This window comes from Neopsephotus bourkii, unplaced genomic scaffold (genome assembly GCF_033783945.1).
Source record: "Neopsephotus bourkii isolate Nb327-2 ecotype Australia unplaced genomic scaffold, CSIRO-AGI_Nbou_v1 NB_768, whole genome shotgun sequence".
Classification (NCBI taxonomy): domain Eukaryota; kingdom Metazoa; phylum Chordata; class Aves; order Psittaciformes; family Psittacidae; genus Neopsephotus; species Neopsephotus bourkii.
Genome location: NW_026901264.1, coordinates 473361 through 617539, shown reverse-complemented (window position 1 = coordinate 617539; position 144179 = coordinate 473361). Strand labels below are relative to the sequence as shown.

General features: G+C 41.8%; 1 protein-coding gene across 5 annotated transcripts; it reads left to right on the top strand.

Annotated features, from left to right (window-relative positions):
• The first annotated feature begins 51025 nt into the window (after positions 1–51025).
• On the top strand, positions 51026–131733 carry ANO1 (anoctamin 1). 5 transcript variants are annotated; one of them, XM_061355012.1, is made up of 28 exons: positions 51026–51153; positions 83323–83501; positions 87922–88245; positions 91368–91466; positions 93015–93166; positions 94706–94760; positions 96912–96963; positions 99785–99850; positions 100341–100396; positions 101829–101870; positions 105346–105410; positions 105974–106108; positions 107314–107474; positions 111204–111286; positions 113264–113275; positions 114052–114123; positions 116032–116109; positions 117346–117420; positions 119169–119370; positions 120604–120715; positions 121815–121872; positions 121982–122082; positions 122311–122456; positions 124683–124835; positions 126840–126892; positions 128195–128379; positions 130177–130282; positions 131049–131733. In XM_061355012.1, the coding sequence occupies exons 1-28, from the start codon at positions 51111–51113 to the stop codon at positions 131307–131309; spliced, it is 3126 nt and encodes a 1041-aa protein (XP_061210996.1). In that variant the 5' UTR covers positions 51026–51110; the 3' UTR covers positions 131310–131733. The 5 variants fall into 5 exon arrangements, with proteins under 5 accessions (XP_061210996.1, XP_061210992.1, XP_061210994.1 ...); XM_061355008.1 differs by lacking the exon at positions 116032–116109; XM_061355010.1 differs by lacking the exons at positions 99785–99850; positions 116032–116109.
• The last annotated feature ends 12446 nt before the right edge of the window (positions 131734–144179 follow it).

Genomic DNA, 144179 nt, shown 5'->3' with positions numbered 1-144179 from the left:
CTATGCAGAGAACTTTTCTCAGCGGCTGCTGTTGTGCCCTGTTCACTCACATTATGGCACTTGAAGGGAGATCTCCCTTCCTCGTTTAATGGTTTAGATAAGTATTTGCAGGTGTAAGTATACTTTGGTCCTCCCTTGATACCACTAATGAGTTTTTTCAATGACTGAATTAAGCATGAACAAGGCAGGTCAAAGCCTTGTGCAAATCTGTCCTTTGAAATGAGTACAATAAAGTACTCATGTTAGAAGAGCACAGAGCACTAGAATCCTTTCTGGTTTATCTGTACATCAAGCCTTTCCTCCTATGCTCATATAACTCCACAAATGACATACTAGTTTGAAAATACAGATTTTTTTTTTTTTTTTTTTTTTTTTTTTTTTAATGTAGATAAACCCAAAACTCAGCATGCTGAGTTATGGTTCATTTTAACAGCCAGTAGATGGAGCTTCACACCTCTTGGCAAGATTCACTCACTTTAGTATATATAGCATGTCAAATCTTATTTGAGGAATAAGCAGAAAGGCAATTTTTACTTCTTTTGCTTTTGGCTTAGTTTGTTGTTGTGGATAAGGGCTGTAATGAAAAAATAATATAAAACTATTGCTTACCTGTTGAAAGGCAGATTCAGTTAGTATGACTGTGTAGAAAGATGGGAATATTATTAATGCTTTTACAAAAGTGTCTTGCCTGTGGACTATATATTTTGGCATGATTTTTCACAGAGAGTCAACAAAAGCCTCATGCCTATGTGAAACTGAAGGCAGTAGGACTTACTGTGGGGTTAAAGAATAAAGAGGATATGCTTTGAAAATCTTTGGTGCTCAAGGATGGAGTTAGGTGAATGACATGTGAATGTTTCTGTCTTGTAAACATAGAAAATGCAGTTCTCAGTTCCTGGCTTTTAAATAAATCCTCATCAGAAAGGTTGTCTGTCTGAGGCCTGTCTGTCTCGTTTTCCTGTCCTTAGGGAGACTTCACAACATTTTTATCTGAAAATTAATACTACACTTACTCCCCTGCCAGATTTAGTAAGACGTTATGCAGGCCCTCCCACCCTGGTGTTACAAGTATGGCAAACTGCTTATTTTCATAATTACAGGTATTTCTTTCCTATTGGATGGATAGAATCATACAATCCCAGAGTGGTTTGAGTTGGAAGGGACCTTAAAGCTCATCCAGTTCCAACCCCCATGCCACAGGCAGGGACACCTTCCACTAGACCAGGTTGCTCCAAGCTCCATCCAACCTGGCCTTGAACACTGCCAGGGATGGGGCAGCCACAGCTTCTCTGGGCAGCCTGTGCCAGGGCCTCACCACCCTCACAGGGAAGAACTTCTGCCTAAGAGCTCATCTCAGTCTCCCTTCTGTCAGCTTAAAACCAATCTGACTTCTTTTGTCTCTACCTGCCCTTGTCCAAAGCCCCTCTCCAGCTTTATTGTAGCCCCTTTAGGCACTGGAAGCTGCTCTAAGGTCTCCCTGTACCCTTGTCTTCTTCAGACTGAACAAACCCGCCTCTCTCAGCCTGTCTCCAGATCAGAGCTGCTCCAGCCCTTGCAGCATCTCCATGGTCTCACTCCAACAGCTCCACATCTTTCTTGTGCTGTTGTCCCTGAGATGGACACAGCACTACAGGGAGGTTCTCCCCGGAGATCAACAGAGGAGAATCCCCTGCCCCGACTTCCTACTCATGCTCCTTTTGATACTTGCTGTTCTCTAGGCACTTAATACTCTTCTTCATAAAAAGTAACTTACAAGTGTTTGGTCCTATGAGCAGCAAGTGACCAACTACAACTGACATAGCTAGGCAGGTACAGCACCTGAAATGTCTCTTGCTCCTGAGGCTCTGCCAGAACCTTCCCATCTAGGTGGGTTTCCTCCCTGTGGCACTTGCAAGAAGCCTCAGGAAAGGAATCAGTTCTCTCCACACAGGCCATAGCTTTGATACAGAGACAAGCAGGTTGTGCTGAATAAATCTTTAGCAAATGGGTCTGTAAGGTGTGCGGCAGAAAAAAAAGTGGCTAAGGAAAACTGATCAAACACCTGAGACAAACTTAAAAACACTAAACATTTAGAAATTGAAATGATAAGTAGCCTCATTTCAGGACCTCATTTTGAACATTCTCAAATGAAAACAACAGTACCACAGGTTATCCCTTTTTCAGTTCTCAAACCAGAGATACTCATCTTAAGTAACAAAAGGGAGATTACTAATTTCAGGCCTAAAAATCTTCAATCAAACATGTCTAAGAAATTATGAGAACAGAAGGTTACTGTGGGAAGCTGTATCTCATTTTTAACTACAGCAAATGCCATTGCAATTACAGTAAAAGCAGAGGAAAGAAAGCTGAGAAGAAAGATGACAGATAATCAGCAGGAGGAGGGGTGTCCACATTCAGGATGAGTCACAGTGAGTTTGCAGATAAAATGCTGCAAAATAGTTTGGCCAGGACAGTGTGAACAGACACTAGGAGAGATAAATTGAAGTGATTCTTTGAAGGGGGTCTGATCTTTAAATATGCTCTAGATTAGAGAGGTTGTGAGAGGACTGAGGCCTTGCTGAGTAGGGGCTGGGTCTTTATTCTCAACCTTTTCTCAGCATGAGGAAATGAAGGAGTTGTGTTCCTACAGACAATGCAGCAGTGCTGCCCTGGCCTTTCTGCCAAAGCTATGCAGTTTTGCCTGGCGTCAATCATCTCCAGAGATAGCATAGTGTTACACAGGAACAATTCTGACCTCAAATGCTCTGTCCATATGTGCACATAGTTTGTTGAACTGAAAATCTTCCTTAAAATTATCTCAAGTTAACTTCAGTGATTGAGGAAACAATAGAAAGAAATCCCAGCTGCTGTTAAAGCTCATTCCACTGATATTGCACAGAAAGTGGCACCGGTGAATGTCCTTGGTACAGTTCTCTGCTTCATTTGTAAGCAATTCCACTCGTCCTCCTGTCATGTCCTTCTCATTTGGAGCATTAATTTTGGATGAAGCTATCTTTTTTGCCACTTTCCAAACTCTTCAGAGAGTTATTTCCTGCCTTAGTAAGCACACAAGAAACAAAGTTAATGGTAGAGGGAAATATACAGAACTACATTTTTTTTTAATAATGTAATAAGAAAGGAATTGCTCATTCAGACAGCTTCAGTGACATTGAATCAGGGCCTTGGTCAGAAAACACATTATTCCCTTGTTGTTTCTTTTATTTTTTTTATGTTTAAGTATTCCCTTTATTTTCTGTTGCTTACATACTCTGTGTTACTACATATCCTTTAATCTGGTGATGGCAATGATATGTTCCCTGGCAATGGGTTTGTTACTTCTTTGGTGAAGCTGTTAGGATGTCTTCAGGCTCTGGAGCAAAAGTGAATGTTGACTACTTCCTTTGATACAGAAAAATGTTACAACATAGTCCATTACCATTTGATTAGAGGAGCAGAAATAAACCTTGATCACAAAACTGCGGTTCCCTGCTCAAGTGATGCTAAACCTATTTATAAATACAGAGTAGGCAGAAAATAGACAAGGGACCAAAACATTAAGGAAATAATTTTCTCAGTCACTACCAGGCAATGACAGGATTATCTTAGTAGTATTTAGCTTTTGATATTGGAGAGCAGAAAGTGTGTGGAGGGCTCTGGGACAGGCCCAAATAGCTGCACCACTTTACTTGGTGGTAAGGGGAAGCAACTGTGAAAAGGCTGAATGGTCTGAGATGGACAACGGCTGAACAGGGTATGCAGTGTCTGTGTTTCAGGGAAGTGACTGCAACTAATGACATCCCTTATGATATTTTTAGACATTCTCTAACCCCTTACTCTTGAGGACTGGACGATGAGGATAGGAGAAATGATGGCGATGGGGGGGCATCAACAATCAAACTGGCAGATGTTAAAATTAGAAGCATTGCAATGTTGATGGATGTTGCAGGATTTTGAAAGATCTGAGATTTTTGGATGAATGTCTTGGAAGCTGGACACACTGAAGTGGTAGCAAATCATTTTATTTATTGGCTCCATTCAAATGACACAATGACAAAGTATTATCCTTCAGGAGGCCCATTTCTACTATAGTCACAGACTTGCAGAATAGAAAAGATACAAAAATTGATGGATTTATACCAAAGATGAATTTGGACAGAGAATATTTTGCACAAAAAAAATAAATTACATTTATGCCTCAGAGTGACTGGGATTTGTACTAAATTGACATCAAGTGCTTTATCAGGAGAGGTCATGAGACATATAAAATGTTATAGTACCACACAACTCTGAGCCAGTCTTCTGGGAATATTAAAGAAGGATTAAACAGCAGGAAAATCTGACGTTTGAATACAGACATGTATAAACATGACATAAACTTCTTTTTTCCATGAAGTAAAGCATCTCTGTATTATTACATATTGCCACAGCCTTGGTAGATGCTGCCAGGACATCCCACAGGCTGCAAATGCTGTGTACAACTACCACATCTTTACTAGTGAAAACTGGCTGTTTGTGCTCTAGATCTGCAGGCTACATGCTGCTTGCCATCCTGAGCATTGATTCTTGGAAAAGGGGAGAAAGAATTAAACCATTCCCCATTGTCTTGCTGTCTGAGCAGGGTGTCAGTTGTCCATCTTACACAAAGATCATTCTTTGGAGACTTCAGCACTGTGCAGTCCTGCATTAATTTGGTGAGCATTTAACTTCAGACAGGCTAAGGTCAGTGAAGAAGATTAAAATGAGGAATCGTAGAACGAACTAGGTTTGGAAAGACCTTTAAGATCATCAAGTCCAACCTTTACCCCAGGACTGCCACATTCACCACTAAACTATGTCACTAAGGACCTCATCTACACATTTCACCTACAGGTGAGAAGTCATTTCCAAGCTGACTGCTGTGGACAGTGTCTGCCCTCCTTGCTGCTGGGAAATGTACAGCTCCTTTCTTCAGTGCTGGCTTTCTGGGCTTTTTCTAAAGAGAGTTTTGCACATAAGCTCGGACAGGCTGCTGAATGGTTTTTCCTAGTTGATGAAAGTGTTACACTGAGAACTTCAGGGAGACTACTTATGAAATTGGCTTCTTTTCCTCTTAAATTATATAAACCTCACTGAAAATTATAATGTGAGTTAGGCAATTTGAAATCCATTTGCTTTGATTTCAGTGGTATTATTGAGGGGCTATGTAGCCTTAAGTGACAAAAATATGCAGCCTAGCCATAGCATCTATTTCACATCACTAAACAGGAGTTAGCCTTTCTCAGGAATGCTTGTTTGCTACAGCAAACCCCTTCCGAAACATGAGCCAGAAAAGTGAGGAGAGAAGGGGCCTGATTTGAGAAGTCAAATTGTTTCATTGAAAGAGGGCTTGTTCCAGAATCACAGAATCACAGAATCCCAAGGGTTGGAAGGGACCTCAAGAGATCATCTAGTCCAACCCCCCTGCAAGAGCAGGGTAACCTAGAGTACATCACACAGGAACTTGTCCAGGCAGGCCTTGAATATCTCCAATGTGGGAGACTCCACAACCCCCCTGGGCAACCTGTTCCAGTACTGAAAATGTGTAAAGGGTAATTATAAAGCTGAACAGGAAACTAAATTGAGAATGGCACAAGCAGAATGAAATGCAAAATTAAGGCCAGACTGGGAATTCAAACTGAGATTTCACCAAAACAGTAATCATAGGAGTAATTTGCCAAGTAAGGTCAATAAAGAATAAAAAGAGTTTGATGACTTGTGGAGAAGACAGATGTTTTTAACTGAGAGAGTGGATGCAAGGTTTTAGTGACACAGCAGGAACACAGAGAAGGGATGAACATAAACAGCTTGTTGGACTCAGCGTGCCTTTCCTGTTCATCAATGCCTGTTTAACTCCTGTCTCTGATTTGTTGCTCTAAGCAAAGACAAGGAAAGGCTGGAGGAGGACGAGTGACTCAGGTAGGAGAACTGCAGCCAAATGAGCTCTCAGTGTAAACCCACTGAAACGCAGAGAAAACAAGTTACATCAGAATGGGATTTGAACTGATTTGTTGTTTTGCTGGAGTTAAGTAACACTCTTTCCAAATTAAGGGAGAAGCATATAAAATCTCAGTAGCTGAAACCTGTCCCAGTCTGATGAGTTTCTTTCCAGGACCAGAGACAGGGAAGGGGGTCTTTTTCCCCTTCCTTTGGCAGTCCCGAAAAACGCTTACACAGCTTTCATTGAGTGATTTGTGTTACAGACAGTGAGCTACTCAGGCAGATAACAACATTCTTCATAAACTCATTATTTGAAAGTTAGGGGGAGGTGAAAGGCAAATAACAGCACTGGCCATGTCCCTTAACAGAGAGGAGAATAAAAAGGCCATGAGTAGGTAGTGGAATTCGCCAGAATAAACCCTGTTAAGCCTGTTGTGTGTATGTTGCATAGTTATTTACCACCAAGAACAAAGCCTAGAAGACTGTCCCAGCACCTGGCTGTGTCACAAGTGAAGGCAAGGAGTCCAAGAGGTATAAATCCTATGGGCAGGAAGAGCTGCACCAGAAGCAGAGGGGGAGCTGCTGGACCAGTCAGTTGGGACTGGATGGTGTTTTACAAGTTGTCCTGGGTTTAGCAGTGGCAGTCATTTTTCTCTTTCTCGGTAGCTGGTGCAGGGCTGTGTTTTGACTTTCAGCTGGGAACAGAGCTGAAAAACAGTGATGTTTTGGTTTGGCCAAGGACTTTGTGGGCCTCATGCTCTGCCAGGGAGGAGGGGAGCTGGGAGGAAGCAGAGACAGGACACCTGACCCAAACTGACCAAAGAGGTATTCCATACCACAGCACGTCATGCCCAGGATGTACTGGGAGAGTGACCCGGAAGGGGGTGAGAGGGGGGACTGCAGGGTTGGAGGAGGTATCGGTCGGTGCTTGGTCGGGCTGGGGGGCAAGTTATCGGTTGCCTGGTGATGGGGTGTTGTATTCTCTTCCCTTGTTATTTCCTTTATCATTACTATTATTGGTGGTAGCAGTAGTGATTTGTGTTATACCTTAGTTACTAAACTGTTCTTATCTCAACCCGTGGGAGTTGCATTCTTTTTGATTCTCCTCTCTGTCCCTCCGAGAGTAGGGGGAGGGCAAGAAGGGGGGGGGGAGTGAGTTAACAAGCTGTTTGGTTGGGTTAAACCACGACAGTTCTTTTTGACGCCCAACGTGGGGCACGAGGGATTGAGATAACGACAGATGTGACCGTCACAGTGCTGATTTATTGGCTCTCAGAGTTGTTCCCCTTGATCTCACAGCTTCAGAATGTTGTAACTTACTTAGAGCCGGTATTTGCTGTGTTGTGTTTATCAAGTGTGGGGCTTGGGCTAAGGTTCCTGTCTCACTGTACTTTATGGCAATGACTTGTAATACGGGCGGGCTCCAGCAGCAGGGCGGGACGGACGTGGCCGTGGACTGGTCCCTGGCCGTCCGGCTGCTCCTCACCGTCCTGGCCCTCGCCCTCGCCTCCGTCTGCGTGAGGCTCTGGGAAGCCGAGGGGGGGCGGCCCCGGGAGCCGGCGGCTGCTGAAGGGGCCCGGGAGAGCGGCCCCGGGGACCAAGCGGGAGCGGGACCGGAGGCCGCGCGGGGACGGCTGCCGGTGAAGGAGGTCGGGGCGGTCGAGGAGCGGGAGAAGGCGGCGGAGGAGCCCAGCCCCGCGGAGGAGCCGAGCCCCGCGGCCGAGCCCAGCCCTGCGACGGCCGAGAGCATTCCCCGGAAGCCGCCCGCCGAGCCCCAGGAGGACGCAGGAGGCCCCGCAGCATTTCCCAACAAGGCAGAGGAGGAAGAGCTGGACTCAGGAAAAGAGAAGCTGGTGGTGGGAGAGCCGGCAAGCACAGCAGCTACACCAGCCCCAGTGACAAGTACAGCAGCATCGTTTGAGAGTTCTGAAGGTTTTGAATGGCCTTTGGGTACCCTTGGGACCTGCCTGCTGATTGTGATGGTGTTCACTATGTTGGCACATGCAGAGTATGTTTTACCCACCACCATTGTGTCTGATCCCAAAATTTAAGCAGAGTCGGGTTTGGGTCTTGTCTGGGGTTAGACAACAATATGGGAGGACCAAGAGGTTTTCCCCAAGGGTGGACAGCCATGAGTGGCAGGGCATGTGGGACAGTATGGGCAAGTATCTAGTCCACTGGGCCCCTCCAGTGCTTTGGAAACATTGGAGATGGAAGGACAATGAATTATTTTGAACCTGGTGGGCCCATGACCCTTAAGGCCAACAGAGCAGAGATGCAACATAGAGATGGACTCATGATTGAGGGGTGGACCTAACAATGGACACTACTGCCCAGGTTATTCATGTGTGTGAACACTGCACACAGCCTCTCCTGCTCTGAAAGACTGTTACAAGAGATGGAGCCTGGCATCATGGACGAGATGGACTCAGCAGCTTTATAGGGACTGGTCCATGCACTACGATGAGAGTGCACTTAGATCAGAGTGAGGGTATATTGAAAATGTGGGATCTGAGCATGACGTGAATGGTATGGAATAAGGGGTGGATAATGTCCTGGGTTTAGCAGTGGCAGTCATTTTTCTCTTTCTTGGTAGCTGGTGCAGGGCTGTGTTTTGACTTTCAGCTGGGAACAGAGCTGAAAAACAATGATGTCTTGGTTTGGCCAAGGACTTTGTGGGCCTCATGCTCTGCCAGGGAGGAGGGGAGCCGGGAGGAAGCAGAGAGGACACCTGACCCAAACTGACCAAAGAGGTATTCCATACCACAGCACGTCATGCCCAGGATGTACTGGGAGAGTGACCCGGAAGGGGGTGAGAGGGGGGACTGCAGGGTTGGAGGAGGTATCGGTCGGTGCTTGGTCGGGCTGGGGGGCAAGTTATCGGTTGCCTGGTGATGGGCTGTTGTATTCTCTTCCCTTGTTATTTCCTTTATCATTACTATTATTGGTGGTAGCAGTAGTGATTTGTGTTATACCTTAGTTACTAAACTGTTCATATCTCAACCCGTGGGAGTTGCATTCTTTTTGATTCTCCTCTCTGTCCCTCCGAGAGTAGGGGGAGGGCAAGAAGGGGGGGGGGAGTGAGTTAACAAGCTGTTTGGTTGGGTTAAACCACGACACAAGTGTAACAAACTTTGATGTCCGTCAGTTCCTAAAGGTGACACACTCAAGGAGATCATGTGGTGGTGGTCATGAGGAACCACAACACACTGTGGAAACAAGAGACTTCAGTAAAGGGGAAAAGAGAGAAAGAGAACTGAGAATGTTTCTTCTTTTTTATTTGTTTCTTTTTAGTTTTAAAACACTTTTATGCAGTACTTCCCTAGTGAAAGGGAAACCTGGAGCCTCTAGACTTCATCTACACTACCTGAGAAGGCACTTAATATTGTCTCCAAACTACAAATTCAGCCTGTTTTAATTACTATCCATAACTTCACCAAAATATTTTGTGTCTGATGCTTGAGAAAACAATAATCTCTAAGAAAGCCATGAAGAAGCAGCTACATCTATATAATCCTATGGTCAGAAACTGATGATCAACAATAATTTTTACTCATTTTTTTGCCAATTTACAGATATTATTATCATTATTATCATCATCATCATCATCACCATTATAATTATTTCCCAGAGAAAGCAATAATATCTTCTGGTCTGCCCACAACTCTTATTTCTTCTGCTGTCATGCCTTGACCCCAGACCAGTGCCAATCTTTCAGCATCTATTTTTGATCTTTCATTCCTTTTGTGCAGTAACTGCAACTTATACTGGACACTTTGATCCATGCCTGAGCATTTCTCTATGACCTCTTTTGCAATTGTCCTGTTGCCCATACTCCAGCCGTGAAGTGGTTTTGTGCAGATGAAGCTACAGAAAGTGCAAATATTCTGCGAGATACCAAATTTCACACTTGCCTTTTAGTTTTAACCTCATGGATTGGAAATTTAGGATTATTACAGTTACTAATGCACTGGGGGGTGCATTAGGCTGCTCCTTTTCCATGTTAAAGCTGACACTATCAAGATTTAGCAAATAAGATGGCAAAATCTGCCATGTGGAGCTATCTTTTCCCAGACCTCCCTCCTACCTACTTTCTCATCCATTGCTAATACTATAGTAAGAGTCATTATACCTTCTTGCTGTTCTCAGTGTCTTATTCAGATTCCCACTTGGATTTCCCAACCATCACAAAATAAACTTTGAATCTCTGCCTCAAAAGACCAATAAATTTTGTGTATTCTGGCTCTCATTTCTCCTCATGGGCTTTCTAGTTATTTTTGCTCCAATATTTACTTCCCATCAAACCTGTTCCCACTCAATTGTTCTTCCAATGTGCCTTTTTCCCAGGGTTCCCTCTTTATTCTCTGCACATTAAATGTATGTGTATATATGTATATAAATTCCTCCATATAACACACTTCTTCCAATAAAGCCCTCAATGATAATCCCAACCAAATGTTTTAATCAAAGCTCAGTGAAAATTTGAATGGACTTTGCATCAGGCACTAAACATGGTAGTTCCTGTGGCTGTCTTGCATTGTGGTCTGCAGGATGGATAGACTTCAGGAATATTTAGTGAATCTGACTTAGTTTGCTTCCTGGAAACTAAATTTTTGGTATGTTTAAAGTACACCAGGTATTTTATTCCATGGAACTGGGTGTATTTGTAAATTTAATCTGAAAAGGAATAAATCTTGGATAATTTTCAAACCCAGGGATTGTCTAAATAAGGAAAGGATTGAAAAGAAAGGAAAACACAAGGAAAGTAATGGATTGAGAGCTTCCTGGAGACAAGAAGCAGGTATAGCTAAATGCTGGAGTTGAGGATTATTTAAAATTCTTTTGACCAGTATACTTCTTTGTGAAATGGATCAAATATTGTTTCTATTATATGACAGGGGTTCATTTCCTTTCCTTAGATAAACGCTATAAGGTGCCAGACTCCTCTGTGAGATGATAAATGACTTCCTAGACGTCATCCTAAAGGAAGTTTTTCCTTATAACTGTTCTAAATCTGCTACATATCAAATTTCCTGTGTATGGCTGCCACTTTTCGATGTTGTCCAAACTGTATTTCACAGGTTCTAACTGTGTCTTGTAACATCAAGAAACTCACTTTTCAGCTCCATCTTTGGCACTGTTATCAAAACACAGGAGGTTGAGGACTGGATTTGTAAGTTAGTATAATACATCCTGCCTACCTTGAATTACAAAAAATACACAATTTGGAGGAGTGATTTATGAGTTCATAATTACAGATGGGGTTGTTCTATTTCAGTTCAGCCTGGTGAAGCTGAGAACATCTAAACTCTGCTTATTACAGTGATAGGAAATTCAAGAATAAGGTTACTGACCTCTGTTTTGGAAAATTTGGATTGTGGTTTCTATGTCAATAGCAATATAATCTAAGATTCTGCTAGTACTCATGTACTTTCATATTGCCTGAAAGGCCAGTAAAATCAGGCCAGACCTTCTGGGTCTTCACCCATTTCCTTTGCAAATAAATTGTTCAAATAAGGCACCTTTTTTACGGCACTTGACATTTGAAAAACATTCACTGTAAGATCATTTCTTGCAGTGTAATTAGTCCAAATGTTATCAAATTAATTTCTTTATTGTCATAAAAGGTAGCATCATAGAAAAGTAAAGAAAGTTTTGCAAGATCACAGACTTCCTCTTTGTGTGGCAATTGCACAAGCAGGAGGCAAAATACCTGACATCTGTCTCTGTGGGTTTTCATCACCAGATATTCTTTTGTTGAGATTTGAGGCATGTGAGGGAGATTGAGATGAGCTTTTGGGCAGACGTTCTCCCTGTGAGGGTGCTGAGGCACTGGCACAGGTTGCCCAGAGAAGCTGTGGCTGCCCCATCCCTGACAGTGTTCAAGGCCAGGTTGGATGGGGCTTGGAGCAGCTTGGTCTAGTGGAAGGCGTTCCTCTGTGGCAGGGGGCTGGAACCCAACAAGGTTTAAAGTCCTTTCCAACCCAACCCACTCTATAATTCTGTGTCTCCCTGAGAACAGCTATTTTTAATGAAATATTTTTAATGACATTCTAGTCTTTAGATACATGAGAGACACTTGCTTCCTTTGAGCCCCAGCCTAGTTTCTCCTGTCACTGAATCTGTGTGCCTGACAATATTCTTTGGTGTTAATAGGTCTGAATTTCAGGTGGTCTTCAGGAGTCTTAAAATTCCTTCACCAAAAAGTCCTTTATGAAGAATACATTCATCACGCATTTCCATGGGCCTTTACTTACACCCCTTACTTACACTTTACTTACTTTACTTACAAGTTATTGCATTTTTCATACAGTTCTGTTCTTGATCTGATTCTGTGATAACATCAGTAAACAATACGTGTTTTAGAACATATTTCTGGATTGACATGTGCACATATAATGAATTCAAACCATGAAGACATAATAAGCATGTAGTAACCTGAGGCACACAAGCAATACCATCAAAGGCAGAAACTGTAATTACTTCATCTACATAAATGCTGGGAGAATGTCACAGAGGAGCATGGCTAGAGCAGCAAGAAATGTGTGTGGGATGAAGAAAGGAGTCGTAGAAACCCAAGTACTTGATATAGGAATTTGTATTATTATTTTTCTTTTAGTTTTAAAGCTGTTTGGAACATGGTTGCTCAACTGCTTTGCCTTTCACAGACAAATCTGAAGGTCTTAGCAGAGAATAGTTTAAGTTATTCCAGGCTGGTGTTTATAAAACAACCTTTCTAGCACTAAATATATTAAAGCCCAATCTGGTTTGGCTGGGAAAAAAAGAACAAAATAAAATGTGAATTAACACCAGAAAAAATGTAGCAGTAATATGATCTACTTTGGACTGTTACAAAAGGAGGGCTGAAAACCACCACTCTGAAGTCAAATAGCTCAATCAAAGCAAATGGGAATGCACTGTAGAGATCATATTACCTTAGTGTAAGATATCTAATATGGATATAAGCAGTTAGGGGAGAGTTTGTAACAGTCTTCCAATACCTAAAGAGGGGCTACAAGAAACCTGAAGAGGGTTTTTTGACAAGGGCCTGCAGGGAGAGAGCAAGGGGGAATGGCTTTAACCTGGCAGAGGGGAGACTGAGATGAGCTCTTAGGCAGTTCTTCCCTGTGAGGGTGCTGAGGTGCTGGCACAGGGTGCCCAGAGAAGCTGTGGCTGCCCCATCCCTGACAGTGTTCAAGGCCAGGTTGGATGGGGCTTGGAGCAGCCTGGTCTGGTGGAAGGTGTCCCTGCCCATGGCAGGGGGTTGGGACTGGATGAGCTTTAAGGCCCCTTCCAATCCAAACGAGTTTGGGATTCTATGAGTATCTATGACAGTGAATACTTTTCTGCCATTAAGAAGCCACCTCTTCTGCAGAGTCTCTCTCCACACACCTGCCCTGAAAGGCATCAAAGTGTCTCTCATAAAAACATCATAAACATCCACTGACAGTTCTCTAGCCATGGAAAATACAACCGGGCTTGTACCTTCAGTTCTTATACCCCAAAGTAAAATATACCACAGCCTTAAGCAATGCATTCACGCAGCACCAAAGAGCATGTAAAAAAATAACCTTAGAAACTAAGAATAATTTCTAAATTTTTAGCTGACTTTATCAACTGACAGATCTCCTGTACTATAAAATGTATCAAGGCCTTCCCATTTGAAAACTGATGTGAATAACGATTGAATACTGGCACTAGTTGTACCTTGTTATGTTTGGGAAAACTGAAACTGAAAGAACAGCCAAGAAGAGGTGAGAAATCACTGCCATAACTGATGTAATGACATGATAAGGCATATATAAAACTCTCTGCTTGTAAGTGGAAGACACCTCTAATTCGTCACCTTTTCATTTGTTGCCAAAAGAAGTAAAGGATACATCAACTAAGGAAATACAAAAGCAACAATGTAATTTTATCTTCTTCATGATCATTTTACTGAAATAAAACATCTTGTGAAACACAGAAGTACCGGGTTCAAAGCAAAAAGAAACTTGTACATTGATTTGAATGTTACTGCATGGAGAAAAAGGAATGGGAAATGATTTTCCCATACATGTTATGGTTATAAATGACATCATTTAACCCTGTTTGATTAAAACCATATAATGAAAAATAAAAATGCTGCCAGGAATTTAAACCCCAAAACCATGAACAGTAATTCATTTCTTTATTTCCCCATGGCAGAGATGAATGACCACTGGAATTCCAGCTCTACCTCTTGCCTGTTCAGCTTCATTGTTTGCAATGTTCACAATAGTTAAACCTCGAACCCCAACCTTTTTTGCTTATCCAGATGGGATTGTTCAAGGTTCAGTTTTGTGCAGTGCTTTTTTGACAGATATTCTTTTTATTCTCTATGTGCTTTATCTTATTTCCTGCAAACAGAGAAGAAATCAGAGCACTCCTAGAAATAATTTGTGATAACTCACTTTCTGTCACATGAACAATCACTTCTAATAGGTTTGTATGCATCTTTTACTCCTTTTCACACCAGACACTAGAATCTCACAGTAGGCCCTGTCACCATGCCAGAAAAAGCAGTTAGAATGTTTTTGCCTCATTTTCCAGCTTGTTGCCACTGGGATTCCCCCTCACCCCCCGCCTTTATTTTCAGTGTTTAATGCATTGTTGGAACATGATTTTGTACACAACTGTTATTGTACTTATGTATGTGCACAGCTGCTGTCCTTTTCATACACAGAGGCAGAAGTCTGGACTCCCACTTGTTGGTTACCAGCTGAGGCTTGACACATACAGTTGCCTGTTACTGGAATGTAACCTATTATCAGGCTACTGGGATGGTAGACCAGCAGACAATACTCCTGGAAAAAGATATTTTCCAGGTCTTCTTTCTACAGGAACAGAATTTAGAAACATGGTTATTGGTAAATCAGATTATTCCCTGCTGCAAAATGTGTTCAAAATGGTATCAAGAAGCCCCTGAGCTAAGCCCAGAGGAAGAGCTACAAGAAGATGACAAGAATATATCAGGTATATTTCTCATGTCTCATAGGGAACAGAAGCTTCCCCAGGAATTAGGATTAGTGATGATGGAAAGCAGCTGGGCTATCTGGTCACAGCATGCTCAAAGTGTGACAGAGGCTTGCCAGGGAACTGAGCCTCAACTGTGACACCTCCAGACCAAGATAATTTTAAAAGCCCAAGGTCCATATGCTGCAATCCATACATAGAATCATAGAATGGTTTGGGTTAGAAAGGACCTTAAGATCATCCTGTTCCTGTGTAAGAAGGCACATGGGAGGGAGATTTAAAGGGCTGTTTGTGTGCCATGTGTGGAAAGAAACATTAGCGTTATTTCCAGGTGTTTTAAAAGAAGGTTGAAGGTATGTTTTTCAGAAGCATTAATTATTTGACTCATTCAAGTCCTCATCTAAAATTCCCATACTAAATGCATTTCTAGCAATTGCATTAAGTATTGCCTATGTCTAAAAGGATATTAATTATTAATACTGGAAAAGGAAGACTGTTCTCTCTTCTTCCTCTTCTAAAGTCCTCCTTTGATTTACTGCTTTCTGTAGTCCTGCATATAAATAGTGTCACAGCAAGTAAGTGTTTAGTGTCTGTGAAGTTTATTCTATTGGTCTATTTAGGTTCTTAAGTCTGAGTTATAATGCATGTAAATTAGTGGCCAGTGAGTGTTGTTTAATTATATAGAAGCCTTGTCACTAACAGAGTGACCTGTGCTGGCTTTCTTGCCAGGAAGAATTGAAGTTGTTATGCTAAACTCTGGCCAATTTGATATAAATATTTACCCACCCAATAAAGAGGTGTTAAAACTGATTCAAGCCTCAGGATGTTAACTCCTGGAGATCACACACAAGTTCCCATAAGAAGCCAACTTCATGTTACACAGGGAAACTTCAGGGCTCTGCGGAGCTCGCTGACCAAAGGGGACAAGCAGCATGTGCAATTCAAATGCAGAAACTCTGCCCTCCCCTATGGGACATAGATGACCTTGACTTTGCAGGGCTTTTGCCTCAGAGGAAGCAGTGCCACCCAGGACAATGCATATAGTGGCAAGTGCATGGTGTGTAAGTTCAAAGAATCTTATGCAGCAGCAGCTTCTTGGGCTTGCAAGTGCTTGAAGGCTGTGTGCCATGCTGCAGAGCCCAGGAACTGGCCTCAGGCAGCTTTGAAGGGCAGAGTTTGGTCACTCAGATCAGGAGGGAAAGGGTGGGGAGCCCAGAAATAGATGTCCTACTGTCCACAGGCCATGAAGTTCTTTCCTATCCAAAAGTGTGTTGCTCAAGCACTGGGTATCTCATTCTGGGAAACAGCTTGGTTACTGGAGTGATCACGAATGATGTACATCCAGAGCAGAATGGCTTGAGCTTTCTAGCAGCAATGTGAAGGCAATGAATCTGATACTGTTGTGAGGTCAGACCCTATCAGTGCCTCAGTAGGAAAAGAGGATGCTCCAAATCACTCCTCTTATCAGATATCGTCCTCTTATCAAATATTGTGTCAGTTTGTCTCTCACAAAAGGAACATAGAAACTGCTATAACAAAAATCAAAAACTACATGCTACCCTGATTTTGAGAGAAACTGTCACCAAAACTCCAGCCCTTGGCCAGACATTTCCTATTCAGACTTACTGAGGATAAGGGCTTGATTTAGTTGCTCTCATCCCCTGTCTGATCTCATTTGACCCACCTCAGTATAGCAGATATTCACATGCTAAAAGTCTTACAAGACACTCCTAAGGTCCGGATACAGGACAGGCAGGGTACTTTAAGAGCACTACCTATGGCACTAGATGGCTATAGGCATCGAGATCTATGTCTTTGCATTAGCCTTGACTCGGAACTAAAAAAAATCCTCCCTGTCAGACAACACACAGTGATGGGCACCATATGGGAATACACACAGATACATGGATCCCTCTTTGTGTGTATATTATTTTTCTCAATAATGCTTATGATCAAATCCAAACTTCTCCTTTTCATCACCTGAAGAATAAGAGTACCACAGGGCTTGCTAGGGATGGAGACAGGCTGAGAGAGCTGGGCTTGTTCAGCCTGGAGAAGACCAGGGTCCAGAGAGACCTTAGAGCAACTTCCAGTGCCTAAAAGGCTACAAGAGACCTGGAGAGGGGCCTGTAGGGACAGGACAAGGGGGAATGGGTTTAACCTGACAGAGGGGAGATTGAGATGAACTCTTAGGCAGAAGTTCTTCCCTGTGAGGGTGCTGAGGTGCTGGCACAGGGTGCCCAGAGAAGCTGTGGCTGCCCCATCCCTGACAGTGTTCAAGGCCAGGCTGGATGGGGCTTGGAGCACCTTCCACTAGATCAGGTTGCTCCAAGCCCCACCCAACCTGGCAGCATGGGGTTGGAACTGGATGAGTTCCAAACCAAACCATTCTGAGTCTATCAAAAGCAGTGCATCTAATGTGACATCACCTTCTAGAGTGCTTTGGAAAGCCTTAGTGCACTACAGGGGGTGGGTTGCCCAGACTGAGCTTGAGGTGTCCTCAGAAAGAATGCAGAGCCCTCCACGGTCAGATCTCACCCCAGTTCACTCCCCTGAGGTGTCTCAGGATAATTCAGGCTGGAAGGGACCCCAGGAGATCTCCTGTCCAAGCTCCTGCTCTAGACGGGGTGAAGCTATGAGGTCAGACTTGCTTGCTCAGGGCTTTATCTAGTTGGGTTTCGAAAACTTCCCTGGACAACATGTTCCTCTTCACTTCCACTCATTATCATCCATGTTAGTCAGATTAAAGCCAGTGTGGACATGTCTGTCTATGTTGAACTCACACCTTCCTTTAGAAGCATAGGCTTGTCCTGAAAGCTCTCTATTTTATCAAATAATGAAACTGGGGAAGAGTGAAATTTACTTCGCTTCCAATAAATTGCAAAATTGATCTGTATATTGCTGTCTGCTGCAAATCAAGTACCAACATTGTCAAGTTTATAAGGTAGTTATAATTAAAGATTATAAGATAATTATTACCTTCTCTTTTAGGAAAATATGTCGCCAAAAGTATGGTAGATCTGCTGAGCTTAGGTTGTATCCAGCTTCTTCCGGAAGAGGAATAATAGACTAGTTTCCAATTTCATCTTTCTAAACCAGTGATATTTGCAGAAATGATAGCAAGCCCTTTGCTGAGATTTTTAGTAGAAGCCAGTAGTAATCTGAAAAAGAAATAATCTGACAATGAAGATGAATACACGTATTTGGAATGCCAGAAACTGCTTTGCATAGATTGAAAACCCCTCAGATAAAAAGATTATCAGCTATGTATACCCCAGAAGTGCCGCTTGCTGATCATACAGCGCAGAGTTGTCTGTTCAAATTTCAGACAAATTTCAGACAAAATTCAGATAAATACAATAGTAATAATAAAGGAGAAGGGATTGATTTTTAGCCTATGTTAAGAAAATATACTGATGCTATTCTTCATTCGCTTGTCCTAAATTGGAAGTGGCAGATGAAGAACATACTTGATAGAAATGTGCTTTTAGGGGTTCATTTTGCTCCTTCACTATTTGCGACATAAAATGCACTTTTCCAGGGCATCAAAATCACAAATTGACATAACCAGAGATAAATTAACTTCTATCTCCAGAGAATCTGGCTGCACATGTCTCAGATTAGAGCTTCCATCCTGTGACTCTCTGCTTTTTCCCTTGCTGTTATCTCCCTTCTGTCTCTTGTTAGCTGCCGAAGGGAAACCGATGGCTCCGACCACCCACAGTGTACGCTTAACAGCTGTAAAACATAGGTGCCAAGAACCAAAATGATTTTTCTCCAGCACTGGCATCTCTGGGGACAGGTCCTGTGGCTGGCATTAGGAACCAGGTCTGCTGGCAGCCAGGAAATTAATGTTGAAATGCAGTAGGAGAACATCCTTGCAATATTTCCCCCCATCTGAGTGTTTCCTCTGGGGAATTCACTCCTCAGTTGTATGTACAAGTAAAGAATCTTCTCAGGGGTACATGAGGGGGTATGTTCCGTGTTCAAGGTCCTAAAGACTCAGACTGAGCATTTTCAGCACTTTATGGGAAACCAGCCATGGCTCACCTTGGCTTTTATGGGAGAAAAGGAAAGCGAATCCAAAATGAAATTCCCACAGCTGCGTGGGTGGCCTCTGTGGAATATCTTTGTGTATGCTTGTGTCTGCCATGACTTTGAGGAAAGAGCCCTTTTACTTGTATAGCAACAAACTCAGAAGCCAGAGTGTTTACGTTTCCTAAGCACTAATCATATTTCCCGACTGAATTAATGAAACAAATGAAGCAAAACTCCATGCAGATTCTTGGATTCATCGAAAACTTTGCAAACTTCCTACAGATCCTGGTTATAGTGGTAGCTAAGGATGCTGAGCTTTATTTTCCATTTGCTAAAATTCATAAGCTGACTTGTCTAGTCTTGACTTTTATGTGTCAAAGGATGGCGAATTAGATTATAATACTCATTGCAACTACATCCCACCTGTTTTAACTGTTACAAAGTTATAGCTTTCAAAGTGACCTGACGGATTGTTCAGCTTCACAGTGACCTGACGTATGTTTAGAGTTAAGAAAATGATTGATGACAGGGTGCTCTGAATACACTTGTCCGGACTTAGGTCATTAAGCAAATGAATAATTAAATTCAGTCAATGAGAATGCTGTAAAAGTGTAAATATATCAACGTTTGTAATTTTGGATTCTTAAAGTGGTGTTATCCAAAGAGATATCATCAAGTCTTTGAAATATTCTATTTTATAGCCAGTGAAATGTGTAGAGAGCTCATTCACAGTAAATGGGTCTGCACTGCTTCATTTCTGCTCGATTTGAAACACAAGAAAAACAAGGAAGTGCCCATATACGAACCTGAAGAGAAGTGTTTGCATGACTTGAATGTCAGACTGGTTATGCATAACCATTTAAAGCAGCTTTAAGCTGGTTTCATTTTCTATTTCAAGATGCCATGGAAGACATTTCATCATTCATATTAACAAAAGTTATTATTATTATTGTAATAATTGTTATTATTGGGTTATTCCAGTTATATGCATTTAACCTAATCATCCTTCTCCAGCAAATAACTTCTTCAGGAAGGGTCCTCAGGAAGCTCCTCATCCATGAAGTCCCATTGACTGTAATGGAATGAGGTCATATGAGTCACTGACTCTAAAATGTAAAGGCAGTTCAGAAAGTGGCATTTTACTATCTTAAAATCATAGAATCATACTCCTTAGTTGTTCATTTAGGAGTTTCACATCCACACAAACTCTCTACAGCATAGCAAATTTCAAAATTAAATCTGTATATAAATTAAGACTGTCAAATAAATTATATATATATATATATATACTATTTTTAAATAAATCCTTAGATAAATCAAGCTTTGGATAAATTGAGATTTGAATACTTGGTTATTAAAAGAAGGATTTTTGTCCCTCAGCTCAGTAATGTTTTATGCCAGATGTTTTATTTTTTAGATATATTTATGGCATACTTAATAAAAGGTGAACTTTGCCACATTGCAGTCTTTCTCTAACATCCCTAATCCATTTATAACAAAACAATCGTAAAACACTGCTGAAAATTCTCTGAAAACACTGGCCAACGTCTAATGACAGAAAATACCATGTCTCTTCAAAATATTCCCCCTCATTCCCTCAGCATCTAACATAAAAAGAAACAATTGGATTCTAGACTATGCATAGTCTTAAGGACTTACTCTTAGCATCCATTTTTAGAAATGAAGAACAATTCCTCCAGCTTTTTAAATAGCTGAGACTAATATGCCATAAAAACATTGTAAATATTTCTGTTGCTGTAGCGTGCCAGTTGCCACAAGGAGTTGCTAGGATATTATCTGTGTCAGGAAGTTTGTCATGCCTTTGTAAAGGAAAGCCAACAGTCATTTTGATACATTATGCAAAAAGTATCCTGTTTTCTCAACAGATTCCTTTGAAGCAACCAAAGGAATTCCCAGGCTCTGAGCAGTGTTCGTCTAGGTCGGTGTATTCTGCTGCTGGTATCTGTGCAAATAACACTTTCTTTTTCATGGACCTTATGGTCTTCAAGGTCTTTTCTAGCCTAGTCAATTCTTTGAGTCTTATGATTCTGCATTGATTCCACAACAGGAGTAAATAAAGCTAGGCTTAATTGAATTTAGTGCTATGGATCATATTGCAAACATGCGTACAAAAAAAAAAAAAAAAAAAAAAAAAAAGAATTCCCATTCAGAAACTGGAAAAACATTTAAAATGTTATAAATAGATCATATTTGTCATCAAAATAATCTTTAGAAAAGACACTGTCAAAACTGTTTCACTGATGCCTATCAAATCTGACATAGTTCACAGAAATGAGCATGCACAATAAAGTGCCGAAGTTAATAATTACAAAATAGATGGTTGCAAAACTTTTGCTGAACCCTGTGTATGTGACATCTTATAAGAACCTGTGATAGAATTTAACTAGAGTACTTAGAATAAAAATAGGAGGTTGTTTTCCCTTTAATAGTCACCATTTACTCCTCTGTTGTCTTTGAAGTTCCCAGGCTTTCTTTTTTTTATTAGCTCTGCAGAAAATCATTTCAGTCTAGCTTAACTCTAGGCAAGCTACGACTTTGCTGGGGTGAGTTTGAGCATTGAAGAATGACAACCAGAAAGTGAATTTTCTGCAAAATGAAGTCCCCTGAACCTACCGTATTTGAATCCAATTAGGTCATTATAGAAAGTAAAAAAGACTCCAACACTGGCAGTGAAGCACTGGCACAGGTTTCCCAGAGAAGCTGTGGCTCCCCCACCCCTGGCAATGTTCAAGCCCAGGCTTGACAGGGCGTAGAGCAACCTGGTCTAGAGGAAGGTGTCCCTGCCCATGGCAGGGGGTTGGAACTGGAGGAGCTTTAAGGTTCCTTCCAAAGCAAACCGATCTGTGATTCCATATTTCTATGATGTACATGTGGCAGTACTGACAGTATCGAAATCTTTATAATGCCTGTTGGCATGATCACATATATACAAGATAAAAATTGTTTTGGATTTTAATCCTTATTTTGGTGTTGCTGTGGAAAGTGGCTTTAATTCTTCACTCATTTCTGTTCATGAATTTGTTTTGTTTGAATAAGGACTGAATGAAATGCGAGGCCTCCAAAAGACGGTTTTTGTTGTGACTGAAACCAGTCATGTTAGCCTTTGATTAAATATTTGTGACATGAAGTGCAGCCCAAACTTCAGCCGAAATACTGCATTTTTGTGTAGCTCAGCAAACTTTTGTTTGTGTTGTTTTGTGCCTCTGCATTGCTTGATGTTGGCCAGAGGTGAAGGCTCTAAGTAGCATGAGAACGTTTAGTGCAGGGTTTCTGATCCAGCTGGGTGAGGAAATATCAATAAGATGGGAAGGCCTCATGAGATCTGCAGTGTGAAATCCAGGGAAAAGTTCTTCAAACAAGTAGGAATCGAATGATGTTAAATCTATTTGACTCATTGCTAATGTAATTTTGATGACAATTTTTGTGTAGAATCCAGTATCTGAAGGGGGCCTACAAGGATGTTTTGAGAGGAACTCTTCATCAGAGACTGTAGTGATAGGATAAGGGGCAATGGGTTTAAACTTAAACAGGGGAAGTTCAGATTAGATATAAGGAAGAAGTTATCCCTGTAAGGGTGGTGAGGCACTGGCACAGGCTGCCCAGAGAAGCTGTGGCTGCTCTGTCCCTGGCAGTGTTCAAAGCCAGGTTGGACAGGGCTTGGAGCAACCTGGTCTAGTGGAAGGTGTCCCTGCCCATGGCAGGGGGTTAGAACTGGATGAGCTTTAAGGTCCCTTCTAACACAAACCAGTCTGTGGTTTTATGAAAACCAGAAAGGGTGAAAGGAAGTATTTTTGTAAGATAATCAAAATGGAACCTGGTGTTACCCAGCAGTGGATTTAAGTCTGAGCAATAGGACAGTGGACTTAGTATATTTGTTCTTTATACAAAGGCAATTGTGAGGAGCAATTAGATATCTTCATAGTATTTTAGTGGCATACCTGTTTTTAATTATGCAGCAGTAAACTAAGAAAAAAATCATGATCTTATACTCAGACATATATCCTGAATCCTTTTCAGTTTAATATCAGGTGTGGAAAATGACTCCCATGTGTTGGCATTATATGGCTGGTTTTGACTGGTGAATCAGAATTACTTGTGTTTTAAAGCCACTGCACAGGACATGCTTCAGCAATGGGAAGAGAACACTGCAAAAGATCTGGGGTGTTCTGCTCATTCTTGAAAAAAACAGCTTTTGCTTGGATTTAATGAATTAATCAGCAGTCTCTGAAGATAGCAGCACCCATCCTGATGGGGTTGTGAGGACTGATCAAACAGGGAGGAAGTTTGTGCCAAGTTGGGCTACTGGGAGTCAACTGAGTACAAAGTACAAGAGCACCATCTCCTCATAGCTTGTGCTCCTTCTCTTTTGAAACTTTTATCAGCAGTTCATCTGCTGCTTGCTTCCTTCATTGCCATATAAATTTCCAGCTGCTGAAGACATAGATGCCATCAGCCTACATGTCCTCTGGTAGGGCTGACGCCAAGGCTGGGTGCATCCTGGGGTATCCCGATCATGGGGTGCTGCTCTGTAGTCCTTCTGTACCTTAAGAGAGCTTCCTGTAGCTCCACTTGTCAGAGCAACCTTAGGAGGTGTTGTTAAAGATGAAAAAAGTTCATTGTCATTCCATCAAAGGAAAACCACTTTAAAAGAATATTTAGGTTGGGAAATTTTGAGCACCTGGAAGTGTCAAGATTTGGCCTAATAAATACAGGAGCACTCAGACATTCATGTGTGTGGGCAGCACATTCAGGAAGATGGTCTTTGATTCAGTATACTAGTTCAGCCTGCAAAAAGCTTTGAAAAGGAACAGTTTACTGTCTTTTCACTTTGTTAGAGATAAGCATTTCCCTTAAATCTGCATTATTCTGTTTTAGTCCATGCTACAGGAGCCATTCTGAAAGATATTTCAGAATATTCCCAAATAATTATGTTTAAATGCTATTTGAACTGTGTTAGTGCCTAGAGACAGCCTCAATTGCAGTGACTTAGGGCAAATATTTCATGCTTAAAAGAGCACTACCCGTAACAGAAAGATAAGCTGGAAATATTCTTTATTTGACCTGAATTTGTTTTACTTATTTCAAGAATGAGCAACATAGTACATGCACATATTCTGCATTTATATCACTAGATGTATTTATTAAAAAAAATGAACTATGAAGTAGCTATTTAAAAACATGCTTGGGAATAAAGATGGACTGTGATGTACCCAAAGGTATACACACTATATACAAAGAAGCATAAAGCTACAAAGCTATATATACTTTCTTCTATTCACACTGTCTAAAATAGTGGTGTGATAACAAGGTGGGATAAAATATACATGGTGCTGTCTTTAAACAAAAGATTGTAGCACAGACAGGGAAATATATATATATGCACTATATATATATTATAAAACTAGACTTTGCATTCTAATTCAGGTGGAGAAGCAGTTCATATTTGAAAAGGAGTTTGAATAACACATGACAACAGTGTACACTGTTACTGTAGGTCATACAGTATACAACTTATTTTAGCTGATAATATTATGAAAAACTACGATTTTCTGAACCTAAAGGTTTTTAAAGAAAATAATTTAATTTGGAGAGTTTGAGAACAGGATGCATTTTGAAGGATTAAAGTGAAGCAATATAACATCACACTGAATATTATTTCCAGGGAGTCTAAATATCTCATTATTGCTAATTCCCACATAATATCATCCGTTATTTTAAAACAAATGGTCTGCTTTTCATTATGTAAGAAATGAAAATAGAGAAATAACTCCCCATGCAACTCAGGAAAGGGAAATCTTTGGAGTATTTAAGAAAGTAGCTGAATCTTTCCCAAGTAGCTGAATCTTTTCCAATAAACTTAGTTATAGGACTGTTTCTTCCCATTTAATCTCTTGGATGCATTCTGCCTTAGGTCTTCTTCAGCTCCTCATCAAATCATCACACCAAGTTCAGAGGGAGCTAATATGAAGTGATTTTTAAGGAGATTTCATATTTGGCAGTGACTGAACCAGTATTTCACTTCGTGATATGAAAACTGCTCCTTTTCTACATCAGCTACGATGCAGTTACTAAGCTGGTCCTACTCCCAGCTGGCCATGCCACGTCTTTTATTCAAAGTACTAACTCCCCATCATCTTCAGTGAACTAAGATTAACGTAAACATAGCTGCATTTCAGCTGATCACTATTTATCTGCTCTCAAAAATTACTATACACCAGCCTCCAGCCCTGTTTACACAATATTCTTCTTCTACCTATATGGCTCAGCACCTTTATTTTGCTTTAAGATGTGTGAGATCTTGATCTTGTTGAAGCAGAGTAAAACCCCACATTTCTCTAATGGGCTAAAACAATTGCCCCAGTTTCTGGCGGTACCAATTCCCATTAAGGTAAAAAACAAAGCTGTGAGGGTAGAAGGACCTATCTGAACCTTTTTGTAGGGGAAGATGCATTGGTGTTTTCTGAAAATGATCTGGTCAGCTGAAAGAGGACATAGTCACTTCACCACTCTAGAAGCATTTCATTTATTCTCCAAGAAATACTATTCTATTTTTCCATAATAAAAAAGAAAAAAAAAAGAGCCAAACACAAACCAAACAAAAACCTAAAACCACCACCAAGAATTCCTTAGTTTCCTATTGAACCTGAAGTTGGCTGCAGTATGCAGTACCAAGGCAGAAGATAAGGTAAAACTTTAGTGAGGTGAAAGGATGTCAGGCTGGGATTAAGAACAGCTGTCTGGAAATACTGATGCATTCCTTTTTCTTTTTTTTTACTGCCTGCATTTTAGAACAGTTATTTACTATAAAGAGTGAAAAAGATATTATAGATCTGCTTGTATGTGAAATAACTAAAACAAGTGTTCCCTTCTGCCAGCACATACACACCAAGTGTCTTGCAGACTCTCAGAAAATAAGTTACTTGGCACCTCTAGGTAGTAACTGAAATGCCCAAGGGAAGGAAAGGAGTTAAATTTGCCCCATTACATTTAACCCTGCAGTGACTCAGCTGAAATCCATACTCTCACCAAAGATGTCTATAGCTCCTATTTATGCCTTCTCCTTTAGCACATCAGTCCTCTGAGGACTGCAAATCCACTTGGAGACTAAAGTGTTAGCAAATACTTTGTTTGTTTTGGTATGGTGTCTGCAGCATAGTGAGAAGGATTGCAGCTCATCATTAGATTAAAACATTTCCAAAACACAGTTATATTCAGTCTTTTTAAATGAAGTAGACACACATTCTCATTTCCTTAAGAAAACAAACTTAAAAGGAGGTCTCTTTGCTGTGGGAAGAGAAGGGTAATTTGTAAGGCACAGTAAGTACGGAGAAGAGGGAACAATAACTGCCACCTAAGTTTCAAACTTAACTCCTTGTATAGCAGTCTACTATTAGATTTGCTGAATCCCAAGTTCTGTATATGAGTAATCGGACTGACTGTGGGGTAAATACTTCTGTATTTATGAGGTGATTTGAATTTTAGGAGATGCCAGTATCTCCTCCTGCCTTCATTGGTATATATATAACAATGACAGTGTCACCTTTAAGACTGAACAACAAGGACTAACTACAGGAATCCATACTTGGCAATGGTTGTGCCAACATAGAATCATAGAATAGTTAGGACCTTAAGGTCCTAAAGGACCTTAAGATCATCTAGTTCCAACCCCCCTGCCATGGGCAGGGACACCTCACACTAAACCATACCACCCAAGGCTCCGCCCAACCTGGCGTTGAACACCACGAGGGATGGAGCATTCACAGCTTCCCTGGGCAACCCATTCCAGTGCCTCACTACCCTCACAGGGAAGAACTTCCTCCTTATGTCCAATCTAAACTTCCCCTGTGAATCATTGTGGCATATGTGGTTGCTTTTCAACACTGGGCAAAACTTTATCTGAATCAGTAGAAGCAATGCTGTCTTATGTTAGAGATAGTGGCTGAGGTCTCATTGTGCTGAGGTGCTGTATGTAGATACGTACACTTTGTTAAATGTCCATGCACTACAGAATTTAAAATTTAAGTAAGCAAGATGCAGAAAGAAACCAAAACTACTAATTTTGCAGGTAGGGAATGGAAGCACAGGGAAAGACCTGTTTAAATTAGATGTACCATCCCTAGAGACATTTAAGGCCAGGCTGGATGCAGTTCTGAGCAACCTGATCTAGTTAAAGATGTCCCTGCTTATTGCAGAGGGGTTGGATTAGGTGACCTTTGAAGATCCCTTCCAACCCAAACCATTCTATGAGTCTATAAAATGACCTAGGAAGTTTGTGCAGGATCCAAGAGATAAACTTCGTGTTCTTGAGTCCTAGTCGAAAGCACTTATTGGTCTCCCAACTTCTATTTTTTTTTTTTTAATTACTAATAGTTAGATTGAACCATAGTAACAAAGATGTTCCAATAGGATTAGTGTTTCTAAGGTACAATATAAGCAGACCAAGAATAGAAAAACATATAGGCACAGAAAGATACTAAAGGTCATACATTAGGTGAATAAGAGGCTGGGTCTTCTGAGTATTACACCGCTCTCCTTTTGCCTTCAACTTTTGATGTGCTCTTAGGATTCCTTTGAGAGCCAAGATGCGTAAACTCTCATGGATGAGCACTTTGAGACAAGCATAAGAATCTTGTGTAATCTGTGTCCAAAAAAGGCCAAGTTTCTTACAGTTTCAGTCTTAATCCTGATCATATTTTAGAACTACTTCCTATAAATTCAATTACTTTAATTCAGAGCTAGTTATACTGTAATGCAATTCCTTCATATTCACTGTTTGCTGCAACCTGTGTATTTTCAAAGTACTGCACGTCTTATGTTGATAGAACTTGTGAAAACTAATAAGCAGTATTTTAATGCCCTTGGTTAAAGGTGTTACTATTGGTCTATCAAGCCTATAGCTTGCATTGACCTTAGAAATAAATACATACTTCACTGAGATTGTTCTCCCACTGGGAAGAGGATGAGAGAACAAGCATATGGCAGATGTTATCTTGTTGCTTGAGCGCTGATGAAGGGCATTCATATAAAGCAGTAGTGACCGGGGGATAAGAGTCTATGGAAAAGATGTACTTCTATATGCTAGATCAGAGTCTATGATGTGATGAATCCCACTATAGCCACTGACTCACGCTCTCAGGGAAAGCTCTCCAGAAAGAAAATGAGAAAGAAGAGACCTCAGAAGAAAATGTCAGGGTACTTATTTTCTCATAGGACTCTTTTTGGCAGCTGGAGATAGCAATTCTGTAATAACATGCTGAAGTTCGGAAGGGGAATTCCTCCAGAGCGGAAATATCCTTAGAAGGACCATTTCCCTAGCTATATTCAAGCCTGTGGGAAACTGTTACCCTATGACGAGTTCTTCCAAACTAGATAGAATTTCTATTTATTCCTTAATTAGGTTTTATTTTTGGCAACTCCCTTACTGTGACTTGACATCCCAGAAACAAGACCCCTCAGATTCTCAGAAGCCAGAAGAACCTCTGACAAATCTTACTCAGAATTGTCTTCCTTAGCTCTACTCACTTGATAGCATTTTCTTCCCATTCAGCTATTCCCTTGTTTACTAATCCCTGGAACAGCTGTGTTGTTAAGACCATCTTGCTGGATGTATAGAACTCAAATCAAGAGAAGCAAAGGAAAGAGCTACCTGCTTAACATTCTACATATTTCTACTTTATGAAGTTTGGATTTTGCATAATGAGACTTAGAGACAGGTACTGAATAAAAACTATCTTGGTGCTGAATAAATACTCTCTTGGAAAATAGCCCCATCCATAGTTTCTGGATATAACTGTGAGGGTATGTTGTGAGTTTGGGAGGGCTTAGTTTTCTGTTTAGGTTTTATTTATTCCACTGTGTTTCAGTTGTAATAGAATCATAGAATCATAAAATAGTTAGGGTTGGAAAGGACCTTAAGATCGTCTAGTTCCGACACCCCTGCCATGGGCAGGGACACCTCACACTAAACCATATAACCCAAGGCTTTGTCCAACCTGGCCTTGAACATCACCAGGGATGGAGCATTCACAGCCTCCCTGCGCAACCCATTCCAGTGCCTCACCACCCTCATAGGAAAGAATTTCTTGCTTATATCCAATCTAAACTTCCCCTGTTTAAGTTTTAACCCATTACCCCTTGCCCTGTCATTACAGTCCCTAATGAAGAGTCCATCCCCAGCATTCCTGTACCCCCCTTCAGATACTGGAAGGTTGCTATGAGGTCTCCATGCAGCCTTCTCTTCTCCAGGCTGAACAGCCCCAACTTTCTCAGCCTATCTTCATACAAGAGGTGCTCCAGTCCCCTGATCATCCTTGTGGCCCTCATCTGGATTTGTTCCAACAGTTCCGTGTCCTTTTTATGTTGAGGACACCAGAACTGCACACAATACTCCAAGTGAGGTCTCACAAGCACAGAGTAGACGGGCAGGATCACCTCCTTTGACCTGCTGGTCACACTCCTTTTGATGCAGCCCAGGATACAGTTAGCTTTCTGGGCTGCAAGTGCACACTGCTGGCTCATGTTAAGTTTCTCATCAACTAACACCCCCAAGTGCTTCTCCGCAGGGCTGCTCTGAATCTCTTCTCTGCCCAGCCTGTAGCTGTGCCTGGGATTGCTCCGACCATGGTGTAGGACCTTGCACTTGACATGGTTAAACTTCATGAGGTTGGCATCAGCCACCTCACAAGCGTGTCAAGGTCCCTCTGGACGGCATTCCTTCCCTTCAGTGTATCAACCGAACCACACAGCTTGGTGTCATCGGCAAACTTGCTGAGGGCGCACTCAATCCCACTGTCCATGTGACCGACAAAGATATTGAACAAGACCGGTCCCAAAACCGATCCCTGAGGGACACCACTTGTTACTGGTCTCCAGCTGGACATTGAGCCAATGACCACAACTCTGCATGTGGCCATCCAGCCAGTTCTTTATCCACCGAGTGGTCCATCCATCAAATTGATGTCTCTCCAATTTAGAGACAAGGATGTTGTGTGGGACAGTGTCAAACGTTTTGCAGAAGTCCAAGTAGATGACGTCAACTGCTCTACCCCTGTCCATCAGTTCTGCAGCCCCATCATAGAAGGCCACCAAATTGGTCAGGCAGGATTTCCCCTTAGTGAAACCACGTTGGCTGTCACGGAGCACCTTGTTGATTTTCATGTGCCTTAGCATGCCTTCCAGGAGAATCTTCTCCAAGATTTTGCCAGGCACAGAAGTGAGACTGACTGGTCTGTAATTCCCCGGGTCATCCATTTTCCCCTTCTTGAAAATGGGGGTCATATTTCCCTTTTCCAGTCGTCGGGAACTTCACCTGACTGCCACGATTTTTCAAATACGATGGACAGTGGCTTAGCAACCTCATTCACCAGCTCCTTCAGGACCCACAGATGGATTTCATCAGGACCCATGGACCCATGGACGTTGAGTTCTGTCCGGGGACAGATGATGAGCGAGTTGAGAGTCTGTGGGTGAGAATTAAGGGGCAGGCTGGCAGGGGCGATACTGTTGTCGGGGTCTGTTACAGGCCACCGGAACAGGGTGAGGAAGTTGACGAGGCCTTCTACAGGCAGCTGAGAGCGGCCTCACAGTCACAGGCCGTGGTCGTCGTGGGGGATTTTAACTTCCCTGATGTTTGCTGGAAGGACTACTCAGCAGCCCATCCCCAGTCCAGGAGGTTCCTCCAGTGTATAGACGATAACTTCCTAATGCAAATGATGGATGAGCCAACCAGGAGAGGTGCGCTGCTGGATCTCATCCTCACTAACAAGGAGGGTCTGGTTGAAGGAGTGAAGGTTGAGGGCTGCCTTGGTTGCAGCGACCACGAGATGGTGGAATTCAGGATCTTGTGTAGAATAGCAAGTAGAATCGCAACCCTGGACTTTAGCAGGGCAAACTTTGGCCTCTTCAAGCGATTGATAGGGGAAATCCCTTGGGCTAGGCTGCTTGAAGGTAAAGGGGCCCAAGATTGTTGGTTGACGTTCAAGGACTGCTTTTTCCGAGCTCAAGATCGGAGCATCCCGACACGTAGGAAGTCAAGGAAGAGGGTCAGGAGACCTGCGTGGCTAAATAGGGAATTGCTGGGTATGCTCAAGTGGAAGAGAAGACTTTACAGGTCATGGAAGGAAGGGCTGGCCACGTGGGAAGAATATAAGGCTGCTGCTAGAGGATGTAGGAAAGCTGCTAGGATGACTAAGGCCTCCTTGGAATTAAAGCTGGCGAGAGGGGTCAAGGACAACAGAAAGAGCTTTTTCAAATACATGGCAGATAAAACTAACACCAGAGGTAATGTAGGCCCGCTGATGAACGGGACGGGTGCCCTGGTGACAGAAGATACAGAGATGGCAGAGTTACTGAATGCCTTCTTTGTCTCTGTCTACTCTGCCGGAGGCAGTCCTGAAGAGCCCTGTACCGCTGAGACCTCGGATGAAGATAGGTCAATGGAGCGGTCTGCCTTAGTCGATGAGGAATGGGTTAAAGACCAGTTGAGCAATCTGGATATCCATAAATCCATGGGTCCAGATGGGATGCACCCGCGGGTGCTGAGGGGACTGGCTGAGGTCATTGCTAGACCCCTCTCCATCATCTTTACCAAGTCTTGGGAAACGGGAGAGGTGCCTGAGGACTGGAGGAAAGCAAATGTCACTCCTGTCTTCAAAAAGGGCAAGAAGGAGGACCCGGGTAACTATAGACCGGTTAGCCTCACCTCCATTCCTGGGAAAGTGATGGAACACCTTATCCTTGGTGCCATCTTAAGGCATATCAAGGATAAGAGGGTTATGAGGAGCAGTCAACATGGCTTCACCAAGGGGAAGTCATGCTTGACCAATCTCGTAGCCTTTTATGAGGAAATAACACAGTGGATGGATGATGGCAGAGCGGTGGATGTGATCTACCTTGACTTCAGCAAAGCGTTTGACACGGTCTCCCACAGTATCCTCGCAGCTAAATTGAGGAAGTGTGGTCTGGATGATCGGGTAGTGAGGTGGACTGTGAACTGGCTGAAGGAGAGAAGCCAGAGAGTTGTAGTCTATGGGGCAGAGTCTAGTTGGAGGCCTGTATCTAGTGGAGTGCCTCAAGGGTTGGTACTGGGCCCAGTATTATTTAATATATTTATCAATGATTTAGATGAGGGAATTGAGTGTACTATCAGCAAGTTTGCTGATGACACTAAGCTGGGAGGGGTGGCCGACACACCAGAAGGCTGTGCTGCCATCCAGAGAGACCTGGACAGGCTGGAGAGTTGGGCGGGGAATAACTTGATGAAATATAACAAGGGAAAGTGTAGAGTCCTGCATCTGGGCAGGAACAACCCCAGGTTCCAGTATAGATTGGGGAACGACCTGTTAGAGAGCAGTGTAGGGGAGAGGGACCTGGGGGTCCTGGTGGACGACAGGGTGACCATGAGCCGACACTGTGCCCTTGTGGCCAAGAAGGCCAATGGCATCCTGGGTTGTATTAGAAGGGGGGTGGTTAGTAGGTCGAGAGAGGTCCTCCTTCCCCTCTACTCGGCCCTGGTGAGACCTCATCTGGAATATTGTGTCCAGTTCTGGGCTCCTCAGTTTAAGAAGGACAGGGACCTGCTGGAGAGAGTCCAGCGCAGGGCAACTAAGATGATTAAGGGAGTGGAGCATCTCCCTTATGAGGAAAGACTGAGGGAGCTGGGTCTCTATAGTTTGGAGAAGAGGAGACTGAGGGGTGACCTTATTAGTGTATATAAATATATAAAGGGGGAGTGTCACGAGGATGGAGCCAAGCTCTTCTCAGTGGCAAACAATGATAGGACGAGGGGAAATGGGTACAAACTGGAACACAAGAGGTTCCACTTAAACTTGAGAAGAAACTTCTTCTCAGTGAGGGTGACGGAACACTGGAACAGGCTGCCCAGGGAGGTTGTGGAGTCTCCTTCTCTGGAGACATTCAAGACCCGCCTGGACACGTTCCTGTGTAACCTTATCTAGGTGTTCCTGCTCCGGCAGGGGGATTGGACTAGATGATCTTTTGAGGTCCCTTCCAATCTCTAACATACTGTGATACTGTGATACTGTGACTTGTGTATGTTCCTGTTTTTAAGATGGTCTTGAACCAGATCCTCTCCTACAGTGGGCCCAAGGTCTTCATTCTCACAGTCCCTGTGTTTGCCTTCCAGGACTTCGGTGGTGTGGTCAGAGCCTTTGCCAGTGAAGACAGAGGCAAAGAAGTCATTAAGAACCTCAGCCTTCTCCAAATCCAGGGTAGCCAGTTCTTCTGATAGCTTCTGGAGGGGGCCTATGTTGTCCCTAGTCTGTTTTTCGTTCGCTAAACACCTATAGAATCCCTTCCTGTTATCCTTAACATCCCTAGCCAAGTTTAATTCTAACTGAGCCTTAGCTTTCCTAACCTGGTCCCTAGCTTCCCGGACAACATCCCTGTACTCTTCCCAGGACGCCTGTCCCTGCTTCCACCTTTTATAAGCTTCTTTTTTTCCTTCGAATTTTCCTCAGCAGCTCCTTATCCATCCAAGGAGGTCTCCTGGCCCTCCTGCTGCACTTCCTTCTACCTGGGATGTAACACTCCTGAGCTTGTAGCAGGTGATCCTTGAATATCAGCCAAGAGTCTTGGGGCCCCCTGCCCTATAGGGCTATATCTCATGGAACCTTACTACGCAGGTTCCTGAAGAGGCCGAAGTCTGCTCTCTTGAAGTCCAGGGCAGTGAGCTTGCTGCACACTCTTCTCACTGTCCTGAGGATCCTCAAATTATACCATCTCATGATCATTGCATCCAAGGCTGCCCTGGAGTGTCACATTTCCAATGAGCTCTTCCCTGTTGGTGAGCATGAGGTCAAGCATGGCTCCCCTCCTTGTCTGTTCCTCTACTACTTGCAGAAGGAAGCTGTTTTCCACATAATCGAGGAACCTCCTGGATTGCTTGTGCCAGGCTGCACTGTTCCTACAACAGATAGCAGGGTGGTTGAAGTCCCCCATGAGAACAAGGGCCCTTGTCATTTTTCTCAGCTATGTGACTATAACAGCTCATATTGCATGGGAGTGATTGTCATAGGAATTTTTGCTGTTTAAGATCTAAGAATGAGACTAGATACATTTCTAATTGCACACTCTCACAAGAAACAACAGATCTGACAGTTTGCCCATTGCCTCCAGTGATGTTTCTTAATCTCATTAATCCCTGGAACTATATTAATGTGAAGCACACTCATATAATATTCTGCTGATTATGTGCAATATGGAGACAGATTCTGGATCAATAGTTTAGTTTTACTGGTTGTTCAGCTTTGACCGTCAGTTGAATGGCAAAACCTGCTGTTAATAACTGAAGCCTGATTCCACATACACACAGCAAGAAAATGCCAGTTTCCCAGACATTCAAAGCAGAAGCACAATCTCATATTTTCTTGTGTATTTGCCCTATTAGCCTTCCAATTTTTACACAAGGGTGAGAATTTGGGAACTCCTGGTGTTACATTTCCCACTGGACTCTTTCATGGCATACAATAACAGCTATTAGAACTGCTGACATACAGATAGCAGTTTCAGAAGTCTTTTCGCTGATGGAGCAAAACACTCTCCAAAGCAAGAGGCTAACTGGGTTTTGCAAAGCTTTAGGTCTTCTTTGAGAACTGGTTAAAAACAATCTCCAACTGGAGATCAGTGACGAGTGGCTTTCCGCAGGCACTGGTATTATGACCAGCACTGTTTAACATCTTTGTTAGCAAGGCTCTGTAACTGGGTTGGGGCAATCCCAAGCACAAATACAGGCTGGGTAGAGACTGGATGGAGAAGCCCCAAAGATAAGGATTTAGTTGTTGTTGGGTGATGAGAGTCTCAACATGACTCGTATTCAGTATGTACTTGAGCCCAGAACCCCCCTATGTGCTGGGCTGTGTCCCCAGAGCACAAGCATCTGGTCAAGGGAGGGGATTCTGCACCTCTTAGTGCAGGTGTCTGAAGGTTGCTGATGGATTTTTACAGCATCTCAAATACTGTGCTTTATATGAATCTTGCATCAGCAACGTCTTCTTGGGTAAATTCTCTCTCCTCAGAATTCCACAATTGTTTCTTTTATTCCACTTTTCCATTTAAAGCATGTTCCTATAAAGATACTTATACTTCATTGTAATTTTACACCTCTAGACACCAGACTTGACACCCAACTCATGGGCAAGCATTGAGATGTGTCTTCTGAGATCAACTCCTTCCTCTTGAATAAATCCCATTAACATATTGGGAAGTTATGTGGTGATTCATGTCAGAACACTGTAGACCAGGACAGAGCTACACTTCCAGTCACTGAGTATTGTGTAATCAAAGATAAGTGGGAATCTTGGTTATAAAGCTTAAAAACCCTCAGGATGGAATGCTTGTTGAACACAATACTGTCTAATTTCTCCTTTGTCTGCTGTAAAATTCATCTCTTTAAAACAAAAAAAAAAAAAGGGGGGGGGGGACAAAAGTTTCTGAAAGGTATGTTTGCCTTTCAAACTGTTTTGCTGCTCCTTTTCAGATGGATTTGGAGACGTGGTCTGTGTTATAATACCACTTCCCTTAAACATTGGAAGCTCAGCTTTTTGCAAGAATATTTGCACAAACATTCCGTTCTTAATCCAAACAGAGGGGTTATGAACTGAACCTTCAAACAGAAACTTGCAAGATTTGGCTGCTGAGCTCAGTAGCACCAATAGGGTATGCCAACTATCACACACTGTAATTAATTGTTGTAAAAAGAGGTCTTTCAGGCAGAATACTCACTATATATATAGCTTGTCTGCTTTTTTTAACCAAATAAGGTAACAGGGCATTTCACTGTTTATAATAGCAACATGAAATGCAATGTTTCACGCTGTTACAAAAACACATTTCAAATTTTCCTGCCCATTCCCAAGTTTCTTCAACTCCTAAAGCAAAAAATCCCAAACACAACTGGCTATGATTCTCTGGCAGATTTATAGAAACCTCCAGTTTTCCCTTTTCCAAACACTTTAACAAAGCTTCAGAGATGAACAACATATCACCCAAGTTCTGGCCTTACGCAAGGATTGGCCATACAGAACAGAAAGAGTAATCATCCAAAAACTAGTTCCAGAGGCTGACAGCAAGCGGAACTAATTAAAGACACTCAGGCAAAAGAGATCATTTCCTAAGACAAACATGTCAATATTCACCACATAAATAAAGTTGGTGCTGTTGTGAATCTGGAGGTGTTTATAAATAAGCATCTGGCACTATAATATTGTGATCATTATGAAATGAATGCTAATAAAGTATATAAATACTTCAGCCCTACACTAGATGATGCTTAAAATGCTTTAGCCTCTTATCAAAACTTAAACATCATATTGCCTGACATCATCTTGAAGTCCTTTAATGACCAAATATTTATTACTATTCCCACTTACAATTGTAACTCTATTGACTTAACCAGAATTACACTAGTGAAAGGAAACAGATTTTCACCATGTAGACCTCATTAAACATTTTTCTATCCTACTTCCTTCCCCTGCAAGTCCAATAGCTGTTTATCAGAGCTACCTTGGACTCTCCTGATTGTGATGCCTGATTAACCCTTCATCTTGCTGGAAGTTTTCTTGGCATCAGATCCAGGCCAAAGCAGATGAAAGACATCCTCTAGATTTTATTCCCTACTACTAGTTTGCCTTATGTTCTGAACAGAAAATGAAACTCACTGGGTTTTCACTCCCCAGAAACAAGAGCAGTGAAGTGCATTTCGGAGGAAAGGGTATCATCTTCAATTCTGGCAAAACCCGTAAGGGCTATTATAATTGTTAAAGCTTTGCAGTGCTGAAGGAAATGCTGAAATAGTTCTGCCAGATCAAGTTTTTCTCATTACTGAGTGTTTGATATTCAAAACCAGCAAGGCTGAAACTACCTCCACCACCACCTTTTTTTCACAGCCACATGCTTTTAAGGCAAGGAGCACATGTTTGCTACTACTTAATTTTCTTTCTAGCTTGTTGTGCCACTGAAACAGAGACACTATGGCCTCTGTCACTGGAAATAGACACAGAATCATAGACCCATAGAACAGTTTGGATTGGAAGAGACCTTAAAGCTCATCCAGCTCCAGCCCCTGCCACAGGCAGGGACACCTTCCACTAGCCCAGGTTGCCCCAAGCCCCATCCACCCTGGCCTTGAACAGTCAGGGATGGGGCAGCCACAGCTTCTCTGGGCACCCTGTGCCAGCGCCGCACCACCCTCATAGGGAAGAACTTCTGCCTAAGAGCTCACCTCAGTCTCCCCTCTGTCAGGTTAAAGCCATTCCCCCTTGTTCTGTCCTTACAGGCCCTTGTCAATAGCCCCTCTCCACGTTTCTTGTAGGCTCCTGCTGGCAAATGCAGAAGGTAAAAAAACTGGGGAGAAGGGATGAATGTATGGATGCATACAAGTTACGTGAGCTCTGCGCGTTTCTATATTCAGGTTAGTTAACCTTTTTCTCGTTTCCTGGAGTACTTTATTATCTAGTCTAGCTGAGATTTCTAACTGCTCTTGAGTTCTTCATATTTCAAATGCATTCAGAAGACAGTAATTGCTTTTAAAGTACAGCCCTGGCGCTCATGATTAAAATTGATTAAAATTCAGTTTTGCAGTTCAAAGTTCCTTTTGTTATCAATGCAAATTCAGTGTGCAAAACAAAGGGCAATCTGCAGCAAACCTCCACAGCACAGATAAGAAAGAGCACCATGGCTGGAAAGCTTTAGAATTTGAGGTTTTGGGTTTGGAAAGGTTAGGTACTTTGCTTTTGCAGCATTATCTTTATCATGTCAAGAGCCTCTTTCTATTGTTTTTTATTGAGTGGAAATTTAAATGTAACAACAAGAAAACCAGGTTGGATTCAGCATTTGACTTTATTTCTACTTGCTTGATTAGTAGAATTTCTGGTTTGCAGAAAACTTCCATGCTTTGGAAGAGCACTTTATTTCAGGTTGGTTGAAACATTACATGCCATAGCTGACATTGTGAATGACATAAAGCTCAGGAAGTTTGCATCACTTCCGGAAATGAAATTTCATCAGAGTTGGCATCCCTGGTGTTAGAAGTTTCAGTATTCACAATGGGACATTTTCTAACTTTTCTATAACTGATTCCAATTCAGGCTCTAGTGCCACATGCAGTAGCATGGTTATTTAGGGTTCTGTGAGTAGCCCTTAACTCTTGCCCCTCCTCTGAGCTGCCTCCTGCTCTGGATCATCACTAGCATGTGTGCTCTCCAGACAGGCACTCTTCATCAGGGACTGTAGCAATAGAAAAAGGGGCAACGGGTTTAAACTACACCAGGGGAAGTTCATGTTAGATATAAGGAAGAAGTTCTTCCCTGTGAGGGTGCTGAGGCACTGGCACAGGTTGCCCAGAGAAGCTGTGGCTGCCCCATCCCTGGCAGTGTTCAAGGCCAGGTTGGACGGGGCTTGGAGCAACCTGGTCTAGTGGAAGGTGTCCCTGCCTGTGGCAGGGGGTTGGAACTGGATGAGCTTTAAGATCCCTTCCAACACAAACCAGTCTGGGATTCTATTAATCTATGATACTGTGAGATTATTTGAGGAACTGATTCAACTGAAAATAAAACATTAAGTTACCTCAGTAGTTTCTTCTATGCTTGCAGAGCCAGTGTTGGGAAGGAGTGAGTGCAGCAATAAAAGTCCCAGTATGTAAAGGAGGAGAGATAGATTAAGTCAGTGTTACCACAGAAAGTTATTCGTGTGGAAACACAATCACTGTATACTTTCATTATCACATATGGAGTACCTTGCTTCCCTGAAGCAATGTATCCAAATCCCCAAAGAGTTGATTCGTATGTCTGAGGAAGATCTACTAAGTACCACACATGGATGAGAAACAGATGTTTGATGTGAACATTAGAAAATTCAGCACAGTTTTTGCAGGGATAGAGATTGTTTTTGTGTCCTTGGCTACCTTCCCTGTGGTTGTCACTTGAACTGTATACTGTTTGGATACACTGCAGAGATAGACACTGCAGTCGTGTTTAATGTAAGGGATCTACCAAAGGCACAGCAGAAGTCTAGGGCACATATGTAAAATCTATGTAGATAAAAAGAACAGAAATTAAAGGAAGGCAAAAATAATAAAATGGAGGTGAAATAAAAGAGGAGGTAAACATGAAAATAGGAATAATGACTCATGAAAAGGAAGCAAGACACAAGGATGTCAGCAAATATCCGTTACTGAAGCCCTGACCAAAAGCCTCAGAGGACAGTGTTTGGTTAGGTGTAGTGAACAAGCTGACTTTCAAATATTCCAGCGGCACAAGACAGGGACAATTCTGCTTGAAGTGATGTTGTGCAGCTCAGCACAAGCAACACTCCAGCTTTTGCAAGTACACGAATCAACACTGCTACCAGCACACATGCACAAAAATGCCTGCATCATAAACACAGTTGGAGGCATGTGGCACAGTTCAAGGAAAACCACTAGTATTGTTGGAATTAAGTAAAATGGAGAAACATTTGGCTTGGGCATTGATTATACACTCCTCTCCAACTGCTCCTCTTCTCTACTCCATCCTGTCAACTATTTAAGATGAAGTGAATGAAGAAAAAGCCCCTCTCAGACACCTACAAACTTTATTAAGCCAGAGACTCTCCTGATTTCAAGGGCTGGTAAGTGCAGTTGGAAGCCACTGCTGCAAAGGTTGGAAAAACCAGGTTTTGGTCTCAAGTTTGCAGGAGTGATGGTCTTTCTTTCCCTAGTAAACAAGGGAAATGTCAGCATTTACACATAAGAAATAAAGTACAGACAAGTTAGCTGATTCATATTCACAAGCAAGGTAGTTAATGGTGTGAGAAGGATTCACATCTCTTGACTCCCTCTTTTGTATTTTATCCACAAAACCATTTTAAAGTCACGGGGTACTTCTGAGTTTATGGTGAATTTAATACATATTACATCTTCAACACATATATATTTACAAAATCAAGAGAGTTTTCTAAATCCAGAAACCATGAATTAGCACTTTTACCTAGGTGAGAAATAAGGCTACAAGCATTTGTAATTGCATGTCTATAAATTAGAGGGTATCTGAACAAAGAAATTTAACAGCCATGATTACACGAGTGCCCTGCTCCTGCTTTCCCCAAACTCCCTGAAGACCTTCTGCCTTTGGTTCTGCACAGCCACCTCTATCTTTGTTCCAGGACAGCTAAATTGATAGTAGAGGTTATCCCATCTACAGGTTTCATGATTTAAAATGCTCTAATATATTCATCCTGGGCATGGCAGACTGGTGAACAGAGGAGTGAACAGAGAGTTCGTTACCTATATGAACACGGAGAATGGGAAAAGTAATTCTGTGCAGGTCCAAACATGAGGAATTATCATGAAAATCTTAATGGTGCGATCCATGTCATCGTAGAAACATTTTCCCAAGCAGAACAGAGCTTGAAACTTTCATGCTTGGATCATCATCGTAGGAATCATTGTCTTGTGTACGGTATGACTGCATTGCTAAGTCATTTTAACTCTATACAGGGTTGTGCAGGGCTCAGATGCGATTTTAGATGAGTGAAAACAGTTTAGCACTTGCAAAACAATGTATTTTGTCCTTGTGATTGTTACCTGCTGACTTAGAGGTCCCATTTCAATGAGCTCTCAGTCAGGGGAGTTTCCTTTGAGACCGCATGTTCACTGTTCACCTGGAAACTGTTAATTCCTTTGGAAACAAGTTCTAGCAATGCTTGTTTAGGCTGGGAAGAGGGAAGGGCTAGACAGATAATTACCTTGAGAACTAGAACATCAAAACCCAGGAAGAATGAGAGTGCACCTAAGACAGCAGGAAATACCTAGGGAGGGAACCTTCAGTGTCTGAAGTCAAAGAAGAGACAGATAGAAAAGTTAGAACCATTGTTAAAACCATTCACTGGAGGCCCAAAATTGACTTGCTCTCATTCATTGCACTAAACCATCATGATCCTTTGAATTAGGCTTTTATGAGCAACAGTGGGAAAATGAATAGCAACTTATCTTTCACATATGTAATCTTTCAATCTGACCTAGGATCTTGCAATGGGACTAGAAAGCACAGCAGAAATGAAGCAGTTAGACAGGTGAGTGAGCAGAGCTCACATTGCCCTTCCGTTGGAGCATAACTGTTTTTATGATTTATGTGGTATCTGATCTCATACTCACCCTCTGCACCAGGGCAGATTCTACTTGTTTGCATGTGCAGATGGCTATATTTCATGAGATGTTAAGAACTAAGTTAAGAGCTTTCAAATCTGAGTTTATGTTTCAAAACTTCATTTTTAGTCAGCTAGTTTATGGAAATACAAAGAAACCAAAAAGGGACTGGAAATCTGAGTAATACAAACATAGAATCATAGAATCCCAGGCTGGTTTGGGTTGGAAGGGATCTTAAAGCTCATCCTGCCACTTGACCTGGTTGCTTCAAGCCCCGTCCAACCTGGCCTTGAACACTGCCAGGCATGGGGCAGCCACAGCTTCTCTGGGCAACCTGTGCCAGCGCCTCACCACCCTCACAGGGAAGAACTTCTGCCTAAGAGCTCATCTCAAGCTCCCCTCTGTCAGGTTAAAGCCATTCCCCCTTGTCCTGTCCCTACAGGCACTTGTCCAAAGCCTCTCTCCAGGTTTCTTGCAGCCCCTTTAGGCACTGGAGCTGCTCTAAGGTATCCCCTTAAAAAGCCTCCTCTCTCAGCCCAGCTGAGAACCAGCCCAGCTCTCTCAGCCTGTCTCCAGCACAGAGCTGCTGCAGCCCTCACAGAACCTCCATGGCCTCCTCTGGACTCGCTCCAACAGCTCCACGTCCCTCTCATGTTGTTGCCCCAGAGCTGGACACAGCACTGCAAGGGAGGTCTTGCCAGAGTGCAGTAGAGGCTCAGAATCCCCTCCCTTGACCAGTTGCTCACACGCGTTCTGTGGATGCAGCCCAACATGGGGAGGTTCTTGGCTCTAGCACACACTGAAGCCTGGTCATGTTGAGCTTCTTGTCACCCAACAACCCCAAGTGCTTCTCCTCAGGGCTGCTCCATCCAGTCTCCACTCAGTCTGTTTGTGCTTGGGATTGCCCTGACTCAGGTGCAGGACCTTGCTCTTGGCATTCACTGATCACTTCACTGGTGTTTCACAGTGAAATATTGCTGATATTTCTATGTTAAAGAACAGGCTAATGCTCCTTTGGCTCAACTTTGCATTCTGGAGGTTATTTGGTATTTTTATTTTAACATAGAAGCTATATTCCCTCTTTATAAAACCAAGAAAACAGGATTCCACCTTCCTGGTGAACCATCTGCCATCGGAAATAATCCGAATTGTAGCTAGTGAAAGAAATGAGGCACCATAATATGCACATGCCAGGGATTACCTTCTTAGTCATTTCAGATGAAGGAATGATAAAGCATTGCATTGTTTTCCTTCCTTTATTTTCAAAATCCATCTCCCTCTCAAGAGTTGTAACCGATTTTCTGCTTTACTCTATCACAGAACAGCTTCTACCTAGCTCCACTGGCTTGTTGGTGCCCTCTTGTGTTTAATAGAGCGTGATAAAGATTGATTGAATCTGCAATCTCGTTAACACACAAGACTAAGGGAGAAAAACTTAAATAACTAAACCTTATGGAGGTGTGAAACTTAGAGCGGGGCGGGGGGGGGGGGGGATTAAGGATTGAAACGAGATTTGTAACTTGTAGTTTTTACATACTTCCAGATGATACCAAACCCACTGACAAATTAGACATGTATAGGTTTATAGCAAGTGTATTTTTCTAAAGTATTTAAACAAATATTGAAAAAAGAACATTGATATTTCTTATCTTTACTCAGTTCAAGTTTATTGTTCCATCCATATAATCAATAATGAAATAGTACTCTTTATTATCTGATGTTGAAAGGTATTTGAGGACTTCTTTTGGGGTACTATACATGTAGGGGTTGTAGGTTGTGCAAATTGTGCCTGTGAAAAAGGACTTGGAGCAGAATCAGCCACTGGAAGGTCTCTTACTCTGTCACTGGTACCTTTTCACACCTTGTGCCAAGTACATTGCTTCATAGCTGTTGATATCCCCATCTTCAATACAGGTGTTGGCATCTTCCCCCAGGAACTCAACCTGTTAAGATAAAAGAGCTGAGTATAAGTCTCCTGGGTTTAAATTATTGCTGAAGCAACTGATAAAATAGGTGAAAGAAGAAAAAGTTATAGATGTGGTAATGAAGGACCAGCTCTCCCTGTTTGTGTTCTGTCCAGCAACACAGAATGGGGAAAAAAATCCAAAATCTGGGGTCAGTGGCCATATTGCCAAGCATATTGTGCTCTGGTCCTGGTTAATGGCAGAAAATTGCATCCATCCCATCAGTTGTGACTTGGGAGCATAGGACAAAGCATGTCAACAACCCAGCAGATGGGAAAGAACTGCTGGACTCAGTTATGAAAAGAGCAGTGACAAGCTAAAGGCTGTATTGGTGACAACTACCCCAGCACAACACAAGAGTCCAGCAAATCTTAAAAGCTGTTCAAGGTCCTATATTTTGAAAGGGAATATTCAAGAGCTGATTTGGAGGAGAATATGAAGCACCAGAAATTTGTGTGCCGGTACTTATTTCCCACTTTGATCTACATGAATGATAAACACAGAACTTCCTAAACTCCCTCAAATTCCCTTTTCATCTGTGGTTAGCAAGAGGCTGCTGTAATTCGTGTTTTCCTGAAAGGCAACTTGCCTCTGAAAGCAGACTCCAGGACCTGGTACCTCTTGGCTCACAGTGCTGACATAAATGGGAGTGCAAACACCCTTTTTCCTTTTCTTGCAGATAGATGTCTGCTTGATAGTCTTAAGGGTGAGCTACAAAATGACAGATTAACTCCCACGTGGTGCAATTAAAGAGGTTTATTAAGATTAGGTAGAGAGTGTGACATTAAAGGGGAAGAAATGGCCTCAATGGTGGTGCTTTCAAGAAAGCAGAGACCTGGGCTGTGGGAACAAGCTGGATCCAGCATCAGCTACTATTTTAAAGGCCACAGCTTTTAAAACATCCATATGTGCTATGTGCTGGTGCATTTATATCCAGTAACAACTGACATGGCTTTGTTACTAATAATTACTCAGGTGGATATAGACAAGTTAGTTATATTTACAGATACCTTGCTGGAAAGTACATGCTGTTCAATCTGATGAGGAAACAATCACTGCTGCATTGTTTGAGTTCAATAGATTCAAAGCAGAACACCAAAATGTCTATATTCTTCCTTGGATCATTTTGATATTCAAAGACATGAAGATACAACCATACTTGACTACAAGGCCAGCACCCATCTACTGCAGGCGATGCTCTGGCTTGTCCCAGATGGATCACTGAATATTAAGTCTTCTTCAAAAGGTTCTGTACTTCTTTCTTTCCATACCTGTGCCATAGAAACACAGAGGTTTGAGGCTGAAAAAGTATACACAACTGTTTCTTTAACCAGCTTCTCATGCAGGTCATTGGATATTTGTGTTTGGGAAAACACTGGGGAATCACTCTGAACTTGCTATTGAGTCACAGCCCCAAGCTGGATTCTCAGGTCATTGTTCTCCTGTTTTCAGGGAGTCCTCACAGAGATCCTGGTTGAATTCATGATTCATGTGATGAAACCACAAACACCTTGGTGATAAAATGTGGATATTAATATAGATACTGTAACCAGTTAAAAAATACCCCAAACACAACCAAACATACTGAAAAACTACCAGACACCTGTTACCAGCAGTGATAATTGAAGAGATGAAATAACACAACTTAAACCTACAATTCAGTGACAGCCATATGTGTAATTTCCCTGCTGATGTCTCATGCCCATGAAAGACGTTATAAATTTATATGTTACCTGGGAAATGATTACTGTAGAGAGACCACTGAAACTTGCACTATAGTAATGGTGCAAAAAAAGCAGATCCATGCGTAATATTATCCAAATATTAGTGCAACAGCTTCTCTGCTGCTCTATTACAATCTGGTACTGCTCTAACTTCAGATATACACTCATTTACACAAGTCCTCAATCCATTTTGTGAAGTTACTGTAAAATAAGACTCTTAAATCCTCAGCTCCCAGTGTTTAAAAGGCACTTGTGAGAGGACCACACACACCAGAGATGCCTACAGCCTGCACAGAGTTAATAGAGGCCTCAGCATCCTCCCAGCTGGGGCCATGTAAGAAGGTGGTCCCTGTGGGAAGGGAGGGATCCCTCAGCACTCCCCAGGAAATAAAAAGAATTTGAACTTCTTCATCTGGGGCTTTTTGGCTGGGTGCAGGAAACAGAGGTCAGGCTGGGCTCCTGGCTGCCCACGAGTTGGGCTGGATAGGGAGCCCAGCATTGTGGTGTGAACTCTGATGATAGGCAGGTGGTCACACTAAGGGGCTAGAAGCACCAGTAGAACCTTCTGGAAGTGCTATCAAACCTCCAGGCTTTTCAGAGTCTAACCTGCAGTGGGTATCAAATCTTGAGCTGTTTTAGTCATATCTGCTGATAACTGGTCTGTGCCAGTCTGTGCAGGATGCTGTTTCTGCTGTCTCTCTGCCCTATAGATGTCTTGTAGATGACTGTAGCACATAGGATATGGTCTTCCAGTGTCCAAGCTGCTGACAATGCGTTGAGCCATTTTTAGTGCCCTAAATGTGTGGTGAGGAGGATGCTGGCTCCAAGGAATGCAAAGAGTGACAAGAAAATACTTCACCCTTTCTTGCTCTCTATGGAGCAAATCTGTATTTTTTCTATCCTAGTTACTTGAAGCTTCAGTTCAAGAAAGTAATCAGTAAGTTTAGCCATGCAGATCAAAGAGAAGGGAACATACATGTGTAATGGAAATGGCCACGGACTAATAGACTTGCCATATAGCAAGAAGGGATTGAGATTAGGAAAAACTTCTCTAAATCATAGAATCATAGAATGGTTTGGGTGGGAAGGGACCTTAAAGATCATCTGGTTCAAATCCCACTGCCACAGGCCTGTATCCTTCCATTCCAACACTCTAGTCAGTGTTCCACCACATCTTTGTAATGCCAATAAGGTTGTAGCCCTACAGGCTTGTGCACACCTCTAATCCCTCCTGCTTGTTTTCCATGCAAGGATATTCTTGAGTATAGCACCAACTTCCTTCAGAAGCTTGAAACTGATGATGGCCACCTCATAGAAACAAATCAGGGAAACTCAGATCAGCAGTAGCTTGGGTCCAGCTAATCTGCTGTGGGATGAGGAGGGAATGGATCCAAAGACAGAGGGTTAAAAGAAGCTGGAGTGAGCTCGGTTTTGCTTCCCACCCCTCCAGTCAGCTTGCCATGGCTGTAAGAGTTTCCTTGCAGGAACAGCAAGGAGAGAATTGGAAACCAACCATGACTCACATGGTCTGAGTCAAACCTTCTCTCTTCCTGTCCTGGCTGTGCTTTCGGGCTGTGTCACTTCCAACTGTAAATTGCAGGGGGAGAAAGTGGGAGGTTCCTCTAACTTCTGTCAAATGACACTTGGAAACTTCAGCATCATTAATAGGAAAACCCTGCCTGCATCCATAATGGTAACTGGTGAAAGCATTTCATAAGGAAATAGTCTTCACATACGCAGAAGCAGGGAGGGCTCTGTCTTGTAAATTTTGCTATGCAGAACATCATTTTTCACTCCTGTTATATTGGCTAAACTCATGAAAATCAGTCATCCTGAATATTTATTCTGAATTTAGAAAATGTGTGGTGATCCCCAACCTGGTTTTGCCATGGCACAGGCAAAGACCTGTAAAGTAGCAGATGTTTTTTACTGTAGACATTGCTTGATTCAGTCCTTAAACTGCCTTCAGGTTAAGCATCTCTTTGCCATACTAGGCATTACTATTTACAAACAGTAATGGTTTTCTCACTCCACTTTGGCAGAATGTTAAATCACACACTCAAGAAAGCCAAGACTGTTCATAGAAGTAATATTTCATATAAATATGCACAGTAGCACTTGCAAGATTGGGGCATTGATGAAAGAATGTTTTTAGCAGTATCTGCTTAATAATTCCCATATATCTACGCTTGACCTAAATAAATTCGAAACAAACAAAATATTATGTGCTTTAAGTAAATGAGCTCTGCATCAGTGCAGTGTTACAGAGCCCAAAGACTTGCCATCTAGCCCAGGACCCAGGGCCTGTCAGTGGTAAGCAGAAAGGAAGGAGATAAGAAACAGAACGTCTTTCCCTGCAAATGCCTTTCCAACAATCAGAGGCTTAAGAGCTTACTAAGCTGAAAATTATAGCCAGGCTACTTTGTATGGTAGACACCATGGAGCTATTTTTCACAAATGTTTCTCAGTACTCTTTAAAAAAAGCTGTGCTTCTGACTTGGCTTGTATCACACGAAAATGTAGCAACAGCCAGAGGTTTTAGTGCTGTAATACAATTTACATCACAATATTACGGTTTTGGTATATTACATGGCAAAAAAAACCCACAAACCTTTCTGTTCATTTTAATCTTGCCACTTGCTACTTTCTCTAAGTATGCTTCAGTTTCGATATTGTGACTTATTATTCCCTGTTAGTCTTTCCCTCATTGCCTGTGATTTTAGGGCTCTCTGGAACCTGGTTCTCTATCTCATATACAACATATCCCTTCAATTTTTATTTGTTGTGTGCACCAATGACAGAGCTGCATGCCATGCTGAAGGCTGTCCCAGCCACGGCCAGGGTTTGTTTCACCATCATGTGATTGTGTTCATGCTGTTTCGCGTGGCTGCCAGGGATATGAGCTCTTATCTCCGGATGCCCCAGCTGAAAAGAGAGATGAAGTGTATTCCTGCCTTCACTGCCTGCCCCTCAAAAGGGGAAAAGACTTCATAAAAATAGTTCAGAGGCAAGTGCAAGGCACAGAGGTGGCTGGTGGGCTTGCTCTGCCATCTGGGATGGTGGGCCTTAAAACCTGGCATTTCCCCAGATTATGAGTACTGCAAGACCCAGAGCCTTCCTTTGCTCAGCTCCAAATTCCAGGAGCCAAGAACTGCATCGTTATTGTTGTTACAAAGGTACACGGTACATTGTGCAGGAACAGAGTGTAAATATTTCCAGTGAGTGCACTTATTATAGATGTGGATGCCAAGCAACACTGTCTCCTTCCTCATTGTTAAGAAAGCGGTTTTATTATATAGACAGTAGCTCCTCCCTCCCTTTACCAGTCTTCTCCCAAGGAGGTGTTGAGATGGCACACAGGGTTTATCTCATGCTAAGGAAGAAAGCCATAGCTGGAGGCTCTGCTTCCTATCAGACCAACAGCCTATTTTAGCTCATGGGGCTCTTGAAAAGACAAATGGTGTTTCCTCTGCTCTTAGAGTCAGAGCAGTTCCACTGCTCAGTCCTGTCACTTCAGGTGCAAGAGTGGTCCAGTCTTTGTTACTCTAACTACAAAGTCGGTACACACTCACGGGTAAGAGCCCAGGAAATATTGACAGGAAAATGAAGTAGTGTGGGTGTTGGAGGCCAGGCAAACTCTCCAGATGCAGGATTTTCCCGTGCTCTTGACAGCAGTTTCCAACAAGGGGCTTCTCCAAAACAGCTAAGGGATCTGCTAGAGCTCTTACAAGGGAATGGGAAGGAACCTTGTCCTGCCTCTCAGTATTCCCAGGTGAAGCACAGGTACCACATCACACCAAGATTTTTTTCCATTGCCCATGGCAGCTCCAGACCTCCTAAAATAATACTAGAAAATTAATGTATTTCAATTTTCAGGACACTACAAATAAATCATAGAATCACAGACTGGTTTGGTTTGGAAGGAACCTTGAAGATCCCTCCAGATCCAGAACAGAGGTGCTCCAGCCCTTGCAGCATCTTTGTGGCCTGATTGCTCATTAATGTGTAGACATCTGGAATGAGCCAGTAATGTTGGCTTTATTGCTATACTACAAAATGATGTCCTTGGTTAGCTGGTCAGCTTGCAGCCGTGATGAGATAGGACATTGGAATCCAGGGCTATTTCCAGACATAAAACAAATATCTATGTTGGTCTTATGGTCACATTTGGTTCTGTTGTAAATCTCCATCCAAAATGTTAATTTTAAGGGAAAGAAAAAAAGCAGGCTCTTTCTGCAAGTGCCTTGCAGAAGTGAGGCTTCAGTTCAACGCAAGCTACTTGCCTGTTTTCAGTAAAGAATACACTAAATAAATGCAAGTTGAAACACCGTCTCAAAAAAAAAAAGACTAAAAAGATACAAAACATAGCCTCAAAGCATCCTAACTCAGCTTCAAAACATCTAGGGATTATATTCCATGAAGGAAGAGTCCATATGCATAACTATATAGAAATATAACTTTACGTGTTTTCTGTCCCTGGTGTCGAACCTCCAACCACCCAGACAAAGATGCTTTTCTGATTTTAAACTACAGTCCCACAGAGCTCTCTAAGCCATAACCTGCTCTGTTTTTTGGTGACAAAGGAGAGTTGAGAGTAGGATTAGATGCTACTCAGCAGTGTCTCTTCTATGGGTGCTGGGGACAGGAGTGCCAGGAGCTCACCCCAATCAGGAGTGCCTGCCAGATGTTGGGAATACTGCTGAGCCTGTTCCCTTCTGGCAGGTCCCTTGTGCACTTCTGTCCTTGCAGTTTTGAGGGTTAAGCGCTTGTCTAAGATAAAAAAAAACACAACACAAAACAAAACAAAACAAAGAGAAAGCAATCAGAGAATGGTGCTGCTTTGGTTTTGCCTGAGTGGGCTTCTACAGCGCGGCAGGGGATTGAGCAGCAGGTTTGAGAATACCAGAGAATCTGTGTGGGCACCTCTGTGGAGGTGGATAAGCCTGGAAACCTGTTCAAAATTACTGGAAATACAGTAGCCATCCAGCTGGAGGTGCAAAAAGGGAGTGGCAACTATTTCACACCTCACATTTGTCCAGAGGATGCCACAGATATGCTGCAAGGGCTGAAGCAGCTCTGATCTGGAGACAGGCTGAGAGAGCTGGGCTTGTTTACCTGGAAAAGGCTCCAGGGAGGCCTTAGAGCACCTGCCATTGCCTAAAGGGGCTACAAGAAAGCTGAAGAGGGGCTTTGGCCAAGGGCCTGTAGGGACAGGACAAGGGGGAATGGCTTTAACCTGACAGAGGAGACTGAAATGAGCTCTTAGGCAGAAATCTTCCCTGTGAGGGTGCTGAGGCGCTGGCACAGGCTGCCCACAGAAGCTGTGGCTGCCCCATCCCTGGCAGTGTTCAAGGCCAGGTTGGATGGGGCTTGGAGCAACCTGGCCTAGTGGAAGGTGTCCCTGCCCGTGGCAAGGGGCTGGAGCTGGATGAGCTTTAGGGTCACTTCCAACACAAACCAGCCTGTGACTCTGTGATTTCGAAAAAGCCAGTGGTCACAAGGTAACCTGGTGTTATCCTGGTAGGTCCCGAGTCTGCTGGCGATGGTCGGCGCATCCCTCTTGGGTCCGACCGTGGCAGGCAGAGCAGAGCCTCCCTTCGCAATGGGGCCCTGCCTGTCCGGTCGGCGCGGCTGGAGAAGCGGGAAGCACGGGCAGCGGGAAGAAGCACGGGCAGCGGGGAGCCGGGAACGGTCCAGCTGTACCCCGGCTGGGGGGGTGTGGGCGTGTGACCCCGGCAGTAGCTCCGCTCCGGAAGCGCATTGGCACGGGATGGTTCTTTTTGAACCCTTTTTGTTAAGCTGTGAGGCGCGGGAACTCTTAGAACAACCATCGCCGGTAGGAAGCGCAGCGTGGAAGCGATTAAACCGCTGCCGCGCCGGGGTCCCAGAGGGTTCTGCCCCGCCGGGGTGCCCCCGGTGTGTCCGCCGGCGCACAGAGCGTGCTGACCTTTCCCGGGCGCGCTGTCCCCGCCCGGCAGCTGCCGCCGTCGCTCCGGCGCAGCCCCAAGGTCAGGGCAGCGAGCTGCCGCCGCAGGTAGGCGCGGAGCTGCGCGCAGGGTGCGCGGGGGGGGACCGGCTCGGTGTGTATGGGAGGCGGCTACCGCGGAGGGACGCGCTCCCCGCGCCCTTATTTAAAGTGTGGCCGGGGAGCTGAGCGGTGCTGCTAGTTGGATGCGCGGGGCCCTCCCCGAAAACGGGGGGGGGGGGGGGGGGGGGGGAGAAAGGGGGAAGAGGAGGGACCCTGGCAAGTTCAGTTTGATACCAAGTAGCGACTGGGCTGAGGGGATCTGCTCGGAGATGGATAAGGATGAGATCCACCTGCGCAGGCTGCCAGCGCCGCGTAAGTCTGCGGGAATGTGGGGTACGGGAATGGGGTGGTGTGCGGTGAAATTTTTCCCGGCTCTGGGGGCGGTCGCTCGCCTCGGGCCCCCGCGCCCAGTGCCCCGATAACGGTTTTATTATTAGCGTTTTATCGACTATATTTAAAAATTCAGGAATAATCTCTGCAAAGGAACAATGAAATAAAATAGCTGTGGCCCGTAATGAATCCCCCTCCCTCCACCCTGCCCCAAACCATGAACCAGTGTAAAGTCCCTTTTACCTCCATTAATACAATAATTAAAAGCCTGTCTAACCCTGGGAAGCCAATCTAATTATGAAAAACTGCTGGAGTACAAAGTAGATACGACAAATCATTGAGTTGATGACTGCTGTGAATTTGCACTGGGCCACCAAAAAGCAGCAAAGAAAAAAGGTCTTAGAAAATGCGCTGGGTCTGTAAAATCATGTAGCTCTGTATCATTAACTAATGTGTGCAGCAAAATAAATTATATATATTGGAAGGGGAAAATACATTCCTTGGCTGGGAATTTAGAGAATGTTTAGAGCCAAAGAGCGATCGTTTAAATGGTAGGGGATGGGAATTTCCTTGGCTTTCCTCTGGAAATATTTCACAGTTCCGTGTCTGTGTTCATGCATGTGCACCCACAGAGGTGTTTATATAAAATCTGCATCCACATTGTGTGTGTAAAACTTTTGTGCACACACCCACTAGAACACAAATTCTACAAAGCACTATTTACTGACTATTTTTCTACCAGTTTAGAGACAATAAAACTCAAACTGAGATGCTAACCAGGAACATACTGGAACACATTTAATTATCCAGCTGAACTGTATACAAATGCAGTAAATTTAGAATGGCACCATTTCTAAATTCCATGCTTTCCAATCAAAATTCCAAATCTAACTGTTTGCAGCTAAGAATAGCATGGGGAGCCCTAGTCTTTACTCCTTTTTGGATTCCCACGAAAACTGTTATCCTGGAGCCTACTCATTAAATGGCCAAATATTTCACTGGAGATCAGCCCATTTCTAAAGGAACTGCTGTGTGCTCATCAAACTGTAGGCTAGCCCAAGTGCTCAGCTTGGAAAGAAAACTGTTTCTTTAGTATCTGACACAAACCAGCTGGGCTTGATATCCGGATACTGGGGTATAGGGTTTCCGTGGGCCACTGGCTGTCCCCCATTAACTTCTTTATCAAAATAAAGGAGCTTGAAATTCTCGAAACTGCAATGGGAAGAAGAAAAGCATGGGAAGCTGAAGTGTTCTCAAAGAATGTTAACAAGGAATCTTGAAAGGGGGTTTTGGCAAGGGCCTGTAGGGACAGGACAAGGGGGAATGGCTTTAACCTGACAGAGGAGAGGTTGAGATGAGATCTTAGGCAGAAGTTCTTCCCTGTGAGGGTGGTGAAGCGCTGGCACAGGTTGACTGCCCCATCCCTGGCAGTGCTCAGGGCCAGGTTGGAAGGGGCTTGGAGCAGCCTGGTCTAGTGGAAGGTGTCCCTGCCCATGGCAGGGGGTTGGAACTGGATGAGCTTTAAGGTCCTTTCCAACACAAACCAGTCTGAGATTCTATAATAGAGCTGTTGGTAAAAGAGGACTAAATGATAAAATGGTACCAACAAAGCTCTATCATTAGTCATGGAGCAGGTGGCAATTTATCATCACAGTGTGAGGGAGAGAGCCCTGAGAAATTGTTTGAGTGGCTCTTTAACTTTGAGAAACGTCACATAGTGTTTTACATTGTCATTTAATGTACCAGATCACCCATTAGCAGTGTGAACTACACACTAGCCTCATCAGTGAGTTCAAGGAGCACTTTTCTTCTTGGAGTCATGTGTTTGTATCTCTGTTGATCCCCAACCCAAAAGAGCTTGCTTGTAAAAGCTGTTTGTCAGAAGAAAGTCCTGCCTAATTCCATAGTGGATTCATGTATTGTGGTACAAGTCTTACCAATTGTTTGGCAAATTTTTGCATCTATTGGAGAGATATATGGAGACCTGTTCTTGAGGTTTTTACATGGTCCTTATACTCAATAAGCCTCCTCCAGTGACGGAAACTTGCTTGTTAAAAACAGTTAGGAAAAGATGGGGTCATTGACAGGATAATAAGAGACAGGAGAACAAGCAGAGCCCAAACTCCACTTAGCTCTGAGTAAATCCTATCCATTGTCTGCATCCAAAGTACTATTTTACTTTTTGTTAGCAAGAAGAAAAGTGACATCAGTACCTTATTTTTGGCCTTTGGTGGCATGAAATGATGCCACCAAAGGCCAAAAGGATGCCACTTGTCCTTAGCTACATCTGCGCCCTGAGGACCCAGACAACACAGTCAGTGCCTGCCAGCTTACTTGATGCCAGTTTCTTCTCCATGTTCTGGGGTAATGAAGCACCTAATGAAGGTCAATTGGGGTGGGCTCTGGGGAAAGGTACTGGTGTGTCGGCTTCTGACAGGACCATGGTGATATCCTGTCACTTCAGAGGCACTGGGCTCAGAACTAAGCCCGGGAGTAGGAGTCAAGTCTTTAACCACTGCATTTCAACAATCAAAAATTCCGTGAAGGAACATCTGACCCATTTGAAAACCATGAGTTTTTGTCACCGACTTCAGTGTCATCAGACTACCAGCCCAGAAAATGAAATGTTTTCTCTTTTTCCTCTAGAAGACATAGTTCTGTCTGGAGCCAGGACTTCAGCACAGCCTCATAGGCTTTTTGTATGTCTTACCCTGCTTCCCATGGTAGCACTGCAGCTATTTCCATTAGCAGTGAAAATGATGAAGCATATTAAGCTGATAATTAATCAGAGATGACAAGGGACTAATAACTGTATTGATTTATTTAGGACTCCTTTTCCAGCCCTGTAACTCTCAGTCATGCACATCATTAACTTAGTATTTTAACTTGTAGCAATAACTTATTAATTTCTAGGGGATGAGCACATACACAGCTGAAGCAGCTGCTCTGGCTTGGTGCTGAACTGCAGGCATATGCCTTGGAAATGCTGAATAGCTGTGGTGCCTTGCCCTGTGCAAGGCTGGCAGCAAGCAGGGCAGTGTGTCAGTCACTGAGACCTCTTCTGGAGACTGTAATATGCATGGAAACATAACCACAGGTCTCTTGCTGCAATTGGAGGTGAGGGAGGTGAGGCGCTGGCACAGGGTGCCCAGAGAAGCTGTGGCTGCCCCATCCCTGGCAGTGTTCAAGTCCAGGTTCAAGGTCTAGTGCAACCTGGTCTAGTGGAAGGTGTCCCTGCCTATGGGAGGGGGTTGGAACTGGATGAGCTTTAAGGTCCCTTCCAACCTAAACCAGACTGGGATTCTGTGATTGAGATGGTGGGAAGTGGGGCACTGGAGTGCCAGATTGGTGGGTGCATTAGTGGTGTACATGTAGCCCGATGGCTGCACGCTGTGGTTGGATGGGTGGGATGTGAAATCCAGGGTAAAAGTAGCTGGCCAAAGCAGCAGGCAGAAGAGTAACCCTGGGAAGCAGCATTTATTGGCATCAGGAAAGGAAAAATGCCCCTTTTGACTTGAATTACACCCTTTGGATTCTGGTGATTTTGAGGAAAGGAAATTCTTGGGGACGTGCTGTGGTTGGAAAAAAAAGCCTCGCTTTAAATTAAATTCGCTTTGGGGAGAGGGAAGAAAGGAAGGGACTGCGACAGGCACAACAAACTTCCGGAGTTTACTGTGTGAAAGGCTGGTGAATGCTAAGTTTGCTCATCTCCCCTCCTTTTTCATGGGGATACTTCACAGTTTTATGCCACTGGGTCCTCAGTTAGCCACCCTCTGATACACTCCTGACCAGAGACTTCTCCAGGAGGTAAAGGAGGAAGAAGCTGCTTTCACTGAAAGCCAGCCTTAGATACATAGCTGTATCCCACTATACAGCAAGGGTTTTGGCTTCCTGGGAATGAGATTTTGTTTGCCTCTGCACAGAGCTCTATATCCTGCTGTGTGTTATCAGGGTACTCCTAAGTCTTTGCACTTTAGCATTGAAAGGCTGAATCCTCTGTTATATCTTCATTTGCTGCAGTCTGCACAGGGATGAGATCTGTGTGATCCAAAGAGCAGGCTCCAGGGGATAGCCTGCTTGAAGTTCTTAGCATTTTCCTTTGGTAAGATGATGGGGAATTGGAAGTTCCTGAGCTATCAAACACTCATTTCATATAAAGTTCATGTAGAGTTCTTGGTTCACTTGAAAGGTAAAGCATTAGACTGATCAGCTCCATGAACAAAAGTCACCACTTCTTCCTTTCTTATTTCTTTTGAGTGTTTTCAGGGATTCTGAAGTACTTCTGTGACATCCTCATATTTCATTCTACAAGCCAAGACAACAATACTGGCATGAAATAGTTCTACTTACTTTCAGATTACAAAAGGAGTTTAACTGGGGATGATCTGTGCTGTTATGGGAATATTCACCTCCCTGACCTTACCCAGTGCTCACTGCCAAACTTGAGATGATGGCAGGACTTGCAGTTCTGTTGTAGGTATAAACCCCATTATGGGGTTTACAAATGCCACGTTTTTGGGTGTTGGCACCTATGTGCCTTGCTGTAACCCCATCCCAGGGTTATTTTCAGTGGTGCTAAGTCATCTTGTGGCAACTGTTAGATGTCATGGAGTAATGTGACTAAGAGGGCACAATTTCTTTCCGGTACTCTGAAGAGCACAAAAGGATAGTGATGACTCTGTTATCACTGTGAGGTAATTTATGGTAAATACAGGCCTTTTAGAAAAAAACCACAGTGGCTGCCTTGCTCGGGAGGCTTGGAACGCACAGGAAGCAAAGCTCCTAGTGCTGGACTACATTTGTCCCTACTGCCACTTCAGTGGCTGGCCCACAGGCCCTCAAGAGAAATGGAATTTTATTTATTTGGTTTAGCCTTTCATTTGGATCCCTCATCTCTTTATTTCTCAAAGTCATACTACCTTCTGGTGGGAGGGCTGTCCCTTCTCTCTGCTTCCTAACCTCCCTCTATCCTTTAACCTTTATCTGAAGGCAGCTGACCCGCATCCCTGTGTCTGTCCTCACTCCTGGTTTGTTGTGTTTCTTTGTGCTGCACCCCATGTTGTGCTGCTACAGCTTCCTTTGCTGTTTCCAGTGTCCTGTCCCTGCCTCTGCTCTGTGGCTGGCCCACATGCCAGGGTTTTTTTCACTCCTTTTCTCTCCTTCAGACTTCCGCAGTTTATGTCTTTGAATCTTCTACTGGCCGTGTGTCCTTCCAGCCATTACGGGAACTATTTCCAGATTTGAACTGATAAAAATGCACTAGTAACACTTGATCCAATGCCATTCCTCTTTAGTAGCTTTGCCTGCTTACCTTATCTGCATATCTGATTGACTCTTGGCAGCTCTGTATCTGTGCGAGGACCTGGACGTACATTCTTTTTGCTATGAGTGGTGCATTAATAATCTATAGAATCGTCAAAATGTTCTTTCAGGCTGCAGCTCTGAAAAATAGAACTTTTTTAATTTTTTTAAGCTGATACAGACACCTATGGCTCTTTGCACATTACTAGGAATGCTCTGAGGAAGATTTAAAATCTGAAATCTGTTATGAAAAGGCTAAGTGGTTTGCAGGCATTAACTGCTCTTTTTCTATCTTATAAATTATTTCACGACATCATTGATTACAAGTTATGTATTCCTGGCTCCCAGTCCTGCTGGCTTACCTCTTCTGCTGTTTGTATCTTGTGTAGAGAGAAACTTGCTGACTATGTATTAAAATGAGAAAAAAAATTTGCTTTCTAAACACATTGCAAATATTTGTTGCCTCTTGTACATCTTCATTGATGTCAGCTGGAGTCCTGCTTGCAAAACAAACTTGGGATATGCAATAGGGATTGGTGTGTTTAGAAGTAAGGTTCACCAGGAAAAAAATTGTCCAGAGAGAGAAACACATTTCACAGCACTCAAATTACTGAGAAAGGGAAAAGGTTGGCAACCAAATGACATTTCCAGTGCAGGTTCAGAATACATTTTAAAAAGAAAATAGGAAAAGTGAGCAGATACTGACTTCAGCAACATCACAGAGGTAGAAGTAATGAATGCAGAGTCCCATTAATGCATTTTAAAATTCTTTTTAACATGATATTGTGGGAGTTTTGTAATGGCTCTTAAAAAGAGGACCAAGAGCCAAGGTGGAGATTTCAGGGCTACACGTCACTCAAAGTTTTAGTTTTTTTAACTGCTTTGAAGTAAGGAAAGTGGCAGAAATGTGTCTAGTGCTGTGCTAACAGTCAAAGCAAAATCTATCCTGTATTTGTCACATCATTCGTGCTATAGCATCTTGGCTGATGATGTACCACAAGACATGTCAGTGAATGTGCTTTGCGATTCTTCCTGGATTTTGGCAGACAGGGCTTAAAAATATGGTATGACTTTATGCTTGTGCTATGATTGCCCAGAAGAAATCTACTGCAGACTGCAAAAGATGACAGCTTTTATGCAAATACCATTAAATTCATCACAGTGAGTTGAGGCACTATTGTCGTGAAAAGGTTTTCTGCTGATGGATGCAGGCAGTTTTGGCAACCCAGCAAGAGGAGGAAAAAGAAGGATTGTGTGGGCATGCTGCATTTGCTGCTGTGTTTCTGTGAGCAGAGCATTCAGCTCCATATTAAATCACCTCTTTAGTTTGGGTTAGCATTGCTATGGTGTATTTTTATAGAGAAGCCAATCTTTTGTGCTTAATCAGGTATAGATACTGCTGATGGAAGGGATGCATGTAACAGTTCGGGATGTAATGTTTGGTGCCACAGTGTATCCTGAAGGGGAGGTATCAGAGAACCACTGCAAGGGTAAGACTAAGCAGGCCATGTCAAAGCAGCTGGACCTGGTACTGTGTTCAGCTTTGGGGCCCCCAACACAAAAGGGACCTGCTTGAGTGAGTCCTGAGAAGGCCAAAGAGATGCTGTGAAAGCTGGAGCAGCTCTGCACTGGAGACAGGCTGAGAGAGCTGGGCTTGCTCAGCCTGAAAAGAAGGCGGCTCCAGGGAGACCTTAGAGCATCTTCCAGTGCCTAAAGGGGCTACAAGAAACCTGGACAGGGGCTTTGGGCAAGGGCCTGTAGGGACAGGACAAGGGGGAGATGGCTTTAACCTGACAGAGGGGAGATTGAGATGAGATCTTAGGCAAAAGTTCTTTCCTGTGAGGGTGGTGAGGCCCTGGCACAGGCTGCCCAGAGAAGCTGTGGCTGCCCCATCCCTGGCAGTGTTCAAGGCCAGGTTGGATGAGGCTTGGAGCAACCTGGTCTAGTGTAAGGTGTCCCTGCCCATGACAGGAGTTGGAACTGGATGAGTTTTAAGGTTCCTTTCAACACAAACCACTCTGTGATTCTGTATGCAGTGAGAGTACCCTTTCTCAAGGCTCACTAGTGAAAGCTACTACTTTATTGTCTGTATCCTGTATTCCTGGCACAGAGTCTGAGAGTGGTCTAAAGAAGGAAAATGGTTCTCTGCATGTAGTATGAATGTTGGTATGTGGTCAGCAAACCTCATCCAGATGCTTGTAGCTTGCTGCGTACTTTTGAATGTTCTTTTTCTGATGAATGGCAAGAACAGGTTTCTAAAAATAAATTAATGGTTTTCCCTTTTTACTTCCTGTGACTTAATATACTTTATTTATCTATATGGCTACTAGTCATCGTCATTCTTCAGCTCACAAGAGTATAAACAAAAATGAGCCTGAGTCACAAAGTAAGGATGTGGAGCCAGGCTTTTTCCAGGATTTTAGCCAGGTGTAGGAGTTGGAGCCTGGGGCTCATGAAGGGAAAGGGCTGGCTCTGGGGTTGTGCTTCAGGAGTTTTGCATATGCAACAGGGCAGCACAGAAGTGCTTTCTGCATCTTCTTCCAAGTTGGTAAGACCTTGCAGCTCTCCGCAAAGAACTGAAAATAAGCAAACTATGTTTTCAAGGTTAGTTTATCATTCAAATAATGTAACCCAAGGGTTGATCAAACCAACATCTAAGGCAACAGTTACTGTCATCTAATCAGCTCTAGAAACAAACATTAACAAATTTATCCTTCTAGGGCAAATAGTTAATTCATCATGTAGCTAATAGTGTGGCCCAAAACCAGTCATAAACTTGAATCAAACGCATTTTAGAAATCATGTTGTTGGGATCTTTAGGAAGTGGGTCTCTTTTCTCTGGTGATTGCCTACTAAAATCTAAGGCTGATCTGTACAACAGTAGCAGAACGTGCTAGAATTTTGTTTACTTACTAGAAATGTGAAGTAATCTGACTTAAAACATTCTAAGCATCATTTTCATTCCCAGAACATATTTTGGGAAGACCTCTCTTTGTTGTGAAGGAGCACATCTGTCTGATACAATGTAAGTTAAATAGGAAAGACCCATTACAAGGCGGACTGGACAATATGAATTAATGCTGTCAGGACCTCTGTGTAAACACATAGCTGTGTGTTGGGAGATAATAGGACTCACTCTTTGTCCCATGGGAGAAGCAGACTTCCTAACAAGCAGAACAATGAAGAGTGAGTGTCAACATATTCCAATTTTTTGTCATCGCAGAACAATGAAGAGTGAGTGTCAACATATTCCAATTTTTTGTCATCATGACCAAAACTTTCATTTCAAGGGGACTGGGACTATCAGTAGCAGCAGTGTATTAGTAGGCTTGTGTCTGCAGTCTCCATCAGTTTGTCTGTAGGGTTTAGTGTTGATATCAACAAGGGCATAGATTTGAAATGCTATTTCATCTTTACAATCTCTGTCAATAATCCATTTGACAGATAGCTGAGACGGGCTAAAAAGCACAAGAGAACAGCCTATGGTATGTTGAGATGATATACTCCAGCTAAGAGAAACAACTATTTCTATGCTACAGGTCTGTATTTCAAATTCAGTCCTCTTGTAGAAATATACTCCATGTGCCCTGAGATTTAAGATGATGTCTGGGCTGTCCGAACAGAACAGATCGTGTTTCTGAACAATTGCACTTGAGGGTGTACAGAAGATCCTCCTTTAACTCCCATGGTAGGGAGCCAGGTTGAGAGGCAAAAGCTGAACACAGAAATCATGTCCTAGCCTTTTTGGACATGCTTTAGAAGTGCAATGTATTTCTTTACCCACGGATCTTAGAGAATTCATAAACTTTAGTGAGCTGCCAAAAGAGCCAATCAACTCCTTTTGCATTGCATTCTTTGCTGTTGCACATCTTCTGTTATATGGCAGGAATGAATATGTTGAATTTATGTGTTTGACAACAGAAAATGAGAATTGTCACTTCAGTTCACTTCTCATTTCAGATTCACCTGAGAGAAGATTCAGAAAAATACCATGGGCATTGTGTAGGTGAGAATGGAAAAAGCAAAGCAGCATTTGTCTGCCCCAAATTCAAGAGGGTCAAGTTGTTCTGGGTGCTCCTTGGTTCAGAAGTAGAGATTAGACTGTCAGGCTATGTTGATTCACTGTGCTCTTTACTTTGCAGGGGACTGCTGAGTGTCATCCTACAGGAAAATCTGACTGAATGAAATAGCTCTTTTTTTAAATCACAACTAATCATTTTCATTTGAGAATGAATTTGGTCTCCTCAACATACTAAGAATAATGACAAGTCATTGACCCAAGAGAAACTGTGCTTGCCTGCACTGTTCTTACCCTGCCCTCATGACTTTTTTGTGCTGCCATACATTATTGTTAATTAAGCTTAACCATTTAAGTCCATCTGACAATATAACTGAGTCTTTGGATAATAAAACCCAAAAACCACATACTGATTACCAGTGGAAGAGCAAAACCAGGTTTTGGATTAGGTTTTAAACACTGTTACATACCAGATATAAAAATCAAGTTTGAGCTTTTTAAAGTGAGTTGTTTCTAAATGGCAGATGAATTATTTTATTTTGTTTTATTAAACTCTTTCATTGTAACATCTTGCTGACGAGCCTTCAGTTGAAAGAGCCAGTTTCCAAAGCAAGATATTTTTTGTCTTCATAACATGAATTAATGAAAGATTTCCCTTTTTCTTTTATTTTCCCAAAATAGCTCATTGGGGTTGTATCCCAACATCTTCCATGCCTGTGTTTCCAAGGGAAGCCTGCAGCATACTTCTGCATAGCTTTTTCTCCACAAAACACAAACAGTATTTCACAATACAGCGTGATGCTTCATTTATGCATCTGTGGAAGCAGTTTTCAGAACTATTCAGTTCAAGTGGAAGATCTTTGTGTTTCACGTAGCTTCTCCTGAACTCTGCTCTGGAATCCAGCAAAGATTATGCCATTCATTTTAATTTGTGCAGCCAAGCACATGTCTAATGGTAGCAGAGTTCAGCATCTCATCACTCATGGCACTAGATCTTTAAAGTAAAACCCAATCAAAGCAGTTCCTGGGAGCCTGCAGTTGATTTCAGTCCAGCAATTACTCTGTATTGACTGACTTGGACACATTGTTTCGCAGATGGCCAATAATACTAGAGACCTTTGCAAACATATTTCAACCTCAACATGAACAACCTGATGCTGAAAACTCCCCAAAAGACATTTAATCTCATTCACTGAGTGAAGGGTGTATATGTGTTGTCATTTAATAACATGAGTAGGAAAAGAGAGTTCTTATAACCAGTTGATTCCAGAGGAATGTGCTTCCTCTGGAATCTGGTACTGCTACCAGACCAAACCAGGGAGCTAATTCAGCTTTTACCAGGTTTGATACCTCTTTTTGCGGCTGCTTTCTTGTTTTACTCTCTTTCAGACTATATTTTTAAGATTTAAAAGGGGAGAAGAGGCTATTACAGATACAAAGACCCAACAGGCAAAGTGTTTCAGCTATCCCCAGGCACGAAATCTGAGCTCCTTTGGAACCTGAATGGGTCTTGGCGCAGTCTTGTTCTTTCTTTATATATTTATTTCCCTGTTTGGCTATTCTACTCGCCTTTCCCATGTTATCATCAAAGTGGCCCTAGAAGGGACAGTTGTTAAACAGAAACAGGAATCTGTGAGTAGGGGAACAAAACCAGAGCTTTTTGTTAAGCTAAAGATGCCTCGGGTTTAGCAAAACCAAACAGCTCTAATTGCCCTAAGCATCTGCAAATGTTGCTGCTCTCTTCTAAAAGTGTTTTAATGTTGGGGGGTGGGGGGAATGAAGAAAGGCAAAAAGATGTCAGTGGCAGCCCTGTCTCATTGAAATTTGGTTTGAGCCAGTCCAGGAATGGTGGTTTATCCCTATTCCTCCTCTCTGCCCTGGCCTGAGTGCAGATAGATTTGCAGCAGCAAAGCTAAAGGAAAAAATAGTTCCTTTCCCTGGTTCACATGAACTGCTTTGAACTGGAACAGATGTGGATGTCCAGAACTATCTGCTTACAGCAACTGTTCCATTTATAACCACGGGTTTTCTATTCAGGTCTCTTTATCATTTTAACTTGTTTTCTGTTTCCATGTCCTTTTCCACAATAAAATAGTTTTAACTAAATGGGTTTTCAGCTTGCATCGAAAAGTTGTATTCCTTGCATGAGCTTACAATGCCAGCTTTATTGTTCAGTGACTTTTTGCTAATAATGATGGCCAGTGGAAGAGAGGCTGCGTTTGGGTTCGTGGTATTTGGAAAATGGGGTTCAGAATATCTGTTTATTATCAAATTAGGGCAGAATCTGGAGTCCGATGTGAAAAAATCTTGCAAAAGGTGTTTATAATATTTAACCTCCAAATGGCATTTCCATTAATTTTCTGCTGCTTTGAACTCTATTTAACTTTGGTGTACAAACTAAGTTTGTGTGCAACCCAGACCAGAATTTTTCCAGTGAGGTAGGAGATTCAAACTCAACCACAAAAATGAGGATGATGGTGTTGTTTGTGCTTTGTGTTTTTCATGAACTCCTGCTTTGGAGTAAATTCACTCCCTGTTTGATTTAAGTGCTCAATAATTAAGTCTGCCAGTGCTCTGCTAAGGAGGAAGGTGAGTCCTGCAGGTCCTAGTGACTGAGGCATGAGGATGTGTCCTGAGATGGTGAAAACCCATGGAAGTCATAAATGCAATCAGAGGTGGTTGATTAAAACTCATCAATTAGGCCTCTCCAGTGCTGTGTTTGCTTGGGTGGACCATATGGCCTTTATTATAAAATTAGAAATTCATTTTTTTAGAGTTACTTCAGTTTCTTGGTACTCTAGTTTTTCATGGAGATAGGCAGTTGTTTGTATATTGGAGACCATCCATGTTACGTTCTTTGGGTTTAGTTCATTGCTTTGGGTCTTGACACAGAAAACTAACTTCATTGAAGCTATGCAGACAGATAAGATTTTAATCTAAACCATATTAAAAGTTGGAAACTTCTGTGACTGTGGGGTTTCTCAGGGTTCAGCCATGAGGCTGCACTAACTTTGGGGTGGCCAAAGATTATTTTTGTGATCTCAAGGCACTTTTCTCTCTTCTGGTTGTCTTGGTACCAATGCTAAAACTGGATGATGTGGTGCTGTGAACCAGTGTTGTGTCAGTGTTGGGATACCCTGAGGATCAGTCTAGGAAGGCACCATGGTGTTGCAGCCCCCCAGGCTACGGATTCCTCACAATTTTAGGCAAGAAATGCGTTGCTGTTGTTCAGATTAGATATAAGGAAGAGGCTCTTCTCTGTGAGGGTGGTGAAGTGCTGGCACAGGTTGCCCGAAGAAGCTGTGGCTGCCCCATCCCTGGCAGTGTTCAAGGCCAGGTTGGTTGGAGGCTTGGACAACATGTTCTAGTGTTAGGTCCCTGGCCATTGCAGGGGGTTTGGAACTGGATGAGCTTTAAGGTCCCTTCCAACCCAAACCATTATATGATGCTCAAGTTAAATGAAAATAGAAGACGATACTTGCATTATAGAGAATAGTCTCAAAAGGTTCCCCAACAACAAATGGATGAAGAAACAAAATGAAATGTTGCACTTAATCTGCTCTTACCAAGGTTAAACAGGTAAGATCTCTTTCTGAATCTGTCAAGCTGATGTGTAGACAGGTTTCTGACACACAACTTAAACCCTGACTCAAACTCTCATGTAATTGCACCCCCGGGGTTCACCTTTCTGGGTGAATTGTTTCTCTTGCTCTTTTCTTCCCATTATCCATATGCTTTCTATCTCAATAGATAGAAATAGCTGTAGCTCGCTTTGCTTGGTTTAATTTTCATTTGAAATTTCTTCTAAGAAAAAGAATACAGATATTCAGCTGCAGATGTATATTTTTTTAATCTCTTTGACTGTTTCTGGTTATATTGCATCTTTTCACCACATAGGAAACCCTTTTCACATTATCCCCAGGACAGAACTTTTCTCCTGAACTCTTGTAGTGTCCTTGCACTCCCCTTGTGTAGCTTTAATACAAATTAAGACTTTATGGGAATGTAGCCCATCCACAACCACATCAAAGCTGTGGTTTTTAAACAACCCCCAGCATTGGTCAAGTTTGGTGGTTCAGTTTTGATTTGATATATTCTATAGAAACCGTACTTGCAATGTTCAGTGAAGGCTGGAGAGCAGACACCAAGTTCCCAAAAGCTAATTGCTGTCTGGACTGAGGCAGCATCTCGTTTATCCCTTCCTGTAACTTGCCCATAGAGTCGTTTTAGCTTCTTATTCATCTAAACACCACCTAATTTGCCTGGTTTTAATGTTGACCAGCAGTAATTTCTTAATGTGAAGAATGTACAGTGAAGGAAAATCTATTTACAGTTCTTTGATAGATCAGTTCCAGTTTTTTGTTCACATTTGCCCGTTTTATTTAATTTAATTTTAAGGAAAAATAAGTACATGGAGTCTGGTTTTAGTCGAGGACTTTTCTGTTTTATGTGAGGAACAGACAAAGAGCTGTTGCATCAGAGGAGTAAAATTAAGTGGGGGGAAAAAAAGTGTTCTTTCTCTTCGACAAATCAAGTGCTTCCACCGTACAGGAGTACACAGCAGTGTATTCTGCCCACATGTGTGGGCACTAAGGATAAGCAGACACGTCAACAGAGGGAAATCTCTGACAAGTTTTAATGGCACTTGGACATGGGATGTATCTTTGGAGACAGTCTGTCCCTTTTATTCCCTAATAACTTTTGACAAGAGACATATAATGCAGCAGAGTTTATTTTAAGGTAGATTGTTTAATTTTGTATGTCTTCTCTGTCTCTCCCTTCTTTTCTTCTCTCTTTTCTTTTTCACACCAAAAAGTTAATGCCCCAGCTCTTTAAGTTTGGGGTTTTAGGGTACGTAGCTGGTTAGATTTGGGCAGGAAACAGTGGATGCAAAGAGCAGCTGGATGTTGTTGGAATGTCAGGTTCTTGGCTGTTGGGGACGTGCAGCCCCCCAGTCCTTCTGCTGGGAGCTCTGGATACTTGGGGAATTTCTGGGTCTCTGTCTGCAGGTAAGAGATGATACTCCTGAGCTGTCCCCAGGGTTCATGCAGAAGAATCCAGATTTTTTCCTATTTTTTCTTTTTCCTGTTTTGTCATTCTTCTGGATGCCTTTTGTTCTTTCATCAGATGATCACTTGGGGTTGGTGGTAAGTACCACTGAGCAGAGTAGTGCTGGTGGAGGTCAGCCCCAAGCGTAACTGAGCAGACTCCCAAACCATGTGGTTGTTCAATGGAGGGTTGGATGTCTAAACCAGTACATTACCTGAACAATACTTGTGACCAAAAGGAGATTTAAACATCAGGGTCTTCAAAAAAGAAAGAGTTTGTTCACCAGTGCTTGAGCGTGCTTGATGCAGGCAGCTTTGCTGTCTCTCTGTATCCATCTATGCTCTCACAGCACCAAATATATCCAGAGGAAATAGGATGAAAGGCAAGAATTCTTTTGGGAATTCTTAAGGGCTGTCTGGAGAGGCTGCACCTGGGAGGAAGTGGATAAATTTTAAAGCTCTTGGAAGTGGGTAAATATGGGTGATGCTCTGCCTTTTCTGGCTCCCATCTTAGGCCGATCTGTTATACATCTGTGGCGCCATCGATAAATGAGGCATCACCCAATTTGAAGGGTACAGAAATTTGCTGTGGGAACCTGGTGTGTTCCTGTAGGCTGGAGCTCCCTCAGGCCCCAGTTTGCTTCCAGGCATGTCCTGCAGCCTTCTCCAAGAAGGGTGCAAAATGTCTTATCTGAAACAGAAAACAGAGAGAGGATAGTTTGCCCCTGAAGAATTTTCTTTCAGATTCAAAACATGAATTCTGGGTTGGCTGGTAAAGTGCTGTTTGAGAGGCTGCTTTTGTAAGACATGTCAAAGCCCTTCTTGAATCCTATCAGCTCTGCATCAATGTCTTACAGTCAGAGTTCACCAAAGTGTGTGAATGAGTGCTTCACTTTGTGTTTTCTGTATTAGTGATGCATTACAGCAGCATAGGATCAAGGAAGTCTGTTAAAGAGGAAAAGATACATCTCACCTCACTAAATTTGTACAATAAAATGATGAATTTGGACTATGAGGGTTGTAATTGAAGCCTTTCACAGCCTCCCCCAGTGCACCAGTAGGGTGTTTTGTTTTAGAAGCAGGGATCTGACAGCAATACCAGCTTTACCTCATCAGCTTTTGCTCCATTCTCACCATTCTATTGCTTAAAACCTCAATAAGTCAAGTATGAGTCTGCTACAGATTCTGCAGCCTTAACCCTTCCTTTGACTTGGTACTGCTATTTGGTTGGATGGGGCTTGGAATAACCTGGTCTAGTGGAAGATCTCCCTGCCTGTGGCAGGGGGTTGGAACTGGGTAAGCTTTAAGGCCCCTTCCAACCGAAACCAGTCTGGGATTCTATGATTTCTTTCAATCCTAATTTACACAATAATCTCATAGTTTAAAATGACCATCCTGTCATTCCTTACTCACTGTGTGCAGAACTTAAACCCAGTCAAAAAGTCCATATAGAAGTAAACTGATGGATGTCTGAAACCTCCTGCTTTCTGAAAGCACTAGAGCTTATCCTTTAAACTCTCTTTATAAGGCTTTATGAGGGGATAACTTGTGGCTTTTAATTCTCGGGGGGGGGCAACTATTAAGTAAAAATCTGTCTGAAGGGAAACTGACAGTCACCAAAGTATGTGTTACAGTACAGTCAACATCTGTGAGAGGCTGTCACCGAGAACGGGCCAAAAAGGCAGACTGAAAGACAAAGTAGAAAGGAGGTGGAGTGTTATTAAAGCTCTTAATTATAAACAGGAGGCACTCTGATGTTGGTTCTTGGTTCTTTTCAACTGCCCTGTGAGCAGGACTTCCTGACTGGGATCCAGAACCCTTTTTTAGGCTTGAGAAGAAGCTGCACATTGTCTTACCAGATTGATGTAATCCAATAATGAATTTGAACCATGAGAGTTATGGACTGTAGGGTTTCTAATATTAGTGTTTTCCACTATTTGTAACTCAGCTCCAGTAGGCATTGAAAGATTAAAAGGAATACATGCTGTCCTTCACTAGAAAATGTTTGACTCCTGACTGGTTCTGAAATCCCTGATCTGCTCTCAGCATCACATAGTGTGTGAACATGGTCGATCACCCCTTGTGGAGATGCACCCCTTTTGAAAGGGCTTTGGAAAAGTATTTCCACCTGTGTTTTCATTGGTAGCAGCAGCTATTACATGCTGAAAATATTATGAGAGCTGATTCCTTTGCCTCTTAAAGAAAGGGTATGTTAACACAATGTTTGTAGTGATTCAAATTTCATACGCTGCTTGTTTAGGTGGCATCAGAAATGTTGTGTTGGAAGATAGGCACCAAAGCTTCCCTGAGGTCAGAGAATCCCGGACTGGTTTGGGTTGGAAGGGACCTTAAAACTCATCCAGTTCCAACCCCCTGCCACAGGCAGGGACAAGTTCCACCAGGCCAGGTTGCTCTGAGCACCGTCGAAACTGGCCTTGAGGTCAAGAGCTAGGCTCTAGCAGTAACTTAGTTATGTTGGTACCAGAAGGACCCATCTTGGAGGTGACAGCTGTGGTCTGTGTCCTGTTACCCATCCTGGTGTCCATGCTGATGGCCATCAGGCAGGAGTGGCAGCGGGCTTGCCACACTTACTTCATGTAATTGTACACTCCATCAGAGCTGGTGCACAGCAGCTGTTTTGAGAATAACATGATGGAAATGTGATGGGACATTTTGGTGGCAGTAAGCCCATGCATACTTGCAACTGGGAGCACCCTGTCTGCCCTTGAATGCCCCATTCCGTGCCTTAGTTTCAAATATACTGAAGACTGGCTATATTAATGAGAGCTAGTGCTTAATTTGTTTAACTTTGAAAAGCTGGAAGAGCTCTTGGTGAAGGGTGTTATAGAAAAGTACTGCTATATGGGAATATGGGTAAATAAGGCATGTTTAGAAAAGCTTGAATGACTGGAGATTTCTGTCATTTTGCTTTGTGTTGTTATCCCTCATCCTTGTCACTATTGGAATGGCAATGCTTTTGGAATTACCTTTTCAGCTTGGTCCTACAGGTTAGTAAAGAACCAGACCCATCTAAACTGAGAAATCTTTGCTTAGCATCAGCAAGACAAATAGCCTTCTTAAATATGCACAGGTTTGTGTTCCCCTCTGTCAGGATTGACTTGCTTTGCCCTTAGTGGTGTCTGTTCCTGTGTTTTTAAATCCATGTTTGTGTTCTGCTCCATGTATTTATTTTTAAATCTAGTTGTGCATCAACACATTCTCAGTCTGAAATGTAGATCTCAGACTGAGATATTTCAGATGTTTGAACTGAATCCAGTTTTCAAGTACCATAGTTATCTAAGAAGTACATCAAAATTTCATTCAGTGTTCATTTCTCATTGTTATCTGTTCTGGAGCCCTGATTGTTTTTTTTAGTGTAATTAGTGTATGTGTTACCGTAAGTTCTCTTCGTGATCTTGCATCAGATGTGTTTACAGAGAAGAATCTTCTCCTGTGATTCTATTTTATTTCTATAGTAAAACTGAAGTTTTACTATATCAAAACCAAACTTTTCCCTGATTCCACAATTTTAGACACTGCATCTGTGTACTACTGGGTTACTCCAAAGTTGGTTTTATTTCACTATGGTCACTATGGTTTGCATTTCTATCAGATTCCTTAAGAAAGTCACCCAAATGAGTTAATGGTAGCTCTATACTATGCCAGCTTTATGCTGGCTGTGGCAGAACAGGATCTAAAATTAAGTGTGCTGATGACAAATTTCCCTACTAGAAATTTCTTGGAACTTGAAGCAATAAAGTGAGTGTATTTACTGTTTAGCATGTTGTGTTATAGGACTGTGAACTATTGGATGTGGTACCAGCAGCCTTACATCTTACATTGTTAAACCAGACTTGGTCGTGCATAACTTCCTGGAAAAGGGTGTGTTCTCATGACTTGGGATGAGAACCAGGCAAGTACAGAACACTCCACCTGAGTAGAAATAATTAGCTGGTTAAATAGCAGTTCCTCAGAAGAAGGTCCAGGAGTCATAAACTAAGCATAAATCCACAATATCTTATGTTGTAGGGAACATGTAGTAATTCTGCTCAGGGCTGAAAAAGCCTGACCTGGAGTATCTTATCCAGTTTCAAGCAGGTTTTTGCAAGAAAAGTGTGTATCATACAGGCCAAAGCTGAGAGAAGAGCAACAAAAATGAAGAAAAATCTAAGAAAATATGTCTTAGAAGAAAGAAATGGGAGAGAAGCATTTGGCCAACGGGGTTTGCAAACTTCCCTTTGGGTTTCCAGGTAGAATTGTTGTCTGTGGGGGAACATTCATTATCCTTGTCCTGTTCTGAGGTGCCCTATGTTAATGCTGAAATTTATTTGTAACCTGGAGGGAAAAATCCATTTTACATGACAGGAAAGGAACTAGTGGGAAACCCTCTATGTACGCATGGCCTCTGTGCCAGCTGCTTTCAGGAACTCCTGGGTCATCATGTCTAAATCTTTGCTATTTCAGGCAACCACATCACAGAATCCCATTCATGAATTTCTCAAGTACCGTTATAAAAATAGATTTGATGTATTTATTTATTTTTTATTTTCTATTTTCTTTGCTTCCATTCCTCTGATAGAAACCTCATGTCTTTGATTTGGAGGCTTATCTCTAATGATCTAAATGTTAATGTAGTCACATATGTGCTTTATTTGTTCTTCATTGCCCTTTGGCTTCTTGACTTGGGGGAAAAGAGAGTAATGAAGGGGTAGTTCTTTTATTGTCTTCTAGAAAGACAAGCTTCTCCTTCCATCACCACCACCCCACCCCCCCCACCCCGAGTCATTCTGCATCTGTTTAAGTTTGAGTTCATGTTGCTGAAATAGGGGGTGGTGAATACTGCAGGCCATATCCTAGAGAAATCATGTTTTTTTGTCTTTACTGGAAGTCTCTTGCTTGATATACCCTAAATTGTCCTTTGCCTTTTTCCTGAACTCTCACAGATGGATAGTTGTACTTAGATCAACTGATACATACAGGAGTCCTGAAGTATCCTTCAATGCTAGACAGAGCCACCATATATTACCTCTGGAGACAGTTAAGAACAGCCTGTGTTTAATCAGAAATCACATTCCACCATATTGAGAGCCCTGATGGGTTTGTAAAGGATTTAGAGTCATAGAAAAGGTATTTTTGTGTGTGTCCCTTGGAATCAAGAAGTCCTGTTGCTTTTGGGCACAGGGTTGACAGGCAGTAGCTGTGCAGTTCAATCATAAGGAGTTAGCTGCAGTTTGATTGTAAGGTGTAAGTCAAAAGGTTGGTTTGACACTGTTTTCTGCTGTTCTGCTCTGAGCACCTCTGCTACCAGTGGTGACTAGACATCCTCAACAGGACATGTCTCCCATGGAGAAGGCCTAGGTGGCTGTTGGAGAAGAGGGGTATTATAGTAGCCATTTCTTAACACCATCATAAGGGATCTTGAGCAACACAGCAGCTTGAAGTTGTTACTGATAGCAAAAAGAGGTTTGGTTAGGGTTGGAAGGGCCCTTACAAAGACACCCCATAAGTCATATGTTTGAGAAGAACTGATGTACCAGGTGAAGTTTTCTAGAGATTGAGCAACAACCTCAGCTGATTTTTGGAGGTGAAGGTTTTTAGGCAGTGTATAAAGACTCAAAAGATTAATCACCCTCACCTCTTTCAGTAGAGGGAATCATACACTCTCATTGTGGACAGCAAGTCTAGTTTCTGAGAGGAGCTATTTCTTACAGCACCTGAGGCAAGAGATCAGAAAGATAACCACATCATATTGTATGTGGCTATATTTTACATACTCTGAGAAGTTCAAGGTATTCATTATTGTGCTATAAGGATGTTGTGGAGGGACTCGTCTTTAGAGACAGTAGGGGTACGACAAGGGGTAACCGGTTAAAATTTAAACAGGGGAAGTTTAGATTGGATATAAGGAGGGAGTTCTTTACTGTAAGGGTGGTGAGGCACTGGAATGGGTTGCTCAAGGAAGTTGTGAATGCTCCATCCTTGGTGGTGTTTAAGCCCAGGTTGGACAGAGCCTTGGGTGACATGGTTTAGTGTGAGGTGTCCCTGACCATGGCAGGGGGGTTGGAACTAGATGATCTTAAGGTCCTTTCCAACCCTAACTATTCTATGATTCTATGATTGACACCAGGACTTGAGCAGAAGCAGCCTTGTCTTTCATAGAGGTTGGAAAAGACCTATAAGATTATCAAGTCCAATTCTTTTGGCAAGACTGCCAAGTCCACCACTTACCCATGTCACTAAGGGCCTCATTATGATAGATACAAAGTAAGGAGAAAGCAGAACTGTCAGTAAATAATAAAACCAATAAGTATCCACCCCTAAACCAGCAGAAAGAGTCCTGCTCAAGGGCAGAATGGCCATCATGCTGGTGGTGGGGATGTTGATGGATTTGAGGATTGCAGAAGCTTGGTGTCCCAGCTTGAGCTGCCAGTCATTGCACCCATGAGGACTGTAACCCGTGAAGATACAACCTCATGTGGCTTCTGATGATGAAGCAACAAGGCTCTTTTCAGAAGGACACAGTTTCAAAAGGTCATTGCTGAGTGGAAAGTTTTTATCTGCTGAACTGAATCAATATTTTGCAATTTGTAAATCTTAGAGCCCTGATGCGCCCTGGTGATGCTGGTGGATTAATGAAAGTTAAATATCTTTCTATACAAGATGACCCCTTTCCTCCTTCACTCTTTTTACCTAAGGCATCATTTTCCTAGGGCACAATAGCAGCGCCACCAGTCACTTTGTGCTGCTACTAAGCATTTCCATATTCAAACAGTACTCCAGATTGTATATTGAAGTGGCTTATATGAAGTAATCCAAATCTCTGAGAACTGTAGCATTAATTTCCCCAATAAATAGGCAGAAGGACAGAAGCCAAACAGGATACAAGTGCTAAAAAGATCAGCAAAATGTGGCCCTTTCTGTCAAACCAGGAAGTCATTGTTTTGCTATGAAAACCAGCATTTCAGTTTTCTACAATTGGCTGGGTTTGGTGCTTGGCTTCTTAAATCTTATTTGAAAGCTGACAGGCCGAGTCCTTTCTAGGAGCCAGAGGGCTAATTAGTAAGTTAAAAGCTTAACAGAGAAAGCGCTTGGTATGTTCTTGTTTCAAGTCACAAGTGACAGAAGAGGAAATGGCCTCAAGTTGTGCCAGGGGATGTTTAGACTGGATATTAGGAACAGTTTGCTCCCCAAAGGGTGTTCAGGCATTGGAACAGGCTGCCCAGGACAGTGATGGAGTCACCGTCCCTGGAAGCGTTCGCAAACCATGCAGATGAGGCCCTCAGTGCCATGGTTTAGTGGTGGCCTTGGCAGTGCTGGGGAACGGTTGGACTTGGTGACCTTAAAGGTCTTTTCCAACCTGTCTGATTCTATAATTCTATGTTCTTGTACAGGGAGATCCCAGTAGGGCAATGTGGGAACTGTGACCCAGGCTGGAGTAGGTGCCATGAGGCATTTTTTTTTTTTTTTTCTGCTGGAACATCACTTTCAGGGATGACATTGCTGGTTTGTAGATATTTCCTGCCATGAGAACTGACAGTTCAAAAGATTTGGGTTGGGTCAAGTCATAGCTACGTGTATACTTTTTCAGTACCGTTAAAGCATTCAGCCTTACACAAAATGCAATTTAAATACCATTTTTGTGATGTATTATTGTGAGACATTAATCATAAAATCACAGAATAGCAGACTGGCTTGGATTGCCAGGGATGGGGCAGCCACAGCTTCTCTGGGCACCCTGTGCCAGCGCCTCAGCACCCTCAGAGGGAAGAACTTCTGCCTAAGAGCTCATCTCAGTCTCCCCTCTGTCAGGTTAAAGCCATTCCCCCTTGTCCTGTTGCTACAGGTCCTTGTCCAAAGCCCCTCTCCAGGTTTCTTGCAGACCCTTTAGGCACTGGGAGCTGCTCTAAGGTTTTAGTATTGACATCATTACTGTGGTCAGGGAAAAAAAAATCCTTTCTCTTAATCAGCAAGAAATGTATTGCATGTTTAAAAGTAATCACTTCAAGGTAATTTCTGAAGAGTTTAAATATATTAAAATCAAATAAAAAATAGAGACTATTCATGAGACTTTACACCTTTCTGGCAAAAATGCATCATATATTTTGTAAACTGGTTGAATCAACCAACAAAAGTATCTGTTACTAACAAACTTTAAAGTTTGCAAATAGCAGTTTATAATCTATATGGAAAAAGTTTATGCAATAACAGATACACTAAAGGACAGTATTCAAATAAGTTACTTTTCTAAATATTTTGGCAAAACATTTTTTTTTCATGCAGAGTATTGTTTTTCTAAATGCTTCAATGCTTGAAGATAAGCAATATATTAAGTTTAATACCACTTTATTCCATTGTTGAGGGCTTTTTTTCACCAAACTGATAAACATTTGTTAAATAAGTGAGCAGAACATTTTTCTTTTTTTTTTTTTTTTAAAAGACAGCAAATGAAACATTATTCTGCTAACCAAAACAGAAAAATGCAATAAACCCTTGTCTTAAGCTTATAAACTCAATCACGCTTTAGAGGAAAATAAATCCCTCTCCTAAATTCTAGGATGAAAGCTTGGCCCTGCATAAATAACAAGGTTACAACATCTCCCATGTCTTTCTCAGAAAGTATGAAAACAAATCATGTTTTCTGTCTCCCTGCACTGATGTCAAATGGTTGCTCTTGGCAGAAGTTGCTCTTTCCTTTCTTACCCAGAGTATCTTCATAGAATCATAGAATCCCTGGCTGGTTCAGGTTAGGAGGGGCCTTAAAGCTCATCCAGTTCCAATCCCTGGCCACAGACAGGGACACCTTCCACTAGACCAGGTTGCTCCAAGCCCCATCCAGCCTGGCCTTGAACACTGCCAGGGATGGGGCAGTCACAGCTTCTCTGGGCAACCTGTGCCAGCGCCTCAGCACCCTGAGAGGGAAGAACTTCTGCCTAAGAGCTCATCTCAGTCTCCCCTCTTAGTTTAATGCCATTCCCCTTGTCCTGTCACTACAGTCTTTGATGAAGAGCAGACCATCTTTCGCAGACTAGCAGTCTTAACGCAGACCATTGCCAGACACATGGTGTGATGCATTTTGGCCTGCTTTATGGTTGTATTTTGCTTAAGTCTCAGAGCTGTAGGAATAATTAAACCCCCAAACAATCCCAAAGTGCAGTGGAATGAAGAAAACTTGCTAGAGCCAAACTTTAGCTTGAGGTAGGATTTTGGTTTTATTTCCTCGCTACAGACAAGGTCACCAGAGGGACTGGCTCTTTCAAAGCAACTATAGAATAGCTGTGGCTGTTATTGAGCCTGTAGTCATATACATCTTTATCAGGTTAGCAAAACCTTCTAGGACATCTATGCCTACCTCTATGCAGCCTGAATGCCCCTTTGACTTTGATGCATGAAAATTTAGGACTTGAAATAGGAAACTTCTTGGATCAAGAACAGCTTTACCAGTTAGTATATCTTATGGCCTCAGCCCAAAGTTGAAGTCTATGGATGATATTTTAACAGTAAACCTGATGATCTTTGGATCCTCATTTGCACATGATTGGTATAAGGAGCTATTTGTAACAGCCTGGTAAAAGGGGGAGATTGTGATGTGATCTTATACAGAAGTTCTTCCCTGTGAGGGTGCTGAGGCACTGGCAGAGGTTGCCCAGAGAAGCTGTGGCTGCCCCATCCCTGGCAGTGTTTAAGGCCAGTTTGGACGGGGCTTGGAGCAACCTGGTCTAGTGGAAGGTGTCCCTGCCCATGGTAGGGGGTTGGAACTGGATGAGCTTTAAGGTCCCTTCAACCCAAACCAGTCTGGGATTCTATGCTAATTAATATTTTAAATTTATTCAGATACTTCTAAAAGCTGCTGTCAGAGTTTAGGTGTACATTGTCCCAATACATACCAATTCTCTCCCCATAATCTCCTTTTTTTAGTATTTTTTCCTTTCATTTTACTGCTCCCATTAGTAACATTTGCCTTCCTTTGGAACTTAAAAATGATTAGCATCATAACCCTTCAAAACAGAACTAATATGTTTCACAGGGTGTAGATTGAGTGGATCTCAATTTTCTCTGAAGTACTATCAATGTGTAAAGCTATAGTTACAATTTGCAAAGCACAATCTGCAGTGGACTTGAGCAAGGCTTCAATGCTGCTTGCTGTTGAACAGCAGCAGAAACAAAGCTGAAATATTTTTTCCAGTGTCTGGTAGATAATGTTTTATTTAAGTAACTAAAGAATAAGTCTGAAAACAGACTTACTTAATAGACATTAAGTAGCTGGGGGGGGGGAAAAGTGCAAATTTCTCTTGATGGGGGTGGGAGAGGGTTTGTGTGTTTATATGAAATGTGGGATTTTCCAGGGTCTACATAAACAGGCAGCATGAGTCTTGATACACAGGATTTATATTTGCTGGTCCTTTATATGTTGTTGAAAATGCCATTTCATTTTACTATCACTACAATTTTTAAGTGATTTTGCTCCACCTTTTTTACATTTCACATGTCATAATTCTTGTGTTAGCTCAGATCTGTTAAAGCCTATGGCTACCTACTGAAAACAGGAATGACTTTTTAAAAACAAAAATAGAAAGGCAGGTATATAAACAATTTCATATAGCTGTGTGTTCTTCTAACCTCCTTTTAACATGCTGCTGGTAGTAATAGATCAATAAGTTTAAAGGTATGAAGAGCGTTCCAGGAAAGCTACAGTCCCACTCTAGAGACCCGAGGTTGGTAAGGCAGTATGGAGAAATAGAGGAAACAAAATGATGTTTCAAATAGTCTTGCCAGGAGCTGAATTTTCTCCACCTGTGTGATAAGAGTTGATTTTCAGACTCCTAAATCCTGATCACACTATGTCTGAAAGGGCTCTGCTGTTCAGCGGAAGGTGAAGTGAGACTAAAGTTGTCAGTGCTATATTAAGATTGTCCAGCTTTAAAAGTGTTTCTATTCTGTAAAGGAAATTGGCCTTGAAATCCAAATTTCATTTCACTGTTTATTCTTTTTCTTTTGACGGATTGGATCTTAACCTCCTGTTTGCTTCATTAAGGTAATAACATGTACAGACCTAGGCTGCAGCGGCGTTTGAAAAGAAATGCAAAAGCAAGGACATAGGTGATTTCCAGGGTGTCCTCCTACAGCAGATGGAAGTGGCAAGGAGTCACCTCAGTGTCACCTCACAGAACAGGAGGTGGCAACATCCCTGACAGTATTAATCTTGCCTATGGGCAGGTTGGTTGCATTTTCCAGCAGCCCTTTTGCCTGCCAGGTTAGTCAATGGTATTAGTACACCTCCTGAAGCAGTGCAGCTAGGGGCAACATCTGGCTGTTCCCAACTGGAGAGGCAAAGGAAAACTTAAATGGTCACAGACGTGGATCTAATCAATGCTTAACTTTTGGACTTTCAACAGAACGAATGTTCAGGAGGTGTATGAGCAGTCCTTGGAGAGCACAGTGGTTCCTGGCTGGGCTCTTGGTCCTTTGCCAGTGCCTTGTCAACAGGTGTCATCAACCCAAAAAAGCACTGCCCTCCCTGCCAGCGGCGGGGATCCTCTGGCATTCCCACTGCACAGCTCTGCTGGCCAGCAGGAATGACCCATAGGTCAGGAATGAGAGGCACTGCTGGGGTGGCACACTGCAGCTGCCTTGACATTTGCCTTGCCTTTCCTGAGGACAAAGCAGGGATTTCAGACTCCAAGTCTAGCAACCTCATAGATCAGTAAGGGAGGAAAAAATAAAAACAAACAATAAAAGCACCAAAAAGGGAAACGAAGTGATACGCGAGTTGCTTGTAAGAATTAAGTTGTTTTTTTTTTTTTTTCTTAGCCCAAGGATTAACCTGTAGCTTTGAAATTGGGAAGGTACAAGAGGTAGAGAAATTGTTTCAAATGTGCTGGAGGAGAATTCTACTGCTAGGGGGCAATGTACAGTAAGTAAAATCACTCGGTATCTAGCAAAAATTTTAAAAAAGAACCCAAATCCAGAAAATATCTGACATAATGGTCAAGTGTGAGGTGCCCCTGCCCATGGCAGGGGGGTTGGAACCCTATCATTCTGTAATTCTATGATATTGCATATATTAGCATTTCTTCTGCAGAAGGCATAGTATAAAGAAAATGTGCAGCCTTTATTTATATATGTGTGTATATAATTTGTTTTTTCATATATATATCTCTGTGTTTGCTCAGCTTCCTCAGTATGCTTCTTCACTATTGCAAGGTCATTACCGATTCTGAGAGCTGCACACAACACTTTTGGTTAATTCATATGAAACAAATGTCTTCAGTTTAAGGAATCTAATCTGCATACAGTAGTATTTCAGAATACTTTGGGGAAGAACTGATGTTATGTCATTATAATACCAATTCACTCAGGGAACTCATTCTCTATGACCCTTAATTTTATGTTCTGAATTTTATCCTAATTTATATAATCACAGAATCACAGAATCCCAGACTGTTTTGGGTTGGAAGGGATCTTAAAGCTCATCCAGTTCTAACTGCCTGCCATGGGCAGTGACACCTTCCACTAGACCAAGTTGCTCCAAGCCCCATCCAGCCTGGCCCTGAACACTGCCAGGGATGGGGCAGCCACAGCTTCTTTGGGCAACCTGTGCCAGTGCCTCAGCACCCTGAGAGGGAAGAACTTCTGCCTAAGAGCTCATCTCAGTCTCCCCTCTGTCAGGTTAAACCCATTGCCCCTTGTCCTGTCCCTGCAGGCCCTCGTCCAAAGCCCCTCTGCACATTCCTTGTTGGCCCCTTTAGGCACTGGAAGCTGCTCTAAGTTCTCACTTGAGGCAGAAAGATATCTATGTGAACATTTAAAAGTCTTGAATAATTTTGTCTTGCAACACTTCTGCCTCTTCTTTGTTGAGAAAAAGTAGTACATCAAACTTAGATTTCTTTGACTTTTTTGTTCTAGCCACTTTCAAATAAGCCAGCTTCGGCAAAGTCACTGGTTTTAGACTAACCAATGAAATAGCTGTTCATTTATATATATATATATATATCATCATGCAGATTTGCTAATTCCATTTTAGAACTAGTACAGGATGCTTCTGTTAAAAGTGTATTGTGTGAATGCAATTTTCCATTTATTTTGAAAAAAAATCTGGTGTTGTTTTTTTTTTTTTTTTTTTTCTTTTTTTCCTGCCAATATTCAGTGTTTAGATGTGATTATGACTAACGTTAAAAGTAGATGATCAAGTCAGAGGCTAGTAATGCAGAATATACCCATTTCTAGAGCAGATTTTCAGTTCTAGTTCACCTGGTCATCAAAACCCAAGGAAGGAGCATTATCCAAATAAGTAAAAGTTAAAGCATAACATGTCAAATTTCTGCAGTGGAAAATCTATCAGTTAAATACTGTTAATTTTTGCAAGAAGAGTTGGAGGAGTTTTACAGATGAAGTTTGAACAAAGGAGCAGATGTTTGCAAGTTTGAGGGGGTTTTATTAATTTGTATCCTATATTGTCATTCATATAAGTTGATCTACTTCAGATGAATATAGTGCATGTATATTTAGTGCTGGGAATGGCACAGAGCCCCTTGTACCTGGTGCATCTTACATAGAAATACTTTCAGAATGTCTAAAACATATCCAACTTTGTTGCAGTTCGCAAGGTCTTTGTAGTATCTCCATGCTCTGAATTGCAGCTGGTGGCTCAGGGTAATTCATTAAATCCCTAGATTTCTGGGAAAATCCCCCCAGAGAGCATCAAGGCAGTTGGAGAGCTGCTGCAAGTATCTGGCTATTTTCTTGCTGTCCCATTTTACCTCACCCCTTACCAAAAAGCTGTTAAGATAGCTGTATGGTCACATACCCTATGGAGCTTTTTGTGAATATAAATGCTACCTAAAAGCCTGTTCTTTCATATTACCTATGAAAAATGGAACATTATTAACAGGAAATATGGGAATAACCCAGCAGCACTGGTGCTAAGGAAGGTAGAAGTTCTATACACTGATGTTCACCAAATACTTCCTCAAACCTGGTTCATGCGTGGGATAGAAATTGGTATCAAATGCTTTTCAGCATTCTGCACTCTTACAGAATGTGGATGATTCAATGCAAGGAATACCTTAAAGTGTATCATTATATATTGTGTTCTTGGCAGGGTGCTCTACAGTTAGTAACAAATGCTGGTAAATGACAAAGCAATACATAATAAACTAAAAGAAGCATCGGGTGGGTCTATCTTCCAGGAATATTAGGAACTTCTGCTCTCTTAAAATCCATGGGTTTCCTAACAACTGCAACTGTGGATACAGAGGAGAAAGGGCTAGTTGGTTATATGGCTGTGTTGAAATATGTTGAATGCTTCTTCAAACCATTGTTGTAGTGTTTTCTGCTTAGTAAATAGAAGAGAGTGGATTAGTTAATGCTGCAAAGCTAGCAATTTTCACAATACTCTCCTTTTTCAGCTCCCAACAGAGAGATTAATATGTGACTCTAGCTGAATTAAGACACACATGTGCTCTATACTCTTCATATTTCATCTACTATCTTGCCATAAATAATTCTGAACATGAATTTATTTTGAGATGAAATTATTGTTCTTGTTTAATACAATTAACTCAAAATAGAGGTTGATGTTTTTAAGTCTTTAGAAAACTCTATCCCATATAAAAAGTCTCTTGTGTTCCACAAGAGACTGGTTTGTCCTCTGCCAAATCAGCATAAGTGCAGTAGGTATAATCCCTGTGCGTTTGTAGTTACCGAAATGGCTTGGATGGCTTTACTTAGTATTACATCCTGACATCATCTTGAAGTAGAGAAATACAACTTGCTGTAATTAAGATTGTATCATTAAAGTTCTCCCATTTCACATCTTTTCCAGTAGATATAATGAACCAAACTGGTATGATTCATTGTCTACCTGAGGTATTTATTCTTTCCAATATACTGCCAAGTTACAGATGGCTAAACAGCAGTGTAAATATATGCTCGCAGCTAGGTGATTGTTTGGGCTTGCACAATAGCACTGAATCATTTGAGCAGGTCTCCTTGCTCTCTACTGTGGACTTAACAAATGCTGCTCAGCAGTGCAGCTCCAGAGCACCGTTAGCTTGTTTGTACTCAATGAAGCGTGTGATTTTCTGCTCTAAACCTAATCCATCCCAATTGCAGTTTCTAAACTAGCACTTTTCAGTTCACAGGTTCATTGTGAAATACTCAGTATAGTCAGATCCATACTCAATAGAATCCCAGACTGGCTTGTGTTGGAAGGGACCTTAAAGCTCATCCAGTTCTGACCGCCTGCCATGGGTAGGGACACCTTCCACTAGACCAGGTTGCTCCAAGCTCCTTTAACCTGGCCTTGAACACTGTCAGGGATGGGGCAGCCACAGCTTCTCTGGGCACACTGTGCCAGCGCCTCACCACCCTTACAGGGAAGAACTTCTGCCTAAGAGCTCATCTCAATCTCCCCTCTGTCACGTTAAAGCCATTCCCCTTTGTCCTGTCCCTACAAGCCCTTGTCTAAAGACCCTCTCCAGGTTTCTTGTAGGCCCCCTTTAGGCATTGGAATGCTTCTCTCAGGTCTCCCCAGAGCCTTCTCCAGGCTAAACAAGCCCAACAAAATGCAAAAGGAGGAAAAGGAGACAGGATTTTTATAGCACTTAAGTTATTGTTTCTAGAAAGTTGCTTCAGGCATTCTTTTAAATAAAAACCTAGGTGGTTATGCTGACAAAGTTCCAAAAGTTGTTGTATTACTAAATGAGTATTTTACAGCTATAGAATAAAACGTGTACATCGGATTCTGCAGCTTATCACATTTGTTTCAATTCCCATGTGTTCCGGGAGTGTGTGCTTATCATAGAATCACAGAGTGGTTTGATTTGGAAGGGACCTTAAAGCTCACCCACTTCCATCCCCTGCCATGGGCAGGGACACCTTCCACTAGACCAGGTTGCTTCAAGCTCTGTGCAACCTGGCCTTGAACACTGCCAGGGATGGGGCAGCCACAGCTTCTCTGGGCAACCTGTGCCAGCGCCTCAGCACCCTCACAGGGAAGAACTTCTGCCTAAGAGCTCATCTGAATCTCCCCTCTGTCAGGTAAAACCATTCTCCCTTGTCTTGCCCCTACAGACCCTTGCCTAACGTCTCTCTCCCCAGAGCCTTCTCTTCTCCAGGCTGAACAAGCCCACCTCTGTCAGCCTGTCTCCAGAATAGAGGTACTCCAGCTCTTGGATCCCATCATTTGTCTTGTCTTCTTTGTGCTGCATAAATACAGGTAGCTCAGCCTCTACTTGCACACTTTAAGGCCTCTGACCATTCTTACACAAACTTGTTCAAGTTTGTCAATGTCCTTCTTGTGTTGGGGAGTCAAAACTGGACACAGAAGCTGTGTTCTGGGAAGTGTCAAATAAAGAAGATTGCTTTCTTAGATCTGCTGCCTTGGCTTTTTTACTAATGGAGTCCTATATGCAGCTACCCTTCACCACTGAAGACAGTCACTTACTTTGAACCTGTCTACTAGGACCCTCAAGTCCTTTTCTGTGGAACTACATTTTATCCACTTCATTCCTAGTTTGTGCTTGAGACTAGTCTGTCCAAATGCAGGACTTCATATCTGACTTTGTTGAGTTCCATGAGGCTGTTCTCAGGCAATTCTTCCAGCCTTTGGAGATCCCTCCAGCTTATCAGCTATGCTCAGTTTTACTTCGTCTGCAAACTTGTTTGGGAATGAGATTTTCCTGGTCTCTTCCTTCCACAGCAGCCCTGAAGTTCAATCAAATCCAGACAAGTAGTTCGGTGAAGAGGAATAGCATGCTCTTAGTCTAAGACATAGCTAATGAACATGCAATATCTATCTTCCCCTCATAAGCTTAGGGGCAACTCTAGGTAGGAGGGAAGTATTTTTCCTAATGGGGTAATTGTGTAAGACATCTGCTGTTATCTGCTCCAGGGTCAGTGTTGACTATTTACAACAACAGCCTGTTGTAATATAGCTGCTATTACAGCGTGCTACTCTGCTTGGTTTTGTGGTTCGTTTCTGGGGGAAAGTTAATTTGGTATCCATTCTAAAATTTTTGCGTTATCTTCACTCATTAGACAACCAAATCCAGTTCCTGTGTGGTTAATAAAAAAGGCCATAATGCTGCAGTGTTTTATTTTAATGCCAAAATGAATAAAATCTTGGAAATCTTTGCCTTCTATTGCTAGCATAAATGCACATATGCAAACACTGGTTTGCATTTTGTCTGGTTGCTTAGTTGGTAGGGAAATTTTTACATGAAATCCGTTAACCCATCTATAGTCTTCAATAAGAAGCAGAAACATATGGATGTCTGGCAGGGTGAGAGGGAGCAAACCTGAGACTTTCAAGATTTACTTAAATAAGAATGGTTCCATAAATCAGATACAGTGCACAGGGACTTGAGAGGAAACCCACTGCTTAGTTTTTCAGCATGAACAAGTGCTTGTTGAAGACAATGCCTGCTGAAAAGGGGAAAACTCCGTGCCACCTATTGTCACCAGCTCATTCTCAGACTGTCTTTTTTCCCCCCTTTTTTCCTTCTTTTACTGAGAAATAAAGCTACTTTATGAGACCACAGAGTAAACACATCCCGAGACAGCAGTGCTTAAAAGTTAACCGAGCACTCCTCCTCCAGAAGAGGAAACCTATGTAGGGCTAAAGAGGACTGTGGAGGAGGCAGGGAGAAGGGGTGGGAGCCCTGCTCAAGGGCTCATTGGCAGAAGAAGGCAGGAACAGGATACGTTTCACCTTTTGGGTGGCTCTGGGAGGAGCAAGGGTTGGGATTAAAAGTGTCATGATGAAACTGTGCCTTTTCTTTCCAGACGCAGACAGGACGTTCTGTGGGGTGGATTTTCTGCCAGAAGATCTCAAAGAGGCTCCGGAGGAGACAGAAATGAGGGTGAACAAGACATATTCCTGTCTACCTGCTGAGGAGAAGGGGATCCACATCATCAACATCCGAGCTATAGAGGATATAGGATATGACCAGCATGAGAGTACAGTGAGTAAATGACTTGCCAGACATGTCATAACTGGTGTCCTTCACTTTACTCCTGAGCTTATTTCTCATTCTTTCCATTCCCAGGATTCTCTGGAATCTTCTCCCTCCTTTTTTTCAGAGGTGATGAGGATTGCCACCAGCCATAGTACACACTAATTTAGTGAGGTTTGTTCTTTGATGTGAAGAAGGAAAGCAAGGGATCCTTATTTAACCTGTAGCGTAAAAAGGATCTGGCTGCCCTCCAAGTAAAGAATCTGGCAACGAGGCTGTGACAGCTTTTAAATCTCTTGGGCCATAAAGAGCAGAACAGAAAAATTGTCCAAAATTTCATGCAACAGCTATTGTTAATGTAGGTATAACTAATATTCTGTATCACGCAATAGAGGTTCAATTTCCAGTGTCATTAATTGTGCCTTGGTGGATTCTTTAATACTAATTTTAAAAGTAATCTGAGTATCCAAAAGGATTGGGAGTTGGTTATGTCATAAACACATAAAAAGGAGTTTATTCAGGTGAAGGAACTGAGGTGGAGTGAGATATGTAACAGTTCTCCTTGGGGAAAGCTGTATCAGACAAAGCAATGTTGAATTAATTGTGCTTGTGATTAATTGGGATGGATCATGTAGGAATAATTGTGTCAGAGTGTAAACATCCTTCCTGCTGTGGTAAACTGAGATGTTTCTCTGTCTCATTTGCACCTGAATTGACATGGACTTTACATGGTCCAAGTCAGTGTAACTCATTGTAGCAGCGCTTCAAGAAAGGATGTGGCCTGAGTACCTTTCAGCATTAATACCCCATCTGTAAAATAATCTAACCCTTGATTTCTTCAGAACAGGACCACCAGGCTTTGAGTTTTTCAGCTGCATTCCTTTCACAGTGGCATAAAGCTATTCCTGTATACTAATATACATATTGAGGCTTTAGTATGTCCACAGTGCAGCATCTTCTCCTATATCATCAGTGAGGCCCCACAAGGATCAGCTTTTCAACAGAAAAGGTGAATGAATGTGAAGAAGCTCTCATTCAGTCTCTGCAGTGTGACACCTCCGCTTCCCTGTGCAGTGGGTCAAAGAAAGAGACACCAGGGATTTTTGGTGTCTTTTTCTCCAGCCAGGATATGCTCTAGGAAAAGAGGATACACTGATCTCTCCTGAGCTCCTCAAGTAGTTAGAAGAACCTGGTGTGTACTCACCACTGTCATCTTCTAGAGCCATTTTCAGGCCTGCCCATTTCCCTTATCTATTAGTCTCCAGAACAGGCCAGTTAATTTGTCGTTCATAAAGTCAACACAATGAAGGTAGGAACTTTTTGGGGTCTGAGTCTTCTGCCTATTTTATCTCCCTGCATTGGGTTCAGCCCAGTTTAGACCGGATATTAGGAACAGTTCCTTCCCCGAGACGGTGTTCAGGCATTGGAACAGACTGCCCAGGGCAATAGTGGAGTCATTGTCCCTGGAAGTGTTCACAAACCGTGTACACGAGGTGCTCAGTGCTATGGTTTAGTGGTGGCTTCGGCTGTGCTGGGGAATGGTTGGACTTGGTGATCTTAAAGGTCGTTTCCAACCTCACTAATTCTATGATTCAGAAATTGATGTTTAATTAATCAATGATTAATACAGCTTTAAAATAGAAATACAATTAGTTACCTTCAAAGAAATTCCAGTGTTCCTGTATGTTGTTTACAACTCTTTACTTTGAGGCTTTATAACCTGAAAATCCAGTTAGCTAATATTCCTTTATATTTTGCTTCTACAGAAATTTGCATAACTAACTGAGTTGCCCTCCACAAGCAGACTGTCAGCTTGCTTAGACACATATTCTGGATTCACAGGTGCATGCCATTAATTATGAAGCAGTTGGAAAGGAATACTTAATAATGGACTTCTATATTGTATTATGCTTAAGAACTGAATAGGAATTTCTAGACAGGGCACAAACAGGAGCAGCCTGTGCCCTAAAGAATGTGTTATTGTTATGGTTAAATAAGAGAGATGTGGAGCAGGGGAAAGAGGGAATAGGACATAGAGTGAATGACATAGTGGCAGCAGATGCTAATTTGTTTTACTCTGTGTTTATGTATTTGGAGCAAAGGGTTTAAGTTCAATGGAAAAGAGAGGTGTGATGCTGGAGGATCCCACTGCAAGCAGCTGTGTGTGCTTCAGCCCAGAACCCCCCCATGTGCTGGGCTGCATCCCCAGCGTGTGAGAAGCAGGTCAAGGGAGGGGATTCTGCCCCTCTACTGTGCTGTGGGGAGAACCCCCCACTGCAGTCCTGTGTCCAGCTCTGGGGAAACAATACAAGAGGGATGTGGAGCTGTTGGAGTGAGTCCAGAGGAGGCCACAGAGGTACTGTGAGGTCTGGAGCAGCTCTGCTCTGGAGACAGGCTGAGAGAGCTGGGCTGGTTCAGCCTGGAGAAGAGAAGGCTTCTTAAGGGGGGATCTTAGAGCAGCTTCCAGTGCTTAAAGGAGCTACAGGAAACCTGGAGAGGGACTTCGGAGAAGGACCTGTAGGGACAGGACAAGGGGAATGGCTTTAACCTGACAGAGGGGAGACTGAGATGAGCTCTTATACAGAAGTCTTCCCTGTGAGGGTGCTGAGGCACTGGCACAGGTTGCCCAGAGAAGCTGTGGCTGCCCCATCCCTGGCAGTGTTCAAGGCCAGGTTGGATGGGGCTTGGAGCAACCTGGTCTAGTGGAAGGTGTGCCTGTGGCAGGGGGTTGGAACTGAATGAAGTTTAAGGTCCCTTCCAACCCAAACCAGTCTGGGATTCTATGAAAAGAAGAGAGAAACAGATAGCAAAGGCAGGCATGGAGTGAAGCTGTGAGGGACTGAGGAGGTGCAGACCTGCAGCCAAGCTGGCCCTGGGCAGGCATAGTCAAGTCAGGCTTTGGAAGGTAAGAAATGTTCTGCATTCCCACTTCAGACTGCCTGGCATCTCGGGCTCTTGCTCTCTGCAGTCCTTGTTGCTTGGTATTGCTCTGCGCTCATCTTATTACACTTGTCTAATTACTTACACTTCCTCCTCCTTCCAAACTCAGAAAGTTGGGGTTTCCTGCTTGAATTTGTTGTATGAGTAAAAATTTTGCCAAGGCAAAAAAGGGAGATCAGTCTGTCTCTTAGATGCAATGATTTATAGTTAAGGTAGCTGGGACGTGCCCTCCCCAAAAGGATGTTCAGATAAAGATGCAAATTTGTGTAACATTGGGTGGGTTTTGATGACGTTTGGCCATATTAGCTGTGATATACTGTGCAGTAAACTCAGAGATTGGTCTTTTAATCTGGTTTTTAAATAGCTCTTTCTAGATAACTTAGATTCATGGTCTTATGCGTGAAAGCAGAGGGTATACACATCCCAATTGGATTTTGACTGATACAATTTCTAACTCATAGCCAACTGGTATCATTTTGAGCAGAAGTCCTTTTCCCTACATGTAGACTTAACATACTCATGTAAAATTAAAGGCCAGAAAATGTTCCTGAAATTATCCACTCATTTTTTGTAGAAAAATACACACCGCATTTTTTGTAAAAACAAATGCAAGTTACCAGTGAATTTTCATGCTTTTTAAATGGTCTGTGTATCTCGAAGGGTAGACTCGTGAATTAGGCATGGTAAGTGCTATTGAAAGGCGAAATGAATAATTGTTAGTACTTTTTTATGTTTCTACAGTTGCCCTGGGCAATTTTTCAGATAAATGGTTGGAAATGGAATTATGTTTTAAGTCTTATATCTCTTGCATCTTGCAGCACTTACACAGCGTTAATTCAAGATGGGAATAAAACCTTTGGCACCATTAGATTGCAAAGCCACAAAGGTTTTATATAAGTGGGGAAAAAAAAGGTGATGGACTCAGTAAGCAGTAAACTTTCCTGGCTATGGGCCAACTGTAGTTTTGGCCTGGCTTCTTGACCAGCTGGCTCCCTTCAATCTGTATCTAAGATGATCTCTTTCTCAGATGATACAAACTTGCAAGGATAGATAAGAGAAGTGAGAAATGTTTCCACATGATATTAATCTATTTGTCAGAATTGAAACCCAGATATGTCTTGAGTGGAAAAAGACAGATGATCTTAGTGGTGATTAACCCCCAAAGGAGAAAACCAAATCCACCAAGTAGATGGCTTATGAACTAATGTGCTAGTAGTTAGATTAAATCCCAGTCATTTTATCTATTTATTTCTGGCCAATGAAATCCAGCTGGCTAGCTGTAAAATTGCAGGTGTTAACTTGCAAAATTGTTTTGAGTAATTACTGGGGGGGCTCCTCCCCTCTGCTTGCTGTTTGAAGATAGGTCAATGTGTGCTCCAGGCAAGGAGTCCTTGATACAAGGATATGGTCTGTCTGGTGTCCATGTTGGCACGTGTACTCATTCTTCTTCCCCTCTCTCCTTCTCTACACCCCCATTCCCTGCTTCCAGTTATTAAATTCCCTATCCAAAAATCCAGATGCTGACTGCAAATACGGACTCTACTTCAGAGATGGCAAGAGAAAAGTAGACTACATCCTAGTTTATCAGTACAAGAAGTCCTCAGCGGGGAGGACAGTCATCAGGAGAGCTCATAATGATTCAACTGCCCGGAGCACCAAGCAGGAGCAGCCCCTTCCTGGGAAAGGAGTGCAGCTGGAGATGGGGGAAAGCGAGCCTCACATGGATTACCACGAAGATGACAAGAGATTTCGCAGGGAGGAGTACGAAGGGAACCTTGTGGAGGCTGGCCTGGAACTGGAACACGATGAGGATGTAAGGAGCCATTTCAAAGACAAAGACAAGGAGGATAACTGGTGATTGAATCCTGGGAGATGTTATACAAGCTGAGCTCTTCCAGAATTTGATTCCAGTTCTGGCAGCTCCATCCTTGCCCAGTGATTTAATTCACTTCACAGCAATGGGCCGTGGTGGTGTTAATGCTGCAGTGAGGTGAAGTTCCTTACTTTTCTTGGCCAGAACTCATGGCACATCCACTTTTGCACAGCTTGTTGATGTATTGCCATATCTAGATGTGAGACTTAGACTGCTCTCAACTTTGCTCCAAGTACTAATCCCAGTTTAGTGGGTTTACAGTATGCTGTGGTTTGGAGCCACTGGTAAATCCAGTTCTGATGAACAATATCTGATACTGACAGTGGCATTTCTCTGCCTCAGTATAGACTTCAGGGGAATGCAATTTGCTCAGGAGGTTCCGGTACGTGCTTTAGCTGGAGCACGTGGGTCTGTGTTATAGTTTTCTCTTTCCATTCTTAGATATGAACAGTACAGCTTGCAACACTTTCACCTGTACCCTGAAAACAACATATTCTATTAAAAGACCATTAGACCCTGTGAAAAATGATGTGTGTGAAGCACTGCCAGCGTATGATTAGTAGGAATAAGCAGGGCTGTATTGACTTCAAAGAAAACTATTATAATTAACTGATCCAACCGATATGCCTGAAATTCCTGTGAAGGAGGGTAAACATTTATGCTGGTTTTAGTTACTGGATCTGAGAGTTGAGATCAGACCTGTGATCCGTGTGTTAAAAAACTAAATCTGCCACCTATTACCCACAGATTACAGGCAGATACATAATGAAAGATATATAATATATATATATATCATATGTCTATCTTAGGGAGAGACCTTGTAACAGTCTTCCAATACTTAAAGGTAGCCTACAAGAAATCTGTAGATGGGCTTTTAATAAGGGCCTGTAGGACAAGGGGGAATGGCTTTAACCTGACAGAGGGGAGATTGAGATGAGCTCTTAGGCAGAAGTTCTTCCCTGTGAGGGTGCTGAGGCACTGGCACAGGTTGCCCAGCGAAGCTGTGGCTGCCCCATCCCTGGCAGTGTTCAAGGCCAGGCTGGACGGGGCTTGGATCATCCTGCTCTAGTGGAAGGTGTCCTTGCCCGTGGCAGGGGGTTGGAGCTGGATGAGCTTTAAGGTCCTTTCCAACACAAACCAGTCTGGGATTTTTGATTTGTATGATCTAGGAAATAAACCACATATTTTGCATGTTATAATGCAAAAAATCACTTTCATTTCTCTGTCCCCCAGATGGATGTAAGACTTGCTTTCTGTAAAACTTGCAATTTGTTGTAGTGAACTGGAAGCTTGCTGAGCAAGCCATAGATAGTTAAATCCCTAGCAAAGTCGGAGGTCCCCACCTATGACACGTAATATTGTTTGAAATGACAGATGAGGGCTCAGAGTTCAAGCCAGAACACCATGAAAGAGAGAGAACTCTGCTCTTTCAGTACAAGATACCAAACCAGATCAGGAATGTATAGAGGTAAGAGCAAGCCACGGGGATTTGCCCTAGCTTTCGTATCCAGTTCATTCAGTGTAGGGGGAAAAACCTGCAATCCTTTGGGCTTGAAAAGCACACCCCAAAGTTGCACTGGAGGCCATACTAATTGTAAAGAGAGCAAAGGTTTGTTAAACAGATTATGTCTGCTAAGCCACTGAAACTCCCTTCCGTGAAATAAATCCGAAGGTGATTTGGAAGCCATGCCCTGTGAGAAGCCTGGCAGTTATTTATGACCTCTGAGTAACTGATTTCTAGAAAGCCAGTGTGGAATGTTGCTGCATGAAAGCTAGTTATTATAATTATTGCCTGAACTGACACAGCAGTGAGATTAGAAAGATTCATTCAAGCTTCTTGATCTTCTGTTTGCTGAGTGCCTGCTAGTTTAATGTAATTTCTCCAGTGGCTTTGGAATTATGACTCCTTTGAAATTATTGACTCCTTGGAAGTCAGTACAGGTGCATGTGAGACTGTCAGGGGCAAAATTCAGCTTAGAGAACTCATGGGATGCAGGCGAATATTATCATTAACTTTGCTCCTTTTTTAATTTTTTGTTTTGTTTAATTCTACCTACCAGGTTTCCTAATTAAAATCATAGAATCGTAGGATAGAATCATAGAATAGTTAGGTTTGGAAAGGACCTTAAGGTCATCAAGTTCCAACCCCCCTGCCACGGGCAGGGACACCTCACACTAAACCATGTCATCCAAGGCCTCATCCAACCTGGCCTTGAACACTGCCAGGGATGGAGCGTTCACAACCTCCCTGGGCAACCCATTCCAGTGCCTCGCCACCCTAACAGGAAAGAATTTCTTCCTTATATCCAATCTAAACTTCCCTTGTTTAAGTTTTATCCCATTACCCCTTGCCCTATCACTACAGTCCCTAATGAAGAGTCCCTCCCCAGCATCCTTATAGGCCCCCTTCAGATACTGGAAGGCTGCTCTGAGGTCTCCACGCAGCCTTCTCTTCTCCAGCTGAACAGCCCCAACTTTCTCAGCCTGTCTTCATACAGGAGGTGCTCCAGGCCCCTGATCATTCTCGTGGCCCCCTCTGGACTTGTTTCAGCAGTTCCCTGTCCTTTTTATGTTGAGGACACCAGAACTGCGCACAGTGTTCACTTCTGTACCTGAGACTGCTTTCTTCCTTCAGTTCTGATCCAATGGGACACTGAGCAGCTCTTAGGAGGCAGCAGGGACTCTTTCAGCTCAACACACTCAAGAAATCATATTATTTGGCTGGATGCCTGTACTTCAGATTTAACTGTCTTAGCCTGTATTTGTGTCCATAGTCATTAGCTTTTATTTCGCAAACCATTTTGATCTGTTTAAACTTGTGGTAATTGTTCTGGAAGACAATTGCATTTTTGAGTCAAATTTTATAGCAGCTCAGCACAAAGAGGTGTTCAGTGATTGTTCTGTTAGAAACTGGCTGTCCCAAAGTTTTATTGTGTGGTGGTAATAGTAACAATGGTTTGTTCCTGAAATACTTGTGAAACACAAGGGGAAAAATATCTGGTTTCCTTTCTTCAGTAACCTTTTGCTTTTTTTCAGTAAACCTCTTGCTTTTTTATTTAAAGACTAAAATCCATGGGATTGGATTCGTAAAAATACATGCACCATGGAATGTGTTGTGTCGAGAGGCTGAATTTCTTAAGCTCAAGATGCCCACAAAAAAGGTAAGTCCTGATTTTCTTTTTTTGCTCCTCTGGAAGGTATAGTTTAAACATATCTCTGAGCACCTTATAAACATGGACTTTTCTTCCCATAAGTGTTTTTAAAATAGTTAACTAATCGGTACAGAAAATAAGTGCCACAGACTTGCTTACTCGGGAAAGCAGAAAGAATAGACGGAAGGAGGAATGGAAATCCAGAATTCCTGGCAGGTACCTGTACACAGTGGGAGTTATCTCATATGATGCCGCATCTTCACATTGTGTTTTAAAAGGAGAAGTTGTAACTGATGATGACATTTCTGTGTGTGTTTCAGAGGCTTTTTCCTCACCCGAAACACTGGACTGCTAAAAATGATAATGAGGGTAACAATTTGTTGCAGTCTTGCTGAGTTTAGTGAGTAGTCATATACATCATTAGTCATGTTTACAGGAGTTGGGACTACTGTACCACAAAATAAATTACCTTTCAGAAGATTTGAAATACCATTAAAGAAATGACAGTGTATTTTCATCAGTTCTAATTCATCTGTGATAGATTGCTACCTGTTCACTGAGCATAGCTTAGAGATGGATTAATATTTAAACACTTACTAAGTGCACATCCCAGACTACAGAGGGAAGTCTATAATGGAGCAAGAGACAGTCTTAAAGCCCAGCGTCAGTTGTTACAACACTAAAGCCACACTTTTGGTTTGGATTTCAGATTAATCCCCCTTATTGCCTCACTTACCACTGATTTAAATCGACAGCACAGTAAGATAAAAAAAGTCTGCTGTGATCCTGTGGTTAAAGCTGCTTTGCCACAAAAGAGAAGGTACATGGACATTCTGTGGGGCTTTTTACTGAGTGTGAAAGAGGTCACCGAGCCCTGCAGGCATGGCCCAGGAGAAGTCATGTGCCTGAGAACACCCTCAGATCCCTAAAGCCTTACTTCCAGACAAGCGTCTTCCTGCAGTGGGAGACTGGCCCTGAATCTGCACATAGTTTATGTGGCTCAGGGAGAGAAGCCTGTAAAATCCTATTCTGTGACCTGCTAACACAATTTCTGCATTTAGTGCTACAGAATTGCAGTTGCAATTCAAGATATTGTGGTTCCTTTATATGGAAAAGGGGAAACTGCTGAAACCTGCACAATGTTCCCAGGAAAGCCCCCTGAGAGAGGAGACCACTTCTGCTGTTTTGAACAGGGACTCACTGGCTCCTTCATTTTTTTGTCCCATTGCACAATGAAAATAGTAAATGCCAAAGAAGCTGGTGTCTCAGGAGCCGGTGCTGACTATATGTCCATTGCGCATCTCAGTCTGATTATTTGGAATCAAACACAGGCCATGTTTTAGCTCAGAAGAAGAGCAGTAGCCTTCCTCTGCTTGCCTTGGTTTGGTTTTCCCATCCTTCTGTCTTTCTGAATGTTTTCAAGAAGGTAACCTATACTTCTTGATAATTTATTGTGATGTATTTATGTAATGGATGGTTTATTCCTTACAGTTCACTATCATTTAAGGGTAAGCAAAAAGCAATGGGGTTTTACTGTTTTTCTTTTTGCCCACTCAGATGTATCAGATCAATCAGACTCACGGTCTTCTGAAAAAGATTAATTCTGTCATTCAAAAAATAACAGAACCAATTCAGCCAAAAGTAGCAGAACACAAACCTCAGACAGCGAAGCGCCTCTCCTACCCCTTCTCCAGAGAGAAGCAGCACTTGTAAGTGAAAGCTTTCTGTAAATGTCTATGTCAAGAGGTTCCAGCCTTTCTGCTAGTAGCTAAGGCACCAAAAGGTGACAGGGAAAATGGATGCCAATGCTTTCTTAGGGATTAGAAGAAATCTGGAGAGGAGATTTGGACAAGGGGGAATGGCTTTAACCTGACAGAGGAGAGACTGAGATGAGCTCTTAGGCAGAAGTTCTTCCCTGTGAGGGTGCTGAGGCGCTGGCACAGGTTGCCCAGAGAAGCTGTGGCTGCCCCATCCCTGGCAGTGTTCAAGGCCAGGCTGGACGGGGCTTGCAGCAGCCTGGTCTACTGGAAGGTGTCCCTGCCCCTGACAGGGGGTTGGAACTGGATGAGCTTTAAGATCCCTTCCAACCCAAACCAGTCTGGGATTCTGCGATTATTATAAAGAATATTTCTGTTTTGCAGTAAATATACTTTTTTCTTTTTACTCACTGTTGAGGAATGAGGCTTGTAGATCCCCTCTTGTGAAATCTTTGTGGTTTAGCTACTGTTGTGGTATATAATACATATCTATATAATTACACACATCAACTCTTAGACTTGCCAAACACGATTTGTAATGTGATTTGCAATAGTCTCTTTTCCATGTAGAACAAAATGCTTGGTGAAACTCATAGCCAAAGATGTGGGTTGATAAATTTCAGAATAATTTCAGTCATCCAGTATGGGCAGCTCAGACATGTTCTGTCAACCGGGCCTTGTCTTTGGAAATGTGATGAAGTTGGTGGTAGCTTTGCCTTCAATTTCGAATCAGAAAGATTAAGCTGTGAATGTGGGCGTAGGAAAAAATCATAAGGCGAGGTCCAACCAAAGTTTTGACTGCCCTGGATTGCTTTGCGGCTCCTCTTCCTTGGCCAACATCCCAGAGAAGAAGCTTTGAAGGTTGTGTTTATGTTTGTGCCAGCTGGAACAAATAACAGTCCTAGGGCAGGATTTCTTCATGGTACATAAAGGGGTTTTATTTTTTAATCAAGAAATGCAGAACACTGATGTAGTTGTGTGTGTCATTTGGGCCAGGCAATATTTGTGACATTTGACAAGTTCTTGGACTTGCATGTAGAATGTTCCTGCAGCTAAGGAGAAGGCCCTTAGGTTAGGTGTGGATGTACCTTATACTTTTTGCAGTGGTGGCTTTTTAAAGTGATCCTACCTGTGTCTGTGCTAAATAAGGGAGGCAAGAGCGGCCTCACAGGGTTTGATGTGCAAACAAGATGTAAAGATTATTAGGAAAATTCAAGGCCAGCAGTGGTTGGGAATTCAACTTCAGTGAGCATCAACAGCCTCTTGTGTACGGAAAACCCAGAAATATATAACTGGTGAACTCTTTAAAATATGACAGTTGAGATGTACTTTCTTTTTAACGAGGTTTCTACAAGCTATTCTTCAGTATTAGCTATGGGAGATCCACAGGAACAATAGAAATATTGAAATGAACAAGAAAAGCAGGATATTACTGGTTTTTTTTTTTTTTTCTTCTTTAACCTAATGGGCTTCCTTCTAATCTTTTAACAGATTTGATTTGTCTGACAGAGATTCCTTCTTTGACAGCAAAACGAGGAGCACTATAGTAAGTACCATATATAAATACTTTGTGGGGCATATTGTCTTAGTCGTGGTGTTAATAACCCCTTTGCCAGCTCTAGGGTCTTTCTACTCCTTCAGTGCTAGTTCAGGACTTCTCCTTTGTTAATTAAACAAGAAATCAAGGCTAGGACAGGAATATGATGCCACAAACTACATTCCAGTGCTTTCATTTGACTTACAGAACATAAAATGGAGTGGGGAAGAAGGTGTAGCCTCCTTTATAGCCAATGAGGGGGGAATTGCAATCCAGCCCATATGAAATCCAGGGCAGTTGGAAGGGTCCATGCCAAGCAGACTTGCTGCAACACATTTCAAGTATAATGTGGACTCTTTGCCCCATTCCACTGCTGCTAATCAGTGCATTGGAATGTGACTGTGAGCATGCTTTTATTTTATATTTAACATTAGCTTTTGGGGATGCTAAGTGGTTTCAAAAAGAGCTTATATCGCATTTATAGCTGCCTTTTCTTGTTATCGTGATAACGGGTGTTAAGATATCTAACTTCCCTTTCCTGCTTTGAAATTCCAGTGTGGCGACCCTAGAACGTAATTTCCCTGTAGCTTGAAATGCACTGGTTTGATGCAACCACAGGTTATCAGGGCTGTGTGTGTTTGACCAGGGAGGACAGATGCAGTAGAACAGAGATGGAAAAGAAAAAGACAAACACTGAATTGATTTATTTGTGATAAAGTATTTCAGTTGAGATATAAAAAAAAAAAAGCGCAGCTTTTGTATGTAGACTTTCCTTTACATGTCCAGATGTATGTTAAAAACCCTTGTAAGTACAAGAAACTTAAGGGAGCACAAGAAGAGTTAAAATTCATGGCAACAAGCTGAGAAAGATGGCAAGACAAAATGGCACTGTAGAACAAGAGGGTGAGCAAAACTAACTGAAACAAAAGGAGCTCATAGCAGAGGCTGGGAGGAAGAGGAAAGATGGGGGTTTTGTAAACCAGTCAAGGGACACTGGGCATATAACAAAAATGCTGGTAGTATGTTGCTTTGTTTGAAACCCCTGTAAGTCACCCAGTAATAGAAGACATGTTGAATGTTTCCCAAGCATCATTTTATCCTTTGTGTTCTTCTTTCTTTAAAGTTCTGTCCTGCCTTTCTCATAGGTACTTTTAAACCACAGTGCAAATATTGACCCTTCCACCCACTCCAAAACGAACAGGAATCTAATCACTGCCTGTGGGTCTTTGATGAATAGAAACTAAGCCAAAGACCTTTCACTTATTTAAAATAAAAATATACATTATATAACTGGAAATCTCTGTGACAGCCCTTGAACTCATGCTGCTCCAAGATGATGACAGACAGATGAGCTGTGGGGCTTGCTCTGCATGCTCTCACTTGTTTCCTTCCCTCTGGGAATTGGGCGGCAATCAAGTTAGTGCATGGGTTAGTGGTCATCCCAAAGGAAACTGGTCCCTGATTCCTCTGGCGGGCCAGGCAATGGGCAGCAGTTGCCTTTGAGGTTTTCCCCTAGTGCCCTCTCCCTGGCCAGCCTCACACTGGCACAGTGCTTGCCTAAAAGCACAAGATTGGCTGAAAGCTTCACCACTCAGGCAGCATGCTGAGATGTGCGAAGGTTATTTAACAATAAATGCAATAAATCCTAAAATAAAGACATCTGTTTTGCCACTGAGGTTGTGCAAACCCAGAAGTTTTAGGGTCACCCTCTGGTAGTCCAGTTTCTGATGAGCAGCTGCATGCTGTGGATATGTTAGGAGCGTGAAGCTCTGCTGAAATCCTTGGGTTGAAGCCAGCTTGTGCCGTCAGAGGTGAGGGAAGAGCTGGTGCAGCACATCGTGTGGTCCTGGTATAAGAGGGCTTTTGATCAGTAATCAATGTCTACCATAAGCAAAACCAGCATTTCTGATATGTGACAGGTTAGATGTTTCCCTGTTTCCGACAATCAATTATGTTGGTAGCTGGTATTTTGTTAAGCATTTCTCTCTTGCATGGAAATCTTTAAGTCCTGCTCTTCTGAATACCACGACTTTTATTAAAGAATGATGACTTCATCGGCATTGTGGTTTTGCCAATATTTGAGCTGTACACAAAAAGATCATGCTTTTCACTGGCAGTAGCTGAAGTAACCCTTTCGTTTCTTTTATTTTACTTCTATAGGTTTATGAAATATTGAAAAGAACAACATGTACCAAAGCAAAATACAGCATGGGTAAGGAACTCCATTTAGCTCTAAGATCGATACTGTTTTCAGGTATTGAAAATAAATGCAAGCTGTGGAGTTCAGGTTTTTCCCTGCTCTCTAATTTGATGTATGTGGATATAATGGTTTTATTTGGAACTTTAATTTAAGTAATGTAGCCATTTGGATTTTTTTCAAATATGAATTTATAGATTCAACTCTAAATTAAATGGTGAGCATATAGGCCCTGCAGATGTTAGTTGGGTCCTTTGCAGCAGGACTAGATGGTGATATAAACCAGTGGCTGATACCTGCTCTGCACTGGTTCAGTTTTGCACATACTGATGTGGATGAGGTTATTACCATGAATTTCAATAACTGCAGTGAAGGTCTGTGTCTTGATTCATTCCTTCTAAGTAGGAACCTTACATTTTTATCATGGGATTGCCTTTGAATGACTTAAATGGAATGGTCTTAATTGGTGACTGCTCCAAACACTGTCCTAAATGGAACTGAGATGACCCAGATTAAAAAGCCCAGGACTAAGGCATGGACTGAAAGTTGGCATATCTCTTAGCCCTTAGAGCAGTTGCTGCAAGTCAGTGAGTGTGAAGTTTGTACTGCCACAGCAAGTCACTTTTAGGATTTCAGCCTTAGGGCTTCACTGTAAAAACAATTCATAATGCAGGTAAGCATCAGTTGCAAATCAAGTCACCTTAAGATTTGTCAGCACTTAGAAACTTGATTTTATGTGTATTATGATAGATAGGTGTATACTTGACTGGGGGACCAGAGTTAATAAATAGTTACTGATAAACCAAATCATAGAAGGTAGAAGGATGAATTCCTTCAGATCGAAGCTTCTTAACAGTAAGCCAATAGAAACAAATTTGTAAGAGAAAAATGCATGTGAGAAAATGTTTGATAACTGTTGGAATCTGTTATGGTACATATTTGCCTACAAGCGCTTAAATAAAACAATGGGAACTTGAATTACAGGTAGTTCTGTTCAATATTGACCTATGAGCTGCTTAGAAATACATCAAATAATAGAAGAATAATTATGCCAGAAATTATTTCCATGCTTTGACTTTTCTGTTGAAGTAACAAAATACAATGTACAATTGTTGAGTCCTTATATATACTAAATTTTGGTGTTCAGCCAGTATTAACAGAACTGCTTCCCTGTAGCATGTGAAATCCAAATTAATCTGTGACTTTCAGGACCTTTTTTGAGCCTGGTGCTGGATCATTTTCATTGGAAATTACGTATTTGCACTCTTGAAAGGGGAAGGTCATACAGCTCAGTTTGAATTCTTGCTTTGTAATTGGTTAACTCGATTTATTTATTTTTCTTTCTTTTATGTGTGTGTGTCCAGAAATGGGAAACACATTAGAGATTAGTTGAATAGGGTAGAGACTAAAGGAAGGTAAGGTGTTAGGATTCCTGAATCATTCTGAGATTAGCAAGGCCACACAGTGCACCTAATAAAATGTCATTAGGCTAGCCCATCCATGGGTACACTCAGCCTAACTCAATCAGGTCCTTTGTGTTCCAGCACTGGAATGCTGGGTTACAACCCAGCAAAGGTGGCAAATAGATTTGAGCAAACACAGATAATGCTGCAACATTTCTGCCCAGCAGGAAAAAGGCAGCTGCCTAGTGAACACTGCAGTCTTTGTTATTTAGTATGAAAATTTGTGAAAATGTCAATGTGCCTTTATTGTTAAATGCTGAGATGTAGAAGGGTACTATGTAGCTCTTGGTCTCACAGCCCTACTAGTTGTTTCTGCAGATATGTGGAGACATTTGCAGACAATTCGTAGTGCTATTATAATCTTAAATAGGACTTTGAAAATCAGTGGTACTGCAAGATACTAAACCCTCCTGGAGCAGTTCCTTCAGCAGGTGATTAGTATTTCAAAAATGGTCAGGAACTTGAAAAATTCTCATTTCAAGAACAATCAAAAAAGTCTCAGGAACCCATTGTTCAGTGAGCTGTTTCCTGGTTCATAGTCACTGTTAATCCAAATCTAATCCCACACTTTTATCAATGAACTGATGGGCAACCTGGAGCACACTGTAGTACATCTTTTTTCTTTAGTTTTTCTAAGTACTTTTAAATTCTCCAAGATGCCATATATATTTGGCATTAATGAGCTTAGCCTTGCACAAAGACAAGTATAGAATCACAGAATAGTTTGGGTTGGAAGGAACCTTAAAGATCATCCAGTTCCAACCCCCTGCCACAGGCAGGGACACCTTCCACTAGACCAGGTTGCTCCAAGCCCCATCCAACCTGGCCTTGAACACTGCCAGGGACGGGGCAGCCACAGCTTCTCTGGGCACCCTGTGCCAGCGCCTCAGCACCCTCACAGGGAAGAGCTTCTGCCTAATGTCTCATTAAGTACTTGACTTAGTCTGATTCAGCACCCAAGACTGATATGTTAAATCCCCAAATATATCTTCACAGATAATATGGCACCTTCAGATGTGGGTAATACACCATAACTGGAAGTAGCTCTATTAATGCCAGCAGCTGCAGCGAGAATATCAGAGAAGTAATGTAGTGTAGCACATTACTTCTCTGATATTCTCACTTTGAGGGCTACAGCCCTCAAAGGTCCAATTCCAGCCAAGTGACCTTTGGGAGCCCCTCACTGTTGCGCCCTCCAAACTTGCACGTTAAGTCCTCCCAACCCACCTGTACTCTGGCCCCAAGTTAGGGAGCAATACCACACCTGAGGAAGCAGGACTCCTCAAAGTCCCTTTTGCCACATACATTTTATAGATGAAGCATTAATTGCTTTCAGCCTCATGCATGTCACTAATAAACGGATGTGTAAACAGGGAAAGGAGAGGGAAGAAAGAAGGAAGCTACCCTTTTAAATAAAAGACGAAAATGTGGTAAATATGGTGAGTATTATGCCAAGGTCTTTGCAAAGGCTTTCCCTACAATTTCTCTAATCAATCTGAAATCTGAATTCAAAACTTTGTGTGGATGATGCGTGCGTATGTGTATTCCCATATGCCATCAATTCCAGCCATATTCTTCACGTGATCCAGCCTTCTGCTACACACTTTCAAATCTGCAGGCTTGCCCTTCAATCAAACTGACTTTTCAGAAAATGCAATTTATTTTAATGACTAATTTCAAGTCATTGGCTTCTAATTCTTGATTCTCAAATATATATGACTTCCTCTTGCTCTCTGCAGTTTTCCATTTCATAAAATGAGTCATGTTTAATAACCTATATAATTAAAAATGAAACAACATGGAAAGGAATGAGATGGCAGGAAAATCATTATCTGACTGTTATTTTGAGGGAAATCTTCAGGAAGGATGATAAAGTGAGACTGTCTCACCTCAAAATTATAAATTACTATTATGTCTTTATTTTTTAAGGGATCACCAGCCTGCTTGCCAATGGAGTTTACAGTGCTGCATATCCTTTGCATGACGTAAGTGATCTTGCAATATATTTTACATGTCTACTACCTGACATCATTAATGTGTTGTTAATGGCATCATCTCAAACATCAGTGTTTTTGGGCATGACCTCCTGCTTGATTATATCACGACTGCAGTAACCTCTGCAGGTCGTTTCCATCATTCTGCTTGCTTTTAATGAATCCCCCACCTTTGTTCTGCCTCTGATGATCATAACTGACATTTGAATGTAACATTAGAAGAGTTGTTTTGGTGGCTTAGCAAATGAAATGCTTCTGTTATTTGATGACCTTCTGCACCCACAATCCCTGGCATCAGTGCTAGGAAACATATTTATTCCTGGGGCAGCAAGTGGCTAGTTCCCTCATGCACATCTCCCTGGCATCCTCCTTGCAAGTACAGAGACAATAAGAACCATAAGCAAGACTTTGAAGTGACATCTTTCATGGGACTGGATGTGCCTGCAGACCTTCTTCCTGTTGAAGACTGCTTTTGAGCAGTCGAGTAAGACGTCAAGACTGTGTTCAACTGTAGTGTTTCTTGAGAGGGTTAGAGAGAGGGAGGGAATTTTGGTGGCACTCCTACTTGATCCTGCCAGAGATGCACAGGTTCAACTGGAACTGACAAACACGCTTGCTCTTAACTAGACCCTTACAGAGAGGCTTGGCAGATTTCAAGGTGATGTGGCAGTCGTGCCGCTCACAATGTGCTGGCTGTGTGAGCATAGGAAGAGCCGGTTTTCTGGCATGGGATGTGAAGATGAAGTGTGTCTTCCTAGTTTTCTGCTCCCCTTATTCACACTGTTTTTGCATGGTTCCATAAGTGTTTTATCTCAGTGTAGCTGAGATCAGAACAGCCTTTTTATCTGCCTGATGTTTATCATAAATGTCAGACATTTTTAAACTACATCATTATTGCTTAGAAATCGAGAAAGGTTAAATAACTTCTCTGCATGCACTTGTCTCACGTCTTTAGACAGCTACTGATAGTCTTGTATATAAGTTATTGTCTTGGTTTACTCCTTTATCATATTTAAAAATAGCTCCAAATTAAAACCTCAAATCTAATCAGCCCTGAGTGTTTGGAGAGTCTAGATAGGGATCAGCTCTCCCAACTGGTCTCTTCTGTTTCAAGTGGACTGAGCTGAACCCCAAATACCATGGCAATACCACATCCTTTCCCTTGACATTTTTAGGCCACCTTTATCACTTATTAATTTCTTTTGCCCCAGTGACAGATGTTATTACTCTTTCTTAATATGCCTGCCAACAGAAGACAAAGTGTGCTATGACAAATGACCTCCTAAAATACAGCATTATTTTACAGATTGCTTTTTCTGGTTTTGATGCATTGAGTGGGATACATGGGTATCCAAGATGCAAAGCAGTTCTGGATGAGACTCACTGACTGACACACATTTTCTGTTGTTTTTTTCTTTTCAAGGGTGACTGTGAAGGTGAAAATATTGAACCTAATGACAGAAAAGTAAGTTGATATCAAGGGGGTTTCATGTATTTGCGGGAGTCCCAGCCTGAGGAGTCACCTGTTGGAATACCACCAAAAAAAAGCGTCACTAAATGCCAAGCAGTAGAAATACAGTGTTTTCCAAGGTTTAAATTTGACCAAATATGGTCTTTTATAATGTTAAATTTCTTGCCATGCGGGTAAGAGTACTGACAACAATGACATAGAACTCCTAAAGTTCACGTGGTGTAATTTCACACCAGCTCTAATGAGAGTATGCTCAGTTGTATTCTGATGTCTGTATCTGACATAAATCCTGATGTGCTCCATGGCGAGCTCTGGGCTCAGCACTGCAACTTCTGCTGAATTGATGTGCTGTGAGGATCAGAACTTGTGGGGACATAAGGGTGGCAGTTGAAAACATAAGCACAGAAGTTATTGGGAGAGATAAAGATTGAATATCTATCAGAAATAAGACATTATCGGCAAAGCTTTAATGTGGGCTGCTCAGCCAGGACCTGCCCCATGGATGTGTACTGCTGCATTGCATCACTTTTGGCTTAAGTCTGGCGTTTAAATTGTATTTTTATTGTCTGTACACTGAAAGAAATTTATTGTAGTAAAATGAGTAGGAATTATTAGAAGGTAATATTTCTGTGAGAAAAAGCAATTTTTTCAACCTTTACAGAAATGTTGATTTTATAAATTCAATACTTTAATACAATATCTGTATACTCCCTGTCACACTTCTGTAAAGAAGAGAGGCTTTTTGTCTATGCATCACAGATAATCAGAAGTAGAGGTATTATAACCAGTTCTCCCAGAAGGAGCCACTAAATTTGGGTGCCATTTATGTCAGGTTTTTAGACTTGAAACTTTACAGTTTGTTTTATGGTCACATCTCCAAAGAAATGCTGTGAACATTCAGGTTGTAGGAAAAGCTGATCTAAAGCCCTTCATGTTGGTCATATAAAAATAGGTACCCAAAATTGAAGGTCTTCTGGGTCTTAATGTGAAAATGGCTCATCAAAAGAGAGCGACTTTTATTTTCACTCCCCACCTCTACTGATTTGTGATAAAAATACCACATAGCTGTCATTTCATTATTAAGCAATGCATTGCTCAGCCAAAAATAGGATGAAAGTCCATGTTTTCTCAAAGTATCTGGGTTATCATCTCTATTACTAACTTTTCAAACTTCAGAAATTCACTCATTTCACAAGTTCACTGTGTTTGGAAATGTGCACCTTGGCTTTTGACTACAGTTGCCTCAAATAATCTTTTGGTGTGTTTTGGCACGTCTCTTCTGGTTTCTTGAAGCTTTCTTTAATCTAATCCAGTGCTAGGCCAGGCTTGTGCCTTTTTTAACAACAAAATTCAAGATTTGAGGCATAGAAAGGAAGTAAATATTTAGAGCTTGTGCACTGACCTTTGAGGCTGTGCTTTGAATATCAGGCTGATAAATGTCAGGATAAATAAGAGAATTCATTCGTACCTTAGGCACGAATTTAGTTTGAATGTTGTACAAAATTAAAACATGGCACTGATGCAAAATCTCCTTAGTTTAGCATTTTCCTGATATGCCTGATCAGTTTAGGTCACAGAAAAATAATCTAATAGCTGGCACAAACTTAGCTTGTAAAAATAAAGTAAAAATAAATAATAAGAGGGTCTTAGCTAGTGCACAAGGATGTTGAGGTGTCCCAAATTATTAACTGTTTCCCAGGCATAGGCAGCTGGCCTTAAACTGTTGGAAAATATGGTTGAAAGAAACTTAAAACAGAATAAAAACAAAATTTCCAAGGCAAAATCCACGCTCCACTTGGACTTTGATGTGGTATTTCTGTAAAAGTAAAGTTGTAATACTTTGAATGATTTAATGCATTTGCACAAGAAGCACAGCAGTTCAGCTCGGAAAGCTTGTGTTAGTGCTTTAGCAGGAGGATTGCAGAACTGCTCTAGAAATGCTGTTGGCTGCATGACTTCTCTGTGATAAAAGGCAAGAAGTAGAAATGGACCCAGGCAGCAGCAGGGCATTTCACTGGAGAGATGGAGGAGGCTGACATCTGTCAAGCTTCTCATGTTAGAATAGCCTACCGACTGAAGCAAAAGCATCCTGTTTGTTCTGATCTTTTGTGAACAAGATTAATCTTAATATACTCTTCACGATAAAGGTGCTGAGGTGCTGGTACAGGTTACCCAGAGAAGCTGTGGCTGCCCCATCCCTGGCAGTGTTCAAGGCCAGGTTGGACGGGGCTTGGAGCAGCCTGGTCTAGTGGAAGGTATCCAAGCCTGTGGCAGGGGTTGGAACTGAATGAGTTTTAAGGTCCCTTCCAGCACAAAGCAGTGTTGGATTCTATGAGCTGGTTTAGGTCTCGGTTCCCTGTTGCAGTTTCTTCCACACCTGGGCTGGTTGTGCAGCCCTCACACATCACTGGATGCTTGTATAACGAAGCTCTGAATTTTTCTGCCTTTTTTTTTTTTTTTCTTTTTTTTACCCAAGGCTTGATGAAAATGAATACTTCAGCACTAATCAGTTTATGCTCTTACACTTGAGAAAAGTAGCTAGATGAATTAATGGAAACAGAAATGACCATCAAAGCATCTCTCTGAAATATCAGTATTTAGTCCAGGAACATCCTGCAACCAAGTTCATGTCACTGTGATGGAGCAGGGAGAAAAGCAGTGAAGGAAGACATGACTTCACAAACAGATGTCAAGCTTATTTTCCCTTTGTTCCACAGAGGAGGTGATGACTGGGTGGCCAGCGAGCACCGTTTGCCTTCTCTAGTATTTTTGTATGCATGCTTACTTCTTGCTCACTCTGTTAGCTGAACTGAATGAAGAAAAAATCAGATCTGAGAAGCACTATTTATGTATTTTATGAAGTAAAAGTTAAGTTGAAGGTCTCAGAGAAACCTATTTTTGTGAGGGACTCAATTTTATAAATCACTAATGGGGATCATTGTTCCTTGGCCTCTATCCTAATCAAAAGGATAAGTGGAAATCATTGTGTTCTGTTAGTTTTAAAGCTGAAAACCTCCTAAATGCAGCCTTTGAGGCGCCTCTGCGCAGTACCTCTTCATGGATGATGAATATAATAGCTTGTATAGTGAAAACAAAACAGTTCATTCTAAATTTTTTTTTTTGTCTTCTAAGTCAAAGCATGTCCATCTTTCACATCCATTCTGCTAGATACCTTCTACAGATCATAAAATCAGGACTACTCTCCCTGTCCCTGCTATAGTTATCCATCAATCCAGTTGCTGAAGAGCCTTTTAATGTACTAGAATTCTTCACTGTATTACAGCATGCCAAATCAGCAAATTTGTTTTTAATACTTAATGCACTCTGCGTGTATTGGCAGATGATGGGTTGAAACCACAAAGCGGTAAGACCGGATCCACAGCCTGGGCTCTGCAGTTTGCTGGGTCCAAAAGAGAAAATGTTCATGTCCAAGTGCTTTAGCTTTCTCTTTTGCCTTTCTGTTTCACAGATCCTGTGTGAGGAGTGGGCGAGCTATGGTGTTTTTTACAAGTACCAGCCAATCGACCTGGTGAGGTGAGAGTTCAGCCCTTCCTGTCATGTTTCCATGGGGAACACTGAACCTCTGAATGGTGATGCTTGTATTAGTGTCCCCACAGGGATGCTGCCTTCAGTGTCACCCTGGGGGATTCCAGAGAATGGGATATTCACTGGGAGAAAAGGAGTTTTCTGTGAGTTTAGAGTCACACTGATGTATCCGACCTAGTGTGAAAGCTTGCAGGGGATATATTTTTAATGAATTTTGTCTGCTCATGGTGAGAGCTGAGGCTCTGGAGAAAATGTGGTGCTTTTTTAGGAGGATTTGCTCACAGAAGATCCAAAGATACCAATTTACACAGCAGAAACACGGGAAAAAACTACTAGTCTGACTGATTTACTTTCATGGTGCCTCTATTGCTGGATTAACTCCAAGCATCATGAGAAAGAAAGTCCTCTGAGAAGACAAAATTCCCACAGGTCACTGGCTCTTAACTTTGTCCATGCTTAATCCAGCTGCAATTTGTAATTTTAGCCATGTTATATTTTAAGAAATAGAAAACATTTATCTCTCTCAATTCTCTTTTTAAAATGTATTTCAGAAAGTACTTTGGAGAGAAGATTGGACTATATTTTGCCTGGCTGGGAGTTTATACGCAGATGCTTATTCCAGCTTCAGTTGTTGGGATTATCGTTTTCCTATATGGCTGTGCAACAGTGGATGAGAATATACCTAGGTAAACTAAAGAAATAAACAAGTTCTATTATCAGAGGCCACTAGAAACTCAAAGGTACCTTTCTCGAGAAATGTTTTGTTACTGAAGTGTCAAGGCCAGCTTGGACGGGGCTTGGAGCAACTTGGTCTAGTGGAAGGTGTCCCTGCCCGTGGTGAGTTTACAGTCCCACTGATTCCTGCTGGCAGTAAGCTATGGAGCGCTCCCAAGGGCTGAGAGCAGGCAGCAGAACTGCAGCACAGTTTTAAATCATTAGCATTTATTGTTAAATTGACTTGTGCAATTTGCATTGATGTGCTAAAAATAATTCTTGGCCAGTTGCTCAGGTGGTTGTTATTTTTTTTCCCTAACTCAGATCATTATGTTAAAACAAACCACAAAATACTGCTAATGGTAGGGTTTAGTGCTTGTCATCATAAAATGCTGCAGAAAGCATTGTGTGACATAAAGATGAATCAAGATTATACATGCCTTAAATAAGCCGCTGTGATCAGGTTAACAAAATCTTGACATTGTACTATTTTTCATTTTAGTAAGTTTTGTATTATAATGTTCTTAAAGCCCTATAATTTAGCATTATTTGCCTTGCCTGTATCATCAGCTGAAGATGAAAATTATGCAGTTTGTACTGCAACCATAAGCCCTGAGTGACAAAGCAGATAATGGATATCAAAAAATAGACGTTTTTTTTTTGTTCACTAAGATTGTTTTGTACTGCTTCCAGCAGCTGAAGAAAGTCAAAGGGAGGGTTGCTGTTACTGTTTCACAGATGGAACGCATAGAAGAGAAGTTGGTTGAACTCCAGACTCTTGATCCTCAGCACTTCCCTTGTCCCTTACCTACTGCTGTAGTTAGTATTTCAAAACCAGAATGATGTGTTTTGTTTTTTTTTTTTACTGTAAGATCCCATAGTAAATAGCATGGAGCCTTATGCATCTCATACTGCATCTCTCCTATTCCCTGGAAAACAAGTAGGGCTGGGGATGGAGGAAGACAGCAGCCTTGTGAGGATTTCAGCCCCTACAATGGGCTAGGTTGTGGGCAGAGCCACTCGCTGGAGCAAGAGCTGGGAAGCACTGGGAGAGTAGGATCTGCTGGGCCTACAAACCAGCAGCAGATACTGTGCAAAAGGAAGAAAGATCAGTGGGACATGGAAGATGGAGCCAAAATGACCATGCTTTTTTCTCTGTCTTGTTTCTTCTTTGCAGTATGGAAATGTGTGACCAGAGAAACAACATCACCATGTGTCCCTTGTGTGACAGAACATGCAGTTACTGGAAGATGAGCTCTGCTTGTGCGACTGCTCGTGCAAGTCATCTGTTTGATAACCCTGCAACTGTCTTCTTCTCAGTCTTCATGGCTCTCTGGGGTAAGAAGACACATGCCTTCATGTTAAGTTTTTAATTTTTTAAAATACAACAGGAAGAAACAGAAGAGATAAAGCAGTTTATTTATACTCAGGCAGTTAATTATATGAATAACTTATATTTTTTTTGTGTTTCCTTTTTTTTTTCTTTCCATTCTTTTTTCCCCCATGAAACTGTCACACCCAAATTTATATTCTCGACTGAAAGCTAAAATTCACAAAGTTGCTCAAGATGAATGTCAAATGAAACTGTTAAGCATCTGTCATAAAACTGCTGTGTGGTAGGTCAAAATTTCATTAACGGGACTGCACAGATTGCCAAAACATAAATATGTAAATAAATAACCCAAACCTATTTGCAGAGCCAGCTTCCACTTTAGGCCATTACAGAAGAAATAGATTAATGTACTCTGGGGCTGAGGGGAGGGCTCCACAGGGAAGTGTAATGGCCTTCGGTGTCTCAGGAGAAACCAGCATTGATTCCTGAGTCTGTTCTGAGATGCAATTAAGCAGGCAGACATCATGCATGTAGACTATGAAGCAAGAATGGTGGCATTAGAGGTATTTTTCTGGATGCTGTCTGCCCTTTGAGCACATCACTTTAATCTTTTTTGGCATGTCCGTCAAACTTGGTTAAAAATATTAACCCTCTCATGAAATATTTGTCTTCAGTAATGGTTATTGAGGGCTTTTCTCCTCCCTTCTCCTCCCCCAAGGAGATCCCCATGGGGTGCATGGTTCCTCCAGCATGGGTGCTTGGAGGAGAGGAGCCTCCAGTCATCTTCGCTGGGGACCAAGAGGGCCTGCTAGATAAATGGAAACTGATGGGGTTCAAAACTTGTGTTTGTAACTGGCAGCCCTATAGAGGCTTCAGAGAACAGAAAAATGTGTGTTGTTTCCAGCAGTTTTGCACTTTGGCCACATATTCCCAGAGACAGGGAAAGCAGCACAAGATGATGTTTGCCCTTCCTGTACAGAGTTAGCAAATAACCAGTTTTGGCTTATATTTAACCTGAAAACTATAGCCTAAGTTTTTATTTGTTCTAGTATGTAGGGAACCATTCTTACGTAACCATTCCTCTGAACTGATTTTAGTACCATTCAACATAATTTTGATCAAGGTCTCCATTTGAGATAATGACGTAATGATGCAGTGCTAACAGCATTATCAAGTACCGTAACAGAACAAGGAGAGTCCTGCAGAGGGATTTTAAGAACACTGGGGAGTTGGAGCATGGCAGGTTCAGAGGGAAAGCAGGGAAGTGGTGCTGGGAAGTTGAACTCAACTAGCTTCACAGAAGAGAGGAGGGATCACTATCTTACAGATCATCATCTTGCCATGTTGCATACAGGAAGAAATGCGATACATCCCAAAGCAGAATGCAGCGTCAGAGACTTTAAATAGTCTGATTCTCCCACATAGAGAGTCAAGTATCGGTTTTTGTCTCCCTTATTTACCATTAAAGTGAAATCCACATGACTCTTGGCATATAATACTGTTGTTAAAAAAGTAATGCCGTTTCCCTCCCTTTCCTTAGCAAACAACTAGGGGTCCATCCATCCTTATTTTTACATTCTTGGGCAAAGTAAGGCACATTGGCAGAAGCCAGTTTCTGTGCTCTATACAGAAGCAGGCTTAATATCTGAGAGAGCTTAGGAGTGGGATGTGAAATCCCTCAAGGTTTTCAGGGTCAACATAAAATTTTATTGTGGTACAATACCATATAAACTCAAATGTTGTTTCAAAGAGGTCATTTTGAATTCAGGACTTTGTCCACATAGTTCTGAATTGGGTTAGTTAGAAATTTCCTGTCTAAAGGATTTGTCTAAATGGTTTATAAATAAAAATGAAATAAGCACTTTATGTTCTAAGGAAGTAGTCTCAATCAAAACTATCTGTTTCTAAACATAGGCACACATGGAGTCTCTGGTGCTGTTTGTGAGCACCTCTGCCCGTAAAGAGAAGTTTCATTAGGTTCGTGTGCAGTCGCAGAGTTGAGGAAGAGGAGGTTACTTGGGTTTCCTCCTTAGCATAGCAAGAAAATGAGCACACGTTCAGTGGTATGATTGTGAGCAAACATTTGGCCAGGCTTTCTTTGTATCATGGTGGTATTGTAACACCCTGGAAAACTTCACTCACACGAGCATTAAAACAGCTATAGCAGCGAACTGAGCCCCGGTCAGAAGTTCAGCATTAAACATGGACTGTGGCCCAGTGCTGTTCAGTATTAAACAGCATTAAAAATGTCAGAGAATCCGGGTAAGATCATCTGGACAGTAACCATGGGGAATTTTTAAGTTCTACTTATGCTTATGGGCCCAGATGGAATGTGATGATGCAGGTGGACTTGGCAAAGTGGCATCACTACCTGGCATGTTCACTGGGAACTTTTGGAATGGGCTGGCTGGGTTTCAGATGCAGACTTTTCATTTTGCATTGGTATAAGTCAAGTGCTACAGAAGGATTTTGAGTAGCACTAAGAAACAGCATCTTCATTTTCCCTCTTTCCACTGTCTGCTGAAGTTGCAGACCCCAGTGTGAGAATTGCCAGTGGTGGGGAGAGGGAAGGCAATTCCAGGACAATGACACAGACCCTCTTAAGACACCGCTAGGGCCGTCTCAGTTTATAGGAAGCCAGTCATTTGTAAAGAGGCTCAGTTGTAAGTTTTGCACAGAGAATTTTGCTTGGAAAGCAAAATGAATGTCATGACCCTCGCCTGGTTCCAGTCATGAGGGTGTCCTTTCCTCTCTATTCAACTTTCTTACCCTCTCCCTGCCTCTGTTTTTTTTCTGGATATGAACGTTTCTGAGCACATCTGTTAATACGCACTGCAGGAAACTCTGGGAACACCATTTCTTGGTAGACTTGTCTCTTCCATAATCACTTATTATACAGCAGTTTTGTATTCCCAGCATCTAAATGTGTCCTCTGAAAATTTGCTTAGTCTCAGAGGCAGATAGACTGATACAGACCTCAATCATTCACTTGGACTCAAGAATTGCTTGAATGAGGTTTCTTGTCTGTAAGTCTTCTCCATCAAAAAGAAAATTACAGTGTCTTAATGATAAAAACCCTTAAAGCATTCCTCTTTAGTAGCCTGTCCATGTGCAGCTTTCACACTGTCATTAGTATATGGGTTTGGGTGTGATGACCTAGAGATAACCATGCTATGAAGACGGATGTAATTATAACAATATCAAAATGCTTTATCTTGATGTCTTTGAGGGAGTAACTGTACCACCAATACAAGGATAGTTATATAATTCATATTTCATAGAGATAAAACACAGGTTTGTTTGGACTTATGGATGGAGTTATAATTCATATTTCATAGAGATAAAACACAGGTTTGTTTGGACTTATGGATGGAGTTATATGCAGATGAAGACCAACAATATCATTAGTCACACCAACAAATATTTCATTAAGTTTGGATTTCTTAGACCTCTGAAATGTTGTAGGCATCTTTCTACGTAAAGCTGTGGATGTAATAAATGCCCTTTCTTTTAGCTTACCTAGATACAAAGTTTGGCTTCTAGCATACCAGTGTTTCCTAGGTAGAAGATATTAATGGTGAATAAAACAGTAATAAAAATTAAGATAACCTGTGGGACATGACACAGTATTGCACCTCCTCAGACCTGAGGCAATGTGGAGCGTGGCTGGCGTGCCTCTCAAGACAAATCCCAGTGGTAAAAACGTCAAACTAATTGTTAAACTGTTGTTTCAGCTGCCACCTTTATGGAACACTGGAAGAGAAAACAGATGCGTCTCAACTACAGGTGGGACCTGACTGGGTTTGAAGAGGAGGAGGTTTGTCCCTTCAGTTCTGGCTCTTTGACTTCCACTCTGGCGTTACCCATAGCTCCTTGCCCTGAGCTGATAGACATTGCCTCATGGGGAACAGCTCTTGGGGCCGTTGAGTCACTTAGAAGAAAGGAAATTCTCTGTACATGAACTATTTGAGGTTTTTATAGCAAGGGTATGACTACTACATCTTGTAGCCATAGAAATATAATTATATAGCCACAAAATCCAATCCTAAAGTGTGTAGTTGGGTCACGCCTAGCAGTGTAGGCATGGAATATACAGCTCAGACCTTACTGCTCTGCTGATGTCAGGGTGCTAACAGTTAAGGACCTCATTCAGCTCACACTGCTGTAAATCAGAAATGAACATTCCGAAGCTGGTAAAGTTACAGCACTGTAAAAGAAAAACAGCACTGAAAAATTCCTGTTAATGATGTAGGATCAAGCCCTGACTTGGAAAATACCTAAGAAAATATTTCCAGATATGTGGGCTTGGGGCAATGGGAGGAATACAATGCAGAGGTGATGGATTTTTTGTGTTGGCTAAAACAAAAATAATAATATCCCTAGCCAGGTTTATACTACATGTACTGAATAGAATTAAGGGGAAAAGGCTGAATCTGTGAGGAAAAAAAGTTCTTAAAGATCAGTGAAGTTTTAGAAGAAAAGAAGGGAAAATCCTTAGCTGAGAAGCTGTATCCCACCTTTTCGTTTTTAACGTTATCACTTTACAAAGAGGGAGACACTTTCCTGGACTATAGGTTAGCCTTGCCCTGGACTTACTGCACTCAAGAGGTGGTAGAAACCCTTCCATTTTCCTGTCGTGTTGTTGACTGGCTGCTGGCTCTTTTCTTACTGTTGTTATTATTAAAAGAAGTATGACTGCCCTTGTCATATCTCTAGATGTTCTAAATAGATAACACAACAAATATTGCTCACGTGAAACTAGAAACCTCACGAGCTCTGGGTTTAACACTGTGCAACTTGAAAAGCCTGGCACAGTTCTTGTTCCTCTCACCCCCAGAATTTTTCTTCTTGAATTATTTCCTCTTAATATATTTATCTCCTTCATAATATATTTAGGCATGCTTAGCTAGATTATACCTATTTTCCTGGGAGAGCCTACAGGGATTTACTTCCTGGATACTATACTGCTCTCTTATTTTTGGTAACTTGTTGTTAGCATACATGAAAGGATTAACTGTATCTTTCTGATGTCTGTTCCCTTCATGTCTGAGTTCAGAGCTCTACACCACAAAATCAGCAGCTGTTAATACAGTATATTTTATTCTTTATTTTGTGTAGTCAATGCTAGATAATAAAGTCATTGATTTGGCAATTAATTTAAGCGCCTGCTATGCTGATTTGGGTGATACTTTAGCTAGTAATAGGTTGAAGAATCGGGGTTTCAAAGGATAGGCAAAATCCCAATGTCTCATCTTCTGGTGTTTTTAGGGACACCTAGTTTATAATTTTACAAGGGCCTGTAGGGACCGGACAAGGGGGAATGGCTTTTTTCAGATGGGAGATTGAGATGAGATTTTAGGCAGAAATTGTTTCCTGTGAGGGTGCTGAGGCGCTGGCACAGGTTGGCCAGAGAAGCTGAGGCTGCCCCATCCCTGGCAGTGTTCAAGGCCAGGTTGGCCAGGGCTTGGAGCAACCTGGTCTAGTGGAAGGTGTCCCTGCCTAGTGGCAGAGGGTTGGGACTGGATGAGCTGTAAGATCCCTTCCAACACAAACCAGTCTGGGATTCTATGCAATACTTACAGTAATATTATTAAATGGTATAGAACAGGAGTAAACTGGTACTTTTTTGGTAGTGTCTAGCCATCCACTGTACCTATGCTTGTTTCATGTATTTTTAAAATATAAGTCCAATATGATCTGCAACATTCTGTAATCAAATTTTTGTTTCTTTCTTTTTTTTGTTGTGTTTTTTTTTTTTCCCTTGTTTTTCATGTTTTTTTCTGGTTTCCTGAAGGAGGCAGTCAAGGTTTGGAAAACATTTTTTTTTAATTGCTCTTGCCTTTTTTATTACATGTCCACTGATGAATGCAACTTTTGATCTTCACCTTTTTCGAGCATCAGATTTTCTTTAGACCTCCCACTGGTCTCTTTGCCTTTATACCCTCCCCTTCTCCACTTGTTCAGACTTTTTTCAACTCCATTCTGTTTCCCATCCAATGCATACTTGTGAACTCTGAGTCTTTTGTAAATGCAAAATTATCCTGAATTCTGAATCTGTGAATCTTTCTGAATCTTTTGGCTGACTCTTACTTCTGAGTGCTTCCTACATCCTCTACTTCAACGCCCTGGGTAATCTGTGGATGCTGTCCCAGACCAGATTAGGCAAAGACCCCAAATGGACAATTTTCTGAGATCCCAAAGCCCAGTATTTATATACTTACAGCAGATAACTGTTCCCCTCACTGAAATTACAGTCAATGACATGCAAACTCTAATTTATATAAAAAAAAAAAGTATTAAAATCCAATCATAATGTTACTCGGTATGAACCATGATATCTGCAGGTTGTGCTCTATACTCTCAGGTATTAAATTTAATCTCCATAGCATTGCAACTAGGTGTGTGGTAGTGAGTCCAGATCATTCTGTAGTTGCTGCTCTAGAGCTGTGAATGGCATACTGAGCAAATTGGAATTTAGTTAGAAAACTTGAAAATCACCAAAAAATTGACTTGCCAAACAGTTCATATCTATCTGCTATAAAAAGAAGTTTTGCTTTTTATTAAATATGACTTATTTCACAGGATCATCCAAGAGCGGAGTATGAAGCTAAAGTTTTAGAAAAATCACTGAGAAAAGAACACAAACATAAAGAGGTATGGTAAAAACATTCATCTGTTTCACTTAGAAAAGACTGAAAAAGAAGCAGTTCCTTTATAGGCACTGACCCAAGACTAAGAAATAGGTAACGATCGGAGCCACTGCACACTGTTTTTAAGTTCCAGATGTCTTTGGTCCCAGCATACATGGGATACTTGATGTACACCAGTGGACAAAACCTGATCAGACCTGACAAGTCTAGAACGGCTTCAGTACTTACAAAAATACAAGATTATGGCTTAGGGAAACTAACTGAGCCTGATTGAAGGGGTGCTCCTTTTCGGCTAATGAATCAAGTTTGAGAAACCTGTAACAAAACATATTCTGTGCTGGTCTCAGTAGCTAAAGCCTCTGAGGGAAAGTTCTCTGTCTTGCTAGACTTTGGTTGTAAATAAAACATTACTAGAGCATTTATAAAGAGTATAAACACCAATTTCCTTGCCAAATTCCAGCTTTGATAATAATAGCTTTCTTCCTTTTACAAAACGTTACTTCCATTTTATCCCCACTGAATAAGGTATTGCTCACTTTATGCTTTTAACTTGGTCTTTACTGTGGAAAAGGTGCTGCTGGTCACCTCAGGAGCACTTGCATCTCATCAACAGACAGCATAGTCCCTATAAGCAGCTTTCACTGAGGCTGTAATTTCTTCCCTCTTACTATCTGTCAGCAGCTCACCCATGTGGAAAAGCTCCTTTTCTCCCCACATCCTGGTTTCCACCTTACCAGAGGTTATTCCCCCTTCACTGCACAAATTCAGCCATTTGTATGACCATGTTTTGAAGAAGAGAAGTAAAAGCTCCAGCAATAAAGAAAATCTGCTGGCAGAAATTACTCTTTTGTATCTGTTGGAAGTGGCACAGCAGCATGGAATCATATCCTAAACTGGGATTTTTATGAAAAACCCATGAAAATACAACTGCAATAACCACATTAACATGAAACACACTTTTAAAGACAGAATATATAGGTTGGACTGGCGTTAAACTAAATGTGCATGGTTCTTTGTCATGGTACTTGAGTACAGTTGTGCCTCTCTTAGGAAAATCTACAAAGCTGATGGTGGAATGATTCTGTTGATCTATAGGATGCCTTACTTGCACCACTGTTTTAAAATTTCTTGCAGAAGGGAAGGAATTAGGGTTGCTGCCCTCTTATCTGCTGGCTAAGCCATATTTAAATACAGATATGTCCACTAAAACCCTGTGACTCACTGTACTTTTGGGTGTATTAACAATTCAGAACTTAGATGTGGACGGCTGTAGGATAATCAGACAAAATGGTGGCCTCCACATAGTGGAATATGAAAGATGAGCAATTAAAAGAGGATTTTCTCCTTTTTTTTTTTTTTTCCCTTTAACCAGACTATTTATAGCTTTTTGGGCTGTGTTCAATGTGGATGTTACTAATTTGGGAAACATGAGAAAGGTTTTTTTCTGAAAGACTTGGTAATTATCTTGCATTGGGATCTAGAGTGTTAAAGTTCAAATCCAAAGGCTGTAAGACAACATGGAAATCTTAAAGAGAAATATCTAAAGCTAAGCAAAAAACTGCTTATATTTTTCAAGAGAAGTCCAATTAAAGGGAAAAAAAAAAAAAAATCTTTGGACATTCTTTTTATATCTTCAGGGTAAAAGAAGGGCACAATCCTAAATTAAAAAGGGGATATTCTTTGCAGTATCGCTTCATCTACCCTAGGAGTTGGGGCGCAGGTTTGTCTTTTGGTGGTGGTGTTTTATTAACTGAAAGCTGAAACACAGAGCCTTAAACAAACTAATAGAACATTCACTTGTGGCTAAACTGCTATGTATGCCGAGTCAGTAGAGACTATGGAGATCAATTTAGCAGTGCTTCGTAATGCTATATTGCCCAACCCTGTTTTTGTTCCCTTTGGCTGCCATCAGAAGCACCGATATTTTCCAGAAGAGACAGCAAACAAATGGACACAAAGAGTTAAGACAGTCATGGCTGGGGTGAAAATGGTTCTTTTAATTCAAACTTATGAAGAAACTCAATTTATGAGTAATTATGGAAGACACAAATCAATTTGGTTTTGGCTGTTAAACCTTGTTTAATATTCACATTCAGTTCTTGGTTTCTTCCCCTCCCTTTCCTTGTTTATTCTTCACTCTCTGGGACGCTGTTTCTATGCACTGGGAATGGCACTGCATGGCTAATCTTAGATTTACATCCTGGACTGACATTACATATTGCAGTTGAGCATGGGCTGTGTGTTGGAAGAGTTGCTTGCACTTTCCTGAGACAATGTGCATGTAATAAAAGTAGGATTGGAGTAATATTTTGATGTTCATTGTAAAGTGTGCATCAGCTTCCTTCCTGCTTATTTTCTGGTGTTTAGAAGCAATTCCTGGCATCAAAGTTTATGGAAGACTCTAGATGACCAGTACTGTTGTAAATCACACTTTCATAGCCAGTTAAGGCAGTGGCTGGTTGACCATATTTAGGGTATCCTATAAAGAGTTATTATATGTGTGCATCTTAATGCTATTGGCATGGTCCATTGAATCCCATGTGGATAGTCAGGTAGTTAAAAATCACTCTTATTGAGCGAATTACCTCATACCAAAACAAGGTCTTCCCTGCCAACTGTGTTTTCATCTTGAAGTTATTCAGCAGCAGTTAGTCTTTGCCCAGAGGGGCTGTGGCTGCCCCATCCCTGGCAGTGTTCAAGGCCAGGTTGGACGGGGCTTGGAGCAACCTGGTCTAGTGGAAGGTGTCCCTGCCCATGGCAGGGAGTTGGAACTGGATGAGCTTTAGGGTCCCTTCCAACCCAAACCAGTCTGGGATTCTATGATTCCATATTTCAGCAGAACCAGTTGTGCAACTGCAAAGCTGCAAATATTAACTGTGGAGTGAGAGAGGAAGAAGGAGGATTTTTCTAGGGAAGGGAAAATAAAATATTTAACAGTAAGAGAAACCTTACTTCATGGTTTCTGACAGCCTGTTTCTATGTTTCCCTCAAAAAGTATACAGAAAAATCTGGTTTATTTATACTACTGGGGCAGGCTTTTGGCCAATTTGAACCTAGATACAGGGTAAACAATTTGCCTGCGTGGAATTGTAACTGTAAACACTGTGTCTACATCTTCTAACTGATTGTGTATTTGCCAGCCTGTTCTTCCCCCTCTCTGTTTTGTCATGTGTGCAAAATCACATTTTGTCTTTATTAAACATACCCTTTCCCCCCCCCATTTTAGACAGATAAAGAAAAGCTGACATGGAAGGATCGTTTTCCAGCCTATTTAACCAATTTTGTTGGCATTATCTTCATGGTAAGCATCACCCAGTAAAATCTGTAATTTTCGTTACTGACTCATTGTATAGAACAGAAGAGATGGAAACCGTGACAGACTTTGAGACTAATGTGGCTCTCGATGGCTTTTCCTCAGAGAAAAAAATTCAACCGTTTTACTGTTTTATAATCTAAAAGTCTTTTCAAGAGTTGGTATTCATACTTTTCCATCTCTTTCCAGTAAAGAAATAAGAATACCTAAATAGGGTAGGGGAAAAATGTCTCCAGGGAGACATTTATAGCAGTTTTCCAGTAGCTAAAAGGAGTCTACAAGAAAGCTGGAGAGGAGCTTTTGACAAGGGCCTGTAGGGACAGGACAAGGGAGAATGGGTTTATCTTGACAGGGGAGATTCAAATGAGATCTGAGGCAGAAGTTCTTCCCTGTGAGGGTGCTGAGGTGCTGGCACAGGTTGCCCAGAGAAGCTGTGGCTGCCCCATCCCTGGCAGTGTTCAAGGCCAGGTTGGACGGGGCTTGGAGCAACCTGGTCTAGTGGAAGGTGTCCCTGCCTGTGGCAGGGGGTTGGAACTGGATGAGCTTTAAGGTCTCTTCCAATGCAAACCAGTCTGGGATTCTATGAAAAATGGGGTCACAGAAGCAAAACTTGATGTTGCCAATTGCAGTCCTGATTGCAAGAATCTTTAATGAATCGGACAAATTTGTAGTTATACCATATCACAAACAGCAGGATTGCAAAGACAGCACTGAGGGAAAAAGGTGCAAGAAGGATGAGAAGAGCCTTCCTCCATTTGCTGATAAAGCATCAGCATTTAAAACAAATTTTTAAGAAATAATAATTAAAGACATAGAACACATTAGCTGTTGCATAGAAAAGCTTAAGCCCTTTCTAAAGGTAGACTATTCCAGACCAGCTCAGTTAATTTAATTTTTTTTGGGATTGGCTTAGTTTTTTGTAATTGTATTTTCAGAGAATGGAACTGCAGTAAATCTGATAATCCCAGTTGAAGAATTTGGACTTTATAAGAATCACATTTTAAAATTATTCATCTATTTAAGCAAAAAAAGTTGAGTAAGATTTTGTACACCTTTACATTGCCAAGAAGTGTGTTGATTTATCAGATTGAATTTCAGTTTGGGATTATGACAGCATAGAGAGTTTGAGTAAGGTATTTGAAGGCTTATGTGCAGACTTAAGCTGAAATACTCCTCTCTGCTTCAATGCTGGCTTGATTTTATAATTAAGCAAATCCAGTGGATCTATGCTGTTGCCATTAGGGCTGAAAGGAAGCCCACTAATACTTTTAATATCAGCAAGTATAGGTTGCCCAAGGAAGTTGTAAACTGCATCCCTGGCAGTGTTCAAGGTCAGGTTTGACAGGGCTTGAAGCAACCTGGTCCCTGGTCTAGTGGAAGGTGTCCCTGCCCATGGTAGGGGGTTGGAACTGGATAAGCTTTAAGGTCCCTTCCAACCCAAACCACTCTGTGATTCTGATTCAAAGCAGTTTACATTTAGGGCTTTTTTGGGAAAAAAGAATAAAAAATATCCCTTTGCATGTGATTATGTCATCCTTGTATCATTTTTTCCATGTGATGATCAAATTTCTAGCAAAAGAGGATATTTTCCCACAGTTCATCAAAGTGACTGGGAGTCTTCATGCAGAACTGGGGGACTTGGCCCAGGGACCCCATTTTTAAGGTCACCACTAAGTTCCAAGCAAAGTATTTATAGTTAAATCTTTCATAAGAGGCTATGCTGTTCTTACTTGTAGGTAGGGCTGACGTTCGCTATCGTGTTTGGAGTCATCATATATAGGATCTCGACTGCAGCAGCACTGGCAATCAGTTCAACTCCCTCGGGCCGCTCCAGTGTTCGGGTCACCGTCACTGCCACTGCTGTCATTATCAACTTGGTTGTCATCATCATCCTGGATGAAGTATATGGCTGCATCGCAAGGTGGCTCACTCAGATTGGTAGGTTTAAATCCTCAACTGATGTTTGTTTGAGAAAGAGGACCCAAATGACAAATGATGCATGTCAAAGTGGTGAGCAAACCCAGGAAATTCAAATGTGGGGCTAAAATTCTAATCAGCTACTTACAAATAGCAAAAATCACATGGATTTGACTTCATTTGTCAAGGTTTTTTTTCAGCAGTGGTAATGCTAATCCAGTTACAGGTAGCAGAAGAAATCCCTATATCTAATATTGAGCTTCCCTCTTCTCTATCACACAATTGTTCTTTAAATTTTCTGCCATTTTTTAATTGGCATAAAACATGTTGTGAAAGGCAAAATTGTATGGTGCAAAAAACCCACACACAGTAGGAAAAAAATTCTGAATAATATCCAACAAGCATCAGTGACAAAAGGGCCAGAAACTTTTTCAGGTAAATGCTTGTCCATCTGCAAATGATTGTCATAGAGTTCAGCCAAATGTGGAATGAAATTAGAATTACTGTTGTAATGCATCTGAATGGTGATATCCTTAGAAGGCAGGGGGTTGGAACTAGATGATTTTAAGGTCCTTTCTAACCCAAACCATTCTATGATTCCATGATTGACCACTCAGTGTGGCCATATTGTATTTATGTGTGTGTATATATATATTGCTACAAATTATTTAGTGTGACCAGCAGATTGAAGGAGGTGATCCTGCCCCTCTACTCTGCTCCTGTGAGAACCCATTCGCAGCACTGTGTGTAGTTCTGGTGTCCTGAACATCAGGACATGGAGAAGAGAAGCTGTGTGGAGACCTCAGAGCAGCCTTCCAATATCTGAAGGGGGTCTACAAGGATGCTGAAGAGGGACTCGTCATCAGGGACTGTAGTGATAGGACAAGGGGTGATGGATTTAAACTTAAACAGGGGAAGTTCAGGTTAGATATAAGGAAGAAGTTCTTCCCTGTAAGGGTGGTGAGGCACAGGTTGCCCACAGAAGCTGTGGCTGCCACATCCCTGGCAGTGTTCAAGGCCAGGTTGGACATGGCTTGGAGCAACCTGGTCTAGTGGAAGGTGTCACTGCCTGCGGCAGGAGGTTGGAACTCAAGGAGCTTTAAGGTCCATTCCAACTCAAACTGTTTTATAATTCTATCAAATATATACCCCTTTGTTTAAAAGATGGCTCAAAGCCCACCTTTATAAGATCTTGAAATGTTCCAGGTAGGATTAATTCCTTAATGTTTCTTATACATTTCACCTTGGTTCCAGAGGTGCCAAAAACTGACAAGAATTTTGAAGAGCGGCTGATTTTTAAGGCTTTCCTCCTGAAGTTCGTCAATGCCTACACACCCATCTTCTATGTTGCTTTCTTCAAAGGCCGGTGAGTTATGCTAAGTGCTGTTCCTGGTTTCCAGTCGTTGCTTATGAGACAGCTGCTGCTGAGCTAAGACCATAATAGAACAGTAAAGTAAATCTGGCTTAAGCATACCTCACTATTGACCCCAAACCTCTTCAGCCTCATGGGATAACACACAGACTTGGTACTCTGCAGTTTCAAATTTGTTAAAGCCATTTCTTAAGATAATCATAGAAAAGATTCATATAATAGTTTGGGTTGGAAGGGAACTTCAAAGCTCATCTACTCCAACCCCCCTGCAATAAGCAGAGACATCTTCAACTAGATCAGGTTGCCCAGAAACACATCCAGCTTGGCCTTGAGTGTGTCTGGGGATGGTGCATCCACCACCTTGCTGGGCAACCTGTGCCAGTGTTTTACCACCCTTACTGTAAAAAATTTCTTCCTCACATCCAGCCTGAATATCACCTCTTTTAGTTTAAAACCACCTCTCATCCTGTCACAACAATCCTGCTAAAAAGTCTCTCCCCATCTTTCTTATAGGCTCCTTTTAGGAACTGAAAGGCCACAATAAGGTGTCCCTGGAGTCTTCTCTTCTTCAAGCCAATCTCTCTCAGCCTTTCCTCATAGCAGAGGTGCTCCATCCCTCTGATCACTTTTTGGCCCATCTCTGGACCCTCTCCAACAGGTCCATATTTTTCCTGTACTAATAAATCTATGCATTCAGCCACAATCCCCCACCAGACTATGAACTGTTCTCTATTTATCACTCCTAACTTAATATCATAGCAAGTATCATCTCCCTTCTTACAACCAACAGGAAAACATAAGGCTAAAATAAAGTATCCATGTGGCACGTTCCAGCTAATGCAACAGTAATGAGGATTACCTCAGAGGATTTCTACCTGGAATGTTGTAGGGCACAACACTTGCAGTTTTTCCGAGTAGTTTACTCAGTAAACAGGACTTGCTCTTTAAAACAAAACTAAAGATAATGTCATACATCTTTTCAGGACTAAACACTAGGGGGTCCCATTCAAAGGCATAGAGTTTGACTTTAGGAATCGCATATAAAAAGTATAAAATCCATAGCAAATTTATAATTCTAACCATTGTACCCTAGATTTGTTGGACGTCCAGGAGATTATGTCTACATTTTCCACTCCTTCCGAATGGAAGAGGTAATTTCACTTTCCCTCTGTCTGTGATCTTGTTGGTTGTGAGCACCATCTGCTTCTGCCACAGGGATGCAGCAGATGTTCTAACTGTTGTTTCTTCTGTCCACCCTAGTGTGCTCCAGGAGGTTGCCTAATGGAGTTGTGTATCCAGCTCAGTATCATCATGTTGGGCAAGCAGCTGATCCAAAACAATTTATTTGAGATTGGCATCCCGTAAGTAGCAATTTTTGCTTGTTTCTTGTTGGGGTTTTATTAAACGCATGGTTTTTAGGACATGTAAAATACATGGTGTTTTCACTGCCCCTTCACTTGTACTTCACTCTTGCACAGTGTTTATGAAAATAGGTATGAAGCTCATTACGTCTACTAATGTAAAACAGCTGCAAAATAGGCACTGTTCCCCTAAGGGCATGCTAATGGAATCCTTCCCTTTTCCCCCAGAAAAATGAAGAAATTTATGCGCTACATGAAGTTAAAGCATCGGCATTCTTTAGACCATGAAGAGCACATGAAAAAAAAGCAGCGCTATGAAGTGGACTATAACCTGGAGCCTTTTGCTGGACTTACCCCTGAGTATATGGAAATGAGTGAGTGGGATGAGGAGAAGGCATTTTAAACGACAATTATTCTGACAAACTGGGATGGAGAGCTGAGGTTTTTGAACTGTAGATAAAGTGGACAGTAGATATGAGGCATAACTTAATTATTGAAGTATATAGTCTCGGACTGTAGCATGTTTAAGCCAACCACTGGCTACTTCATGGATGAATTTGGCAGCATATTGTCACAGAATCACAGACTGGTTTGGGTTGGAAGGGACCTCAGATCTCATCCAATTTCAACCCCCTGCCATGGGCTGGGACACCTTCTGCTAGACCAGATTGCTGGCCTTGAACACTGCCAGGGATGGGACAGCCACAGCTTCTATTGGCAACCTGTGCCAGCGCCTAAGAACCCTCACAGGGAAGAACTTCTGCCTAAGGTCTAACCTGAACTTCCCCTGTTTAGATACTTTCTCTCAAGCCATGTGACATATCACCGTCAAGTTTCAAATGCAAATGATTAAATGGCATAAATTTGAGATCGTCACTTTCTCATCAGTTGCACACTGCATTGGAAATAAGTTACTTAATTCAGATTGATAATTTTCACTGCATATTCTCACACAAGGTTGTTTCTTTTTAATGAAATCTGGACTAAACCTTCTTAGAGATAAGTGCCTGTAGATGAGGCTGTACTTATCACATACAATTGGGATTTTTAAAATAACGTGTTGAGTGAGTGATAATGAAATTTAAGCACTGGATGTCAGCTCTGTGTTGCTATACAACTCTATTTCTTTTCCTACTTTTAATCTTGGAAAGGCTGAGAACTGTTCAACATAATGCCCTTAATGACATGGTTTAGAGATCTTAAAGATCATTTCCAACCTAGTTGATTCTGTGATTCTATGATTCTATAATGCTGTTTGCTACAGTATCCAGCATTCCTGAAGGGTCTTTCTTAAAAGAGCAACTTTATTTAGTATTTTAAGGAATGACTAGGCAAAATAGTGGTGAAGGGTAATGAAGTAAAATAACACCAAAAATTTGCATTCCCAGTAAATGCAGAGGCAAATTAGAATAGCTGATGACCTTGATGTTCAGAGTAGGGGAAACAGACTGAAATTTAACAGTACAAGCTACAAGGTCATGCTGTCAGTTCCTAAAAATATGAAAAGATGCATCTACTGAGATCAGCATTTGGAAGTAACAGAGGAAGAGAAGGGTGGAGCAGTGACAGTACCAGGGTGAGTATGACAATCACTGCCATGTCCTCATCAGACAAAAGCAAGTATGACCTCAGGTTGTAGGAAGCAAATTATTCCCAATAAAGGCAGAGATCAGTCACGTCCCTTTTGAAGCCTGTAAGTTTCTATACTTCAGAAGGTGAAGCTTCCAGTGGGAATAATGAGTGCTAAAAAGCTGCTGGGTGGAGCATGGCACATTTATACAGAGCTCACACAGTTGCTGCCATATTCCCACTCCTTCAGATCACTCCTGTGCCAGTCTCACTGATAGCAAATTTAGTTCAGGAGTCTCTTTATCCATGATATTGAGGTGCTGGAGCAGGTCCAGAGAAGGGCAATGGAGCTGGTGAAGGACCTGGAGCACAATTATGATGGGGAATGGAGGAAGCACCTGGCAGGGGCTCAGTCTATAGAAGAAAAGGCTCAGGCAGGGGGGGACGGGATACGACAGGACACACACGACCTTATCACTCTCTACAACTGCCTGAAAAGAGGATGGAGCCAGGAGAGGGCTGGTCTCTGCTCCCAGGCAACAAGTGACAGGACAAGAGGAAATGGCCTCAAACTGTGCCAGGGGAGGTTTAGACTGGAGATTAGGAACGATTTCTTCCCAGAGAGGGTATTTAGGCGTTGGAACAGGCTGCGCAGGGCAGTGGTGGAGTCACTGTCCCTGGAGATGTTCACAAACTGTGCAGATGAGACCCTCAGTGCCATGGTTTAAGGGTGGCCTTGGCAGTGCTGGGGAACAGTTGGACTTGATCTTGGAGGTCTTTTCCTGGTGGATTCTGTGATTCAGTGATTCTATGATTCTGATTACTTTGTCTTGCCTTTTGTAAGAGGGGCAACTGGCCCTTTGGTGCCCAAATGAAACAGCAGTCAGGGAAACCCTGCCTGATGCCAAAAATGGAACTTAGTTTCACAGCACATGTCATCTTGTTGGAATTTAATGGGATGGCACTGATGGGATGATGCAATTTGATAAATACTGAACACAGCTGATGAAATGGTTTCTTTTTCTTTCTAGTTATTCAGTTTGGGTTTGTGACTTTGTTTGTTGCATCCTTCCCGTTGGCACCTTTGTTTGCTTTGTTGAACAACATAATTGAAATCCGTCTAGATGCAAAAAAGTTTGTTACTGAGCTGAGGAGACCGGTAGCAGTCAGAGCAAAGGATATAGGTAAGTGCACATTGCTATTGTTATCCCTGTTTGTTTATTCCTGGATGGATGGCAGGATATTATTATGCTGAGTTAGTTTCATTAAGAGGAAGATATTTATAGGAAAATTCAAAACATTAGCCTGCACTTTAACTGTGAACTGTCATAACTTATCAAGGATTTACTTTTAAAATAGAAACATCAGAGCTTGAATATTTTATTAAGTAAACAATATCATTTTTCAAATCAAAATGATCAATATGTGAAATATCTCACTTAGCTCTGCACATCAACAATCCTTCCTGGCAATGCAGTAAAAATTCCTGCATTTAATATTTCTGGAGTTAGCCTGGAGAAATACCCTTGGGAATGAGAGAAGACTCAGAAGTCTGTGGGTAAATGTATCCCTTCAAACCTACACAGCATTAATGTTTGAAGGGTTAAGCTGAAAGCTGCAGTGAATTTAGGTGGCACTGGGCTCTGCAGCAGTATGGCGACACCAGGCCAGTCCTCCCCCTACTATGGGGGGTAAAAGCTATGGGTGTGTGTAATGAGGAACCTATTTCTCCCAAGCATTGGTTACTTATGATTAAAAAGGTCATTAAAGTAATTGTTCATGTTACAGAACCACTCAGCCAGAGCAGTGGAGTTCACGATCTGTTACCAAACTCAGTGTTTATTCTGGTGTTGTGCAAGCAGAGATTTTCTCTGGGCTCATCCCTGTGCCCTCAGATCATCGTAGAGCTGGAGAACACAGCTGAAGGTTGCTGGTGGAGATGTTAGGCAGAGTGTTATTGGTTTTATGGTTGTGGTGGGGGTTTTGAGGTTTTTCTTTTGGTTTTGAGAGGGTGTTAATTGCAATTTGTTGAAATTCAATCCTGATCTTGTGGGTGAAAGAACCCCACTTCTTTCAGAGACACTCTGAAGTCAGAGACTGTGAGATGGCCTCAGACAAACCAGGCAAGATTTTAGGGCAGGCATCAGCAGAATCAGGAAAAATCAGGAAAAGGAGAAAGTCCCACCGGCTCAAGGCAGTGGGTAACCACTGGCAGCAAACACAGATCTATCTCTGCTTCCACTGGTACTGTAGTATTTTTTCCTGAAGTTCAGTTCTGTACTTCTGATCTTCAGTTCTGTCCAGGCTGGCTTATGTCTGCTGTGCCAGGAGACCAGTTAGTTTTCAAGCAAACGATTTGGCCAGGCTGGAGGAGTCTTCCAGGGATGGCTCCCTGTGTAAAACCTCCTACATCTTTCTTCCTCTTGAGACCCAGAATAGGAGAGTGGCTCATCAGCGCTGTAACCATAGGGATCTTGTGGAAGCCCTGTATTTCTTCATCAAGAAGCTTTTCCATGAGGAGTGGGATCTGCAGAAGGAGATGGGTCAGAGCCAGGGGACTTCATGCATCATCCTCAGGCTAAATCTGGAGGGGTTGAACCTGATTCAGCATAGGGTTGGTTGGTATTACATTTTGTCTGCACAGAGCCCATGCTGAGGAAACCTGTACCTGTGTGATTTCCAGATGCAACTGGAAAAATCCCATCAAGTGGCTCCACTGGAGCTTTGCTTTCTCAAAACTGAGCTAGGATCAAGAGTGATGAGAAGGTGTAGACACAGATTCAGGTAGATCTTTAAAGCTGCTAAATCAGTATGTTCTGCACCATGTGTACGGAAGTTCCAGCTCCCTGTCTAACTTTCTTCTCCCCAGGCATTTGAGAAGTGTGAATGAAATTTCCTGATGTTCTTCTTTTCTACCTATGCAGGCATTCCTCTATCTTACACTTGCCTCCCTCTTCCTCAAAGAAGTTTTTAACTTAAGACCTCAAAAAATAGGTGCCTAAACATTGACAGAGTTGGGCTCCCTTTGCCTACAGGTTGTCAATCTCTTATAATTTGTTCTTCTTTTAATTTAAAATATAACGCTAGTTTGGCACAGTCGTAAGTGCTCCTAACACTGTTAACTAAAAAAGTAATTTATCACAGTTTAGTGACTGAAACAGCATTTATATGTTTGTCTCTTTCCTCAGGAATCTGGTATAATATCCTCAGAGGTATTGGAAAGCTTGCCGTCATCATAAATGTAAGTAATTTGGCATGAATAACTTTTAACTCAATAGGCCTGGTTTTCCATTCTGCTCTAGTGGTTTTATTTCCGTGTAAATCCCTTAAAATCAAGAACAAGTAGATTTAAATATTTTATGAAATATTAGAATATCCCAGCCCTTAGAAAATTTTAGCTCACTTTAATATATTAATGTATGTACTTATCTAAGATTCTATATGAATAGACATCCACAATGATCATCATCAGCTTTATTAGTTGAAACAAGAAAAGCTGAATGACAAGCTGAAAACATGTTTGAGATGCAGAAAAACAGGGGCCGTGTAGGGCCTTATAGCCACGTCTCTATGTGCCCTCATGGCTTTTCCACCATTACCCAGACTAGAAATCCCTTCATTTTGCTCACAGGTGTCTGTTGCGCAATGGCCAAACCATTCTTTTGGCTATTTGGTAGACTGCCCTAACTTGTCTTTACCATTTCCTCTCTTTTCCTTTGGAAATAATGTCTCTTTTTTTTTTTTTTTTCTTCTTTTCCTCCTTGTAGTCTCTCTTTGTCATTATCCGGTGTTCTTTTTCCCCTCTTTGATCTATGTAATACACCTCTTTATTGTAAAAGAAGTAAAACGTTTTGTACTGTGTTTGTTCCACATGTACATGAGATTAATGCCAGTGAGAATGTTTCATAAGTATGACAAATGAGAAGGGCTAAAGTCCTGAAGAGCTCAGCTGAACTGGTTCTCTTGCATTTTCTGTAGCACATTTTTAGAAAGCCTTTTAAATCACAAAATACAATGCAATTTTGGGGACCATAAATATAAAACTGGGCTCAGCCTCCTCGTCCTTTTATCTTGATGGAGTTGAAATACATACCTGATTTTACAATGCAGTGAGAATTTAAAGAGTCACTTCACTGCTGGTTGTTTGTGGAACATAAAATTACTTGGAAATAAATCAGTTGAACCTTATACAATGCATCAGGGACAAGCTGTGGCTTATGTAGTGCCATATTTTGCTTTCCTCTGGTGCTTGGGAGTATGGCCGCTTCATTCTCTGCAGAGTCCAAGTTGTTCTCCAGGTAGGAATCTCAGTCAACATGGAGCTATTCCACCTAATATTCTGCAACTGAAAAGAGTAAGCAATAAATCCTACCTTGTTGCAGCAGTGGATACTCCATTTTTAGGACCCTGTGGGCTGCAATCTCTCCCTTTGTTTACTAAAGCAGTCCCTCAGTTGCATGAGTTTGGACAAGACATACTTGAGGATATTATGAACTTAACCACTGCCTGAACGTTGTGCTCACTCTTTACTCTTATGGCTTAGGCATTTGTGATCTCATTCACATCTGACTTCATTCCACGCCTCGTGTACCTGTATATGTACAGTAAGAATGGCACCATGCATGGCTTCGTGAACCATACACTGTCTTCTTTTAATGTCAGCGATTTTCAAGCAGGAACAGCTCCCAATGACCCCATGGATCTTGGCTACGAGGTTCAGATATGCAGGTACTCTCTTGAATGATAACTAATTTTAAGTGTTTTCACAGTTGACTAAGAATGGGACAAATTTCTACATTCCTGGGGCAGGTCCCTTGTATTTTCAAGACCTTTTTAGCACCTTGGTAGTCTTTTCTATCAGATGGATCCATTTCCTTGAACATTTTCGCTTACATATTTAAGCAACCACAAAACCTGCTTATTTTGGGAAACGGGGCTTAGCGTTGTTCAAGTCAGTGTTTATCCATGCAATGATTTTTCTTATTATGTATTCCTTTTTTCAGGAAAAGAGGTAAATTATGATAAAGAGTACAGTGATGCTTTAAGGGAAGAAAATGGTGTTACTCTGATGTCATGTTGTCATACCACATGCTGTTGATATGGTGTTTCTGTAACAATTCCTGATGAGATTAATAGCATCCTTTTCTACACTGGAACCAAAGACCTATTTAAATTGTTGTTGAACTTAAGACCTATTTAAATTGAAATCTGCATGCCTGTAACAATATCTACATATTCTTTTCATTTTTAAAGCAAATTATTGTCACATAGTTCAGCTTAGGAAGCAATCTAGGTTAGTGCTGAAACACACACTTTGTCTAAGCTCCCCTCCATATGCATCACCTTCAAAACAAATGTTTAACATTTAGAACTGGGGACCAAAGCCAAATAATAGAATCCCAGACTGGTTTGTGTTGGAAGGGACCTTAAAGCTCATCCAGTTCCAACCCCCTGCCACAGGCAGGGACACCTTCCACTAGACCAGGTTGCTCCAAGCCCTGTCCAACCTGGCCTTGAACACTGCCAGGGATGGGGCAGCCACAGCTTCTCTGGGCACCCTGTGCCAGCTCCTCACCACCCTCACAGGGAAGAATTTCTGCCTAAGATCTCCTCTCAACCTTCCTATTTTCAGTGGAAAGCCATTCCTCCTTTTCCTGTCCCTGCAGGACCTTGTAATGTAACAGTGAAAGCACTGCAAAACTGAAAGAGGGATAAAGGAGGTGAAGAAGAGGAAAACAAAGAGGGAAGAGACATTTCAAGGAGGAAAAAAGAGAAAGCTGACTAGCTTTGCTTCCTTTTATTTTCTCTTGGTGATCTCAGCCACAGAATAAATAAGGTTGCAAACATATTCTTAGCACAGAACTGATGGAATAGAAGTCCAATACAAAGATGCCAGTTTTATTTGCTTACTACTCCTAGCCTCTTTCTTTTTCTCATCTCATCATTTCCTTTATATTCTATGGATTTTTAAATAATTTGAAATCATGGAACCCTAATTGCTTCAACATAGGAATCATGCTGTGATTCAAGTTTAGTGTGTTTTTCTTGGTCCCGTTTCTAACATGTTATTGTTGATGAGCTCATAGATTTTCTGTGAGCAACAGCTAAGGAAAAATACTCATCTTCTGTCTATATGGCAGACATGAGCTGATCATGAGCAAGGAGAACACTAGTATAACACACCCCATAGATCTCAGATCAGTATTTGTGTTTTTAAAATTAGCCTTATAAATATAGGTTGTGTTAGTTTTTACTGATCTTAAAATAAATTATCTAACTGTAATTCATATTTATGCAGAATTGGTATTATTTGTGCTAATCAGAGGGTAGTAAGATGGAAGACCCTTAATTTGGTGTAAATCTTGTGGGAGGCTTTCAGTTGTTAAGAGGTTAATAATGTCTCATACTGTAGCAGTGAACTTGTTTTTAGAAGGTTTGATTTCCTGTTCAACACTTTGGTATTAATTCCTCATGGTGCTAAGATTTCTGAATGACATCACTGATTTACTGAGTCTTGTTTTGCAGATACAAAGATTATCGAGAACCCCCCTGGTCTGAAAACAAGTATGACATTTCAAAGGATTTCTGGGCTGTCCTAGCAGCAAGATTAGCATTTGTGATAGTTTTCCAGGTAGGTTGTACTGCAGGTACCTTCTATCTGGGAAAGAAAAAGAATTATACTATTTCTTTAGCTACGTAAGGCAAGCCACCTTTGGAAACAAGCTATTAGGTCAAAAAAAAAAAAAAGATCTTCTTTCTCAGCTGCCCATCCTTATTCACCCTCTTCACCCATGCAGAGCCAGGTATATCCTCAGTGGAAAAAGTAACCCCCAGAGAATCCCTGAACCGGTTTGATGCAGAAGCAACAGAATAACCTTAGTGAGCAGCAAAGCACAAGGCCAATACTGATTAGATTCCACCAGTTTCTCCAGGGGAACAACAACAAATTCACTGAAGCAACATCAGTTTCATCCCAAATAATTTCTAAACCTAGCCAAGAAATTAAATGTTCAAAATTTCCGAAGTTAGAGTTTTAAAATAAGGAACATTTCATTGGAATGTATTTTACCAACTTGCATCATTTTACTTCTTCCTGTTTGCTTCTGTCCTTCTGATGTGAAACTTTTAGGCCATGTATCAATGTCAGTATTCTCTTGAATTTCTAAGTGATTGTGACAGTATTTGTACATAAAACAAGAGATCTGTGCCTGCCATTTTTCTTCTAGCAAGGAGTAGAGGTGAATTTGGCTTGGTATCAGGCTTGTGACATGCAGTTGAGCCCAACTCAAATACTGTCCCTTATTCTTCCTTCCTAAGTACACTGAAAATTGCCCCCTTCCCCTACAGTCATCCTTTCATTTGATCTTGCTGACATGTTCTCATAATTTCATTTTCAGAACTTGGTCATGTTTATGAGTGAATTTGTTGACTGGATTATCCCAGACATTCCCAAGGACATTAGTCAGCAGATTCATAAAGAGAAAGTTCTCATGGTGGAGGTCTTCATGAGAGAAGAGCAAGGGAAGCTGCAGTTGCTAGAAACCTGGAAAGATAAGGACAAGAAAAAAGGTGAAAACTGTAACAATCACAGCCCCAGACTCTCCAGGAGCCACAGTGGGAGCTTGTCCTCCTGCCATTCATACCCTCTTGATGTCTAGAAGAGGAGGGAATTGAGTATGTCGGGGCATTCCACTGATACACAAGCCATTGCATTTGGGGCAGGACTCGATTAATGGACAACCTGGTGCATGTTGAAGGATGTGCTGCCATTTTACTCCCATCTTTGTGAGAAACGCTCTTCTTACAAACATGGAGGACCACAGTCTATTTCTGATAATGTGTTTTTTTCTTTTGCACAAGCAGCAATGCAGGGAATTTTTAATAACACTATTGATGGTGGTGTGTGTTAAGAAATTCAGGTACTTAGTATGTCTTGATATTCTCTGAGAATCTGCCCTTAGCCTATTAATTAACTAAAGGTAACTTTTAAGTGATAATACTAGTCATTTAAGTGATAATACTAGTAATTTAAAATATTTAAAATATTTTTGAAACCCCAGGCTTGAAGGTCTATGGGATAACTCCATATGGTTCAGTGTGAGGTGTCCCTGCCCATGGCAGGGGGGTTGGAACTTGATGATCTTAAGGTCCTTTCCAACCCTAACTATTATATGATTTTATGATTCTATAAAGTGTATGCAAAATCAGCTTTAGAGTGTGCCCTAGTATTCCTTTTGGCAGGACAGACACCACGTAAAGCCTGTCAGACTGACATGCTTTCCATGTCAGGCTGTAGCTCTGCTGGCAGACATCTGAGTGTGACCCTGGAGGTGTGAAACAAGCACCAGGGTACTGCTCTTTTCAGAAACATTAGAAAAATGAACCTGGAAAAGTTCTTTCTTACCAGTGCAGGGCTGATGTGGATATGAAATTGCCCCAATTGTGTGTGTGCAGAGCCCCAGCAGCTCCTTGCATATGGCCAGGCAGCAGCAGCACAACCCTGGAGATGCTCCCAGAAGGTAGATGATCATAGAGCATTTGGTTAAATGCCCTGAATTAATGAGCACATGTAGAAAGCCCTGCCTAGTACTCAGACACTGGTGTTGCTGAGGAAATTCCCTTTTCCCATTAGTTTAGCACATCCCTTTCTCAGCCAGGCTTTTGTCTGCCCTCTGTCCTCTGCAGAAGAGGTTTTCACAGCCAGTTGTTCCTGCAGATGTTCTGCTGTTGAATGGCACTTCAAGGAGGCTGTGCCAGAGGAGTAAATCCAAACCACGTCCCATTTACTGTCCTCAATGGAAGTTTTGCCTGCACTGGGGCTACAGGACCAGACCGTCAGTTAGTCACAGGACTTTTCTTTTGTCTTAAAATACTCTATCTTTTGTAGAAGGAGCTTCCTTAAAGTAGAAGTCTAAAGTCCTTACTTAAAATGGCTACCTAAATCCCATCAATACACCTCTTTTGAAGCATAGGACATTTTAGTTTTGCTTTGTCAAATGACAAAACTGCACTTCCAAATAATACTGGTGCAATTAACCTCCTTTCTTTTATTGCTTTGTCTTGTCCATGGCACTTACATTACAAATATCAAACTGAAAAATAAAAGAAAAAGGAAAGATTCCTTTAAAGTCTAACTACTGTATGGTTTGTTACAAAACCAAACATCAAAAGACTGTTTTCAAGAGAAGTTAGTTGTTTCCCTTTTCCTTTCCTTTTTTCTTTGTCAAACTGATTTAAAGATAAATGCTAGAACTTTAAAAAAGAAAAATGCCATATTTAGCTTTTGATCTATTTATTTGTTTTAAAGTATGTGATAAACCTGATATATTTCTATAGTCTGTCCGAAGAAGGTACCAGAAAAGTAATTATGTGGAAGAAAGAAAATGGTATTAACCAAGTATTCTTGAAGCTTATTTAAGATATTGATCCAACCAAAGATTTTTATTAATAAAGGGCTTATATTTTGTTAACTCTCATTTCTGTTATATTTTGACTTGTAGGAATGTCACTATTTTAAAAACTTGTAACTTTGATTTGTAAATTTGATAGCTTACAACTGTAGGGACAAATCCTGCCTGGTCTATTCACACAAGCATTACTCCTGGTAGTATTTACTAGATCAGGCCCACTGACTGCAACAGGACTGTGAGTGGGAATAGATCAAGCAGAATTCTGTCTGTATATCCATGTTCTTCCTCTCATTCCTTGGAACCCAAACGATCCAGAAGAAAGCCAAATGTGAACTACCTATTCAGAAGAGAAATCTTTGGGGAACTGCCTCAAAGGGGATTTTATGTGTAAATACTTATCCAAAAGTATTCCCGACTTATTACTGACATTCCTGTAAATGGTGGAACTATATCCTGAAAACATACTTATCAGAATTGTTCCTTATTTGCTGAAATCATGAAATATTAACAGTTGCTTATACTTTCTTTTGTACAGTAAATTGTTTGAAATGGAGTTTTGTATATATAAAACCCCTGTATTACTACTTGGAGAATTATAAAACTTTCATGAAATCATTTTTTAAGAAAAGCAAATATATATAAAATCTGGTTTAGTTCATTTGGGGGTTTTTGTTGTTTGTTTGCTTTGTGGGTTTGTTTTGTTTTTTTTTTTTTTTTTTTGTGGGTTGGTTGTTTTTTTTCCCCTTTGCTTATTTGAAATAAATATGCAAGAGTTTCTCCTATGGGACAGGTTCTGTTCCCAGTCCTCCTTGGGCTCTGAACATGCAACTGAGTACTGTTTGACTTGAGAAATGCAGGAATTCATGTTGCAGTTTGCTCCCAACTGGATCTGTGATGCCCTTTGTGTACTCGGAAGGCGGAGGCCATAATTGAGATTTCCAGGTACCAACTACTTTATTTCCAGACATCTTCTCCACAACATCCAAGGTAAATCTTGTGTTTGGGCTGCTTCAGATCCCCACTTTGGGGTGAAGTGAATTCCACCTAAAATGGGAAAGCTGCCAGCACTGACCTAAACACTAAATATTAGCTGATTGATTTTACCCTGGGAGCTTTAACTTGCTTCTGATTTTAGTCTTAGGCACTAAGCAGGATGTAACATGTAAGAACGTTTGGTAAAGCATTTGAAATGGGCTTGCAACAAGGAGGGATGCTGTTTGGTTTGCTCATTTAAACTGAAAAATGCATTCACTCTTAAGAATTAAATGGTAAAACTGAAGGAATGAAACTTGGGGATTCCTTCTGCTGTGTCTTGCTGAATTCAGCTCTGAGGGGAAGTGACTGAGGAAGCAGAAGGGCTCCACTGTGTATGTCACACCTTTATTGCTTTGTGGGACCTCCACAAGTAAAGCTGGGCTCAGAACCTGGCCTGTCCTTTCCAATTTTCTCTCCTTCTCCCATTTAATGTGGCTTCATGCCAATTCTCCCCCTTTAAGCAGAAACATATTAATGATCTAACTAACAAAATTTAGTTAGAAGTGAGAATTCTGTTCTGAGGTAGTGGATATGAAAACCAGAAGTAGGTAAATCTCTGCCTAGTTGGTAACTGGTTTTGTTTTGTCAGTTCTTGAAGACAAAACAGTAGCTAGGGTTCATTAGGTATTAGGAAATCATCCTGTCAGCACAATAGGGTGGGTATGAGTCTGAATCTTCTGGATTTCCATGTCATTGTGTTTCTAAGATACTGTCTTACAAATATTTTGCAGTCTTAAATAGCTTAAGGGTGAATAAGTCTCATGTCAAGGCACAGACACTATTCTATTTTTAAACCCTCCATGCTCTCTGGTCTTGAGCTGTTAATGATCTTTTTGGCTGCTGTGATTTCCAATAAGCAATAATAAAATTAGATACTTTTCATCTTACCACCTCAGGAATCTGAACTCTCCTGAAGTCCTGTAGATCACTCGAGTGCATTTATATTTTCCTATGAAGTTTTCAGAGCTAGCAACATTTTTTTCTTCCACTTTTGCCACTGAAGAAACTGTGTCTTAAAATTTATATGGATTCCATTCAGACTCTTCTTCAATTCTTTGCACGTTTGAGTACTATTTATTCCATGACCAAACACCATATGCCATTTTTAGTATAGCACAGAAAAACCAACGTTCTTTTTTTAACCTTCTTCTTTTTTAAGCCCAGCAGGCCTTTTGCAAAGAAGAAGCTACTAATGTGGCTTCCTTGTAATTTTAAGCTCCTTCCTTAATAATAGCATGCATGCCACCTGAGTCAAGACCACCTGAAGCCAAAGAAAGTATTTCTTTTGATTCCCATTGACTGCAGTGCACCTTACGTGAGACTAAGCATTGCTTCTGAATAAGTTACAATAAGAATTTGTGACACTTTGTACTTTTATAAGCGAGAGTGTCAGGTAAAGCCAAAATACATTCATTCAGCTGAGTTGTGCAAGCAGCAAGGAAGTTGTGCTACTTTCCATGAGGTAAACAATTCAGAAAATCAAAGGCATGATACAGTCATGTGAACTTCATTCCACAAGTTTGAAAGTTTTGAGGTCACAGCTTTCATTTTTCTGTGGGGAAAAAAGTCATGCCCAAATAGGAAATGTATCCATATGGATGCTCATGACAAAAAGAATCAAAATATTTAGAGGAATTCTTGTGCTGAACAAGCTTAGCAGTGTAACATTCATTTTTCAGAGCAAGGGTTAAGTGTGGGTATTAAGACACCTTCCTTAGAGCAGAAGGAAAGGTTATTCCTTGGTTTTACTTCTAAATGAAAAAAAGAGTGTTCATCTTCTCTAGTTCAAATATAAGAATGGAGGCTAGGGAAAAGGTGCAGATAGGGAAAGGAATATCATCAGGTCATCAGATGGCTTTTGCTGAGGTTTTTGTTGATATTTTTTGTGTTCAGATGGAAGATAGAAGGCTTTAGTCATAGAATCATGGAATGGTTTGGGTGGGCAGTGACCTTAAAGCTCATCCGGTTCTAGGCCCCTGCCAGAAAGGGTTGGAACTGTCCTGGACAGGGAAACCTTCCTCTAGACCAGGTTGCTTCAAGCCCCGTCCAGCCTGGCCTTGAACACTTCCTGAGTGTTCAGCCTGGCCTGAACACAGATGAGGAGTAAAAGTGAGAAGACCCTGACATCAGTGAGGGCTTGATGACTGAGCCTTCCCCAGTGATGTACTAAACTGCAAATAATAAGATCCTAGGCAATCAAAACTAAATGGTTCCTCTAGGACACACTTCTTTTAAACATTGATCAGAACAACTTATAAGCTCTCACACAGCTTCCAACATTGAAGTTGGCTCCCAGTTGGCACAAGGCTTTTCGTTCTGTAGTTAAGTAAGTTTCTTAAGCCCCAAAGGTGATGTGCAGGCAAGTGGCTGATCCTCCTGTGCTGCCTGCTTTAAACCATAATTGTGGCACAGTGTTCACAAGCGTGGAATTCCCATGTGTCCTGGTAGAAGCATGTAAGTGGATGAGCAGCTCGCATTTCTTACTGTTAGTCTTCCAAAGACGTCTGTAGGTAAAGAAGGTAGGTAATTGCAAGTAGTCAGCCATCAAGTGGGAGAGTACTAAATTTTAAGCAGGCTAAGACAATTCCAAGTCTCCTGCATGACCTCCCAGGTCAGCAGCTCTGCAGTCTTATGGGTTCTGGGCCTCACTCCTAGATCTATTGAAGGATTTAAATCCACTCAGGCACCCTTGGGAGTGGGAGGGAGTTGGGAGCAGGGAAGGAACTGTGGAAGTCCTGAGACTAAATGTGGTCAGTTACATCATCTTCGTGTGTTCAAAGAAGAAAAGAAGTGAAACTGAGATTCAGTTCTGAAATTCTACTCATTCTCTTCCTTTGTCTTTTTTGAATTTTACTTCTGAAACCAAATTTCTCTGACTCTTTATGATGCTTAGTTTTTAGCTCTGACCAAAGAGAGCAGTAGAGCTAATCTGGTAATCATCTCGGGGTGGTCTTGAGGATAAGAAATGACAGGTGATCACTTCCAGGTTCAGGTACTTGGCAAAGATGTTGCACAGGCTACTTGTGCTTTGAAAAGCCTCACTCAAAAATCGGTGAGTTACAGCAAAGCCATATGTCTGTATGTATATTTGAGAGACAAGAGAGGGTGAGCCTGGGTCTGACCTCTTGTTGCAAGTCACTTGATGTAGGTGGTATCTCTTAACAAGAGCTTTTCAAGAAAAAAGAAACTGCAGGATGTGATGCTTTTGAGGGCAGGCAAATAAAGCTGTTGTGTTTGTAACTTCAAGAATCATAGAATCACAGAATGGTTTGGGTTGGAAAGGACCTTAAAGCTCATCTAGTTCCAAACCTCTGCCACAGGCAAGGACACCTCACACTAGACCAGGTTGCTCAAGGCTCCATCCAGTCTGGCCTTACTTCCTTACTTGTCAAGTGTACAGACTGGAAGGAAAACACATAAATGTCATATGTCGTATTATATTAATCCAATCTTCTCTCAGTAAGTCATGCTCCTTCCTAGACTTTTCATCTCTGGGAACAAGTTTCCCTTACGTTTGTGTATGAAAATGAATTCCAAATGGTGGCTTAAGACTAACTTGCATCTGGTTCTGACTACAACGCTAGCTCAAGTGAAAGTGTTTCTTTAGAGAGCAGAAAACAGTATTTCCCCCCTGAGGAATCGAGGAAAAGGGATGATGAAATCAGATTTGCTTTTTTATTTATTATACCTAAATCCCCTATGAGTAACTAACCTACTCATATCCTGTGTCACTGACTGCTTGCACAAAACTATTTATATTTCAAAAGGAAATGAGGGCTCTTGATAATAACAGTACTATGTTCAAACAGACAAGGCACTCCCTGCCTAATTAAATTCAAAGAAACCCTTACACCTTCCAACTTCAATGATAGAGAGATAATGACATATGGAAAATACAGTATTGGCACATGCCTGAGGGGAAGAACAGATAACCACTGATCTTTACTCAAATGGGTGATTTCACTGCCAATCACAGATATCTGGGGTAATACTTGTTCTAAGGAAATGTATCCCTTACCCTCTTGGTTTGTCATTATCTCTAGTCACTGTAATGAGCTAAGTTTAACCCAGAAATGCCATCTCTGGCAGTCATCAAGGCCAAGCTGGACAGGCCTTGGAACAGCCTGGTCTAGTAGCAGGGGATTGGAACTGAATGAGCCTTAAGGTCCCTTCCAACCCAAACCATTCCATGATTCATGAAATCAAGCAAGTATGACCATGCTTATTCCTTTATGTTTATTAAAGTGAAAATTTAGTAACTCTGGAAGACATTTACGGGCCAGGATATTCTCTGGTCTGAAAAAAGGCTGGCTGCAGAGACATAGGTGGGAAAAGATTACATTTTTCATATCACTTTCATGACAATGACCAGGTCCAAAGCAGAGTCTGTTAATACAGAAGTGATTAATGCTGGAATATTCACAAACATAAAAAATAAATCCCTCCCTTTCTTTTTCTAATTGCAAGTGCTGCTGTACTTGGTGAGGAAAGGTGAAAAACCCATTGCCGTGTTTGGGAGGATCGAGTCCTGTGGTACAGGAATATTTGCATGCTTGGAAGAAACACTTCCAAATGGTGCAAACTAGTGTAAAAAGGACCCACGTTCCGCAAAATCATAGAATCCCAGACTGATTTGGGTTGGAAAAGACATTAAGATCATCTAATTCCAACCCCTCTGCCACGGGCAGGGACATCTCACACTAGACCATGTCATGTAATTAATATTAAGTTATTCTAAACTTTTTTATAGCTGCTCTGAATATTGTATTTTCCAATGCAAAGAAGAGTGAAGAAGAACACCTCCATTTATTTTCTAACCAAGAAAATAAAACTTAACATGATAAGTATTTACCTTTCATATTTTTACTGGGCTTGGGAACTAGCAATACAGCTGCTCAGGAAAACAAAGAACAAATAAGGAACCTTTCAAGCCTGGCATAAGAACCACTCAATTCTTTGCCTGGGTGAATAGAAACTTCCTCTATCTTCACTGGCTTCATTCTCAGCCAGTGACAGAGCCCACCACTGCACCATGGGACATGATCCCAACAATGGGTTTGACAGTCAATGGGCCAGAGAGAATGTTGAACACACAAATGAACTAAGTCCAGTGGCTCTTCCTCACCTTAAGTGAGGTATTTTGCCTTCAGATCCATGCTAGTATCTCTACGGGATTCTGTTATGGCACAGCAGAAGACAGGCATGCAGAGATTCCTCAGCATAAGTTAACACACGACTTCATATCCCTTCATCATACTCTGCCATAGGTTTATCTTCAGGAGGAAATTGCCCAGAACACCTGCCTCACATGGTGATTCTAAGGTAACCCTCAGAGAATGGACACTTCCAATGCTCTTCCCATATCAGCTTAGACCAGTTTTAGCAGGGACTGAATAGAACAGAGATAGAAAGGGCCTGAAAAAGTTCTTCCCTGTGAGGGTGCTGAGGTGCTGGCACAGGTTGACCAGAGAAGCTGTGGCTGCCCCATCCCTGGCAGTGTTCAAGGCCAGGTTGCACAGGGCTTGAAGCAACCTGGTCTAGTGGAAAGTGTCCCTGCCTGTGGCAGGGCATTGCAACTGGATGGAACTGATTCATTCCTTCCAATCCAAACTGTTTTGGGATTCTATGACTCAAAAGAGATCTAATGAACATTCGCTGCTGCTTGGGGAGGCTTATTTCACGACAACATTCCTGTGCAGACAACCGTTGTTTTCGGTTTTCTCTGTTCTTCTGGTTTTCCAAGTGCTATATTGATGTTGCAGAGCTTCAGAAACAAATATGATTTAGAAGAATGAAATGTACTGGTCTAACGTATACACACAGCTTTACTGGCATGTGAAATGTTTGTCTGACTGATTTCATACTTACATGGTATGAAAATTCACTACGAAAATAGGTAGAAAGTCAAGTCAGAGGTTTTAACTGGAGCAAATAAACAGAAGTCCACAATTTTCACCCTTCCCCTAAGGTTAAACTGATTTCTTCTGCCAACAGTAATACAACAGACCTGTATCAACAGAATTATATCAACACTTCTTCTGTTTCAATATTAAGTTCAAGCATCTGTTAACAACTTATTGCTTGTTATTGTTACTTGGCCAGATCTTTTCTCTGTATACAACCTATTCATGCAGGAATTCACTTTCTTTTCAATACTTATTTACTTTTCCCACACTCTGCTTCTAATTTACTCCCTTTCAACCCACAATAATTTGACATTTCTTATAGGCTCTTTTGTCACAGTTTTCTCCTAGTCTCTTCACAACTTTAACTTCTTTGCTAGAGCAGTTCCTTCTGTGTAATAGCAACAGAGAGGTAATATCTGATAAAAGAAACATGGATAGATCAGTTAATTCACAACAAAAAAGCTGTCTTTGCTGAAAACATGCATTTTAGGAGTTTGCAAACAATTGATGAGAGGCACTGGATAAGTGCATCAATCAATTTTAAGAAAATCAGTTTATTCACTGGAGGATAAAGCAAGCTTCCTAATTTCCTTGAGAGAAAAACATCAGTTATAATCAGAGAAGTGTACAATTGATTGGACCTCAAAAGAGAAACAATTTCTTAGCACTGAGACAGGATAAAAGAGGTCTAGTCTATGTTAAGGAGCTTGTCCAACCTGTATCTCAGAACTGTCAGGGATGGGAGTTTTAACTCCTCCCTGGGTTCTTTAATACACATTTGTCTGATGAAGTTAGAAATTTTATCCAGGTAGCTTCATTTAAAAACATTGTGACTAGAAACTGCACCCCATCATGTTTTTTATTACTCAAAAGGGCAAGAGTACCCCCCTCTCTAGCTGCAGGGCTTTGAAAACCAACATGCTGTCCAGCCACAGGGCTTGTATCAGATTGTTATAATGAAATGCCTTGAATTTTGATGCCATGTTCACTGTATGGATGTTTCCCCCTTTCCTTTCACTTACTAAAAGAAGCAGCAAGTACCCCTTTGACAATTTCACCTCCCCCTTAATCAGCCCGGCTGATCTGTTAAGTATCACTAAGCAGCTTGTAAAGAAAGAGCAGTAGATCAGCAGGCTCTCCTTGACTTGATTCCAACTTCCACCTCTGAAGACACCTATTGACTTACCTCTTCATCCGACATATTATTTAAAGAAACTACACTGTCAAGACTGGTAAGAGGCAAGCACAGAATCACAGAATAGTTTGGGTTGGAAAGGAGCTTAAGATCACCTAGTTCCAACCCCTGGCCATGGACAGGGATGCCTTCCACTAGACCATGTCACCCAAGGCTCTGTCCAACCTAATACCTGAATATCCATTGAGTCTTTCACCTCTCTCTGCTAAGTGAAACTAGACAGGAGATCCTACAGAAGCACATCCTTTGCACTTGACAAACCCAGAGCAGAGCTTTAACCTCATGCAACTGGAGTGAATTAAGAGTGGTTCAATTTAAGTTTTAAACATATCAAATTCACAAACATAACAAACTTAAGCTTTAAACATATCAAAGGTAAGCAAAGTAGGTATGAAGCAGTAGGTATGTAGCTCAGAACAAAAGCAAACAAGAAAAATATAGGTATTAACACTAGAAACTTACTCTAACTTTGCTGTGGGCCTCAGAAAAGAGATTACTTTGAGTATCTGTGTTACCATCTCTGATTTGAGTACACCATGTACTGTACTGAAGCAGCTCTGTTGCAATCAGCATCTGAAATTGCTGGATTAAAACTAGCTGTGGTGTATGAACAGCGGGCTGCAAGCATAACCCATGTTGGAGAAGAGGGGCTGGCTGAAAAAAAGAAAGCAAGCTATTAATATTTACAGAAAAATATTAAGAGTAAGTTGAGAGAAAAACAGTCATCAAAGGTAGACTTAGCAACCCATATACGTGTTAATGAGCCCTAATAGCATATCAAACTACATCAAAGGGATTGCAGCACTTGCAGAAACTAAGACATCTCCACAGTCCCACAGCAGAACAGAGTATGATGCTAGAGCGAAGAAGAGCCAGCCAGAAATGCAGGCTGCCTTGGCTGGAAAACACAAAGCACCTGCTGAAGTTTCCATGCAAACTTATCACAGAATCATAGAATCCCAGACTGGTTTGGGTTGGAAGGGACCTTAAAGCTCACCCAGTTCCAACTCCCTGCATGGGCAGGGACACCTTCTACTAGACCAGGTTGCCCCAAGCCCCGTCCAACCTGGCCTTGAGCACTGCCAGGGACGGGGCAGCCACAGCCTCTCTGGACAACCTGTGCCAACACCTCAGCAGCCTCACAGGGAAAAACTTCTGCCTAAGAGCTCATCTCAGTCTCCCCTCTGTCAGGTTAAAGCCATTCCCCCTTGACCTATCCCTACAGACCCTTGTCCAAAACCCCTCTCCAGGTTCCTTGTAGCCCCTTTAGGCACTCAAAGCTGCTCTAAGTTCTCCCCAGAGCCCTCTGTTCTCAGGGCTGAACAAATACAGCTCTCTCAGCCTGTTGTCAGCTGTTATTGTGGTCACCTGTGGTTTAATACAGCCATGTTCATTTTACCAAATCATTCACTATTCAAGGCACACGAATTAATATACAGCTTTTTAAACCAGTCTTGAACCCTCCCAAGCAACCTTTCAGCCACCCGACATATATTTATGCACCCTGGCAATGCACAGGCCCTGCTATGGACAGTTTCACCGTTTCCTGTCCACGGTCTCCAAATAGGTGTTTGTGGCCTCACCAAGAGCTCTGCAGAAATGAAGCTGTTCTTTGCCCTCTTTGCCCTGCTTCTTTCACAGGAGAACGCTAAGGCAAAAGGCCCGGTATGAACACTCCTAGGCTTCGAGCTCCCTCTGCAGTATTTTGCAGGAAATCGTCTTGCCTCAAGAAACCAATTCATTGGCTAGGAACTGGATCACCCACAGTACTTAAATTTCTGGGCAATCTCCACTGAAATCTGAGCTGGTCTAATAAATCATTTCTATATCGTTTGATTCTGACGTGCAGAAGTTATGATCTGTTGACCTTGGCAAATACTTGCTTTGTTAAAGCCTCTCAAACTGCTTTCAAAGGAAATAACTGGAGGAAAGCAAGTTGCTTGGATATTTTCAGCTGTCAATGTGTCAAAGTAGAGTTAACACGTCCAATGCAGACATAATAAAAGGGACTACTAAATTAAGATGCCAGGCATCAAGAGTGACTTTAAAAGCATTTAAGTGATGATTTACATCTTATTTAAATGATGATTTGCATATTTTATCTCCACGCTTGTTACTAATTCTGACACCATTAGAATTACACCGATGTATGGAATTGCTTTCACCCTTCCTCATACTTCAGTGCTGAATCTGACCACTGAAGTCGTATGGACCTATTAAAATCTCAGCTGATGCTGCTTTCAATTGCATGTCAAGGGATAGAGAATAAAGCTATAAATTACACTGATTTATACTTCCTTCATGTAGATTTGTCTCTGAATTCAGCTGCCAGCCCCAGTCACAAGCTATGTGCTAAGTGATTTGCCTCCTCCTGTTTTGTAGAGTCACCTTCCTTGGCCAAATTAAAATGAGATTTTATTTAACTGGATTTATTTGTACTTCTTACGTTGTTACTAAGGCTTACATCTTCTTTCTAAATTAATCTACACACTGCAAATACATTTCTCCTTGGTATCATACTACCCTTTTTATTAATGTGCTTAACACTTCAGTTTAAAGTATATTCAGAAAGAAAACACAGCTCTCAACTCAGGCACATCTCACCCCAGCTCAAGTTTAGTGCCAACTCCTCTCACATTTTACCCTGCAATAGGTGAATTCCCTCCAATTTGCAGCATTTATAGACTAAACAACACTCTCTCTTTTAAACAGGTTTAATACTTTACCTAAGAGACTGCAAGTCAATATGCATGCTGGCTGCTTTTTCAGGTTGGCATAATTAGGTGCTCTGTCATCTTTCCTGGATGAGCAACATAAAGAGGAGAAAGGAGGCTGGTGGAATTTATTGCCAATTTTGGGATTATATGGTTAAAAATCTAAGAAAATGCTGCTAATGCTTGTGCCTATGGGAGTTTTACAGATGTTTTGGAAGTAGGAGCTGCTCTTCGTGTTGGAATGAGAGCCTGGAGAAGGAGATGCAGG

Bases quoted from the DNA above. Each gene is read 5' to 3' on its own strand.
- ANO1 (XM_061355012.1), top strand. From the start codon at position 51,111: ATGGATAAGGATGAGATCCACCTGCGCAGGCTGCCAGCGCCGC. The intron at 107,475-111,203 runs GTAAGAAGACAC...CTGTTGTTTCAG, and splicing joins AGTCTTCATGGCTCTCTGGG to CTGCCACCTTTATGGAACAC. The intron at 124,836-126,839 runs GTAAGTGCACAT...CTCTTTCCTCAG, and splicing joins AGTCAGAGCAAAGGATATAG to GAATCTGGTATAATATCCTC.